Here is a 141,019-nt window from a genome sequence, read left to right on the forward strand (position 1 = left end):
CCTCCCTCACCCAGCCCGCAGCAGCCAGCAGGGCAGGGAAGCTCTGACATCCACCTCCAGAACCCAAGAGAGCTTCCCCGCTGGGAGTTCCCCTGCTTTTAACCCCCTGTATTCTCAGAGGGGTACCCATGTCCTCAGAGGCCACACCAGGTGCCAATATTCACAGCTGAGCACATATTGGTTTGACCACATCATCCCAAAAAACTCACTTCCTTTTCAAAACAGGACAGGAGACAAAGGCTGTCATTGCTGTGGGAGATTGTTCCAGCCCTGCTGTCCTGCTGCCTTCTGGAGGGTTACAGCACAGGCTGCACCTTTCACATTAGTCAGCTCCCCAGGGCTCCACAAGTGGAGAGGTGTCACCCTGCACCATGGCCTTGTCACGTCTTGCAGGGAAGGATGAGCTCCAGGACCTGGGGTCTCAGGGCTCAGAGTGACATGGAGTCAGACTCTTCCAGATCCTGATTCATCCCAAATTCCCCAGATCAATCACCGTTGTTGTCCTCCTGCCCTGTTCGTAGGGGAAGCAGTCCATGATGAATGGCTTCTTCCTACAGCCAAGGGGAGGGGGCCGTGTCCAGACCCAGCAGGGGCTGCTGCTCACCACAGGCTGAGCCTGGGAGTGGACAGCCAGCAGAGGAACCTGCTGGTCAGCTCTGTCCTTCAGGGACTGTGCACCCTCACTGGCTGCACCACAGCAGGCCTAAGCCTCCTGTGCAGGGCTGGCTCTTGTGTGGAGGAGGGCAGGCAGGAAATGTGCTCCTTGTCCTGCTTGTGTGCCAAGAGCTATGGCAGAGGGGAGGCCTAAAGGGGATCCTGCACGGCAAAAGCCAGAAACGTGTGGGAATGGTGCTCAAGACCTGGATAAGGAGGTCCCCTGTGGGCAGACCCAAGCCCAGTAGCCCAGGCTGGTGTTGGGAGAAGCTGTGCACAGCAGGGCATGGTTTCTAGGCAGCACAGGGAGTGGCCCTCACCTGCAGGGCCACGAGGATGTGCTGTCACCACTACCCATTCTTGAAATGACAGCCTGGTAGGCCAGGCCAGAGCTGGCTTCATGAGGGCTCATCTCCTGTATGTTCCTGAAAGAAAGTCTCAGCCCAGGACTCCTGTGCAGGAAGAACTCACAAGGAAGATGGGGAGCCATTCCATGAAGTGAGAGACACAGTCGGATCACCAAAGTGGAGCCCCGCTGTGTTTCTTTTGCTCCCTATCCTGTTTTTCAGGCTGGGTTGAGAAGGAGGCAAAGCAGGGACTATTTCATTCCACTGATGCAAAGACAGAGCCCTTGGGGAAGAAACGGTAACAACTAGTCAAAGAGCAGAAATTGCCCTGAACACGTGAGAAGGGACAAGCCAGGAGACAAGCTGGAAGGACAAGTGATGTGGGAAGTAGAGAAATGAACTCAAACCAGAGAAGAACACATGCCTGCAAGGCAGATGCATGCAAATACACAGTGGAGAAGAAAGTCAACATGCAAATAAACTCTGAGGCAAGTGGATAAAATGCTGCTTTGCAGGGACGAGCTTGACCCCCATAAGAGTCCCAAAACCAGAAGGGCTGTCTGGCAGTGGGTCCCCAGGAGAGGCACACTGACTCTGGGTCTAGATGTGTGACCTAGGGGGGCTGAACGGAGTTGTATTGTGCTCTCAGCCAGAGAACTGGGCTTAGGCAGAGCCAGCAGGGAATGAGAGTAGGCTGAGGCAAAGAGAGAGAAATGGCGTCAAGAAATAGCTTAAGTAGGAGTTGTGAGGAAAGGAAAGGGTTGGAACTGGGAAGAAAGCAATGGGAGCAGGGGAGAAGCATCTCAGACCCAAAGAGGCCCTGAAGACATTGCTGATCATGTTCCCACCACAGGACACCAAGGGACATCAACTCAAGTGGCATCAGAGAAGGAGTTAGTTCTGCATAAAACACACATCTGCACTGGGAACCTGGAGAGGACCAGGACACCGGGAAAGGGAAGGGAGGATATTTGCAGCACAGCGCTTCTCCAGTTCTCTGGTACCACCACAAGTCTCTGCTGACAACAGGTTTCTCACAGCTGCCTGTGACACTTCTCCACATTTGCTTGTGTTATTGACTGTATCCTGTGGAATGAAGTCCAATCCCTGCCAGTGTCCATACTACAGCAGTGGAAAAGGCCTTGCAGAGAGGGAATTTGTACACAAGAACATTGTTATAGGACAAAGGGGAATGGCTTTAAACTGACAGAGGGCAGGTTTTGATTAAATATTAGGGAGGAGTAGTGGTTCCTTCCTAATATTTAGGAAAGTGAGGTGGTGAGGCAAGGTAACCAGTTTCCCATAGGAGATGTATCCCAACTGTAACATGTTCAAGGCCAGGCTGGATGGGGATATGAGCAATCTGGCCTAGAGGAAGGGGTCCCTGCCCATGATCCAGGGGACTTGAAACTAGACTATCCTTAAAAGTCTCTTCCACCCCAAACCGTTCCATGGTTTGTGGATTATTTCCCCACTGTCTAGAGATGGAAAAGGATAGAGAGACATGAACACAGAGCACAGGGCCTTTTTCATTGATCTGATACTGTATTTTCTCTTGTCTGAGATTTCACAATTTGTTAGGCAAAAACCAGTACAGCTAGAGGACATTTTGTGTTTGACTCAACAAAAAGCAAACAGCTCTGCTCAAGGAGACAGAGGAACATTGAATGCCAGGATCTCCCTTCCATTCCTCTGCCTTCCTCCTGGAGAAGTCCATCTCTTTTCAGCCAGAGGCGGCTGGAACCACATAGAGAGAAGAGGACACAAGAACACTGGAGATGCTCCAAAGAGCCTGAGCCTCCCTTTGTTCCCTGAGCCAGCACATGCACTGGGGATGCTGGACAAAGCTCATTTCACTTCCCCACACATGGTCCCACACCACACAGTGAAGATGTGTCAGAGCTCCCCACCCTTCCCAGCACAGCCAGAGCTGTTCCCAGCTCCCTGCTGAGCTCCCAGCTTTACTCAGGACAGGGGTATTTCCATCACACAGTTACTGCTGCAGCTTCACAAATTCGATGATGTTTCCCAGTTGGTGGGACATCATTCCAGTTGTTGAGATTCCTTTCAGGCACATACATTACAGTGCAGTTCTCAGTATGGCCTGGAGCTGGTTCCTCGTTTCGCCAGAACCTGGGACACAGACAGGCTTGTTACTCCCCAGTGCCCACTGTAAAGCACTGCAGGAAAAGGCCACAGTGGGATGTGAAGGCAAGTGGGACTTGAAGGCAAGAGACACAAATTCCCAATGCTGATTCATGGACTGAAGCACTGCCCTTCCTCCAACTCCATATCCCACTGGCACCAGTGGCACATGGAAACCTGCCTCCTTCCTACAGCCTTCCAGCACAACAGAGCCCCCCTGCTCCATCCTGCTGGGGGCAACTGCTCAGCACCACTCACCCCATGCACCTCACTCCCAGCAGAGGCCCGTGCTGGACTCCAGGGAAAGGTTGTTCTCCAGAAGAAGGCACAGCAAGGACAGTCCTGGTGCCCTCTCCCTGTGCCCCATCTCTTTCCGTGCATTTCAGCACAGCCATTTTGCTCACATAAGTGCTGTGTAGGCCAGCCAAGGCCTGTCAAGTCTTAAGGGTTCTTGCTGATGGCAAAATACAGCTTTTTCTAGGCTGAGAGCAATGATTTCCAGATCACAGGTAATTAATTCATAACCAATACCCAGCATAGGTGGGGCCATGTGAACCTGCTGTCCTACACAGCCCTCTCCTGCTGTATTTAAGATCTCTCACGAGGCAGTGAGGTGACAAGCTGTTCACATGCAGTACCTGAAGCTCTCAGATCTCTCCTACTTTCTTTCCCTACCAGGAGTCACACCAAACACTCTTCATCCAGAGACACTCACGTTGCATTCACATTGTAGGGAGTCTTGTCCACCCACTGCCACTGGCCAACATCATCCTCAAACAGACCAATGTAGAAATTCTCTCTGCTCGGAGGCTGAGTTCCCTGCTTGTAGAGAAAATCCTGGCAATCAGAGAGAGAGAGCAATGTCCATGAGTGGCAGGACTGAGCACACTGAGGCATCAGGAATCCCCATGATGTGGGGCTGGTGGCAGAGGGGGCTGGTGTTGCAGACGTGCAGACAGGACCTTCCCCCTCCCCTGCAGGACAAGGAGGGGCTCTGAGTCCCCTCCAGGGCCCAGCACTGTGGCTCTGCCTGCTGGGTCCCTCTCTCTGGGACCCTGTGCACTCACCTGCTCTGCCTTGCTGGTGATCACCACCAGCTGGGAGCCCATCCCAGTGCAGTTCTCTGCACTCTCAGCACAGTTCATGGTGTCAGTGGACAGGAAATAGCAGCTTCCTTGAAACCTTCTCCAGCCCTTTGGGCAGCACATCCAGCCTCGGTCTGTGCAGGGAGAGGACAGACAGATGCAGGCTACTAACTAGAGATGGTGATTGCAGACACCAGGTTTTCCAGGGACAGTGCTCATGTCCTGCTCAGTGACTTTTCCTGACAGAAAGTGCTTGAAGAAACAGGGATAGTACAGACATTCCTTCCCATTGCTTTGGGGTATGACCAGTGAGCCTTGTGTACCCAAAGCCAGGGTAATCCTTGTAAGGGCATCTCAGGGCTCTCCAAGGTTCCTTTGGGGATGTACTTTGACCTGCCCTGGCACAGCCCCTTGAGGCCCTTGGCCCCAAGGAAGAGGGGACATTGGGCTACTGACCTGTGCCTTGTGGCACCGCTGAGTCGCACTCCCACTCCGAGAACTGCTGCTGCAGGGCTGAGGGCTGGTCACTGCTGTGGCAGAAGGGAACCACTGCAAAGGGACAGGAAAGGCAGCAGGATTAGCCCTTGCTCCCAGCTCCTCACACAGCATCTCTGGCCCCTGGACTCTCCTTCCACCATTTCCCCAGCAAGCATGCTCCCAGCTGTCACCTCTCCTGGCCCACCCCAGTGGCACAGCTCCTTCCCAACCAGAAAGAGCCCTGTGCCTTCCAAGTGAGACAGCAGAGGGACCCCTGGAAGCACATCCCTCTGGGGACATGCCACACACACGGCAGGAGGGAGCCCTCCCAGCCACAGCCACTCTGCCATGCACACACCCCCAGCCCAGCTGCCAGTCTACAAAGCAGCCTCTCCTTGTCACCCTCTGTCTCTTCCTCAGCTACACAGCAACAGGCCCCTGGGGCCACCCTCAGCTGGGCCTGTTCCATCAGCAACACCCAGTGCAGGTGAAGGGAATCACTTACAGCTGCAGCTCCTGAAACCAGGGTGCAGCACCATAAACCCCTGGGACTTACTGGCTCCACTTTGTGGGGAATAATGCACTCTTGGTGACAGGCCACAGCCACAATCCCAAGGACTTCCTAGGAACCCAGACACTCATCAGGAGTATGGATTAGGAGCAGATCAGTGTGTGCTCAACAATCCAGATGCCTATTTTCATTGATCATTTAATTTAGAACTATTTTCACTGATGAGCAGAAGAATCCCAGTGGCTCCAGTGCCTGATGAGTGAATTGCTGTAATGGAGGAAGGCTCAGAGGAGATGGGCAATGCCTGGCTGAGCACCCCTATTGTCAATAAAGGTGACCTTGTCCCTACCTAATGATAAAGGATGAGAAGAGAGATGACTTGTGGTTTAGTTCAGCTGAGGGATCTGATGTGCTGTGGAGCTGTTCATCCCTGCAGAGATCAAAAAGGATCAGTGTCTTCCTCAGACAGCCATGAAACCTCTGCTGGCTGGGAGACACTGCTACTGCCTTAGCATTCCTGGGGAATCAGGATGGGAAATCATTGGCTCTGGAAACTCTCCCTTAAGAGAAGAGCTGGCCAAGGTCTCAGCTCATGCAGACTGAGAGAGACTGAGAGGACCCTGCTCTGACGGCCTTGCTGCCACCACAGGCAGTTCCTTACAGAGCCAGCTTATTCAAGAGATCTTACTTATTCCCTGAGATTCAAATGGTGGATTGGGAGCTACAGATGTGTTCCCACAAATGTTGATTCTGCATGAGAAGGGGTCTCTGACCTGTGTTTTGGTGAATGCTGTTGCCCTGCTGGCAGAGGCACTAGGATGTGGGTTTCCCACCTGACCAAGGGCAGCCACCTGAGCCCTTCATCCCAAGGGAATTAAGACACCCTGGAACTCACCAAGCCAGAGGCACAAGGTCCCAATGGCAGCTTTGATTGCAAGGGCACAAATAAGGAAGACCCAGATGTTCAGCCAGGAGCAGCCTCTCTCTTCTGTTGGGGCTGGAAAACACAAAGCAAGAGTGAGGATGTCCCAGCCCAGAGTTAGGAGCAGGATAACCCAGGGGGCTCTGTTCCCCAGCACCCTGCTGGTCCCTTCTTCCAAGCACTGGGAGCCCCTCAGGTGCTGGAAGCAGGTCCTGCTGCCTGTCCCTAGCAGGGGCTCAGAGCCACAGAGTACAGGAGCACAGGGGCTGCCCTGAGGCTGCTTTTCTATTTCCCTGTTTATCACAAGACCTGCCTGGATTCTGCCCAACCCTCACTTCCCCTTTGTCCTGTCAGACCTCCTTTATCCTAAACACATCTTCCACGTTGCCTTCCATTACCCTGTCTGTCTCTGAATGCTCTTTGTGGAGCTCCCTCCTCTTCCTCTCTCTTTGGAGCTTCTTTCCCTCACTCCCTGCATTTTGCCTCTGTCCCATCAGCCCCTTTCTGCAGTGGCACAGTCCCCCAAAGCAGTGAGTGCCCAGCTCAGGGTGTGCACAGCCAGACCCACAGAGGGATTGTTTCCACAGGGGGAAAAGGCACTTGGGAGCTCTTGGGGAGCCCTGGCTGGGGTGTCCTTGGAGACAGCAGAGATGGGAGCAGGCACTTGTGCTCAGAGTGATGCAGAGAGCTTTAGCAGGGCAATGACAGAAGGACAGCCCCCTTCAGCCCCATTGTTTACAGACACAGCACTGAAGGGAATAGCAGGGCACGCTCTGCCTGCACTTCCATTCCCCCTGGCTCTAGGAAAAGCTCATTCTGCCAGCCTGGCCACTGCCCACTGCCCTCATCTCTTGCTTTGCTCTTGCCCTGAGCCCCATCTCCTGCTGCCCACTGCACCATGCCCAGGATCCATCCCAGCCCTGCCTTTCCCCCAACCCCTGTGGCAGGAGGACAGAAAGGAAGGAAGGTTTGGGGCTTACCTGCACTTCCAGGACTGACTCTCCCTTGGCCATTCATCATCTCTGCAGGAGGATCACTCTTCTCCAAGAGTCCCTGTTACCAGTGTGGGCACAGCCTTCCTCCTGCACAGGGCACCTCCCACTCTGGTGAGGGGCCTGAACAGGCTCTAATCTGATGTGCTGAAAAAGCCATATCCTGGGTGTACCCACAGCACAGGAGATTGGGGAACTTTCATCATTACCCTGCCAGGACATTTCACAAGATGGTCATTGCAAAACACCAAGTCACCAAGACAAAGGAAAGCAGATGAAGGAGAGCATCACTGCAGCTCACACAGTCTCCCTTTGCCCAGCCTCAGGCACTTGCACAAGTGATCCATGGCCTTCCTTCTCTGCTGCCTGCTTTCTCCTGCTGAGGCTCCATGTGTGTGACAGTACACACACGGGCAGGTATATTTGGCATTGGCTAGCAAAGGGTTAAACCCACTGAGCACAGCCTCCAAAAGGGAACCAAAAATGAGAGGAAAGCAGATCTGTGACTGATTCTGGGCAGTGACCATTGGCATCCTGAACCCAGAAAACCTGAGCACAACAGAGAACTTGTGACACAGTTTTGGTCTAATTGCATTGGAAGGGAGCTGGGCTTTGAGCAAAGGGGTTCAGCATGACCTGGCACTGTGGGGCAGAAGGATCACTAGGCAGTGCCAGAGTCCATGTGCATGACAGTTCACAAAGTCTCACTTGGTTGTGACTGCAAATGCTGCAGACGTATGTGGAACAGGCTGAGATGTTCCATCAACTGGTTTCTCCTGTGGAGAGGAATGCATGGGGGCAGAGACACAGGAATAGGAGAGCCCACAGCAGCAGCACAGGCATTTCAGCTGAGGTATCACAAGATCAGGCTACAGAACTGCTTACAAGGGAGGACAAGCCTGAGCTCTCTGTAGAAGACATCCCCTGATTCTGTTATTTTGTGCACAACAGGCTGCAGGCAGGGTCAGAGCCTACATTTCTAAACATCTCTATGTAAGCAGTGTTCACAAGCTCTCACTCCACAGAAAAACACATTCCCAAGACTTGTGGAACCTCCAGCCTCCCACCAGACATGCAGGAAGGGCAGCTGCAAGCACACATCCCCTTTGTGGCAGCAGGGCTTCCCCTGGTCCCACACACTTCCTGCTGGAGATGTGGGGTACCTGAGTATCCACAGCTCTCCCAGCAGCCTGTGAAGCACAGGTGAAAGCACAGGGTCACATTGTCACACTGCAGAACTGTGGGTCTGTGCCTACTGCTCCCCTCAGTGCCACCAGTAAGGTCACTCACAGCACTCAGCTGCCAGGGAGTTTCTTACACACAGAGGTGGCCAAGCTGCAGAGCACCCTGGGCTCCATTGCCACTTCCTTCCCACTTCTCCCTTTTCTTTCTCTTACCATGTTCTTGTTTCATCTAAACTTTATTTTCAGACTGTTTCTTCTGTGTCTCGGATGCCTTTCCCTAATGCCCTGGTTACTGTTAAGCTGGTGGTCATGTTCTCCTGTAACAGCAGTGGTTTGGGTCAAATGCCCCCTCACATAGCTGCAGCTATTGGAGTCACACAGCTGTCTGTATTCACACTCCCATTTCTGTCACTTGCTGCTGTCCAGGCCATCTGACCAACAGGAATTGGGATGGGTAAGGCTGGAGAAGGTTCCAAGTCCAAAGAGCAAGGGTGCTCCTGTTCAGAAATGAACTTGGTGGAGGACATTCTCTCTTTCTCAGTAGTTGATGGCCGTTTCTCCATCAACCTGAATCCCCTGAGCACTCCTGCTATCCACTTTTCTGGAATTCCAAATGATTTGAAGGCAAAGACTTATGTGCAGCAAGGACATAAGGGCAAGGAGCCTGGAAGGAAATGCTAACAAAGAGAAAGGCAGAAAGCACAGGACAAGTTCTAGCAGCAGAGACAATACAGGAAGAGAGAACCAATCCCAGAGAAAGTTGTTCCCACTGTGGCTGGTTGCTTTGCCCTCTCACGGCCTGAAATCCAGCCCCACAGCCCTGAGCCCCAGCAGTGGGTGAGGGCAGCTCACAGAGGCAGCTGTCAGGCTCTGCAACTTGTGCTGCAGTTTCTGAGTTTGTTTTCAGCAGGAAAGATTAATTCAATCCAGGAGGAAATTGGAGGATCATTACCATGGAGCTTTCTGAGACAGGTTGTGGAGGACCCAAGGAGGAAATGGACTCTGGTGGCTCTCACACTCCCCAGTGAGGCAGAACTGCTGGGCAAGTAGAGGCTGGGTGGCAGCTTATCTGCGGTAATTCTGAGACGCTGGGATGCAGAATCATGGGAGAAGGCAGCAGGGCAAAAGCCAGGCTCACAACCAGAGGCTTCAGAAGGGCAAACAGTGGCCAGTTTGAGCATTTGTCTGCAAGACTCCCTTGGAAGACTCCCACTCTGATGATGTGCTTCTGCATTGATGCCCACCCTGTGGGAGCCTGTGTCCTTGCTTTCCAAGACATCTGTTCGGCCAATATGTGCAAGCACCAACTTAAGAGAGCCTCTCCAGCCCATTGTGCAGCACCTCCAGTCTCACCTGGGCAGCAATAGCAGGACACACAGTGAACGTGCCCAAGACAGAGAGGGAATGTGGCCTTTTATCTGGAGAGTCCCCAGAGGCATGGGGACAACGCTGGATTGTTCTCTGCAGGCTGCTCCTCAGGCAGCTGAGCACAGCACTGCCCATGTGTCCTAGTGACTGACAGCAAATTGCCAATCTCCTTGCAAAGCCAGTCTTTGCCAGGCAGGAGTAACTGACAGCAGCTTCCTAGGCCCTGACAAGGCAAATGGAGCATCTTTGGGATGGACCTCCTGCACATGAAGAGAGGCTGAGTTAGAAGTGTTCAGACCAGAGGGAGGGAGGGATGCTACCCACTGCCTGACCATCAGTCTCCCACACAGTATTCCATCTCAGCAAAGTGAGGATGCAGGCTGCAGCATTCACACCCACCTCAAAGATCCTCTGTGTGTAACTGCTGGCCTCCCATTGTCCTCAGGATGAGGTTTCCTCCATCAGGCATTTTATGCTTCAGCATGAGATATTTGCAGACAATGGCTCTCATTGCTGTGGGAGATTGTTCCAGCCCTGCTGTCCTGCTGCCTTCTGGAGGGTTACAGCACAGGCTGCACCTTTCACATTAGTCAGCTCCCCAGGGCTCCACAAGTGGAGAGGTGTCACCCTGCACCATGGCCTTGTCACGTCTTGCAGGGAAGGATGAGCTCCAGGACCTGGGGTCTCAGGGCTCAGAGTGACGTGGAGTCAGACTCTTCCAGATCCTGATTCATCCCAAATTCCCCAGATCAATCACCGTTGTTGTCCTCCTGCCCTGTTCGTAGGGGAAGCAGTCCATGATGAATGGCTTCTTCCTACAGCCAAGGGGAGGGGGCCGTGTCCAGACCCAGCAGGGGCTGCTGCTCACCACAGGCTGAGCCTGGGAGTGGACAGCCAGCAGAGGAACCTGCTGGTCAGCTCTGTCCTTCAGGGACTGTGCACCCTCACTGGCTGCACCACAGCAGGCCTAAGCCTCCTATGCAGGGCTGGCTCTTGTGTGGAGGAGGGCAGGCAGGAAATGTGCTCCTTGTCCTGCTTGTGTGCCAAGAGCTATGGCAGAGGGGAGGCCTAAAGGGGATCCTGCACCACAAAAGCCAGAAACGTGTGGGAATGGTGCTCAAGGCCCCAGACACAGCAGCCCTTTCCAGCCAGTGGCAAGCCCAGCAGCCCAGGCTGGTGCTGGGAGAAGCTGTGCTACTGCAGGCTGTGCTTTCCAGGTGTAGGAGAGAGGCCCTCACCTGCAGGGCCACATTGTACAGCTGTAAACAGACATTTTCTCTGAAGGATTTCATCTTGCTGCAGCCAGGGAGAGGAACAGGAACAGGCAGCTCTTTGAGTTGGGATCAGTGGCTACTGCCTGTGCTGATTTGTGCAGTATTTTGCATGTATATGTCCCTAGATATGTAGGGCCTACTGTCCCTCCACGCTGTGTCTCACTGCTGCCTCGAGCTGTGCATGTGACCTGCAGCCATCTGCAGCACCTGCACTGCTGTTCATACAACTGCTTCCACTGGATTAGGAAGCCAAATCTCCTGGGCATCTTGTCTGCAGAACAAATTCCCCTCTCTCCCTGGGACACAGAGGGAGGATTCACTTCCATAGGTAGGACAGAGGTGCACAGACAGGAGCTGAACACCCCATTGCATTCCCTGTGGGGAGCTGGCACTGTTCCCTCAGGGCAGCTTGGGCACTTGGTGCTTCCTGAGGAAAGAGAAGCGAGGACACAGGAGGCAGGAAGTGGAAAGAGGTGGAGCAAAGGAAGATCCGTGGTGTCCAATGGCCTACAGCAGGACATGAAGGCAATGCAACAGGCACTGATGTTCTGGATGGGATGTCATGTGCAGCAGGAGCCCTGTCCCATCAGCCTCCTCTGCAACATGGTCTGGCCTGGGCAGGCATGCCATTCCTGGCACCACTGAGGATTTGGCTTTCCAGGACTGCTGCTGCCTCAGGTGAGCCTGGGATCAGCCCCGAGTCAGGCAGAGGACTTTTTCCTCCAGGTAGATCTGAATGGCCAGTGTGGATTGTTTCTCCCATGGCAACAAGTCCAAAGAGAGGGCCACAAAGATGAAGGCAATGAGGATAGAGACAGAGGGTTGGAGCACAAGCTAAAAGAATTGGGATTGTTCAGCATGGGAAAGAGGAGATTCCAAGTAGATCTTATAGCAGCTTTCCAGGAGGATTCCAAGAAGGCTGGAGAGGCACTATTTACAAGGGCATATAGTACATAAGGGCATGCTGTGCATATGGCAAAGGGGTTTAAACTGAAAGAGGGCAGATATTGGAAGAAGGTATTAGGAAAAAATTCTTTCTGTAAGGGTTGTGAGGCGCTGGCACATGTTTCCCAGAGAAGCTGTGCATAGCCCAGCCCTGGAAGTGTTCAAGGCCAGGCTGCACGGGGCTTTGAGCAGACTGCTGTAGTGGAAGGGGTCCCTGCTCAAGACTCAGAGGTTGAAAACTTGATCCTTAAAGGTTCCATACAACCCAAACCATTCCGTGATTCTAGGACTTTACCTCTCAAGCTTAGATATGGAGGTAAAAAGAGATACAGAGACAGGGTACAGAGAATTTGTTCATTGGTCTGATACTGTATTTTCTCTTGTCAAAGATTTCACAATTTGTTCAGCAAAACTAGTACAGCTAGAGGACATTTTGTGTGTGACTCAACAAAAAGCAAACAGTTCTGCTCAAGGAGACAGAGGACATTGAATATTGGGATATCTGCCTTCCATTCCTCTGCCTTCCTCCTGGAGAAGTCCATCTCTTTTCAGCCAGAGGCTGCTGACACCACATAGAGAGAAGAGGACACAAGAACACAGCAGCTGCTCCAAAGAGCCTGAGCCTCCCTGTGTTCCCTGAGCCACCACATGCACTGGGGATGCTGGACAAAGCTCATTTCACTTCCCCACACATGGTCCCACCCCACACAGTGAAGATGTGTCAGAGCTCCCCACCCTTCCCAGCACAGCCAGAGCTGTTCCCAGCTCCCTGCTGAGCTCCCAGCTTTACTCAGGACAGGGGTACTTCCATCACACAGTTACTGCTGCAGCTTCACAAATTCGATAAAGCTTTGTAGTTGGTCTGACATCATTCCAGTTGTTGAGATTCCTTTCAGGCACATACATTACAGTGCAGTTCTCAGTATGGCCTGGACTTGGTTCCTCGTTTCGCCAGAACCTGGGACACAGACAGGCTTGTTACTCCCCAGTGCCCACTGTAAAGCACTGCAGGAAAAGGCCACAGTGGGATACCAGACTTGAAGGCAAGAGACACAAATTCCCAATGCTGATTCATGGACTGAAGCACTGCCCTTCCTCCAACTCCATATCCCACTGGCACCAGTGGCACATGGAAACCTGCCTCCTTCCTACAGCCTTCCAGCACAACAGAGCCCCCCTGCTCCATCCTGCTGGGGGCAACTGCTCAGTACCACTCACCCCATGCACCTCACTCCCAGCAGAGGCCCGTGCTGGACTCCAGGGAAAGGTTGTTCTCCAGAAGAAGGCACAGCAAGGACAGTCCTGGTGCCCTCTCCCTGTGCCCCATCTCTTTCCGTGCATTTCAGCACAGCCATTTTGCTCACATAAGTGCTGTGTAGGCCAGCCAAGGCCTGTCAAGTCTTAAGGGTTCTTGCTGATGGCAAAATACAGCTTTTTCTAGGCTGAGAGCAATGATTTCCAGATCACAGGTAATTAATTCATAACCAATACCCAGCATAGGTGGGGCCATGTGAACCTGCTGTCCTACACAGCCCTCTCCTGCTGTATTTAAGATCTCTCACGAGGCAGTGAGGTGACAAGCTGTTCACATGCAGTACCTGAAGCTCTCAGATCTCTCCTACTTTCTTTCCCTACCAGGAGTCACACCAAACACTCTTCATCCAGAGACACTCACGTTGCATTCACATTGTAGGGAGTCTTGTCCACCCACTGCCACTGGCCAACATCATCCTCAAACAGACCAATGTAGAAATTCTCTCTGCTCGGAGGCTGAGTTCCCTGCTTGTAGAGAAAATCCTGGCAATCAGAGAGAGAGAGCAATGTCCATGAGTGGCAGGACTGAGCACACTGAGGCATCAGGAATCCCCATGATGTGGGGCTGGTGGCAGAGGGGGCTGGTGTTGCAGACGTGCAGACAGGACCTTCCCCCTCCCCTGCAGGACAAGGAGGGGCTCTGAGTCCCCTCCAGGGCCCAGCACTGTGGCTCTGCCTGCTGGGTCCCTCTCTCTGGGACCCTGTGCACTCACCTGCTCTGCCTTGCTGGTGATCACCACCAGCTGGGAGCCCATCCCAGTGCAGTTCTCTGCACTCTCAGCACAGTTCATGGTGTCAGTGGACAGGAAATAGCAGCTTCCTTGAAACCTTCTCCAGCCCTTTGGGCAGCACATCCAGCCTCGGTCTGTGCAGGGAGAGGACAGACAGATGCAGGCTACTAACTAGAGATGGTGATTGCAGACACCAGGTTTTCCAGGGACAGTGCTCATGTCCTGCTCAGTGACTTTTCCTGACAGAAAGTGCTTGAAGAAACAGGGATAGTACAGACATTCCTTCCCATTGCTTTGGGGTATGACCAGTGAGCCTTGTGTACCCAAAGCCAGGGTAATCCTTGTAAGGGCATCTCAGGGCTCTCCAAGGTTCCTTTGGGGATGTACTTTGACCTGCCCTGGCACAGCCCCTTGAGGCCCTTGGCCCCAAGGAAGAGGGGACATTGGGCTACTGACCTGTGCCTTGTGGCACCGCTGAGTCGCACTCCCACTCCGAGAACTGCTGCTGCAGGGCTGAGGGCTGGTCACTGCTGTGGCAGAAGGGAACCACTGCAAAGGGACAGGAAAGGCAGCAGGATTAGCCCTTGCTCCCAGCTCCTCACACAGCATCTCTGGCCCCTGGACTCTCCTTCCACCATTTCCCCAGCAAGCATGCTCCCAGCTGTCACCTCTCCTGGCCCACCCCAGTGGCACAGCTCCTTCCCAACCAGAAAGAGCCCTGTGCCTTCCAAGTGAGACAGCAGAGGGACCCCTGGAAGCACATCCCTCTGGGGACATGCCAAACACACGGCAGGAGGGAGCCCTCCCAGCCACAGCCACTCTGCCATGCACACACCCCCAGCCCAGCTGCCAGTCTACAAAGCAGCCTCTCTTTGTCACCCTCTGTCTCTTCCTCAGCTACACAGCAACAGGCCCCTGGGGCCACCCTCAGCTGGGCCTGTTCCATCAGCAACACCCAGTGCAGGTGAAGGGAATCACTTACAGCTGCAGCTCCTGAAACCAGGGTGCAGCACCATAAACCCCTGGGACTTACTGGCTCCACTTTGTGGGGAATAATGCACTCTTGGTGACAGGCCACAGCCACAATCCCAAGGACTTCCTAGGAACCCAGACACTCATCAGGAGTATGGATTAGGAGCAGATCAGTGTGTGCTCAACAATCCAGATGCCTATTTTCATTGATCATTTAATTTAGAACTATTTTCACTGATGAGCAGAAGAATCCCAGTGGCTCCAGTGCCTGATGAGTGAATTGCTGTAATGGAGGAAGGCTCAGAGGAGATGGGCAATGCCTGGCTGAGCACCCCCATTGCCAATTAAAGTGACCTTATCCCTACACAAATATAAAGGACGGGAAGAAATTTGGCTTGTAGTTTTGTTCAGCTGACGGAATTAGCAGCTGTGGAATTTTTCATTTTCTCAGAGATATATAGAGGGCAGTCTCTTCCTCAGTATGCCGACATATACAAAGTGAGGGCAGGAAAACTTGAGACCTTACACAAAGCCCAGACAACCATGAAGCATGGTTTCTCTAACTTTTCTCCCAGCACTTCCCCCAGACTTCTCCCTTGTAATCTCCTTGCACATACTTACCAAGGAGGACAACAACAAGGGCAATGCACACCAAGAGAAGCAGCAGTGAGATCAACCATGGCAGCCAGAGTGGGTATTTCTGGGGATGTTGCTCAGGCTTCTTTGTCTCAGGAGGTCCTAAAAGTGACAGAAACACACCAAACAAAACACTACAGTCAACTATGGGTCTGTCAGTCCACAGTCCACATACCAAGAATGTACTACTCAAGAGAGAGCTCCTCAAAAGAAAAAAAAATTTCTGAGATGGAAATTACAAGGTTTAGGAGAATGACAGACTGGGACAGAGCAGGGAATGTCTATGGTTTTTGGAGAAAAGTCCAATTCAGTGAGTGTGTTCCCAGCTCAGCCAGTCAGCCAACAATGATAATTGTTGGTGTTTGGGGGTGAACCCTTCACAGGGCCTCAAAAACTACAGTGAAACAATGTATTTCTAGATTGAGTCCAAAGCTGCTAAATGCAATATTGCTCAAACCATGATACTTAAGACATAAGGGAAGATTTCACGTTGACTTCTTCCCAGAAAACTTTTTCTGCCTCCTTCAGTTCCATTAGCTTTTTGAACTTTCTGTGCAGAAGTAATCTGAAAGAGGATGGGAGACGAAAAATGTGCAAGGCTATGATGGCACATCGTCATTGGAAGATTGAAAGATGCATTTTTCTTTCCATCCCTGCTTTCCAAGTCAGGATTCAAAGATTTGCTGCAGTAAAACTAGATTGTGCTAGGCTGGGTATTTGGGGAGAACAGAGGGCTGTGCCCAGCAGTCTGAGTAAAGTACTCAGATTATGATTTGCCAGGACCTCACTTTTATCTAGAGGAATATTGCCAGTACTGAGGAGGTTTGGGAGCAGGCAGGAGAGTGGGTCACAGGGAAGGAGAAGCAAACACACGGTAGGGGATTGTTCTAGCTTGTGGCAGGTACACAAGCCAGGGCAAATAGGAGGGGAAAGAGACAGCAGCACTCACTGCAGGACAGGAGTCAAGAAGCTTTGGGAGAGACTACTATTAAAGAGAAGATTTAGGGAGCCTTCATTCATTGTTGTTGTGGTTTGAGCATGAAGCTCCCAGGTCTGTCAGCAGCCAAGTGTGCCTGCCACACATGCCTAGTAAGCAAGACTGTAAGAAACCTGCTCTTTGTGGATGCCTTCAGACTACTTCCCAAAGGCTTGGGAGAGACTGCTACAGCAGGGAAAAAGGCATCATTTTTCATTATCTGGAGAGAAAACATGTGGACAGACCAGGTCCAGGTTTCCCTGGTCAAATAATGTTTTTCTAATAACGTTTTTCTTTCTTTTGCCTTAGTGAAAACAAGGAGCCCCCTCAAGATCTGGAGTCAAAGCACTCACTTCAAAAATAGCTCTAACCAGTCCAACTGATTTTCTTGATATGCAGCACATCCAGACATTGTTCAATCTGTGCCCAGTCAGACCTGAGCATCACACACTCACACCCAGGTGGCACAGGCAGCACTGCATGCTGTGCACCTCAGCAATACGAGTGAAGTGCAGTAATCTTGTGCACACTTGGGGGGATGAACTCCCTGCAAAATGCTTTCCACAGCTGGTCTGTGCTCTGTAACATGTCTAGCATGATCACGTACAACAGACTTGATGTTCTTTGGAATAATAATTTGGAACACCATGGGGAACTTCCACCACCCCCACCTCACCACAGTGGAAATGCTAACTACCATCCAGAACCAACTAATCTTGGTGCACTAAAAACAGTGATCTTTCAAGGCAGACAGGACTATGTACACTATTTATTTCCATGACTCATGTCTCAGAGCAAGCAAGGAATAACCTGGAGCTGATGCCTGCTCTGTCTGGGATTGTAAAACTGAGATAAAGCTGTAAATAGGCAAGCTATTATATATCATTAGGCAGCAGTAATTATTTATTTAATTTTAAAAAAATATTGTTCATTGATTTATGCACACATTCATTTCCTGCCCTAGAACCTGCTGTTGTGTAGGGTCCTACATATCAGGCAGAAGCAGTGAGCCTTATACAGAACATCTCTATGGGTTTCTACTAGTGGAATAATGACTACAGAGTAGATATTAACCAGAATATGCCTTAAATTTGCATGAAATCTAGTAAAAGAACAATTTTACCACTGTAATTTTTAATAGGAAAAAAAAAAATTTGTTTGGTGTGTGAAATGTTTTTCAGGAGTGGCAGACATCAATAACAGATTTGGATCTCCCTCCAGATTTTAAATAATTCTTCTTCTGTATATTTCAGAGTGTTTAAGTTTTGAGTCTCTTCTCCAAGGACCATTTCTCAATCAGCCATGGACAATGGGGCTATGTTTCTGCAGCAGTACCACTTCTCATGAAGCTGCAGAGTACAACTGACTGCTCTACTATAAGCAGGCATGTTGATTCTCCTACCCTCTCCACAAGCAGCAATCTGTAGTCTCACTCAGAGGCAAGAGCAGCCAGGACATGGGCTTATTTGCTGCTTTGGGAGCCCCTCCACCTTTGTGACAGATCTGATTGTTTGTAATAAACCACAGTCTCTACTGTTGGTACTCAGCATGGTCCAAATTTGACTCTTTCAAGACTACATAACATGTAGGGAGGGTACTGAGGGAGCACAAACAGATTCCTTAATGAATGCTCATTTGAAACCTACTGTTTGTGCTCCCAGTAGTCATTTTTGTTCATGTTGCAACTCCCATTTGCCTTTTCTCTTAGAGACGTTCCTCAAGACTTATTTCAAAACTCCTCCAGTCTCCTGATCATTTATCTCCTTTTTCTCACCAATCCATCAAGATCAGCTAGGAACCAAAGTCACAGAAGGAAAAGTCTTCATTCCCTCTTCTTCACCCTGCTCCCTTTCTCCCAAATAACCCACTCATTTCTTACCTTTGACCACTGGAGCTGGCGATTCATTTTTGAACTTCACCTCAGCATAGGTGATTTCTGATGCCATTTAATCACAGTGTGACCCTGTCCTTAGTTTTGCCACGTAAAAGGTGGGTCTTTTAGCTGCTTGTTTCCAGAGGGTGACAGGAATAGGTTACTGAGCCTTCCCCATACATTCATTCACCCTCTACCCATCAAAGAAGGCTGTGCTGAACACTGGAAGCACTAGTGATAACCCAAGAATTCCTGAAAGCTCAGAAATGCTCCAAAGAGATCTTCAGTTTCTTAGCCCAGGAAATCAGCCCTGGCACCATGGAAGATTTTGAGACATAAAAGAAAAATGAGAACCTAACAACTGAAAAGGAAGTTGCACTCCTTCCCCATATCAGATTCACAGCTGATTGGCTTCCTTTTCAAGACATTTATAGGTTTTTTCCTCTTTTTAACTTTCTTACTTAACTATTTCCCCATATTTTCAAGTGTTTCTTTGTCTGTTAGTAATTCTAACATTGCTCTCACATTTGCAGCTATCACAGGTCCTAACCCAGTTTAACCTGCAGTCCAGAACAAAATGCATTCTGCCCAATTTGCCCCTCGTGGTTAAGCTGCATTTGCTACATCAAACGTCACAGCTATGTCTCACTCTTCAAAGTCAGACCCAGCTGGAAGTTAGCACTAGAACAAATCTCAGACTAGGAAATGTTCCTGTAGAAGTGAGAGTGGGGAGTTGCAGCCTTAGACAGAGCAATAAAAATAATCGGAAAGTTGATATATCCATGAAGAAACAGAAGGATCAGGCTGGGGTCAGAGAGAAGCAAAGTGGAATTTTAAAAAGCATATGTTGATGGTGTGAGAGATTATTGGGAAGAGTACACACAAAAACTTTTCTATTAAAACCTGATTCATACCCTGTGAAAGTTCAGAGCAGTGCTTGCTTCAGGCTCCATTTCAGAGGCTGAAAAGGGATGGTTTACATTTTTCTGCCACTTTTCCAACACTGTCATTTATCTCCTTTAACTGGTTTCTGGTAAAAAACTCTGATACTATCTTGAGCAAAATGTCAGTGTTTAGTCTGATTTGAAGCTGGAGCAGATCTTGAAAGGAGACAAGAGAAATGGCTGCTGAGATACATTCTAAATCAGAAAGACTTCTGGGAACAGATGCCAATAAGTCAGGCAGGGTGAGGAGGGTTCAGTCAGCAGATAGGACTAAGGTCTGTGTTGTAAGGGACCTTCAAAGACTATCTATCTTCTGCAGCTCACCTGCCATGGGCAAGGACATCTTTCACTACACCAGGCTGCTCAAAGCCCCTTCCAACCTGGCCCTAAACATTTTCAATTAAGGGGAATCTGCAATTTCTCTGGGCAATCTGTTTCAGCATCTCAGCACCCTCATTGTAAAGAATTTCTTCCTTATATCTACTCTAGATCTGGCTTTTTCAGTTTAAACCTATGACCCCTTATCCTACCACTACCAGTTCCATTAAAAGGTTTCTCTCCATCTTTCCTATAAGCCCCCTGTAACAGCCTGAAAAAAGCCACAACAAGGTCTCCAAAACAACCAGAAGGAAGAAGCTGGTTAGTTTGGCTAGCCTTAAGGCAGAGCAGAATGAGATGCTCACAGCACATCCAGAGCATAGAGGGTAACCAGAGCAGAGCTGGAGCTGAGATAGGCCAGTAGAAGAAAGAACATGCACCAGACAACAGAGAAGAACAATGTGGCAGAAGGTAAAGGGAATCTGAACACGGTTTAGGGAGAACTGCCCGTAAGCACAGTGAGGCAGTAACTGGATGTCTTTACCAAGGATCCTTTTTGTGTCTTGTGTCCTGAGCTAACTTTATTTCTCCATTAGGTATTGTGTGCAAAGAGGGTGACTTTCACACAAGAATGAGAACAGCTACAGGAGAGAAACCTGGTCCCTCAAGCAAGCATGCTGCCTGCTTCTCTTTCCAACATCCTTCCAGCACTATCCTCTGTCTTCAGTCTTGGCCCTCTCACTGGAATTAAGCCTCCCTAAGTCTCTGCTGAAATCTACTTCAGCCCTCAAAATTCTTGTTGAGAATTCAGAGCAATCCTCTACATACTTCCCCCTGTCCCCACCCAACCAAGCCTCAGCCGACTCAGTCTCATGGGAAAAAGGCTTACTTCCTTGCAGGGTCTGTGAAGAAACAGGAAACCCAACCAGCAGACAGAGAAGGAAGTTACAGAGCAGCTTCATGCACTTTTTCCACTGAAACATGTCTCCAAACACAGCCAACGCATTTCAAATGCAAATTCAGGCTCTAGCTGCTCTTTTTATTAGATTACATTAGACTGCACTTAAACATCAGTAGACAGCTCAATTCTTCTTTGTCAGCCATCAGAGTTGTTGCTTGTTATCAAAATTCAACCCTGAATCATACTTCCACGGGACACAGTGCTGAGCCAAGGTGTAACAACAATCACATGATATTCCTGAAAAATTTGTCCTTTGAATTTCATACACACTGATGGCATGTAAATGAGTGGGAGATAGAAACAACTGGACCCTGCAGTTAGTTGTGGTGCTGAAAAAATAATTAAAAAAAAAATCTTGCTTAAAACCCCCCCAAACTCATGCTTTTCTTCCTTGCATTCTCACTGCTCTTCCTCATTCCATTCCCCCTCTTCCTGTGCTCTGCTCACTCCCTTGTCCTCCCACAATACCTGTGTTTCCCTACAGATCTTTCAGCTCAGCCCTACCCCACACTGCCAAGTGTCTCCCATGCTCTCAGCCCCCGAGTGCCTCACAAGCCCCAGCTCCTTTCTGGGACTCTCCCAGTTCTGCTTTCCCTCCTCACTTGTGCTCCAGCTCCTGGTTGCTCTGCAAGCTCCATGGCCACCCTTTGTCCCTGACCCAAAGAGAAGGCAGCAGAGGCACTAATGCTCTTTCTCCCCAGCCTGTCAGTGAAGTTGAACAAGGTGGTACCTGCAAGCCTTCCACCCCACAGGCAGCATCATCCAGTTTAGCAAGCAGGTCCATGTGAGCAGAGGAAACTGTGCCATTGCACATGCCTTACACTTCTTTTGAAAATCCAGTTGAACCTGAGGAGTTAAATTCAAATTTATAGGCAAAGAGTAGGACTGGAATCCTAAAGCTGTGACCCCACAGATCCAAAAGAAATCCAATTTTTTAATTGGCCACAGTTGTGGTGGAAGCTGCAGGGAAGTGACACACTTCTTACAAGCCAGTTTGAACACAGAGGGGCAGCGGAGAGAATTGAGCTGAAGGCTGTGAATCATCACAAGTGACATGAAGGTTACACAGGGACATCACATTGGCCACCCAAATACCTAGACCCTCTTCAGAAGATTTGATAAAAGGCAAAATGAAGATGACATGACTAAAATGATTTCCCAAAGGGATTATCAATATACATTTTTCAACAAGCTGACCTTGCAGTCAGATGAGGAAAATTTAAATGAGTGTGACCTCCAGTAAGTGCAAAACCATAACAAAGCAAAAGTGTCAGAACTTCTTCAAACCCTTTATATTTGATATACTGCCTTGAGGGCAGGTGAAGAGCAGGGTATAAAATAAGCAATCAGAGAGAACAAGCACATCAAAACAAAGCTAAAATAATTATTTGTCACAGTGGAACAAATTGGTGACATTCACACTCCAGAACCCTGCTTTGTGGAGGACTAAATCAAAGGATCTGTCCAAAATAAAATATTGATTGTGCAAAATGTATGGAATTAGCAGGCCTAGGCAAGATGGTCCCATGGATTCTCAGGAAATTCAAAAGTGAAACAGTTGCTAATATCAGTGGGTCACCTTTTGCCTTAAACTATCTTTTTATCAGCAAATCTCGGACTTCTTCAAAGAAGAAGAAGTGGAGAAGTCTCAGGGAGATTTAGAAAGTTAAAAGTTTGACATCTCTGGTGGTCAGGTTAATATAACAAAAGAATTAATGGATAGACATGTGTGTAAGTATGATGGACTTTGGGGAGAGTCAATATAACTCTTGTAAAGAAACCCTGCCTGTTGTGGGTCTTTGCCTACAGTCCTGGCATCACCTACTCTTATGGCACTTGTAGCTAGCACAAACTTCCAAGTCACTTAGACAAAAGCCTAAACCAAATGCAGGCTTTATATCCCTGCGCCTGGGTGAGAAGAGCACCAGAAGTGAATATATGCCACCTTTTTGATCCTCCCTCTCCACATCACCATGCTCCTTTTCAGGGATTAAGGCTATAGAGCAGAGCAGCCAAGGGAAGAGCATAAAAATGCACTGGAACATGAAGAATGAGGACCCAAGGCCTGACACTGAGCAGTAATAAGGGATGTCAAATAACAAATCAAAGAGATTCAGGCAGCCAGAGCTCCTTGAGAGCTCCTGAGGGATTTGGCTGGTTAGAGAGAGCCTAGCAATAGGTGATCTCATTGTGTACCCTGCTGCATGGAACTGGCTGGGGAGGGGTAGGATGCTGCAGTTCATACTGCTCCAGGGGACAGTGTGGGAGCAGACTCCTGGGATCTGAGAGAAAGGTACCCTAGGCCCTTCTCAGCCAAGGCTGACACAGGCCAGAGCTGCAGGGAGAAGAGACCTCTTCTGGAAGACAGTCAAACCCTCTAATGATAGAAGGTTAATCAGGTTTCCATACATGTTGCTAAGAGACTAAGGAAAAAAATGGCTTCTATGGAGCTGTGAAAGCACAGGAAAAAGACATTGGAGCATCCAGGCATGAAGAGGAAAGAGGGAAGTACTGAATGGACAGTGGGAAAGGGGAGTGAGAGCAATGAGTGGGATGGATGAAACAGAAGGTAGCACTGTAAAGCCACACAAGTTTCTGGCAGGTGGCAGCACCTCACCGCAGGCAGGCCTGAGTTGGCAGAAAGACAACGCTATGGTTACAGTACCATGCACAACACAGGGGAACAAAAGAAAAGTAGGAGTGATAAAAAGAAATGTTCCTCCCCAGAACAGTTTGTGCATTTCTCCCCTGGCCATATCTCTGCCAAATTTTAGTAAATGCTGAGGATTTCAAGCAGAAGAGATCATGTCCCAAAGTTACCTGAGCCGAGGGAGCTCCAACTCAGTGTGAATTGCAAAGGGAAACTCATGTGCCCACTCTAGTGTGATGATAGGTTACCAAAATCCCTCAGGTGTAAGGGAGGGAATAAGAGAAGGAAGAACATGTTCCAGAGAATCTTCAAAGAGACAAGAAGCCCCAGTATGCCCCTTTACATGTAGCATTAACAGAGGATTTTCTTCAGAAGAGCAAAACTATGTTTTATTTCTTTATTTCCCCCAATTTACAGATTACCAAGTCAAAGCCAACAGAGGGCACATTCAGATGCAGTTACCTCAGAGCTTTGTTTTATGCCATTACTGGAACACTTTTGTCTCCTTCCTCTTTTGGATCTGAGTCATAAGTCTCAAGGCTATGCTGGAGAACCAGATACTGCAATTGCTTGCCACAGCACCATATCTGACTTCAAACCTGGGCCAGATCCAAGTCCTGCTCAGACCCCAGTGGCTGTTTTCAGAGGTGGGACTGTGGAGTTTATCTTCTTAGAGTGGGCATATGGAATTCACATGCACAAGTTGTGGCCACATAACACCTCTCCACAGAAGCAATTCTACATGCTTCATTTCCAGTTCTCAGGGTTGCACAGATCTCCACAGCCTTGAATTCTGTTTGGCTACTCTCTTCCCAGTGAGGTGAACACATGTGATCTCCCTCTCTTGAAGGGGGAATGGGGGGAGTGGAAAGAAAAGCAAAAAACTGGAAAACAACCACTGTCACCAAGCAGGTATGGAGCTGTCATGTAAGTTCACCCAGACTCATGCTATGAGTTCCACCTTAGGGTCACTCTTATTGGAACTTAAACTGCTTCCCTCCACATCCTCTGCATGCATGTAAGTGGAAGGCAGTAAAAAACATTCTCATAGGGAGGTTCTGGGGTGAGCTGTACTGGTTAGGCTGTCCCAGCAGGTGCTACTGGAATAGCAGCACAAACCTCCCTGGCCCTGCAGAACTCCCTCGCCCTCCTATCCTCAAGGGTGGATTTATCAGGAAGATTGCAAGTGGCCTGTGCTGCCCCTTACCCTGTAGCCAAAGTGGCCCTGCAGGCCATTTGCAGCCTCCCAGCCCAACTTGTGACAGCCAGTAGCGAGGTGATGGGACATCACCTGCCTGCAGGTGTCCAGTCAGGATGGGACAAAGCAAAAGCCATCTGGTAACAGCCATAGAAAGCTGAACTAAATCTAGGGAGTACAGTCAGCTCAACCAAACACTCCTGGGCACCTCATCAATGAAACATGATGGGAAAGTTTTAATGTCAGGCAGGAAGGCCCCAAGCTTTGGGGCTCAACCATATGCAGGAACCTCCACATGACACAGATGTCAACACTGTCAGAGGCGGAAAGGCAAATTTTTTTTTTTTTGGAAGAGCACACGCTTCAGGTGCCTGTGTCAGCCACTTTTACTATGCCAGGACACTGAAGTCAGCACAGGGAAGCAAAGGGTGGGTAAATGGCACTCTAGGGTGCCAGCCTCCAGCACAGAGCTGCACTGACCCAGAGGCCAAAGGGCCCCTGCTGCTGACTCCCTGCTGGCTGGGACTGACAAAGAGGGCAAAGTGCTCCTCGAGGCATCTTAGACTCTGCCTCCAGATAACAGTTATTTGCCTATTTAGCATTTTAAGACTGGGCAGGACAGGCTCAGCACACCATCCTGCTCTTCACAGAGCCTCTGAGGTGAAGGATGACTGTCAGATCTCAGTGTTCCTTTTCACTGACCAACAGCCCATGTCAGACATCTCACCACACTGCTGGCCTAGCTTGGGTCCCACCACAGCAAGCTGAGCACAGAAGTTGTGCTAGGAAATACTTCAGACTGGAGGTATCTTGTTCAAACCCAGCTCAAATCAGGACTACTTTTGGAGCTAGACCAGGGTACCCAGGACAGGTTATCTGCCTAAAGTAACCCTGTTTCTGTATGGGATATATCACTTAAGGGCTTTTCCTGCTTTTCTACCCAAAAAAAGAGTGATTTTCAAGCACATTTTGTACATGTACCCATGGTATTGACTTCAGCTTTAGATACTGGTCACAGCAGCCCCTAAGTCTGGGCCAGACATACAGCTGTATCTATACTCTCTTAGCATATATTCTACAAAGAAATGCTCTCCTATCCCTTCCCTCTCACTTGAATCCAGCTTCTTGTCTCTGCCAGCTAATCAAAAGGATGATTTGTGTAGCACTACCAGCATAGCATCTCACACATCTTTGAACAGTTTGCTTAACACCATAAACAGGGACTCATGAACAAGTGCTTAGCCACCCCTTTAAAGTTAGCCCCAAAAGAATGGAACTTCTCCTAGATTTTTAAAGACAACCGACATCCATACCTGTATGCACACTGACCACAAGAGGGGATGCATGCCTGCCCTGGCACAGCTCAGCTCCAAGCCCTACATTACCGTGTTTGTGCAGGAGGGCACCGAAGCACAGAGGGCAGTAGAATAGCAGGACACAGCTACATTTGGAAGCACCAGCTCCATCACTAAACTATCAAACTACAAATCACCAGCTGCGATTTCTTTTCAGAGAGCACCCCATCAGTGCTAGCCAGATCTCAGGTGATGTCTGCTTGCATCCCACCTGCCACCCTCTCGACTGCTGGGCGCCCAGCCAGCCCCTGGAGCGGGAGCCCAGGGATTGCGGGAAAGTCCGCAACAAAGGGATCCGGCAGCAGATGGCAGCACACGGCCACGGCTGAGACTGAGCTCGGCGCCTGCTCGCGGCTGGCACCAGCCCAGGCTCGGCAGGGCAGGGAGCGCCGCGCCTCTGTGCATGCTGAACACACAAGGCTCCACACAAAGGCTGCAAGTTACAGGCGGCTCCCTCCTTCAGGGAATGTCTCTCCAAACTGCTTCAAGGCTTGAAAGCTGCCTCTCTCTCTACCTCAACATGCAGGAGCTGCCATCCTACAATGCCTGGGAAAGAAAAGGGACAGCAGGCCATTCGTTTCAAGTCACCTGCCTGGCCTGCCCCAAACACAAGTGATGCAAGAAGTGCACCCCAGGATCCCAGCAGTGACTGGAAATCATAGCTCTGGTCAGGAATCACTACACAACCCAGCTGTTGCTGGCTGATCTTCCTAGGCTCAGCTTCAAGCAATGTCCATCATAGCCCCAGCTCTGGATGGGGACATACAGCTATGGGAAATGGCAGGTGACAAAATTAAGCTGTCATCCTGCAATGTGCTTTCCCTGACTGTTAGCATGGACAGAACTATTGTCAGTAACAGTCTGCAGAGTGAGAGTCTATTGTTCACATAATGTAATGAGCACTCATCAGACTACCTAGACCTGGAGGCATTACCATGTGTGTTAACCACTTGTGTTCAGAGTGCTCTGCTTATTGCATACATTAACAGCCCTGTTATTCTTCCTCCTAGAACCTTGTAGGTTTATGCTGATTTAGCAGGATGAGGTCAGATTCAGATCCTTTTACCTCATTATCAAAGCTCAGGAAGACTTTGGGGGTTTTGGTTTCCCGTTTGGTTTTTGTTTGATTTCCTCCAATGTACAGCCCTTCTCCATTTCTTCAGGAGTCCAAACACAGCATGAAGGCTTTGTGAAATCTGGCAGGTTTGTGTCTGCAATACATATTGTGTGGCTGTGGTAAGAACAGTTGCTGCATGGCTCTGAGACACAAAGTCACAGAACACAGAACATAATTAATGGGAGAAGGGGCAGGGAAATACACACATCACACCTCAACTATTGCTCCCTCAGAAGTATTGACAACCAAAAACCAGACAAAACTGGGATCTTCCCTTTGACACTTGTTTCCTGTTTCTTTCTATGTGCTACAGTCTGTCTCCCAACTGGAAGAAAGGGAAAACTTGCAGAGGATTCAGCAAGCTGTGCATTCTAGCAGGTCTTGCTGTGAGGAAAGGCATGGGGCCTGGGAAGATCTCCAAACATGACTGAGCTCTCCTCCATGAACTGTTTCCCAGTCTTCCGTGCTTCTTGATGCACAAACAGGAGTATATCCCAGCACTTCCCTTAGGTGAATTTCATCTGAAAATTCTCCTGCTCTGGAGAAAGACCCTTTTAGGCTTCTCAACTCTTTCTGCTGCAAGTACCTACTGAAAGGTCTGAGAAGCTCTACCATAGCTTATGGGTAAAATGCTACATCTTGTCCCTGCCAGGACCTATACAACATATTCATCCTATTTATGAAAATAAGGTAAAAGTTTTGGTCGTAGAGCCGAAAAAATGTCTTTTTCCCCAGCCACTACAGATACTAGAATGCTTGACAATTCCAACAGCTGACTTAATAGGTTAAGATTTCTTATCTTTACCCAGGCCACAAGACTTGTGTTGTACTTCCAACACAGCCATATACACAGCTTTGCTGTCTGCCAGAGGAACATGGAGCAAGCATGCTGTGCAAGATGGCTGCAAGCAGGCTTGACAGAACAATGTCAGGGCCCTGAACATATTCACCTCCTGGGGGATTGGCTGGACTCAGGTCCAGCTTAAGTAATAGAGGTTTTTGGCTTTGAGAAACCTCAGCAACATGGGCCTTATCACAGCTAAGTGGACCCCTGGACCCTGCCTGAGCTAGCACAGCCATGCCTGGCCATGTCCCCTGCTATCTAAATCCTCATTCTGACCTGCTCTGATCTTTGTGCTTAGGTACTTCAGGACTGCTCCTCTGCTGGTGAGGCCACTGCCCCTTCCTGCCCTGCTGTGACCCATCTTGCTGCTTCCTCTCTTTCCAGACAGCCTGTCCTTGCTGCCCCTAACAAAGGGCCCACCTGGCTCACCTTGACCATCTCTAATAGGCACAGACCATTTTCCATCTACCAGCACAGAAAGAATAATTTCTGAAAATACCTGCAGGCTGTAGAAGCCTTTAATGTCTGAGATGCTAAATATCAGGGCCACTAAGTCTTCTCACTTGCATGCTTTATCCACTCTCTTACCAAGTCCCACAGGAGCCTACACTCAGGCCTGTTTCCACGTTGTTGATTTGTGTTTGGTATTGTGTGAGTTTTGTGCCATATGTGCAACAGCTGTACCATTTTTGTGTCCTTTTCCCACACTCCTACCTCTTTGCCCAGACAGAGCCTAAACCCATCACTCCTGAAGTTGCTCTTGTTCAGTCTGCAGGCCACAACAGATATGCAGAAGGATAAGTAGGCTGTGAGGATCTTGCTGGAGACATGAAGACCTTCAACCTAGAGGCTTCCAATGGAAAAACAATTTGACAACTTAGAAGACTCGTGACATTTTTCACCCCAGTATTACTTGTTTAATTACCATTTGCACCAGTACATCGTATGCTTTATATACATATATCTTTAATTTTTGTTTCTTCAGCTTTTCAAATACATAATATATTATCTCCAGAATACTAAGACAATACAGAAGAGGCTCCTAGTTAATTGTTAATTGGTGCCACCAACTTCCTTGGTTGGGGAACTGATACATAGTTGAAATGACAGGACCTCACAAGGATGTGAGCAAACAAAGAGGAGACAAAGAAAACAAAATGCCAACCCAGGAGTCTGTGATGTTGCTTGTAGACTACAGCCATCCACAAGTTCAGGAGGCAAGGAGCTGAAGTACAGTGAGACTGCAGGAGTGACTATGAAGGCAGGGGAGGGCTGGCAGGGGGAAACACCAAGAGAACCAGGGAATCAGGGTTAAATGACTACTTAAAATACATCCAAGAGCAGTCTGGTCCCCACTTCCACAAGTGGAACTGCAGCAGCTTTAGAGCTATTTCAAGAATGTTGCTTCCCAGAGGGATGGTCTAAGTGGAACTGTCTCCAAAATGCCCTCACTGTAGCCAGACAAAAATGACAAAAGACCTTTGCCAATACAAGGTGCAAAACTACTTTTAAAAGCCTCACCAGAAAATTTTTGCCCAAAGGGAAACATTTCCTTGTGAAGGTGTGCTAGAGACACAAAAGTGTTGCTGTGTTCAGTGTTCAAAACAGGAAGAAGCCTTCCAGCAAAGCACCAATGCCCTAGTGTTCCAGGAACTGGGTACAGCCAAGAGTTACTGAGACCAACTTCCCAGCCAGTTGGGAGGTTTTGGCTTCTGTGCCAGCATGAAGGGTAGCAATTCAGCAGTGTGAGGTTTCCAGCCTGCCCTGTGAGTTTGCTCACAGTAATCAACAGACTTACAGCCCAGATCACATCCCCAGCTGCTGAAGACAAAGTAGTGTCCACACTGCCTCAGGAAACTTTCCCAAAGAAAAAAGTAGGAAGTCGTGGCTTTTTACCTCTTCCTAACTCCCTTAACCACACAGGAAATAGAGGGGGCCTGGACACATTAAAAATAAAAATATAAGTTCCAATAATGAGCTCACATCCCTTTTCTTCTGGATTCAGAAGTAAAATCATAATAAGGAACAGAGATGGGAGAATTTTGCTCCCACAGATCTCAGGACCAATGAGTGAGTTAAAAAGGGGAAGGGGACTGTCCCTTCATCAGAGAATAATCTATTGTCCCACCATAATTCTTATTGTAGATATGCAATACTTGAAACACAGTGCCAAGTCACAACACAAGGCCAGGGCTCAGGATAGTGATGCAGGAACATGAAATGCTGAGTAGTGGGAATCACCTGGTTGTCATCTAGTGCAAGTAACTACCAAATTGTAAAAACAGGCTTTTTTTTTTTCCTTAAAGCTATTTCCAGTTAAAACATCTCAGTGACAGTGAGGCCTTTGCCAGGGGAGAAAGGAGTTAAAACGAGAGAAGTTCCTCCAGTGAACCTTCAATCCAAAGCAGGAGCCTCAAGGGGACAGGGTGCCCACCTGGAACTACAGTGCAATAGCAGCCTACTCAAGGACTTGCATGGCTCCTCCCACAGGAGCAAAGGGACATGCAGCACTACCAAGAATTGCACCAAAGATGGAAGAGCAGTGTGTGCATGGGGAGAGTCACTCCTCACCACAGATGTCATTCATCCAAGAGGGTTTTGTGTTGAGAAAAGACCTATCTCCTCAGAGGTTCCATTTAGCAAGTGTAGCCAAATGCAGCTGTCCTCAGCACCGCATGCTGCAGTCACTACTGAAAGCAGCCACAAAAAGCAACAGCCTAGCCAGAGAAAATGTGAAGGACAAGGAACCCAGAGGCACCTACCCAGCCTCCCCCTGTATCCACTTTCTTCAAGATTCTTGCTTTCCCTGTATGGAAAGACACGGAAAAAGAGCTAGGATGTACCATGCAATGGCCAAGTAGATGGAGGCGATAAGGCTACCTCTCTTCTCCTTGCCCATCTTGGGAGGAGTCTGTATGTTCTCTTTAGGTTCAGTGGGATCAAAAATACTAAGTTTAAGTGAAGGTCTGATCTAAAAATGAAGGATTGTCCCAATTTGATTGAAGACTAGAGAGGTTTGTGCCCTCTCTGATCCCATTTGGTGCCTCTAGGTCATCAATTTGTCCCATTCCACTGCTTTGATCATTCAGAACTGGACCCAGTTGGACTGCTGAGGAGCCTGATTGGGAACAGCACTGAAACAAAAAAAAGGAAAATCAAATGAGCAGATGCAGTAAGACTTCTTAATTCTGGTTCTTCCCACACCCATCAGGACACTACCCTTCTTGTGTTCCATTCATCAGAGTTTACCTGGATGCAGTGCTGAAGTCTCCCCAGAGGTCTGCGGTAGCTGATACTGGTGCCTTGGATGCAGCTGCAGGAGCATCTAAATCTAAAAGAATATCTAAGGCAAAAGAGAAAGATAGAGAGAGAAAAAATACATCAGCTTATCCAGAAAATCCTACAGGCATTTCAACTGTCACCTCAAACAAACTCCTGGATGCAGGGCAGAAAATCTTTGAAGGGACTCCAGCTTTCCCTGCAAAAGTCAGACCTTTTGAGGGGCTTGTTATAACAGCATCTCCTTTTGCTGAATGTGCACAGCTCCAGCTGACACTGTACCTCCAGCAGGGGAACATTGTCTTCAGGAACTATTCAGTCTCCACTCTGCACACCACCTGACACATTTCTCACTTATTACCTCTCCCAGCAGACAAAGGCTCACTCAACCCAAGCTCAGCAATCACAACAGCTGCCAAACAGGCACCACCTTAACAGCACAAACCACACACTGGGACCACATGAGCCCTACTCAGAAGTTAATGTTTATTCTCACTCGAACCCATGGACAGCACTGCTGAAGTCTCTGCCTTCACAAAGGGATCATCAGCTCTCCAGACACCTCTGCATAGTCACAGTTTTAACACAGCCTCCAGAAGACTGCAGCAACCTCTTTGTTACAGTAACACAGGATGATTTAAATTGGAACGGACCTCCAAAGATCATCTCATCTAGTCCCACTGCCATGCCATGAGCAGGGACATCTTGCACTAAATCAGGTTACTCAAAGTCCTGTTCAATCTGGTCTTGAACACTTAAAATGAAGGAGTATCCATTCCTTCTCTGGGCAACCTGTTCCAGGGCTTCACCACTCTCATGGTAAAAATTTCTTCTTTATATCCAATCTAAATCTACCTTCTTTCAGTTTAAACCTCTACCCTTTGCCCTGTCACTCCAAGCCATGGTAAGAAGTCTTTCTCCATCTTTCTTACAAGCTCTCTTTACACAGTGAAACATCTCCCCAGAGCTGTGTCCTCTCCAGGCTAAACAACCCCAACCCTCTCAGTCTTTCTTCACAGGAGAGTTGGTCCAGCCTTCTGACCATTCCCATGGCCTTCCTCTGGACCCAGTACAGGTCCACATCCTTCTTGCACTGGGGACACTGGAGCTGCCAGGGAGACCAAAATCCTTGGGACACAGCATGTGTCAGAGGGCACAGCTGGCACTAGGCTGAACACAGTTTACTGAAGCAGCACCTGCTGGTGTGTTACACCAGCAGGCTCAGTGCTAAGGTTTACCTGCACTGCTTGCATTACTAGATTTCTGCACAGGTGGTGGTGTGACATGGTTGGCAATGGCTGTGGAGGAAGGGGGAGGTATAGGAGGGACTGCAATTTTGCCTCCTGGTGGGGGTGGCAGCAGGCTTAGGCCCCCTGATCCAGACACACGGGGCTTGGCTGCTCCTCCTTTCTTTGATGTCATATTCTGCATTAAAATAAAAAAAAAAAAAAAGAAAGTGTAAGGAAGAGTCTCCACTGTCACATCCAGACAAAGAAGCAGGGGTAACTGGTCTGCTTACCCCAATATTTAGTTTGATGGTCTGCCCTTCCTTAAACCCTAAGTCTAATTTGGGACGTGTGTCAGCTTCCTGGGACTCCTTGGAGATTTCAGTCTCCTGCTTCACCCACCTAAAAAGAAGAGGTTAAAACATGAGACCCTGTGGCAAAAAGGTTTTAGAAAAATATGTGGTTTCTCTCTCCATCCCACCTAACTACTTTGCCTTGTCAAACCACCTACCTCTCTACTCCTGGTGTCACACAGCACAAAGCTGGGACCACCACAAACCCATGAAGCTGTTTAACACTGCACCTGGAGCATCACAGGACCTAAGCTTAAGACTTACAGATCTGACCTGCAGGGGCTGTCAGCTTGCATGACCGCCTGCAGCACACACAAGTGTCCCTTGCCAGAGCAGGGCTTCAGGGCCACCCCAAGGAAACCTGTGCTAAATGAACATGCACCACCACCCACCATGTTCTACAGGCCAGAGGAAAAATAGCATTCCAGAAAAGCAAAACTCACTTGAAGTGATCCTGCAAAGAGACGTTGAAGTCAAAAGCATCACCCCGATCTGTGAAGCCAATGCCTATAAAAGCACTTCGTCCTAGCAAGGAGACAGGAGGAGTCACTGGAGGTGCCCTGCAACTGGGCCACAAATCCCTCTGCTTGTCCTAAACCCCTCTGTGCTACCTCTCTCTGACACACCTGCAGATAGATGGAAGCCAGCAGCTCACAGCAGTTCATTGTCCCCAGCCTTCAGGATGCACCCTTCCTCCTACAGGCCATGCTTGGAAACCAAATGTTCCTTCCCAGCCCAGCCCCTGGGCTCTGTGCAATGTAGAGAACCTCCTCTGCTTACCCTGTCCTCAGACCCCTCCAGGAACACCACCTGGCCTTTTCAGCATTCCCAACACCATTTTCATCCTCCTGGCACATTCCCAGCTCCACCTGGGTCTCCTCCACCCCTAGCACTTGGCACTTACATTGGCCCCCAACTCACCAGTGCCATCCTGAATTCGAATGACAAAGTAGCGGCTGGAATCTGCCACAGTCTCCACTGCAATGCCAGGGTATTGATCTATAGGAGCCTGGGCAAAAAGTTCTCCTGCAGACAATGAATCAGGTGTTAAGAAAAGCAACCCCTTCCTAAAGTGTGGCCAGGGCTCATGCACAGCTCTGGGCAGGCTTAGGGGCAACAATCATAGTCACAGCCTTGGAGGGCACAGCTTTTCCCTTACCTGAAACCTTATCCTCCAGTTTTATGTAGGCGGTTTTGCCTTTGGAGGTGACACGAAGCCGCCCTGTCCAGTCTGGATGGTCCAGTTTCCAGTCAGACGCCCTGAAAAGAAGACCACAGTCAACCTCCCCAGTTGTGCCCAGCCACCTCAGCAGAAGTCTCTGCCCCCAGTCCCTCAAGCCCTGCAGCTGCCTCATGCCACTTCCCTCCCTAAAAAACACATGGGGTCTCGGCACTTCCCTCCCCAAAAAACATATGGGGTCTCGGCTCCTCTCTTGCTGCTGCCAGCTGACACATGGCTCTGACTTGCATCTCTGGGCAAAGGGAAAGAGTCACAGTCCAGAGAGCATCAACTCCTCACCTTTATAAGTCTGCAAAAAAGGGGAGACAGAAACACAGAAACTCACTTGAACAGGAAATCCACAAAAGCGACTTGTGAGCATTGGGAAGACCCCAAAAATTAATTTGTAACATGCTGAAAAGACACTCCATTATTCTACCCTGTGGTTGTAAAATAACACTGAGTACTTCATAGCCTAGAGGCAGCTGACTTACACTAGGCAAAACACACACACAGACATTTTGACTGACCCATCATACTCTGCCACAGGCTCTTGTGAAGGAAAAAAAAAAAAAAAAAAAAAGGAAAGTGAGAAAGGAAAGTGAGAAAAAACCCAACCTACAGCATCACAGAATATTGTGAGTTGGAAGGGACCCATGAGGATCACTGAATCCAGCTCCTGGCTCTACACAGGACACCCGAAAAATGACATCACGTGCCTGAGAGCATTGTCCAAACGCTTCCTGAACTCTAGCAGGCTTGGTGCTGTAAAATCTACCGGATTTTATCACTGGAAACAAACATCCTTGGCCAGGCACAACATCCGCCTACAGTCTGTCAGGTTCAGGGAGTTCACAAACCCGCTCCTCCAGCAGGTCTGTGGGCACATCTTACAAACTCACACTCTGCTGCTTCTGCCTGACCAGAGAAGGCATTTCTAACTGCTGGTTCTGCAGCCTCTTCTTAAAAATCACCCCGAATTCCTCCTGTTTTCCTAACAGCCACTGCTAGAGCCACCAGGCCAAATCCAACGTGCCATTACAGCACATCAGTCCCATCCCAGGATCCCGGGAGCAAACCGGGAGCAGCCGTGAGCTCTGCCGGGAACAGCGGGCTGCCCCTCGCCTCCTGCCGCTGATGAACAGAGCAGCCCCTGCTCCCGCACAGCGCGGTGCGGAGGCTCCCCTGCCTCCAGGCGCTCACCACCTGCCACAAGAGGCAATTCCAGCCGGCGGCTCCTCCGGAGCTCGGCAGGAGGGGGCTCAGGGGACGGCCAGACCCGCTCTCGGCCACAGGACACGGCTTTCCCTAGGGACGAGGCCGGGCCACGGGCACAGTCCAGCCCCCGTCCGCCCTGCGGGCAGGGCCCGAGGCAAGCGGGGCCGCGCCGGGGCGATCGCGGGCGCCGCACGGTCCCTCACCTGTAGCCGCGGTTGGAGGTGCGCGGCGGGATGCGGTAGACGTTGACATCGGGCTTCACGCAAAGAACGGACTCGTACTCCAGCTCGGCCGCCGCCATGTTGGCCGCGGAGCCCGGCGAGGAGCGAGCGGCGGGAGCCTAGTGACCAGCGGCGCTGCCCACCGCCATCTTTGATGAGGGCAGACACCGCCTGGGGGCGCCGGCGCGGCCGCGCCACACGAGGGCCACGTCATTGAAGCGGATGGAGCCATCTTGGGTGCTGGCAGCGGGGGCGAGAGGGCGCCATCTTGGAGCCGCCCCTGACACAGCAGCGGCGGCCGGCGCCATCTTGGGGCCTGGCAGGTGCCGCGGCGGGGCTGGCGCGGCCATGTTTGTTAGGGGCGCCATGCCCTGGAGTGCCGGGCAGCGGGAAGGAAGGGCCGGGCGGGATGGCGGGGGCAGCGCGGCTGGTTGTGCCGCCACACGGTATCGACCTGCCCGTCTGCATCCCCCGGGGCTGCTCCCAGTGCCAGTGTTCTTTCTGTGCTGCGGGGATTAGGTGGCTTTTTGGTAAAAGAGCAAGCCAAAATGGAAATGCGGCGCAGAGCACGACATGGTTTGCTGCTGGAAGTGATGGAAATGGCAGCTGTGCAAAGCTTAGTTTCAGGAGTGGGTCTTCCCCCAAACAGGGTGTAGATAGTAGTTTATTTGTCAATAATGATAAGGCTGGCAGCATTTAAACCACTCTTTTAATAGTGGCTTCTCAGAGGAGACTGGTGTTGAAATTTAGCGCTGTGCAGCGTCCTGTGACTGAATCTCAGAAAGTACGAGGGTTTACTCTGAAAAGTGGAAGAAAAGGCATAAGAGAAGTTTAAAAATTACATAGAGCCATGTCTGAGCATTCCATGTCAAGCATTGGAACGGGCTGCCTAGGGGGATGGTGGAGTCATCATCCCTGGAGGTGTTGAGGCAAAAATAACCACTGAAACATCACTAGGTTTTAGGTTTTGGTTTGATTTTTTGTTTGTTTTGGTTCGTTTTTTGTTTTTGTTTGAGTTTTTGTGCTTTTGGAGGCTTTTTGTTGGTTTTGTTGGTTTTTTCTTTTTGTTTTGGGTTTTTTGTTTGTTTGGGGTTTTGGGGTTTTTGTTTGGTTTTTGGGGTGTGTGTTTGTTTTTGTTTTGGGGGTTGTTTTGTTTGTTTATTTGCTTGTTTTCCCAGTAGGGAAATAGCATTAGTTAATGCAGACAGAGCCATTCCCAGTCATGGCTGTCTAGTCACCATTCTTTATGTTTTTTCTTGTTCTAGAACTTCTTAAGATCAAGGACCAGTACAGCATTCAGAATTCAAGAAGAAACTTACATTTACCTTTTGGATAGAGTTGCTCATTGACTTAATTTTTCATTAGAACTTCCTGCAGTGACTGCTAAATTTTTTCATTGAGCACTAATAACTTACTGGGAGTACACATCTCCGTGTGCATAGTTAGGGTTGCTTTTCCAAGATCAGTGATTCACAATTAGCAGCATTAAGTTTCACCTCCCTCTTCACAGTGCTGTCATTCAGCGTGCCACAGCCCTCCTACGGTCCCTCCAGGAGGAGAGCATCTTGGATGAGGGAGTGGCAAAGGGCCAACTATTATAAGGCATGTGAGCAAAGACTCACAAGCAGCACCAGAACGCCAGGAATACATCTCCCATTCAATTCCATTGAGCAGAGAACATAACATTCTTCAGCTCGGTTCAAACAAGCATCTCTGGACCAAAAAAATACAAAGCATTGCCAATAACCACCAAATTTAATTTTTTATTTATTTATTATTTTTTATTTAAGGATTCATCAGAGAGGTTGAAATCTTGAAACAGAACATTTAACCTGGAGGATAGAACTGGTTAAGGACCTTCCAGCAAAGCAGGGCTTGACTGGCAGGTCCCGTGGTGGTGACCCAGCTCTGTGTCCCTCAGCCAAGAGGAGCCCATAGCAGTAAGCTCCCATCAGCACTGCCTGTCTGTGCCCGAGGAGTCCCCCTGGCAGGATGGCAGCTGAGAATGAGATGAAGCTACAGGAATTTTCCTGGCAGGCTGCTGACAGCCTGTCTGTCTATCTTTGTGGGTACAGCTCAGCCTTGGCCTGTCTTCCTTTCTCTGATTTTGTGTTGGAGGCAGCATCTGTGTCTTTCACAGACACGCTCAGGAGCAGAAGTCTGCTCTATCACAGTTCATTTTCCAGACCAAAACCAAAATACTGAGGCTGATTCTTGTATGTCTGGGCTTTTTCATTTCTGTTAAGGAGTCTTGATTTCCCAAATTGTGAAGGACGAGGGGGAACCCCATTGTTAAAAATTAGAAATGCCTTGCCCTGGAAGTCTTCCATGTTTATTGTCTTGCCACATTTTGTGCAAATCACCATTTCAGTTAACCTCTTCTAACTTTTTGTCAGTCAAGTTCCTTTTTTAAAAATAGACTTTTAATACCCTAAAAAGTAAAAGGCAGATTAAAATCCTTTTGTCATGACTAGTCATGGTTTGATGAGTGCAGTGCTCTGTATTTGATGAAGCAAACTGTCTCAAGCTGGGACAGAGGCTGATCTGGATTGGTAAGAATCCTAGAAATGAGATTAGCTAGGTGAACATGCTGACTGGTAAGATATAGAAGTGGCTACAAGACAATAACAGATCAGACATTTCACAGCAACATGGCAGGGTTTGGACTTAGAATTACTTCCAGCAAAGGTCACACTGTGTCAACAGGCAAGATGTCATTCACTTGTCTTACTGAATATAGTAAAGTATGTGTTTGTGATTATAAATCTATTAATATTTATTTTGACAGTTTTGAGAAACTTCCTGTGGTTTGACTGTTTATTTTATGAGCAGATGATATCCAGATCTCGAAATTACATTCAAATGAGTAATTTTATCAGGGTGAAAGAACACACTTGGCACATACAGGATGCATGCAGGAAAAAAAAAAAATGCAGTTCCTAAAATGTCATGTGAGAGTTTTTTCAGTCACTTCAGAGACAGGACTGATGGTACTTGCTCCAACACACTGAAATAACTGCTTCACTCAGGTAGGTATCATAAACTTTTTGCTTTCCTCATCTATTTGCCATTTATTATTCTTTACTCCTAAAAACCGCTCTCCCTCCTCCAGTTCCCTTTCCATTTTCAAACCACATTGCAGCCCTTTTAGCACTCTGCAAAATATAGTGTGGGCAGTATCTTCTAATTGATTCATCAGTTTACTTTGGAGTAGGACTTGCATTACTATTTTCCTTGTTTCCTTGTCTTCTTCATACCATTTTCTGTAGCTGTCTGGGGAGGCAGCAGGGTTCAATTCTTGCGGCACTGTTTGCCAGTTGTCCCTCTAAAAGTTGCTTCTACATGGACCAGCAAGACCACAGGAAATGAAACACACTTGGGAGAATTTTAAATTAAGCCTCCAGCTTTAAGTTAAGCCTTCAGTAATGTTTTTCATAGCTTTCCTTGCAGATCACCCTCACTTACAAGTCTCTTGGCCGATATTACCAAAACTTGATAAATGACGATGTTTGTTACAATTGTTTATCTCATTTTCTTCTTAGTGAAGCAGTTTGAACACTGATGCATCACTCCACTTTCAGACTGCATGTTGTGCAAGAGTGAGATTGATGGTTTGAATTTTTTTAAAATAAAATTCATATTTAGTCCTGCATACAACAATCTCTGGCTGGTATTTAAGTACTGGCATAATAGGTTAAAAAAGGGCCAGTTGTCTTATTTATGTCTTCTCAGTTGCTTCTGCAGGCTGTATTTACCTCTTCCCTATTCAGTTTGGTAACACTTTTTAGAACCTTTCAGTAATACAACTGCCGTCATCAATTCAGCAAGGGTTTAGTTAACAGGAATTTTATAGACAATTCTATTAATGCCTAAAGGATGAAGATCGAGGTGGGTTTTTTTCCTCAATTCTATCTTAGCTTTGCTGGTTTTCTTCTCCTCTCTAAATTTACTAGGTCCAGGATAACTGAGCAATTAACATTTTTCCTCTACTATGGTCATAGTTTAAAATGTCACTTAAGTATGCTGTAGGTCAGCCTCATTGTCTTGCAGTAAGACAGCTCATATCTAAAATGGCTGAAGAACAGTACTCTGTATTTTTATTTCTACAAGTAAATATCTGTCCTTCTTAAAGATTCATTTCTTGTCTTTCACAGAATCTTAAACCATTAATGTCTTGCCTTTCTCCTGGTCAAGATAAGCTTTCCAAGGAACCAGCAGACAGCTCAGAACACATGTGTAAGAAAAGGAAGTGGTCACTGGCACTTCCCTAAAATACCACTTAGCCAACAGAATTTATGTCATGTCTGTTCTGTTTGTAATGTTCAGAAAGTGAAGCAGGGTTATTTCAGAAACATAGACATTGTCTTCTTAACTGAAATGTACTTCACCAGTTATGCCAGAAGAAATTGCTCATTTTAAAGGAAAGAGGAACTAAAAATGCTGATTTGCCTTTCTGAAGAAGGAAGTCAACCAGGAAACATACCTGGGGACAGCATGGCCATCTGAATAGAGAGCTCCCCTTTGGAGACTGAGAACCAGATGGAAATCAAAGGGATGATAGAGACAGGAGAACATAGCTGTATAGAGCCCCCTGTTTAAATAGCAAGCTTACTTACAGGTTTAGCCACTATGAAAATGATGACAGTGTACAACAGGTACACTAGTAACAAATTTGTGTAGGCCAATGCCTTTGTATCCTGATAGCTCTGTACTGTCACCTGACTCAGGGATGCTTCAGCAAAGGCTAGGAGAAGAATCTGGGGAGGAGGATCAGAGAATCACTAGGTTGGAAGAGATCTTTAAGATCAAGTCCAACCCATGCCCCAACCTCAACCCAACCTCAACTCAACCATGGCATCAAGTGCCATATACAGTCTTTTTTAAACACATCCAGGGATGGTGACTCCACCACCTCCCCAGGCAGACCATTCCAGAACTTTATCACTCTTTCCATAAAAAAAACTTTTCCTAATATCCAACGTATATTTCCCTTGACACTGCTTAAGCCTGTGTCCTCTCGTTCTGTCAGTCGCTGCCTGGTGAAAGAGACCAAACCCCACCTGACTACAGCCATCTTTCAGAAGTTGTAGGGAGTGATAAGGTCACCTCTGAGCCTCCTTTTCTCCAGGCTAAACATCCCCAGCTCCCTCAGTTGTTCCTCACAGGACTTGTATTCCAAGCCCCTCACCAGCCTTGTTGCCCTCCTCTGGACACACTCAAGCGTCTCAACGTCCTTCCCAAACTGAGAGGCCCAGAACTGGACACAGCACTCAAGGTGTGGCCTCACCAGTGCCAAGTACAGGGGAAGAATGACATTCCTTTTAATTCTTAAGTTCCTTTAAAACCTCATTGCCCATCCAGGCTGGACATTTGCCTTGCTGACTCATCTTTCGCCACACAGGGGCAAAAAATGTCTGTTCCTGTGCCCTCAAGATCTCTGTTTTGAAGCAGGCCCACCTTTCCTGAACTCCTTTGTTTTTAAGGGCTTCTTCCCAAGGAACTCTCTTAATAAGTCTCCTGAATAGGCCAAAGTCTGCCCTCTGGAAGTCCAATGTAAGAGTCTTATTGATGTTCCTCCTCATTTCACCAAATATGGAGAGCTCTATAATTTCATGATCACTATCCCCCAAACAGCCTCCAACCACCACGTCTCCCACCAGCCCATCTCTATTTGCAAAAAACAGGTCTAATGTAGCCCCTCTCCTGGTGGGCTCACTCAGCAGCTGCCACACAAAGTTTTCCTCCACACACTCTAAGAATTTCCTGAACTGCCTCTTTTCTGCTGTATTAAGTTCCCAGCAGATGTCTGGTAGGTTAAAGTCACCTTACAAGAACAAGGGCCGGTGATCCTGAAACATTCTCCAGCCACTTATAGAAAAAGTTGTCCACTTCTTCTTCCTGGCTGGATGGACAATAACAGACTCCCAGTAGGATGCCAGCCTTGTTGGTCTTCCCCCTAATTCTCACCCATAGGGACTCAACTTCATTGTCACTAGTTTCAATACCCATGGCATCAAAAGCCTCCCTAAGATAAAGGGCTGGCCCTCCACCTCTTCTCCCTTTCCCATCTCGCCTGAAGAGCTTGTAGCCATCCAGTGCAGTGCCCTAGCCATGTGAGTCATCCCACCATGTTTCTATGATGGCAATTACATCACAGCTTTGCTGCTGCACCATGGCCTCCAGCTCTCCTGGTTTGTTACCCATGCTGTGTACACCTCAGCTGGGCTGCTGATTTTGCTCCTAAGTCAGGCTTACCACCCTTGGACCTGCTTCCAGAGAGCCCAGCTGCATCCCCTTCCCCCTTCAAACCTAGTTTAAAGCCCTTGCAATGAGTTCTAGCAGTTCATGAGCTAAAATCCTTCTGCCCATAACAGAGAGATGGAGCCCATCCAGTTCCAGCAGGCCAGGTGCCATAAAAGTTGCCCCATGATCAAAGAACCCAAAATTCTGCTGATGACACCAACCCTTGAACCACTTCTTGATAGTGTGAGCTCTCCTATTCATTCCTTTCATTGTTTTTCTCTGCCACCAAAAGGACCTGTGCTCCTGCCCTATCAACCACTCGACCCAGTGCCCTAAAGTCTCTTTTAATTGCTCTGACATTTGTCTTTTCAATCTCATCACTGTCAGCTTGGAGTATCAGCAGTGGGTAATAATGAGAGGGCCAAATCAGCCCAGGAAGTCTCTCAGTAATATGCCATACCCATGCCCTAGGAAGGCAGATCTCCCTGAGGGATGGGTCTGGCCAGCATAGGGGGCCCTCTGTTCCCCTCAGAAAGGAGTCACCCACTACAACTACCCTTCTTTTCTTTTTGATGTCAGAGGTGGTGATCACTCACAGATGACGTGCAATTGGAAGGCTCACTGGGCAGATCATTTTCTTCTACATCCTCTGGCTGACTCTCTAGATCCAGGGCCTCATATGTATTCTGAAGTGGCACCTGGCTAAGGGATAGGGGTTGAGAGGAATTTTTTATTATTACCTCTCCGAGTAGGAACCCATTTCCACTCCCCTTCATCCACCAGGTGTCCTCCTATCACCTGACAGTGGGAGGCATGGGAGTCCTCTGACTCCTGGTGGGCCTCCCTCAAGGATGGAACGCCGGAACTCCTCCAATCCATTTCCCTTTCACTTTCCCTAATACTCCTTATCCTTTCTACTTCCTTCCTAAGCTCGGCCACCAGCGAAAGGAGGTCGTTCACCTATTCACACTGCAGGCAGGCTTCTTTTGCAGCGGCCTCTGGAGCCACTGACAGGCTCAAACACTCCACAAAAAAACAAAACCAAACCAACCAACCAACCAAAACACAACAAACTAAAAACCGCACTAGCAGGAGGAAGCCTGCGACCCTGTCTGCACGAACGGCCGTGCCATGCCCCCGTTGGCCCGCTCCCATTCTCCGCGCTCCCTAGAGCCCTCGTTTAATCTCCCCGCCGCTCGCCGGAGCAAAGCCTCGCCCTGCTGCGCTTGCGTGGCTAACGAGAACCAAGGATGTGAATTGCTACTAATTTCCCTTCTGTTTTACAGCTGCAGAATGCCTCAAGCCCTGGGCAATAGCAGTTCACAGGAACAGGCTGCTGTGTATTATGCATCAGAATCAATTGTCTCCATTGCTGTCTTCACCATCGTTTTCATCATAGGTATCCCAGGCAATGGGTTGGTGATCTGGGTAGCTGGTCTGAAAATGAAGAGGTCTGTGAACACTGTCTGGTTCCTAAACCTTGCTGTGGCTGACATCATGTGCTGCTTGTCCTTGCCATTTTTCATTGTTCACCTGGCCCTTCATGAACACTGGCCCTATGGCTGGTTCCTCTGCAAAGTCATTCCATCAGTCATAATCTTCACCATGTTTGCTAGTGTCTTCCTACTCGTGGCCATCAGCATTGATCGGTGCCTCCTGGTGATGAAACCTGTCTGGTGTCAGAACCACCGAACAGTGAAATTTATATCGCTCATATGCAGTGGCATTTGGATGCTGGCCTTCATTTTCTGCTGCCCTGTCTTCTACTACCGTGAGACAAGCACTTACAAAGGCAAAACAGAGTGTGGGTACAATTCTGGAGTTGATGATTACATAGATGATCCTGTAAATGTATCTGTAAATGTGTCTGTAAATGAGTTATGGGACTACTCAACCTACAATGGTAGTGACTTGTGGGGAGACATCAATGAAGGTAATGATTCTGTACCCCTTGCCTCAGCAGTAATAAACATCACTAGGGCTGTCTTTGGCTTTTTGCTGCCCTTTGGCATAATGGCACTTTGCTACGCCCTCATTGTTTTCAGAACACATGCAAACCAGTTTCACAAGTCACGCAACAGGACACTGCGAACAATTGTGTCCGTGGTAACGGCATTCTTCATCTGCTGGGCTCCATACCATGTAGTTGGGATGCTCTCCGTTGTACCTAGCCTTCGAACAAGGCTGATGGAGTCACTGATCCTGTGGGACCACCTCTCTACAGCACTTGCATATGCCAACAGCTGCATCAACCCCCTGCTTTATGTTTTTGTGGGACGGGACTTCAGGGCAAAGGTGCGGCAATCGGTGCAAAGAATCTTGGAAAGTGCCTTTAGTGAGGAACTCACATCTTCAACCCTTCACAGAAGCCAGACTTCAGCAGACAAGAACCTGAGCAGCACCTTGTAATGCAGGACTTCCTATCACCACTGTAGAAGGAACTAGCTATAGCGCTGCACATCAATCACTCTCCACTTAGCAGGTGGTTTTACTCCAATATGTTTGATTAATCTGTGGCTCCAACCCAGGACACTGCAAGCATTCAGCTCATGACAGATATATCCTACACTAGAGAGATGGGAAGTTGGAAGCACCAAGAGCAATAATCTGAGGGATGACTGGTGAAGCAGAAGACACAGTATTTTAACCTACACAGACTATTTTAAGAAAGCAGGGCTGGCTACAGATTTGTGGTGGGAATAATGTAGTTGAACCTCTCAGTTGAGATAAGAATGTTATTTTATTCGCATATATTTGTCTGTGTTCTACATCTCCTGTCTGATAAAAGTGCAGATAAAACCAACTGGGATATTGGTCCTCAGAAGGTCATCACATCATTCCTCTGACTCTACTAGGGGTCTGAGGTGTGTAGGAATATCTGGAGATTCCCTAGAGTACTACTACATTTCCTTACAGCCAGGCACTAGAACAGCACTTGCCCCAGTCAGCTGCATTGAACTGACTTTTCTGCCCTGGCAGATACCCAATCTATTTGTTTGTCCTGGCACATACATCACTGTATGGCAGTAACTGGTCAATGCACATGCTGTACCTATGTTCAGTAGCATGTGCACACTCGCTGTCTCTCCAAGACTCCCTCCACCACCAGTGTCCCAAATCTTCCTTTTAGGAAGCAGTTTGAGATTATCCAAATGTACCTACTGTATTTTGAGATGATACATTAATAGAATTTGAGCAGATGCAGTCACGGATGACCCAGATTAGGTGACTGCTGGACTATCAGCCATTTGGCAAAACCCTGAAACTGAGAAGTGATAACTTCCAATCTGACCCCAAGAAGGTAGAGAATGACCATGTTGTGGCTCAGTCATGTCAAGCTCTCCTTACAAGAGAAATGTGTTTCTTATGTACTTCCAGTGGAGAAAAAGTTTCATCCAGTCAGGCTATTTGGGGTGTTCCCAAGGTTCAATGTTCCCTGCTCCTAAAAAGCAGAAAGAGATTTACTAGATACTCTACAGAAGCAGTTTAAAAACCTGCTTTTCTGTGTTAGTTCTCCCTTAAAAGAGAAAGGCCAACAAACAGTAAGACAAATAGACACTAAGCATTGGTAGAGTTTTCACTCTGCGATTCTGGTGAGCATGAATGGAAAGATTTCCAGATCTCACCACCCTGAGAACAGCCAGCTGGAAGAACCTTCAGCTCTTAAAATCCTAAAAAGTCTCCATCTCAAGAACATCCATTTAGCCACGTCCACACCCAAATTCTAAGGTGGGAACCAAGCCATCCTGACAGGCGCCGCTGAAAGAAAAAAATCAATACTGGCACCAAAACAGTTAAACCATAAACATTCACTTTTTCTTTTTATTAAGAAAGCATGCACAAAAATAAACTCGTGAGACCACGCCCCTCTCTCCCTGACCACTGACACAAAGCACTGGGGGCCACATTGGGCTGGAGGGGCCTGCAGGACCCCTCTGTGGGCCAGGCTGGCCCCCCTACCCTGCCTGCAGGCCGGTGCCAGCGCACCCGCAGAGCTCCACACCCACCCATCGATGTCTTACCACGCACTAACAACACACATTGATTTCAGGGGCAGAGGAACGAGGCTAATTTGCACACTGACCGGCATGTATTTACATATGCAAATGAGGCACAACTTAATACGCAAATGAGGCAAATATGCAAATGAGGAGCACTTGGATATGCAGAAGGAGCCATCTTGGTTTGGTTTGCTTCCGGTGGTGCTTTCAGACTTCCACAGGGCCGGCTCTCAGTAATGTCCACTGCAAAACACTTAACTGGCACCTGCCATAAGTTGTCTCTTGTTGTCGCCAGTGCCACTTTCCACAGAAACCTATCACACTTGCTTCCAAAGCTATATCATTCCCATCCTGAGGCAGCAGAGATAACAGCTGACTCCATGTTGAAGCTGTCTGGGATTCCTCATTTATCTTGGAAATGCTCAATGACGAACTTCCCCCCCCAAACTCACACTTAAACAAAAAAAAAATCCAAACCCCAAAAAAAACAAAAAAACAAAACAAAAAACAAAACAAAAAATCCCAAAAAAAGGAAAAAAAAAAAAAAAAGAAAAAATAAAAGTGCTGTTCCTCCCTTCCAATGTAATGAGACCCTGCTTCCCTGACAACAATCCAATTTCCAATTGGTTTATCCCTACAGCAAATTTAAAAAGCAGTGCTAGTTCCCCACCTTCCTGCAGTCAGAAGAGAGGTTATTACTTTACTCCTGTGCTCCAGGTCTGTCAAGAAGCCATGATAGTCTATTTCCACATTTGTTCCCTTCACTGGTAAATAGGGAATAAGGGCTGGGGGGAGGCTTTATAAAATATTAAGAAGAAACAAGAAGTTTGACAGAACGGAGCCATACGAGAAAAGAAGGGGAACACAGGACACAACTTTGGGGAGGAAGCACCTAAATGCTCACTCCCATTCCTGTATCTTTCCCACCTTCCTGATTTGCACATGCTGACAAAGCTCATCCTTCAGGATTTACACTAGGTTACATCATCTCCCCAGCTGAACTGCAAGGGGTCCAAGACACCTTCCTCCCTTTCATACTACACTCTTTGGTTGGTCAGTTCAAAACCCTGCCCTGATTCACCCTCTCTCCCCTAATGCCCCTCTTACAAAAACTGCTTGCAGGGGCCTCTCAGTCCCTGACCAGAGGGTTCAGCCCTTGGCCCCACTCTGCCCACCACAAGCCCATTCACCAAGTGGGAACCACTGACGGAGGATGTGCACCTACACAGCCAGACTCCTGTTGCCGGCACTCTCAGCCACAGGCAAGGACAGCCTTCAAAGAAATATGAGGGGGAGGATCAAATAACAATTGGACAAATACTGATGAGAGAAAACTTCCAAATTTGCATATAAAAGGGAGAGCCTCACTACATATTTTGAAAAAGGGCTTGAAAGGGTGTGGGGTGAAATGAAAAGCTCTGGGGAACAGAATTTGCTGAATCACATGCGACACCCCTGACTGCTTCTTTTACCTGATGGGTATGTAGGCTTCACCTAGAGACTGCAAAAGGCAGTGTAGGAAATGGGTCAGGATTCCCTCAAAACCTCTCAGTCTTCACAGATGGGACCACATTCTGAAACCCAACTTCTCTGCTGAAACACCGCATCTGCTACATTCTCCTTTCTCCAAACTCAGGTCTGCCCTCCCAGCTCAGCTCAGCTCTCCCTACCTCAGGGATTACCCTCTCTTTGTACTTGGAAACACCACTTATTTTCTTGCTGTTCCTGCTGGTGCAAGAAAGTTCACAGAGCTAAGATCACCCCTCCAGTGTCCCTTCAGCCCCCTGACCTTTACAACATTTATGAAACAACATAACTACAGGCTCCCAGGGTCCACTAGGCTCTCTCACTCCAGTAGCCAATACGACAGATTCACCGGCCACCTTGAAGGGAAAGAGGGATTGTTAAACGCAAAATAACGGAGGCAGAGAAAGATGCACTCGAGGATTCAGCCTTCCAAGGTCTTTTCATGGCACCAAGGACCCATCTTCCCGCCCTCCACAGGGCACTGCGCAACACGAAAGAGCCGATCCGATGCGTCTGAGGCCACCAGAGGAGGGGGAGGGCTGTGCTCAATTATTGGTAATAATAATAACAATAATAATAATAAACAAAAGAAGAAAAGAAGATAAAACAGGACGCAAGGAAGGATTATCTTCGGCAGCATCTTGCGGTGGCTTCTCTGGCGGAGATAGAGAATATATATCTATATACAGGCAAGGCAGGGAGGCTGGGGAGGGAGGTGCTGACACCATTGACCCCATGTCCCCCTCCCCTCCCACGTCCTTCAAAAAGGACGGGCTATCAAGTCTGTAACTTGCTAGGTGATTAAGTCCCAGTCGAAATCATCGGGGATTTCCTCATTGGCGCCTGGAGGAGGCCCTGGAGGCCGAGGGACCAGATGATGAGCTGAGCCAAAAACAAGAAAAAAGAAGAAAAAGGAAAGAGGAGAGTTAGATTCTAAAACTACATGTTTCTTCACAGTGGGTCCTTGAGCAAAAGAAATCAAAAGTGATTTGGGCCTTCTCCTTTCCAACAGTCTAACAAGCGAGAACACTACAGGCATTAATCTCTGTCAGCATCTACCAGTGTGTAGGAATGTTCTGCTGTGAAATTCTCCACAGCAGCTTCTACAGAAGTTACCTTTCAGCCTCCTTTACTTACCTCATAGCTGACTGCTGATAGAGCACCAATGACTTCATCAACAGAAGCTTCTCATGTACAGCTAGCTGTCTTTGAACAACTAACTGAGGGTAAGGCTAAGCTAGAAGACTGCTTATGTGAAGTGAAAGAAATCAGGCCTCTGAAATCCTAAACCTTCCCAGAGCTATAACACAGCCCTGAATGGAGGGTCCCTTGCAGTCCATGCTCCCTCTCTACCCACAGTGCTCCATTTGATTACTAAGTGCTTTGGGAGAAATGCACCAAGGGGTTGGGAATCAGTTCTTCAATATTCATTGGTGTAATATGCCTTAACATCACCCCTTACCTGGGCGATTATATCCCGGAGAGTCCTGGGTAGAAATCTGGTACATAGGAGATGGCCCGGAGAAGAGATGGGGAGGCTGGGGCTGACCATAGGAGTTCACTGTGAAAGGAAATGAATTAAGAAAACAAAAAAAACAAGTGTTAATGTTCAGGTCAGAAGTCTTGGCCCTGACTGGAGCGCAGCTCAGCCACAGAGCAACTCACTCAGACCCACAGGATACTGAGGAGATGTTCAGCTGTTGAGTCCTAACTCCAAACTATAGCTTGGTCAGGGATCTTGTTCTTGAAACCAGCAGGAGTTTCTATATTATTGTAAGAGAAGAAAATTTTCATCCAGAAACACCACAAGCTGGCTCAATATCATCCACTTAGTTCAGTATTAGATTACACACACCATTACAGTTCTATCAGGACCACCATATCCCCTCCTCAGAATGTATCCCCTTCTCCTCTGTACAGTATTTCTCCAACAAGGGTGCAAGACCTTTTTCTTTTACTGTTCCTGCCATCTGGAATAGCAAACTCTCTATCTTGCCATTCCTCTCTGTTTGTCACCTAAAAAAACACCTCTTCTCCTCTTCCGGGTTTGCCTTTTAAATATATTCCTGCCTGGAGGTTGCCTGTCAATAGCATGCATCACATAACAGCAGTCTGTCCAGACCACAGGTATCAGACATCCCAGTTCTTTAAAGCCAGAGAAGGCTGAGTTCCTATGAACAGCTCTGAGCTGCTCAGTGCTGCATTGCCTGGTAAGGCTGCAAGTCATTTAGGATATTCACAGAATTGGGCCTTCATTTGCATGTCATTTTAGTCTCCTCCTAATTACCTTGGTTCATGGATTGCTCCTGTTTGCCACTGTTCAGGGCACAAGAATCAGAGATTCGAGGGGGCTGCTGTGGGCCAACCAGATGAGGGAGCTGACCAGTCTGGGTAAGGAAGTGATTAAGGGAGTCACAGAGGTTGGCAATATGGTGTTGATCCAGCGTCCAGTTCTTCCGCTCAGCCTGGCGCAAACTCTCCATGAGCTCTGCAGGGGACAGAGGAGAGTGTCAAAGACAGCAGTCACACTATGATCTTCCCTGCAAAGAATTTGTCTTCTGTCCCTAAATCCTACCTCCTCCTCACAAACCAAACTTGATTGTTTCAAATCTGTCGCCACACTCCTGAAAAGCTCCACATCTAAGATACTGTCACACTGACTCAGGTAGGGCAAGGAAGAGTTTGAAGGAAAAAGCTCAGTTAGCTTTCTGACATCCTTTCATGACTTAATTCTCCCTGCTCCAAATCCTGCAGTGTTCATTCAAGCACTTCAGGATCTTTAACAGAACCCATGAAGTAGGACACCTCTTTTTAAAAATGAGGTGAATCACTGAGAAATCCAGGCACTTGCCACAGTTACACTGAAAAATAGATCCCTGCACAGCACTTGCATGTTCTAGACTACAGCCCTAGTCACTGAGTCACTAGCCTTAGTCACTAGGCCAACACTGACCTGAGAATTGGGAGTGCTCAATGCTAGACCAGTTCAGCCGGTTTACCATCTTGAAACTTTCCTTCAGGGAATCAATGTTGGAGCACCAATCAGGGGGAAACGCTGGAATGAAACAGGGACAAGATTAATACAACACAGATCACCCTTCCTCTCCACCCCTATAAAGATTGGCCCCTCTTCACCAATGAGCCGGATGCTACAGCAGCTAGAAATCCTTTCCCCCTTGAAAACCAGGGGCGGTATCTCCTTTTTCACTAAGGCCCTGATTTATGCTGCATCCCTTAACAGAATCCCAAACCCAGGGTGATATATCCTCCATTCTCCAGGTAAGAAAGCAATTTCCTTCTCAGATTTCAAGCCTATCTGACTTTCCTCCATTTTCTACACACAAGTAGGCACTACTTAGGGAACGCTCACTTGTGGGATTTCTGTCTGGGAGCTGCTCCTCACTGCTCCCTTTTCCCCATCCATGCTTTCCATCACCCCTGACTCACCAAAGCCAGCGTTGTTGATTGAAGCCTGTGACTGCTGCTGCTGCTGGTGTGGCTGCTGCTGTGGGTGGGAGTGTGGGTGATGCTGTTGATGCTGGTGGTAACCTCCATGCTGCATCGGGGGCGGGTGCATGGACATCACTGGCGGAGGGCCATAACCTTCACCACCCTGCTGCTTCCCTCCTTGGGATGGGCAACCCTCTGGGGTTGGAGTGTGGAGTGGGGGAGCAGCACCCACTGAGGAGGGGCCTTGCTGCTGCTGCTGCTGGTACATGTAGTAATTGTGGTTGGAGGGCTGCATGTCACCAAGGAGTGAAGAGAAACCTGCCGAGTAAATGAAAGAGGAAGGAGCTTTAAGAGAGCCTGCATCAGACCTCTGCTTACATTATCCAGCTCTAATTTCACACTGCTCATCCCGCTATTCATGAAGCTTTAGGAGTGCCCTCTACAGGCTGCCAGCAACCATCACCTGTGCAGTTACGCCCTTGCTGTGCTCCAGACACAAAACAAAACGCTCTACAACAAAGACCCACAAGGATTTTAGTACAGCGTTAGGCACTTAAGTTCCTCCCTGGATTTTTTCCTAGACTTACCAAAGTAACCCAACCTCTCCTGAAATGTCAAGCACATGTTGTTTTCATATAAATGACCATTAAGCATACTTAAACAGTACAACATTTAGAAAATTGGTAATTTAATGCATCTGACTTGCTTGTTTCCAAAGACTCCCTTCAGTTCCCTTCTTACAAGCAGCTTGGTCAGGAATCTTCACAATTTTTCTCACATTGATCATAAGAGGTCATAAAAGACTGCTTTTGTACAAAGAGCACACTGCACACACCAGGGCTCCTTTATTACTTTCATTCCTCCTGACTCACTGGGTGTGTAATTTCTATCCTGTATTTCAGACAACCCCTACACGTGAGAGCATCAGGTATTTTCCATCTTTCCCCAACACCAGGAGCTCAGCATATCTCTTACATCTGCTTCCCCTGTCCATTCTCCCCATTCACTCGGGAACCTCTGTGGAAAACCAGTCAGGGGCATTGCATGCCATTAACCTGAGCTACTCGCTTCTTCCTTTGAGTACCTTTACTTGACCATCTGCAAGCAAGCCTCACATTTTCACTAGATTGAACATCAACCCTTCGAGTATCCTACTACTGTCCTAGGGGAAAAGGATGAATACTGCCATTCTGACTCAAAAGTTGCCAACAAAATTTTTTCAAAAACTGCAAGTTTTCCTACACTGTCATGCAGCCTACAACTTGGAGGGGAAAAGCCAGCAGCTGCTAAGTTTGTAAAATCAGAGGAACACACCAAGCCAAGGTTCTTCTCTACATTTTTCTAGCTTGCTCATACTACAACACCTCACACAACAGTCTCCTACTAGGAGTGCCAGCATCATGAAAGCAGTGAAAGTATATACATTTTTATTTCACTGAAGCTTCAAGTTCAGGAGGCCCTTTCTGGAGTGACAAACTTTGCCTGCACTGTGTGATGGCTGATAGCACAGGCGAAAAGCTCATGTAACAACATAATCCTTTTTACACCAGATTAATATTTAGCATAGTGTTTAAAGGCAGAAAGAGCTTTAAGTTTTTCTGAAGTATTTTCCATGGACATCTCATCCCTGAAGTGATTCTGCCCTCTTCTGGCTGCTTATTCACTCCCAGAAATGCAAGATATGAATGGAGTTGGAGGCCCTCTCTTCTCTGCTCCAAATCCACAAAGCTCAATTCTCCAAGGCCTTGTACAATCCTACTTTTAACAGATCTGAAAAATGATGATTTTCCACTCTCCTTCTGAGAAACTCCAGATGCAACAATCCCCTCCCTCTTACGGTTTCTAGCCTGACAGACTGTGAATGTTTCTCTGACATGCTTTTCTTCAGGACTTCATTTTTCCCAGCTTCTGCCATTTTAGTATTTGCATTTGTATCAACACACGGCATTTTTAAATCATTGTGCTTTTTTATTCTGAGAGAACTAGGGGGAGCAATGCATAAAAGGACGTGCAGATTTCTTATCAGCTCCTGGCAGAAGTAATTACAGCATGCCAAAGAAGGAAAGTCTGTTTGCACAGGCTCCTAAATGAGGAAAGATCTGAGAGATGCCAAATGGACAAGACTGTGTGGGCAGATACCTGCCCACCCCACATGACGCATGTAGTTACTCACCGTGCTGAGAGGAAGATGATTTCTCCAGCATGGATTTGTAGAGATTTCGGAAGGACCAGCTAAGGTCCTGGAAGTTGATCTCAGAGTAGGAGAACTTGAAGTCATGGTTGGCACTGTACAGCGGAGGTGGCACATCGGCCCCTTCACGGCCCTGCCCCCCTGATACAGTAGAGGCAACATCCACAGGCCCTGCACCCTGCTAAGGGAGGCAGAAAAAAGGCCTTCAGTCTGAGACAGAGATCAGACTAGATACACACAGAACATGCACTGGTATCCCATATCACTTAGCTCATCTTCCAACAAATCTTCCCAAGCGCCATTTTCTTGAGGAACACCAACCACAGCACAATGGCTCCAGCCTTTCTTCAGGTAATACCATTACGCCTTTATCCTTATCCCCATCCAACCCTTTGCTAAAATTCACTTCCTCCTTATTTTCTATCTCTGCAATTTCAGCTCCTTCCCTTCTTTTTATTTTTGCCTCCATATCACAATTTTCACAATTCCCTCTCCTCACTACTTCGCTTTTCCATTCATGCACCCCTCCTACTCTCCTTTTCCTCCCACTTCTATCCTTTTCCCCACAGCTCACCTGACTGTAGTTAGCAATGGGGGTGGTGCTCTGGATGGACATCTGAGGGGTGGCCTCAGGTGGCAAAGAGGCTTCTGTGCTGACTGGAACAGCCCCTCGGGGGCTTTTACTTGCCTCTTGCTCTGGGGAGTCTTGGGGTATCTGTGGATGGGGAAGAGAGAGAGAAGGAAAGGAGCAGAAATCAAAAACAGATGGAGAAGTGAAACTGCAGATGGGAAGCCAGCTCCCCCGCTGTAGAAGTTCATGGCTTAAAAAAGAGGAGGACTGGGCCTTAGTCACTGAAAAGTCAGGATAAAGGACTTCAGACAAGATTAACTTTGCTACTGAATAGCTGCAACAACAGGCAATCAACAGGACATACATACTAGTTCAGTCCTGGCCTTTGTCTGCCCATCTATACACCCTGACCCCAAAACATTATCATGGTCTGGTGCTGGAAGGGAATTCCCAGCCCACTCCACGCTGTGTGGAAAGAAAAACACTCACGTCATCATCTGGAGGATGCCGCCTCTTGCGAGATATATCTGGACATGTATCTATTGTCCAGTAAGAGCCCTGGAAAGAAAACCCACGGGTGAATGAATGATGAAATCACATAGCTTCCTGAAGTAGGGGGATGCTGACTCAAGACATGCAGCACCAACTAAACATTAGGACCACAAGGACCATCCTCTAGAACCTCACACAACTGAGACTCAGGTGTTGCCAAGAGATTCCTTTCTTGCACTGGGTTGCTTTGAACTATGAGGAATAATGCTACTGGTGGAAGGCAGAATCCTCTACTTTCCATCACTCTTGAGACAGGACACAAAAGGATGGTTTGATCCAAGCTGAATGAACTCTTTTAGGCCTGCACACTCCTTTCAGTGGCTTCCTCACAATCTGAATTTATGATTAACTCATGAGAACCAACTCAACGCTGGTATTTGGCAGAGACAGCCAGAAGGATTGCTCTTTTTTCATGATTGTGAGACTACACTTCAAGCATCCACAGTGGACCCATGATGGCTAAGAAAAAAACCACTGTTAAGAACTGAAACAAATTATGTACAGAGAGGTCTGTTTTAGCTTGGACAAGAAAAAGCTAAGGGGATCAAACCACTGCCTTCAACTGTGTAAGCATATTATAAAAGACAGAATCAAATTCTTCTCAAAAATGTACAGCACAAGAAGAGGCAAAAAATACAAGTTGCAGCAAGGGAAAGTACAGTCAGATATAAACAAAACTTTCTTCACAATCATGGTGGTGCAGAACTAGAACAAATGCCCAGTTTTGCTATCTCTATCCCTGGAGATATTAAAAATTTGACAGATCTCATCAGCTTAATGTTATTGTTCCTGTCTGGGAGAGGATAGGGGTACATGTCAACCCCTAGACCTCCCTTTCAATATAAAACAGCGTATAATTATGAGTGTTGTCTTCTGACTAAGTATAAAAAGAACTCTAAAGTGGATTTAGCTTGTTTTAACCTCCCATCAAGATCTGAATAATCTGAATAAGCATCAAGCACAAGTTTTCATTATAAACCCAGCCCAACATGCCAATGAACACCTGCAAACATATACCCTTAAGTCAGTCAGGATTTCCTAGAATAAGCTACATAATTAATGGTATTTTTGAGCTGTGATCCTCAAAGATCTACTATTTCCACTTATAGGTGCCAACTGAGCACCACACAGTCCTTTAAATATAACCTGAAATAAAGGCCTGAGCAAATTGTCCTTTCTTGCAACTTTAGGATGAGGGGGAAGAGACAATCCTTGTGTCTAAATACACAGCTTCGTACCCCTACCATCTCCTCCTGCTTGTTTGGTTGTGGGTTTTTTCAGACAATAATATCTGCATGCCAAGATGCCAAGTCTTGGTTTTGCTAGCAATTCCCCTTTACAATCTATGTGTACTATCACAGCTTTCCTTAGTTAGCCAACATATTCCTGAATTCTTGAGTTTTACTCGTAAATAATTTCTACAGATTTAAACTATGTGATGATGACACATTTTTCCAATACCAAATACTTTGCAATCTATATAGGCAGCAATTCTGCTCTCATTTCCATGGATCCTGCCTCCATGAAATCCATGATGTCACATCACAGTCCTACTGTTCACCAGCAGCCGCTATGCTCTCTCATAGCAGAACAAGTTGGACTATACTCACATTTTGCACACAAAGATAAAGAAGAAAAAGAAACAAAATTAATAAAGTACATTCAATCACACTTTTGACTTCTGCCTGTATCTTTAAAGTCAACTGAAGATCACAGATAAGAAAAATAATTACTAAAACCCTTAAAGTTCCTTTAGAGGTTCCCTTTAAGTAAATGCTTCTGTAGCCAAAGGACTGCAGTAAATCTTACTACTGCTTCCATTTTTGCCTACACTTTAGGTTTCAAATTCCAACCATGAGTTAGAAAGGGCAACCCCAGCTTATTTCCCTGCAGTTTTAAATTGCTTGCCCAGGAGCATGCAGATTTCTTACCTTCCCAGGATCATCTCTTGGTCGAGGCACCTTTCGAAAACATTTATTCAGAGAGAGGTTATGACGAATAGAGTTCTGATAAGAGAGTAAGAGATACAGGTAAGTGCTACAACAAAAACATACAGTCTTCTGAGTATGTGCTGGAGCAGAGAAAATAGGATGGTACCTAAAAGCCAAAGCTCACTACATATTGCTGGAATGGGGCAGAACAGAAGCTGTGGAAAGGGACTGATTAAAATGGTTAATATGGGGCTGAACCACCTCTACACCTATAGAAGGTGCAATGAAAATAGCATCAGTGTGATGCAGAGGATGGTGGTGATGTGTGCTTTGTGGGGGATTTTTTTGTTTTCCTTGGTTGGTGGTGGTGGGTTTTGTGTGCACTCCTTTTTAGTGGACCACCACATATGTTCAACAAAATTCTCAGAGAAAATGGGACTGCTGGCTCTGCATTTTCTCCAGTTGGTCAACTTAGTTTTCCATCAGTCTTATTTTAATCAGTGAAGCTATTCTGCATAGAATTAAGAAAGTAAGCCTTATAATTAGGCAAAAAAGGGTACTTCAGTGATGCAAGCCCTCACCTTCCAACCAATACCAGCATTTTTGTAGTAGGGAAAGTTGTCGCAGATCCAACGGTAAATCTCACTAAGCGTCATCTTCTTGGCAGGTGATGAGTTGATGGCATACGTGATCAAAGTGGCATAGCTGTAACGTGGCTTCCCATCTTGGTGCACTGCTGCCTCATCCTTACTCAGTGTGGCATTGGGATCTGTTGGTGAGCCTGGGGGACACTTTCGGGCAGACCCTGGAGGTCCTGCTTGTGAGGAACCCCCTAATTTTTCAATAGTAGCCCTTAAAGTAAGCTGTGGGAGCCAGTCTATGGAAGTGAGGCTGCTTTCCAGATCAGAGGCCATGCTGCTGGAAGCAGGAATATCTGTGAGGAGAAAGGAGAGGAAAGGAAACCCTTAAGACACAAACAAGGGGAAGCCTAAGAACAGAAACATCCTTTTACCTTCTTCTCCTGCTATCACAAATACCTGTATGAAGATCATCCTACTTTATTTATCTTACTCACAGCTAGCCAGCACCACTCCAAGAGGCCCATGACTGTGCCTCAGGGAGGACCATCCATACTGAGGGCAGTGGGGACAGTGCTTGTCCACACTGATGGTAACATTGCTAGGGCAGGCTTACCCCAGGGCACTGCTCCCAGGTAAATAGCCAAGCTCTGTTTAAGGGAAGCAGAGCCCTTTCAGCAGGTATATCACATTCACTCCTTTACTACATAATCCATAACCTTGGTACTCTTCACCAAGATTACGTGTGATCCAGTAAGTTTACGGTGTCAGCTAAGAGGAAAATCATAGCTAAAAGGGTATATTCATTCATGCCACACACAAACCACAATTTAATTAGATCATCTGCAAAGTCAGGACTATCTTAATTTGAGGGGAAATTAATTTCTCTCTGAGGCCTAGCCTCTCTTTTTGCATTAGGTGACATTATAATGAATCCTATTCCTTAGAGCTAGGATTACATATCTCATTTTAAAACACCAAGATCATGCATAATACTATATATAGATAATTACATCTACCATGTCAAGTTGGAACAGACTATATTAAGCTCATAATAGTTAAAGCTTTGCCTGCCATAACCAGTTTTTCCTAAAAAAATATATAGATATATATTTAAATCCTGCTTAATTCACACTATAGCAGGCAAGTATTTTCTCCAATTCTGAGACACAGAAAAAATTTACTTGTCTGAAATCACACAAGTTTGCTGCAGGAAAAGACTCAGAATGTTTTCTCTCATAAACATTATATACTTCCCCTCAGAAAAATAAACCACACCTGGCTAGCAGTTGTATACAAATTATTTTATAAGAAGAAAACATTTTGCAGCATGAACTTGTATGGAGTTGCACCCTTAGCACACTAAGTTTTCTGTAGTCTGTTGCAGTAGACAGGCAGCAGAAAGTCTGTCATTCCTACTCACAACTGGCTGCATTACTATACTGGGAGCAATCCCTTGAAGTCTGGACTGAGGGAGCTAAGTTTCCAAGGCCATAACTTGCACTCCTCTTTGCATAAAGAGAAGAAACGTGTCTTGAAGGCATGCAAATTCTATACCTTTAATTTCTGAAATTAATCATTCCAGAAGATTAAATGACACTTTCTTTGAGCATGCTGGAGCATAGACAAGGCAAACACACTTATGTCTGTATAGCAAATTAAACACTTGCATACATGTAAGAGAGAAGAGACTGACACGAACACACTCTGCTTAGGAAAGATTCGTCAGCAGACACCTCCCACTGAGTGCATCACTCAGATGAGTGGATCAGATGAGACAGGGAGACACCCATCTGCATGAATACCAATTAGATACTCGTTCTAAAAATAGGCATTTGACAATAACACAGTGTGGATGCACAGATCCAGAGACAGATGCACCCAGCATTTTGACACTGAAGCTACCCGTTCTTCCCCCACACCCATATGCATTCTACCTTTCACTTCTGCACTCCAGAGCTCTCACAGCACCAAAGCAATGAAGTCCACACTCCAACGCATTCATATGCGCTAAACCTTTCATTTCTATGCATGTGCTCACCACACCTCTTAGGGCTCAAACACCTACACAATACCCCAGCAAAATCCATCCTTCAGCCCCCACAGGCAGTGGCTTCACAGCCCTGGCCTCAGGAAACACGTCCTAATTGCACAGCTAACACCATCACTCACTCTTAGGCACCCAGACTGAGAAGCACAATTGCAGCACCACAGTGTCTATGGTGAGTGGAAACATTTTTATGTCTGGGGAGGAAAGGAAAAGCCCATCAGCTACCAACTTACCCATCTACTCATCTGCCACACTCTCACTTGGGACAGGCATTACTACCTGCTGCACAGCTAATTGATCCAAGCTGCAAAAGGCTTTCCACTATCCAGCCCCTCAAGTTGAGCATTATTGAATAACTCGTTTTGACCGATTTAATCTAGTATCAAACATTTGAAATTTACACAAATTAAAAAAAAAAATAGCAGGACTATTCTTTTGTGAATAATACAAGGGAAAAGCAACAATATATTTTTATCCAGTTGGGACGGACAGACCAATCAAAACACAGCTACATTTACATGGTAACTTCACAGGTAAAGCCCTCATTAAAAGTAGTGCCCCACCTGGAAGAAAACAAACATGAACTAAATGTTAAGTTGAATGCTTCATTTTGTAAGTGTCTCATATAAATTTTAAGTTCTATGGTGCAAGCAGAAAAAAAAATACTGCTTCTTGTTAAACCATTATGAAATATCAGTTGCATTAACAATACAACTCCAAAGTAAAATAAACACAAATTTATCTGTTCCACCCCCTCCCCCCTTTTTGCTTTTTAAAGACAAGCAGAGAAATCAAGAAAATTAGGTTATAAAAGCATATGGCAGATTAAGATACCAATCTGAAACACCAGAAATTCAAGAAACAGAAGAAAGCACTGTTGTTTTCACAGAGCTTCAGGTTTGCCCAGGTTATGTCAGTAGAGCATCTGGGATGATTGGCTATGCAGTAAAATGTAAGGCTGATATGCAACATCCCCATCATCAAATATACACAAGCTTTTGTGCATTTGTATAAAATACACTCGTCAGGGAGACAAGCAAAATTAGAACTGGGTCAGATTACACCCACACTAAGAAATTTAGTATTTTCATTCCTTGGTTTATAAAAATCTTTGACAAGAAAACAAAATCCAAAAATTAAAAAAAAAAAAAACCACCAAAAAAAAAAAAAAAAAAACAAAACCACAAAAAACCCCCCAAAAACCCCAAACTAACACACTTTTCAGTAAAACACAGCAGCTTTTTAAGAAGATAAGAAGATATACACTAGACAGTAATTTAGGACAGAAAGCAAAGAGTCAGACCAAACAGCAATCACATGGGAATTTTCAAAGCCGTGGAATAAGACCTTTTTTTCCAAGTTTGCACTTGATCATGTTACTGGATTTGCTGGCAATATGGGATCTGTAATAATTGAGCATAGTCAAACACTATGTAGGTGGCAATTCCAGAACACTTGCAGGGCAACAATAATTTAGTGTAATTGGCTACTAAATAATTTAAAAGAATATTTTCTATGCAGTAAGTATTACTGTTAATTTATGTTGCATTTCTCATTCACCTGACCCAAGTATTTGGTGCATCAGCTTGACACTACTAAATGGCATGATAAAACAAGACTGCAGCCAAACCAGAGCAGCTGATCATTCTTCCAACTTTCCTTTCCCAGCTTATTGCCTGGCAAATCTTTTGAACTCTTCTCTTATGATCCCATTCAAATAAAGAAAAAACCAGTAATAAGTAATAAGCACATGGAACTGAAATCAAGGGTGCTTTAAAAATCCTACCACATTAGCAAGTCAGAATTAATTTTCAAGAAGTAAAAAGAAAGTCGAAGACCAGAATTCACAATGTCCCACTTTACAAGGTAAATGCTATCTGTTTATGTATTTGGCTGAATTTAAAAAGCAAGGTTAGAGTAGCCAAGGTCATAACCACCATCAACAGCTGGAAGGCGACAGCAGAGTCTTCATTTTTCAAGCACTAAACAGTTACAGTACAATCCCAAGTCAGGTCAGAGAGATGCAAAAAGTCGAGCGAAGCATCGATCCTGAACTACAGTTAAACAGATAAGAATCTATCCAATGCATAAGAAAAATGTATTAAAGAAAATTCCTGCATTGAATACCTTTTAATAACCACTAATTCACTTCAGACTAGACCTACAGCTTGCTGGGAAAACTGCTGCCTTACTTTGAATCTTTGCAAGTAGCAAGTGGAAGCTCCTGCTGCAAATGCAAGCCAGGCTCCTGTTGATGGGACAGTAAGGGCCATCCCTTAGCAGTGCTGAAGAAATCTGTACTTTGCTACTCTGCAAATGCTCACTCTAAGCCAGTCAGATGTTACCCAGGATCACTGCTACTTGGCCATCAGGACAGAAAAACACATGAAATGTGGGGAACAACACACTGAGGGTCCCACTGAGCACAGAGTTAATAGACATTTATAGCTTGAAGCATTCTCTAAGGCTGGATTCAAGGGCTGGTCAGGCAGAACCAGTTAGGACTCAAATGGGGAGCCATACAATGCAGTGCACTGCCTACAGAAGATGCCTATTCTAGAATAAATCTGTACATTTACATTTTGATGTGTTTACTTTCACTGTTGCTTTATTTGCTAGTATTTTGATCCAACAAAACACTATGACAAAAAGATTTAAAGGAGACTCAAGTTTCTCAACATGAACTTTGAGAGAACAAAGACAGACTACCAAGCAATGACAGACATTGCTGCAGAGCACCTATGAATAGGTGACCACTTGAATTTCAGTGCCTGAAACACAGATCCAGTGATCTAACTAACAATATCCATCTAATATACTCAGAGATACCCCTAGTCTCTAAGGTATTTAGCAGATTTTAAAACTGTCAAAAAAAAGACTATTTGACTACAACCCTTCTGAAATAATGTCACATTGTGAGGAGTAAAAGTAAAACATGCATGAAGAAATGAGGAGCCTCTACTTTGGTGAAGAAAAGGCAGTTCTAATGGACTTGTGTAAATTACACACTCAAAAAACTCTGTGTCTTCATCCAGTACAAGAAGGGGGAAATAATCAATTTAGCTGAGTCTAGAAGGAAGAGAAATTTGCCGTTTTAAGATATGTGCTTTCCCTCATAAAGAAGGTGGTGTGAAACAAGATGGCGGGAATAAAACACTTCAAAATCTGATCTTCTCTAAGCAAACATTCTCACAGAAATACTTGTTTCATGTAAGAAATAAGAAAAGAGGATACTGATTATCAGCCCAGACTGAAATTGCTATCCCTCGTTTTGGTAACTCCTTGTGAGAAGCCTTCAGGAAATGTTTATATTTCTGGAATCAAATGAAGGAAGAGAGGCTCGTGGGTATTTCATAAAACGAAACTTAACCTGGAAGGAATGATAGGTGTCATGTTACTGACAAAAGAAAGGCATTTCAGTTTGACAGCAGCCTTCTGCCTTCAGTGCCCTATGAAAGGAGGAAAACCCATCCATGGGAGCAAGGAGGTAAGAGAAATTCTCATACCCTAGAACCACGCTTCCCTTTTAGGGGAGCAGTAGAACAAGCCAAAAAATGTTTTCCCAATTACAGGCTTGCAGATATGGTAACAGGAGGCACATGGTTCTCACTAGTCATGAGCCACAAAGGGAAAAGGGATCCAACCAAAGGAAGCCACTGTCACCTAGGAGCACACGGCATGCTATTGCCTGTGAGTGTCACAGTGTGCACCTGTCCACGCGTCGGGTTCTGACTGCACAGCCCCGCTCAGAACTACTGCGGGTGCAAGACTGCACAGCTCTGAATGCTCAGGGTGCTGCTTCATGGAACACAGGCAGTACTGCAACTGTGGTATCCTGAATGGAAAATCTGCTCCAAGTCACACAAAACACTGAGATGGTACTGAAAATTACCAGTTTGAGGAAGATGAAAACTTTTAGGCCATGTATAGCTTAATATAAATTACTCGACTAATTGTTTTGTTGTAATGAAACTGTTATACAGATATTATTTTCCTTTAATGAACAGAAATCTCAACAAAATAAGGTTCATATTAAGTCTCAAAGAAAAATAAAAAGAAAAATTTGTTTTCACTGTCATTACAGTTTAGATAAATATCATGATAGCACATTTATCATAGGACCTTTCAATTCCCTCCATTTTGTGAAAGGTACACAAGCAGGCTATAAATTTGTATTTTGAATTTAGTAAATGAACAGCACTGACTCTGCAGGCATTTTTGGTACTAATGAAACATGAAGTCTTGTGAGAACTATAAAGTCACCCAAACCCTCATGTTGGAAGTGCATCAGGATTCAATTCCAAAGGCAATTATGTCCTAGCTTTGTTTGAAACTGACAAATGGTATAGTTTACAAAACCTGACCTGCTTATTTATTTAAACTTATCAACAGATGGCATTATAGCCAAAGCCTGAAATATGCTCATGTCAAGAGAAGCAGTATCTTTATGGGCATAACAGGCTAAGATTGAGCATAGCTAGGGCCTTGCCAGATTTTAATAAGACAAACTAATCAAATGTTTTGGTTGTCTGCTATATAAACATACAGGGAAAAAAAGCATTGAGAAATACTACACAAACATTGCAGACACTCCTAAGACAGTCTGAAAATATTTGCTCAAAGTTAGGACCAGTTTTTTTATTTATGATGCTGTGTAAGGTAAAGTGGGGAATATGTAACATCTGTCAAAAGAAACAGTAAATGATACTGAGAATACTGGTATACATAAAATACTTTTGAGCTGGAAATTATTTCCTTTGTAATAAGACTACTAGAAAAGATTTATTCTAATAATAAGCCAAATGTCCCATGACAACCTTCCCAATAACAGATTTGAAGTAAAAAGTAAACCAAGCACTTTGAGGAAGTGCAATGAAACACCCCAGCAGAAGTGTCTCTGCAGCATCCCTCCACCCTCGGTACCATACGCAATATTTCACCGATGGAAGTAGCAGCTGTAATTCCAAGCATATGCCAAGGCAGGAGAGAAATCTCTGACATTTGCTTTAAGAATATTAACGGAACAATTACTCTTACACTGAGAAAGGTAGAGGGAACTGGTTTTGGAATAAGTCAAGTTTATGAGCACATATCTGAAATGAAATTTTCCCTGGGAAATGGGGAAATCTGTGGTAGAGAAATGGTAGGTAAGAGCAGGTATTTCCCCCAGCCTTTTGAGAGGCCCCAAGCTGAAGGATTTCAATTTTACCTGCCTATCAGAATCACATCCAGTAACAAACCTGCAGCAGAGGATATGTAAACACTGATTTAATACCCAGATTGTTTCTGAAATTAGAGACAACATCAGAAGTAGATCAGCATGTGCACTATCTTGCTCAGAAGATCTGCACAGCATTGCAGACATATATAGAGGCACAGGTTAAAAGAATGTAACATGCTTATAAATGAAAACTGTATTCTTATTCACATTAAAAAATGGGTCTCAGGGAAAAATTACTGTTAGCCTTGCATTTTAATGATAGCAATAGAGAAAGGCTTCTATGGTAGAGAAAGGAACATCAGCCACACACAGGGAAAATAAAAATCTGACTGCAAGTGGTCAGAACTTGTTCACCAAAGGCTGAACCACTGAAAACAAAATAGTCAATATGAACTTTGCAACAGTTGCTGAAACAAACCACAACCCACTCGTGGAAACGGGTATCAAGCAGTAGCAAGAACTCTGTACTGAATTCATAGGAAAAAGGAAATCGGTATCAAGTGCAGATTACTTGAATGCCACGTGCCCAAAATGTACACAGAGCACATGCTCCCAGGGTTGAGATTACCAAAGCACTGCAGAGAAGCCTGTTAAAAAGGAGTCTGAGAGCAAAGCACAGCTGAAATTGAAGTTGGAGAATGATCAGAAGAATCAAATAATACTGTGTGAGGCTCATAAATTAAGTCTCAACCACTGTTTTAACATAATTCCTTTTTACTATTCTGTTAGCTGTTATTCTCAAACTGACAGAACTCTCTTCCAGTAGACAAAACACCTGACAATCCCTGCCTGGCTCACAACTCGAAAAGATTTGTACCACTCTTGAAATTCAAGAGGATTCAGAACCACACTACCACAGAAGACACACAATTAATGGTTTCTTTTTACTTAAAACACTAGTACTGCTGCTTGGCATCCTACTCACTAAATGCTCCATTTTGTGTATCATCCAGAAACTAAATCTTCTGTTCATCTCCTTACAGACACTGAAAGAAGTCCCTTTCTTCTACACAGATGCTTGCCACAGTTGTCACCTTGCAGCTGCAAGTAAATATTATTCTGCTCTAACCTTGAACATTCCAGTCTTCAAGATGTTGTGTCTTTGTTTATAAGTCTTTTTTTATTTTTTTGCTCTTTATTGCTTTTGCAATCATGCTTCTTCACAAAAGGAGCCAGGGAGAGTGGGGTACATACAGTAAGACGAGTACATTTGAGTATCAGTTAGACCTTTGAATAATTTTAAAAAATGCAAATAATGGCTATTTGCATATTTGAAAACTGCTAATTGCAAATATGCAATTAACAGTGGGACCCAATGATCTTAGAGGCCTTTTCCAACCTTAATGATTCTAGGGTTTTATGAAATAAGTACTTCCCAGTATGTCTGGCCTCTATTGGCTGGCAATATTCCCGTGTGTATCAAGGTATGAGTCAGCTGAGGAAGAATGCAAAGAGATGTTCATGCAAAAAATGGAAAAGCACAATGTCATGCTTGTGTTGCTGGGACAGCAAATGACAATGCAGTAAGGGACAGTGACAGATAGGGGAGAAACAGAAATGTGAAGGCCCCTTAGAGTGAGCACAACAAGCTGGAACCTTATGTGGTGGATGATAGCCAAAGCACAGGCTTGTCAAGGAGGAGATGGCAACGTGTTGAGAAAACATGCCAGGAGGACAGCCTCAGCAATTGTGATGCTAACAAGACAAAAAGGTAACACAGTTCTCAGAGGCCAACAAGAACAGCTCCCACTAACAGAGATGGGAAATGAAGGAGGAAGCACAAGGGTTACCCAAAGATACTCAAAGAAGCAGCAAAAAATTCAAGCCATGAACAGGAATATGAGTCCTACACTGTATGTTCAGAGCAAGAACATGTTATAGAGGCCCAACTGTGGAAGCTTGCAGCAGAGGAAGGCAGGAAACAAAGGCAAATCTCAAAGGAGCTTTCTCAAGTTCCACACTGGCCTCAGGGGTCTTAAACTTGCAGCAATTAATTAAAAAATATGTTAAGGTAGTATGCAAGGCTGCATCATTTAATATCCCTGGCATGAAAGAGGTAAAGAAAAGAGAGGATACTAGAAATGGGTCATTGTGTCTAAGTTGTGAAAAAAAAATATGGAGGGAAGTAAACAAATTAGTGCAGAGGCTACTGAATGAATGACTGGAATAGTCAGGAGGGAAACCAGGAAAATACTGTCACAAAAGTCAAGGGAGGACAAGATTTCAAGACTGGGCATGATCAAGTGTCAAAAACAGCAGGGAAGCCAAGAAGGACGAAGATGGAATAGAGACCCTGAGACTTGGCCAAGAAAAGGTCATTAGAGATCTCAGGAGAAGCTTCAAGGGAGTGAGAATATCTACAGTGAAGTCACCTTATAAACAGTTCCAGACTGCACACAATCATACAGAATCTTTCCATTTTGGAGTGACTGGTCCTTCAATGAAACAAAAACGCATTGGGGCTTCTACTGTTTCCCAATGCCAAAAAAAAGGGCATATAGAGGTTTTAAGTTCAATATCACACTGTAATTAAGGCAATCAGCAGCAAGAGCAGAAAGCCATTAGAAAGTGGTTTTCATCCTTATACTTTGGAACCCTTATAAAGGATCAATAACCTATTCCAGGATAAATGGGAAGTCATGCATGGAGAAGCATGCAGCCCAAGGTCAGCCAGCAAAGGAACAGCAGAACTTTGCAGAGAACGTTGCTCTCCCAAAACCCAGACTAGTTCTCTACAGTCAAACCTTGTCTGCTTTGTTCAGGTAGAGATAAAGAGAATTTCAGATATAACTATTTTACCAGCTTGTTTATTTTTCTCTGCAAGTTCCTGATGGGGAGGGAGAATTTGTCTTGGTTTTACTTAACAATAGTTTTTTTAGGGGAAACTGAGAATTCAGGAACTTTGCTCTTTTAATTTGTGACCACAAAGTGTTCAGATTCTTTCTCAATTATTCAGATTTGAACTTTTAACAGTAATTACAGATTTCTGCTATAATCAGCCACAGTCTTCACAGAGCAGAGAGCATAAACAAAATTTGAATTGCTAATGGTAAAAAACAAAAAAAAAGCAAATATTTTTTTCCTCGAGGTATAAAAGCTCTCACTCATCATCGCACCCTGTCCCTCATTACTCAGTCTCTCTTATACATAAAAAAGGCCAAAAAAAGAACACACATTCCCTTGGTTCTTGATTTCACATCAAATAAACTGACCGGCTCAGAAAGATGAGGAATGAGGTACTGGGCCTTGCACAAAATGCTCAGCCCAGCTCTGAAAACCAAGATCCTCAACTGCTAGAGGGAACCAGAGAACGTAATAGAAGGGGGTTTTATTCCAACTAACCAAAATGCAGCAATTCCTGAGGAAGGAGAGGGGCCAGAAGAGAAGAGAGGGTGGGAGAATGAAATTGAGTTGGACTATGGAGACCAAGTGCCATTCCCCAGGCAATCAGAACTGCTTATTTTCAGCGGTTAAAAAAAGAAGTTTCTTGAGATAACCTCAGACAAAAAGTCCTACATGTCCACAGGCATATAATCTAACAAAAGGCAACCAGGAACAAGTCAAAAGGCAGGTGTAGAAGTAAGACCAGAGCCTGTGAGATGCAGTAAGGCTCCTGCCAGTGAAGAACCTTAGTGAGAAGATGAGGGATGCTTCCTTGATGAAGAGAAAAGCAGCATTTAGGCTTCTAGGACCATAGGACAGAATGCCAAAGGGACCAAAAGAGAGAAGAGATGCAAGGAGCAGGAACAACTGAGAGGAGGAGTGGGTGTAGGAGGAAATGAGAATCAAGAAGTAGGCAGGCTGGAAACATGCTGGGCCTTAAAGGTGCAGGAGAGGAACATGAGTGCCACATGATGCTATGGAGCCCAGGTATTCAGGAAAGGTCAGGCACTACCAAAACCTCTGCTGGCTACCTTTAAATCTGTGCTGCCTACCTAAGGAAGTATCAGGTTCATAGTAGGAAGCCTGGTCAGGTCAAAACAGATGGATAAAACAACAATCTAGTCCAAATCTTGGCAAAGCATCACAGGATATAGCATTAAATTGGTCTTAAAGTTGGCTGCGAGATCTCCAAATTTTGAAACATTCACAGTATTTTGCATTTGCACTTCAAACTTAAGATGAAAATTTGCAATTAATTAATTGCGAAAACATACTGCTGCATGCTTGCTCTCTCTCAGTAATACACATACACAGACAGCCTTTAAAAAGTGAAAAACGTGAGTTCAGGGCAGAAATATGTTACAGACTTTGATGTTCATCATATATCCCTTAGAAGGAAGAAGGAAACAAAACCAGCAAAACAGATAGCAAGTAGCAATACTGCCTCCTACAAAGGCAATAAGCATTTGGAGGTTGAACACATCAACTGGATATTCTTGCTAAAATAACATGTGCAACTGCCAACAATACAGCAAATTAAAGGCTTTTCTTTAGGCCTCAGTGTTAACACAACTGGAGAGTTCAAACATGCCAGCTATCACATTAGGCTTCCCATCAATCAGGGGGCCACTCATCTTCTCTAATACACCTCCCAGACCAAAAACAGTATCCTTCAAAGTTTCAGTTCTGAAGCATCGCTCAGAAACAGATTCTGCAAATGGAGTGCTACAAAAACATAGAAGGTTCTGCATGAAAATCACTGGTCACTCTTCTACCCAAGGTTGGGAGAAGCAAATGGAAAAATGAGTCCAGAAGCATTTTTCATTTTTTGGTTGCTAATAACTGAGATCCAATTCCTGTCTGACAGCTGTGTAAAATGAGATAATCAGCTCAGTCCCGCTCTTGAGGGACAGCTGTCCATATCACAGTCACCATTAACCACTCCTCCTTTCTGACATTTGAAGTAAAGGGCCAAAGATCCAAACTGGGATGAAGATGGAATCTCCCACTACATGAAGGTCAGCCGAAGTTTAGGGAAAGAGGTGGTAACCTGTAACCTGTACCTCTGTGGTAAGAATAAATTTCTTCAGAGACGCCAACATTCTGCTGTATTTTTAGAGGGGGAAAAAAACTCAGCAAAAAAACCCAAACCAGAAGGACTACAGTAGTCACAACCCTCTCTTGGACTGAAAGCTTAGATACCAACTCCTCAAACTGCTTCCTTCTTTTATTCCAACTTTTTGGACTCCTTATTCTATCCTAGAAACTTGCCTACAAAGCCACACTTCAAGATAAAACCCAAAAAGTTATAGAACACAGACTAAAACAGTATTACAACCTCATGATCTTTCAGTAACATAATCCTTTTCCCATAACTCTTTAGACCATCTCGTTTCATTTTGCTTAAGGGCTTGACCTGAGAAATGCCACTGTCAGTTCTCAGAGGGGAGATGAGTGCCCACAGGACACTCTGACTGCTTCCACTTTTAAAGTCAACTTTTGGAAGCATGAAAGTCCAGATTTAAATTTACAAACCCATATACACACAACTAAGTGTCCTTTTCCCCAAATGCAGAAGACTTCATTGCTTATGCTGAAGCCAACTCGATGTTCCTAGGCATCTACAAGAATTAGGTTGCTTATGAAGGTACATTAATGTGGTTTTTAAAGTCTAATTTTAGGTGGTCAGGTTTAACATTCTTAATGTAAACTCTTATAGACATAACACTTCCATTTAAGCGTGTCTATAAAGTACCCTGCACTTTCATGAAGATAAATAATACTCTCCCTTTTTCTTGCATAGATACTTTTGTATAAAATAAATGGTGCAGAGCAGCTGCAGTATTCCATCTCAGAGGAAGCTGCATTTTCACCTGTGATAAACATTTGATGTGAATACCATGATCATTTTGAAAAGCTGTGCTCACGAAAAATTATTCCCTAAAATTTATGAGTATGTCTCAGCTTTAGTATAGCTGTGTTTTAGATTATGAGATCTTTTGAGCAGAGATTGTCTTAATTTGGTGTCCAAGTCAGTACTGAATGCCTTGTCAGCAATTAACAAATAAATTACCATTAGTCTATAGCATACCACTTCCAGTCTTTTGTGTCTGTAAAGAACATTTAAAGCTCAGGCAGCAAATACAGAATCTTTATCATTAATGGAAGAAAAAAAAAATGTTTCATATGCAGAAAGGTAATTGTGGAAGAGCAGAATTTTGTTAAGTCTGGTGTATATATTCTGTAAAGTGCCCTGGCATCCATCAGAGGCAAAAGCACTTGAAAAATGTCAAGTCATGACTGTGAGGAAGGGGGCAGCGTGAGGTAAATTAACCTCACGAGCACGAAAAGTCAGTTTATCCCCTTGAATGTACAAAGGCCAAAATGCCTCAGTTATCTCTTCCCTTGTGCTAGATAACACAGCTCTACTCAAAACAGGCTGATTGCATAACTATAGGGCAACAGGTAGGAGGGCATCTAACAGTACCCCCAGAACATATGCAGGCTTGGTGGTTCAGCCCTCCCTTAGAAAGAGTCACCTTCTGAAGCCATGGATAGCTGACAAAATTCTCTGCCAAAATGGGGAATCACTTTGGCATCTTTTGTCTGATCTTGCAAGCACATTACACCAAGGAGTTCCTTCTTCAGGGACTCCCTGTTTAACCATTGCTCTCCAAAAGGGCTCTCTGTCCTGGCCCTTTGATCTTGGATTTCCTCACTGCTATCTCACTAGAAACAGTAATACCTCATGTGAGACATCCAAGATTCTTCTGCTCCTGGAGTCTGCTTTGGCTTTATTTGAGACGACATCTCCCTCAGACTTGATTCCTCAGGAAATCACTACGCTGGTGTCAGAATACTCATTTGTGGCTGGGAATTAACCGCCTCATTTACAAAAAGCAGCAGCTTGGCTCACGCAGCACCAGCACTAGGATTCACATTCCTAGCCCCTGAATGCAGCATAAAACACAGATGAAGACTGGTAGCAACCGAACGGCTTCTTTTGGCTTTCAGAGCAGGTTCCACCAGCACTGTCACAGCTTTCATTCCCAGGCCCCTGAGCACCACAGGACCCACTCCCAAGGGCACTCTTTCCAGAATTCACCCCACAGTCCCTCAGGTAACATTAGGACACACATCTCAGGGTATTTGCATGGGGATCTGTAGGTTCAGACCCCAAGCACAGTGAGGTCTGCACTGTGGAAATGACTTTATTTCCACAGTTACAAGCATAGTAGGACCCACATGGAGAACTGACACTCCACCCCATGGCTGCATCCTTGGACCCTGGCATTACAAGTCACTGCTCCTTGTCTCCTCAAACCTTTTTTTGGCCACTATTATCATTCTCAATGACCCCTAAATGACAGAAATTAATTCACACCAGTGATAATTAAGGCTGAGTCTAGGATGAATAAACCAGGGAAAGAAAGTAGAAGGGAAAGGGCAGAGAGGCTTCTTACAATTATATCGGGCTAAGGTCTCCCATAAGCTAAATAGTGAGGGAAAGAATCAGGTCAATTCATTTAGCTCCATAAGGCAGCAAAATGAATGAGACTGAGAAAGACACACAGAAAAAGAAGGTGGGGAGAGGTCCAGAAACAGAAAGAGCTAAAAGATTAAAAGCATGCAGATACCGTGAGAGAAGAAAAGACACAGAAAACAAGGACAGAAGGCGAGAGAAGACAGCTAGGAATAGAGAGGTGATATAATGTGGTCACTCACTCTGTCTGGAAGATTTTCTGGAGGGAGGTGGATAATCTTCAGTGCTGGTTGTTGGGGTGCTGCCCTTCACACTCCTTCTCTGAGACCCATACTCAGACCGTTGCTATCAGCTATTCCAAGGGCTTCTTCAAAAAATATTTCGAGGGCGAAAGGATTGTGGATGAAATCAGGATCTTGAGTATTAAAACAATCTGCTAGGGGATTGTCAGTCCCCTAAAACTGCTGGTTTTATCCCGGGATGGAGATCCTCTCTCCCTTTTGGCAGCTAACTACTAAAGGGGTGTTCCCCGGGAAACAGCCTTTTCACTGATGGTCAGATTATTTCAGAAATCAATTTCCCCAACCTGCCTACCTAGAAATCTCTTTTCTCTAGGTACACCTTGCCCGTAAGGGAAAAAAAAAAAAAAAATCTCTTTCTCTAAAACAATTCTTGCTATCTCGGTGGATATTATCAGTGAAATCTGCCTTTTCCTCTCCCTGTAACTAGGAGGTGTGTCCTCTCTCCTTGCACGGGGTATTTGAAGAAAACCCTCTTGGGATTAGGGGATGAGGGATCTTCCTTGGGATGAAGGAAGATGAAATCAGTATTGGAAATTACCTTTATCTCCAGTTAACAGCAACTGGAAAAAGAAAGACTAGCTAAATCTCTCTCTGCTTTCTCTCCCTTGTTTTGCTCTCTCACCTGCCGAGCAGATGTAAATAATTAAAATTACTAGGTAAGTATCTGGAGCTCCTACTTATTTCTGCCTTGGGAACTGCCTCTCCTGGGCATACAGGATTTCCTCTGTAAAGACACTCACTACTACCTGATCTGGGGAAGGGCTATCTGCTCTGCTTGAGCAAAGACTTTCCTCAGCAGCAGGAGGGAGTCGGCAGTAAAGGTTATTCTCACAATCCTTAGGAACTGGGGTCTGAGGACACCTTTCCCTGTAACAAGTATCGAAGGAGCTCCAGAAAGCTCTGTTCCACAGCGAGAAAGAGCAGACCTGCTTCTAGATAGTTACTAGGGCTGGCTGCCGGGGGCCTGCGCACACCCTTGGCTGGTTAGTGGGGAAGGGGACAAGTGTTAAGCTCCCTCACCAGCTGCGGGGAAGGGGCCTGGCGGGGGGGGCGCCGGGGTGTCCCCACACCGGGCGCGGGGCTGCCTAACGGGGCTGCGGACGGGGCGGGGGGCGGTGGCCTGGCTCTCTCCCCCACCCCGGCAGGCTACGGGGGTGTCCCCCCACCCCGGCCGCTGTCCCTGGCTTCCCCCCAGGCCCCAGCTCCTCCTGCCCGGGCTCGGCTACCACGGGAGGCCGCGGCGGCTCACGGGCCTGCGCGGCGCCTCCGCCGCCTTCCGCCGGGCCGCGGCTTCGTCCCCGGGGTCTCCCCGGGCTCCGGTTCGGGGGGCCCGGCCCGGGCGGCGCTGACTCTCTCCAGGCCCCGCCGCTCCCGCGGCTGCTGCTCCGGGCTGCGGCTCCACTGCAGGCCCCGGCTCCTCCCCGGCCGCCGCTCCGCCTCCCCCGGCTCCCCCGGCCGCGGCCGCCCCCGCCTCCCCGGGTTAAGGAGGCGCCGGGCCGGGGGAGCAGGGGCTGCCCGCCCGCTCTGCCAGGCAGAGGGGAGGAGCTGCCCGCCTTGCCGGGACCGGCCGAGGCCGTCCCCCGCACGGGGCTCGATTCACCGCGGAGATGGCCGTGGGGCCCTCGCCCCCAGGCCGCGGCCAGCAGCCGCCTTTCGCCGCTGTAAGAAGGGGCAGCGGCTGCGGGGGCACCCCTGCGACAGCCGGTCACAGCCCCGCACGGGGGCTCACAAATGGCCACCCCGGGCCGGGGTCTGCCCACCCGCGCTGCTCACACCGCCCCTGCAGCGGTGGTGCCCTGCTTCAGCCCTGAGTGCTCCGAGTCAACTCCCACCCGAAACAATGCAGCCCTCTGTCTCTGGTAGTCTTCCCTCAAACATTGTGTGTGTCCACAAGCTATTGCAGAGACATCACTAGATCTTAAAAGGTGTTTCTACCACAATCCTGTTAAAAGTCTCATTGCTATCTCTCCTGTGTGTTAACGCCAGCTAGAACCATATAGGAAACCCCATTAATTGACCTCATTAGTGTGTATAAATATGTAAAGTGGGGGTCCAAGAAGATGCAAGAAGGCTTTTCTCAGTGGTGCCAACCACTAGGATGAAGAGGCAGAAGCTGATGTACGGGAAGTCCCACCTGAAGATGGGGAAGAACTTCTTCACTGTGCAGGTAAACTGCACTGTACAGACTGTCCAATGGAAAAAGCTGCCCAGAGAGGCTGTGGAGTCTCCCTCATAGGAGAGACTCAAGAACCATCTGAATGCAATCACACACAATGGGCTCTGGGAAGACCCTGTTAAAACGAGGAGGATGGACCAGATGACCCACTGCGGTCACTTCCAACCTAACTTATTCTGTGACTCTGTGAATTACACTCAGTGCTGTCCCACTCTGACCCAGCAGGCCAAAAACTAGGAGTCTCCTGTTGATGTGTGTCATGGATGCAGATCAAGGCAGTATTCATTATAACATTAAAGGGGACTGTGCAGTAAAGCAGCCAAATAAAGCCAATACTCTAAAATGTGTGTCTGAGGAGGAGCAGGTGCTGCCTGGTGTCCCATACACCTGCAGTGTCATAGGCAGATCATTTTGATGTGTCAATCTGAAAAGCATGACTGAAACAGCCCCCCCTGGGGCCCCTATCCCAGTTATCTGAAAGTCACCCTGCCGTATTTCATCATCTCATCTTTTTGTGTGTGGTTTCACATCTGAATCCTTCCAAATGGTAGCACTGCTGTAAGGCTTGAAGTAGAGGACAGCACATATACTGGGAGGAAACGGCACTTTCTGAGAAAATAATTTTTTTTACTTCTGGAAACTGTAATATGGAAATTGAGATAGTAGAAAGGGTGTTTTAAGACTTGCTGCTTTTGCAGAGCTGCATTTACCATTGCACCTGCAATGACTCCTTGCATTCCTTTGACAGGTCAAAACCTGTGCCATAGTTCCATGCCTTCAATTCAGGAAGTCAAGTCATCATCCTCCATCCTCTCAGGATTCTCTGTGTTCTCCTTCTCCCATACTATCCCCTTCTTCTGCACCTATGCCAGCAGCTCTAGTCACAACTTCCCTCCCTATGCTACTACCTGTTCTGTCAAGAAGGGTTTCCTGCCTTTTTCCCCATACTATTTGCCTTATCTCACTACAGATCCCAATTATGGTGTTCTTGATCATTACCAAGGGCCAACAATCATCTCTTTCCCTCCCAGTGCCACAGCAGAGCTCTGTCCTATTGTCATTTCTCCCAGCCTCACTCAAGTCCTGTGAGAACAGCCTAGCTTCAGCTCCCCTCTTCTGCCTCTGACTTCTCTTTGGGCTAGGTGGTCTTTGGGTGTGTCTGCTACTCCTAGTCCATGTTCTCCAGTTACCCTCTAGCTAGGATTTGTGTCCACACAGTGCTCAGACTACTCTTTACTGAGAGACAAGGCAGGAGCATCCTTGTGCTGCAAGGCAGACGGGTGGTATCTGCAAGTTGTTTGATCTGTAGCCAAATGCAGAGGTGTTAAAAAGCTGTGGTTGGACTCGACGTGTGCCAGGCATCCGATGTGTGTTCCCTACTTATTTTTCCTTTTGGTTTTCAGGATCCTCTCCTCGAATGAATATGTGAAGTACTGCCTGCTTTTTATAGACAATTAAAAGGTACGATGTAACTAACTTGTTCCACTGCTTGTAAGAATGTAAATGTAAAAATTACCATCCAACACAAAAAGTGCCCTAGGGAGGCAGGGCAAAGGATCAGTGTGGCAGAAATGCACAGAGGTAAATGTATTGTGATCCATCATCATATTCAGCATTCAGAGAACAAAGACACGTCCCAAAGCCTTTCACAGCTAAAGAGAAGGCAGAGGAGAGCAGATGGAGACACAGGGAAAGAGAGTAAATCAGTCACCATGTAGCTTATTTTTACATTACATTCACTGTATTTTATCCTTCTCCCAATTTTTTCAATATGCCACAGGCTTTGCGCATGACGGAATTGTTAATATTTGTCTAAGGAGATCTATAAATTTTGACAGATGGATAGCGGGCAGTTGGGGCTTCTCGCATCCAGGAAGGTGTAGGAGGTGGCTTTGGTTTTTGGCAGTTGGGACACTGAAAGTCTCAGTATTTGGGAAGGAATTCTCTTCTACATCCTGGCTGAAGGACTGTTCCTTCCATTTGCAACTAGTAATAAACAGGCATCTCAGCAATTCTATGTAACGTGCAGGTATCCTAACATGTTTTTCTCCCTGGGCAGGGTTAGGTGTTTGGCTTGGGTTTTTTTAAAAAGCCCTTCTTAGCCAGCAAAACCTTTGTTTATGTACTTGCACACAAGTACAAGAATGACTGAGGGAATGGGGTTGTTTAGCCTGTAGAAGAGGCTCAGAGGTAACCCTCTCACTCTACAACCACCTGAAAGGAGGGGGCAGCCAGGTGGGGGTCAGCCTCTTCTCCCAGCTAGCAAGAGACAGGACAGGAGGACATAGCCACAGGCTGTATCAGGGGCGGTTTAGGTTGGACTTCACAAGGAATTTCTTCACAGAAAATGGTGATTAGACATTGGAATGGGCTGCCAGGGAGGTGGTGCAACTTACGTCCTTGGAAGTCTTTAAGTAAAGACTGGATGTGGCACTCAGTGCCATGGTCTAGTTGCTATGGTGGTATTCAGTCAAAGGTTCGATTTGATTTTCTCAGAGGTCTTTAGCCACCTCACAGATTCTGTGATTCTGTAGATACATATGTAAAAAATTGTTGGTTACTCACTTTGTGTATCTCGAATAATTTCTTGGTGTGCTCTATGTAAATGACATACCTATGCGTGTAATGATGCACCTTGCAAAATCAAGAAGCCAAAACTGGTGGTTTAAAACTCAGCCCTTCAATTACACGTTTAGGATTCTAACTACAAGAAAGCCAGTGTACCTCTCCACCAGAGCCAACCGCACCTGCCGGGAGCTCCAAAGTTTCAAAGGTTGGACAATCGTCGAGGGACGCGTTTGCTGGCCCAGCCTCGGACACACAGGAAGGCACAGAGTGTCTCCAGCCGCCGCTCCCCGTCTCTGCAGCGGGAATCCTCATGTGACAGGCCCTTATCTCCCGGTACAAACCTCCACCCGCTTCCCTCACCCTGACGGCCGAGCGGGCATTCCCCAGCAGCCGCCCTCACACCAGGGAGCTCCCGCCTCCGCGCCCTCCTCCGCCCCACCGGGGACACCCCCGGCTAGCCCGGTCCCGCTCCCACTGGGCTCTCGGGCCACCTTAAGAGCGCGCAGAGCCCCCGCACGCAGCGGCCGGGCGGCTCCTCCCCGCCCCGTGTCGCATCCAGCCAGGGAACGTGTGGCGGGCGGCGGGGCTGCCCGGGGCCGGGGGCGGCCGGAGCCTCTCACGGAGGCGGGGGGAGGGCGGGGCGGCTGCCCCCGGCGCAGGAGCGCGGCCGGCGGCGCCCGCGGCGACTCCGCGGGGCGGCGGCGTCCGGCCGGGCCCTCCCCGGCTGCCCCCGGCCCGCGAGAGCCGCATTGCGCGGCGCCCATTGGCGGGGGCGGGGGCGGGGCTAGCGATCTCATTGGGTTTCGCACCCATCCATCAGGGAGGAGATGGCGACGGAGGCGAACTCGCCCTCGCGATTGGCCGTGATACCCGAGGGGAGGCGGGGCCAGGTGCGCAAGGGAGGAGCCGCTGTCATTGGTCAGCGCCGCGCGCGCCAGTCACATGAGTCACAAAGGGCCGCGCGGGCGGCCGCAGCCGGGGGCCGCTGGTCGCGGCGTGCGCGCGGGGCCACTTCCTGCGCGGGGCTCGGCGGCTTCCGGCTGACCCGCCCCGCGGCCTCGGGCGGTGGCGCCCCCTCCCGCCTCTGCTCGGCGCATGCGCTTTGCGTGACGTCAGGGCGCGGGCGGGGCCGTCCCCCGTGTCCGGGGCACGTGGGGAGCGGCGCGCGCAAAATGGCAGCGGGGGGGTCCATGTTGTGCGTGAGGGCCGCGCCCGTGTGCGCCCCTCCGGCTGCGGGTGGAGACACGGAGTCAGTCGTGTTGGGAAAGACCTCAGAGTCCATCCTGTGATTGAACACCACCATGGCAATAGACCATGGCACTGTGTGCCACATCCAGTGTTCTTTAAACACCTCCAGGGATGGTGGCTCCACCACCTCCCTGTGCAGGCTATTCCAATGTCTAAACACCCTTTTGGTGAAGTAATTTATCCAACCTAAAGTCTCCCAACCTAAACTTCCCCTGGCACATCTTGAGACTATGTCCTTTCATCCTGGAAGCCTTTAAAGTTAATTCGTTTACTCGCACAGCGGGTAGGACGGAATTCTCAGGGTGAAGTACGTCCGCTTCCCACACACAGCACTGGGGCTCCCAGCAGTGGGGTGTGTTTTGTCTTTCAGCCATTCCCTGCCTGAGAAATGCCAGCCAAACCCAAACCAGTTGTGCTCCAGAGGTTTAGTCACTGGGAAAGGCAGTGGAATATTTTGGGTGGACAGAAGCCCCTCTGTCTCTCGCAACCGACAAAAATGGTTTCCACATGGACTGTCCTGTCTCTTCCAGGCCCACCTCTGCTTTCAAATAGGACCTGAAACAGTACAGGCTCTCCCTGAAGTCCTCAGAAGTCCAAGACATGGCCACTGGCTGTACTTCCAATACAGGGAGGTTTTGTTGAAACGAGGAAAGTCCCTGTGTTTATTCCTTAGGGACTGAAGGTTGGGTCTTTGTTTCTTCCAAGGCTCGGTGCCGGCTCCATGCCATCCCACGTAGCTGTGACAGTCACTTTTCAGGCTGCAGCTGCACTTTAATGTGCTTTGAAGCAGGTAGTTCTGTGAATTGCAGTACTAACAAAGCCTGGTTTTGGTCTCGTAATTGGATCCTTTGATGAGTGACAAGGCACAAGTTCTAACTGAAGCTTTTCCCCTAATTGGTGCATTTGTAATGTCTCTTTTCATTCTGGTTCTCTTAAGCCTTTTAAATCTTTAGTTTGTACTGTGACCTTTCCCTCTGCAAGGACAAAAATAAAGTCTGTCTCCTGTATTTGGTCTCTTATTTTCATGAACCCTACATGAGTTCTTGGTTTTTTAGATCTCTGCAAGCGACCTTCATTCTTTTCATGGCTTTTTAGCAGAGGTTTAAACCTGGCTCACCCGTTTTTCCCTTGATCTTTCAGACAGGCACAGTGGCTGTAGGTAGGCACGGGAACAGACTAGGGCTCGTTCCCAAGGATTGTGAGCAGAGGGAGACTGCTCTTTCTGTGTCCCGAGGTCAAATGCTCTGTTTGAAAGAGAGATGTGCCAGCATATCCTAGGCAAATGCTTTTGTTATTCAGCTTTGGATAATTGGAGGTAATTGTTTTTTAATGACTTTTTTTTTTTCCCTTGAAGCTTATCCTCTTTGTGTGAATGATTGATTAAATATTCACAGAGACAAAAATAGGTGGATTACAAACCCCAGTCATTAGGATATTCAGGCAGTACATGGGAGATACCAGGGAGATACAAAATGACAAATACTTGCTGCACAATGCTTAACTGTGTGTTCAGATTGTGGCATCTCTGACAGAAAGCAGTGCAGCGAGGCAGGAGTCAGGATACAGATCTAACACAAACTGGGGAAAATATTTTACCCATGATGTTTTTGGTCTGCCCCAGCCCTTCCTATGGGTTCCCTGTGGCTGAGTTGTGTTGTGAATGGGCTCTGGGAACAATGTCATCCGGAAAGGCTGGTGGAGGAAGATCATACGCAGGAGCCTTGTTCTGGAGCTTGTGTTCAAACTGAAAAACCTGGAGGATAAAGTTGAAGCTGTCAGAGTCTGCAGGAACCTGCACGATTCTAAGCAGGATTGAAATGCAAACTCCTGTGTGATCTCAGTGCTTGTAAGGACAGAGGGCAGGGGAGCCCTGGGCAGGGGACTCCTGGCCATCGTGGTCTGGCAGACCAGGGTGTTGAGGTCATCACAAGTATTTCTGGTGGCTTAGGGTCTGCTGTGCTCTGTTCTAGAAGACTTGGGTGAGACAAAGGTGCTTTTCTGGGAAGAGAAAGGAGTGTTAGTGAATGAATTTTTTTGCATACATTTCCAAGTCGTGCTGTTTTTCCCTTCTGTGTAGAACATCTAAAGAGTTTTCCATAAAAAAAATTATTTCCATTACAATTGCACTTTCCTGACTCAAAAGATTTGCATAATGTTACTATGATAAGGACTGTGAAGTACTCACAAGGGAAACATTTCAGTCATTGAACAGACAGACAAATTGATATCGAAGGTCACATTTTAGGGCCCCAAAGCTCACGGAGGTACTGTCACATGTATTACCACAGGCTCAATGAATACAAAGTACAGCAAAGTTATAAAGTGATTCTCCTCTGAAATGACTACATGAAAGGTACCTTCTTACACAGCAGTTAAGATGCTTAGGTTCATTTTGGCTAATTTCACTTGATAAGCTGAAGTAATTTTTACTGGTTTTCTTGCTTGTTAGCCCTGCAGAATAAAAATAGCTCTGAAAGAGGAAGCTGGATACTGCACCTCCCTTTGGAATTGACAAAATTGAATTCTAAGTTTTGTGTGCTTATAGTGAACAAACCAAAAGATCAATTGGTAGCTGTCCTTAAAGGAGAACCCTGTTTTGTGTATCAAAATTTGGGTCTTTGTATTGGGCATTGGCACCTGGAAAGGAAAGCTGTGGACACATTCCCAGGACTGGCAGCTAGGAAAGCTCTGTCTGCCTGTAAGTATGGACAGCAGTTGCTTGAAACAGTAAATGAAGAACCACCTGAAGTCACTTTTCAAAGAGCCAGTATACTTCACAGGCACTGAAGCACAGTGGGTCTGATTAACAGCCTATCTGCCACTTCAAAAGCAGATGGTGAGAAAATGCAGACAGGATATAAAGTTTGATCGCAATAACTCAAACTAATGAGCAGTTCATGCCGTTGCGTCCTGACTGAGAAGCAGACATCAGAGTTAATAGTAAAAGATTAAAATCCTTAGAAGTGCTGGCAGATACCTATGATATCAGCAATAATAATAGTCTTGGATGACAAGCATTCCTGTGGATCAAAAGGAAAATAGGATACCTGTGTGACTTAACTTATAATTTCAGAGTCAAGCAAGAGGTTCTTCAAAATTTACAGTAGGGAGAAGCTTGAATTTGCAGCATTTAATAATTAGGAGGGAAGAGAGAACAGGGAGTTGCAGAGCAAACAATGAAATGAATGAAAAGGATAAATGAGAATCTTCCTGAGTGTGAGAACTGGGAAGCCTGTGAAACAATTAGTGGATGTGTTGGATCAAGGGTGGTTAAAGAGAACAATCGAGAAAAACCTTGTTTTTTCTCAATACACTTTCAGTTTTGAGACTTTTCTATTCCTGTCCTGCATGCAGTCTGTTTTTAACAATGAAGCAGCTTTCAAAGACTGAGAGTTGATAATGAGAAATGTTGGACCAAACTGATAATTTTAAAATATAATATGGTATACCTCCAAGAATTCCAAGGAATTTCAAGTGAGTAGTAGTGGGGCTTCTTGGATTCTTGGGTTAGGAAAATATATGGTCTGTCACAGAAAGCTGCCATGGTACCAGAGCTTCAGGGAACACAGACTTTACCCACAATTTTGAAAAAGGTGCTAGGGATGAATCAGGGAAGTAGAATAGTGAAGCTTTTATCTGTTTCTTGAAAGCTGGTCAGAATGGTAATTAAAAATATGTCAAAACACCTGGAAGAGCCTGATAACTGAGATTAATTCTTTAAGCAAAGAGTATCTCATAAATCCTCTGCTCAGTTTTCAGGATGCATCAACAAAGAACTTAATAAAAGAGAAACATTTAATCTGATATGTTTAGATTTTTAAAAGGCCTTTGAGACTGCTCCACAAAGGCAAAATCTTGATAGGGAAAAGGGATTACTAATGGAGGTCACTGTGGGGCCTTATCTTGTTTCATATTTGAATTCATGGCCTTGGCATAAATAAAAAGAGCATTTGGATGAAATTTGCTGATGGCACAAGGACAGAATGATCAGGATGTTATAAATGAATACTGAAAGATAGATGAAATGAAATCTTGGATGAGATTTGAGTATGCAAAATTTACTACCATGGATATAGGGACTAATAACTTTTGTTCCTGGGAACTCACCAACTGGAAATGAGAGAGAAGGAGAAAAAAGGATCTTCGAGTATTAGGTGGTCACACATCATGAACTGCTAAAAGGTAAATGGTAAACAGAAAAGTATCAAGAGAATATTTTATGTAAAAATTCTCATAGAGAATATTTCTGATCATTGTGAATAATTCTGATCATTAATTCTCAATAAAAATTCATGCAAATGAAAACAGGTGTTTTCATTTAGGATCTTCTGGAGAATGAAGATCCTATCCTGAGAACTTTGGCTTAAAAACTTTGCCTAGTAAAATTAGGGCTGATGGTTTTCCAGAGATACACTTGATGGTAATCAACAGATAAGGAAAGGAGCTTTCAATCAGGAGGATGCTACAAATTTAAGAACTTATATGTCCCAGGGTGAGGGTGAACAGTAAAAAAAAAAAAATTCCAGAGTTATTTAAGGACTTTCTGCAATGTCTTTCCCTAAAATGACCTGTACAGGGAAGGTTCCTGGACAACACAACAGTATTTGAAATTCAGTCTCAACAGTACAATTGCAAGGGCTGATGTTACCCTTGTGGGGTTTAAATTAACTCTGCAATAATTAGAGGCATGAGATTTCATTACCATTGAGGACATCTTGTATGAATGCTCTGGAGACAACACAGGAGTCTGCCCTCAAATAGGAGACTTCAGGAAATGGTGACATGAGAAACTACAGCATGCAAAAACTCTGAGACATGGGAAAAACTGAGATTGCTATTTTGAAAAGGAGAGATATAAAAGTGGACAGGTAGTTTATAAAATAATTGCTAGAGTAGGAAAAGTAGACTTAGCTTCTGTTCTGCCTGTATCATATACATGAGAACAAAAGGACCATTCAATGAAACTGGGAAGTGAAAATTGGGGATCACTTTTCCATATAATGAGATTGCACTGGAGAATTCATCGCTGAAGGAAGTGGTTGACCCAAATGCTTCACTAGCTTTCAGAAAGGACTGGAAATTTATGCAGCTGTCATCAGTGTCTCATGCTGTCATCAGTGACAATAGAATTGGGGCAGGACTATTTGTTACGGTTGTGTCCCCACAAACTGTTGAGAGGTTCTGAGCGGGGACATCCTGGCTACAGATGCCAAATTATTTGGTGGGTTACTGATGCCCAGGAGAGATGATAGCAAAGAATGTCCCAAGGGCGTGTGAGTCACACTGAAACATAGCTGAATTTAAAATGATACCAGAGGTCAAGAAGGGGACTGACTAATGTTTCCTTTCATGGACAGTCATCTGCTGTCCTACTCTTTCACTCAGCCTGAGGTGGAAACAGGAAAAGGAAACAGCCATTTATCTCTAACTTAATTTGGTTTCTTGTCTGAACTATTCAAGTTTTCTGATCAGTCCACATTTTAAAGCACAACATATTCCTTCAAGTGGAGTTTACCATTGACCAGATATGATCCTAATTTGTTGCAGGGTTTTTTGACAGCATTGCTAATTATGTTCTAAAGTGTTTGTTTATAGGAGTAGCCAGAATCAGATGGCTTTCTGTCTAAGAAATGAGGAGCTGGGACAACTGTGTTCCTGTGCATAATCAGAAGATTTTTGTCTCAAGTATTTGAGGAAACACAGGATTAATAGGAGAGGGGGGAAGTATCTATAAAGGCTTTTGTAAGGTTTTCAGTGCATTTCTGAATGGCTGCTGTCCCAAAAATAGTGTCCCCTTCTTAAGGAGTCTGTGTCAGAAAGAGAGATTATTTGTTACCTGATAAGAAATTGGTAAGAAGCATTTGCAGAGTCCGTAAACAGCAGTAGGCTTGGTTCAGTCTGTGAGCTTTGAAATATTAATGTGAGTCATTCTTAGTCCTTCTTAAAAATTGGTATGAGCCAGTAGTTCTGCTCTGGGTTGCTTAAAAGGGCATTGCTGAGGTTGTGGCATACAGTCGGGGATGATGCAAAATAGTCTGCAACTTCTCAAAAAGTTACTGTTAACAAGATGAGTGGCCATATACCCCAAATGACCAGTTCTGGCCTGGAAGGCTTATTTACTATTTGTATCCTATTGGATTTAGAACAACTATGCTTTCCTGACTCCAGCTTTGCGGTGATTTTTGGCATATGCAAGCCAATAGGTCAGGGAAGCAATGCAAGAGGTATTTCCCAGTATTTCCTCTTCAGTTTTTAGTAGGCAGCACAAGATTTAAGGAAGCTGTCCTTTCCAGCTGTGAAAGAACGTGTAGATGAAGCTCTGGGAACAAGGAACCCTATGTTAGGCATTCAGAATAACCTGGCTTTGTTTCAAATCCACATTGGCCTTTTCTCTTTCAGGGAGACTTCATGTCTGGGATCAAATCAATGGGAGTTGTGGGGAAGAGCACAAATGTGGTGGAGCAATACACCTGACCTATTGACCAGTCTTTCCAGTAACTTGGATCCTCAAAACCAGCAACAAGCTGTACTTTTCTAAAGGGAAAAAAAATAATAAACTTGACTCTGTCATCAGAGTGAATCAAACATTACATGTAGAGACACGTTAGTGAAAGATGACTTTGAACCTAAACTGCATTAGGCTCTTGACCCAAATTATTTTGGTACCATGCAGAGAGCTTAAAGTAATTGGGCCACATGAAAAGTGAAAAAAGTGTTGAGAAATTGATTCAATGCCCACTTAGAGAGTAAGGCTCACTCTGGCAGTAGATTAAACTCCTTTGGTTTTGAGGCTACTGGGCATGGAGTGGCCATAGTGTTAAAATCTTACCCTCTATAACAGACTGGCTGCAGGATACTTCCTTCTGGAACATTCCTTCCAATATGCTGACTTATAAACTGTGTACAGAACTGTAAGGACAATTTCTATTGGGCTACTAACTTTAATCATCAATTTTTAGTGGGGAACACTCCCAGCCACCATTTCATTTACTAGTGCTGTTGTGTAACCAACTAATTGCTGAAAGCGTAGAGTGACTGAAGATCTGTTCCTAGTCTAAATTGTAAAAACCATTCACATTCTCAATAAAATCCTGTGTCTATGGAGTTTGTGGAGGCTCCTGTATCTTTCAGACCCATGTGATTCACTGCCACCATACGGTGGTGGGATGAGGTTTCCTCGTTTTGGAGCAGGTCGGTCGGGCTGCCTACATTTGTGGTGTGACTCTCTAGTGCCTCTGTCTGCTCTGTGGCCTGAGGTAACAGTTCTGAATGCACTCAACATGAAGATGAAACATGAAGCTGTAGAGAACTGGATGAGAAAATCATCTCAAGTTACAAGCCTTTCAAACACTCAGCCTTCCTCTCTTGAAAGTGGATGTCAGAACAGATGTAGAGAATAAAAAAATAAATTAACAAAAGTGAAGGATGTTTACAGCTGCACCAGGGCTTTTCCAATTGGCTCCTGTTGGAAGTGGGGTGGCTGCATTGCATAACTTCTTTCTGGGACCATGCTGAGGATCACAGTACTGCCAGATATACACAGAGTCCTTCTGCTTTTGGTTTAATGTTGTGAGTGCTGCTTCTGCTCACTGCTCTCTCCTGGGATCTAAACAAAGGATTAAAAGCAATGCCTCACCTTCTGCGGGGGAGGGCTTGTTTGGGCCCTCACTCACATCCTGTGTCGGGCAAGCAAGAGCACACACAGGAGACTAGGCCAAAACCAACCTGTGAGAAAGATGAACAGCACCAAAACAATATCAGTGGCCATTGTAAGTTGTGTGTGGCAAGGGAAGGTTCAGCTCTGAGATGGGGCTAGTGAAGGAGCTACTGCACTTCCTCGGATTATTTCACATGGAGCAGAAGCTGGTGCTGGAGCACCAACGTGGAGCTGGAGTGTGGCTGGCTGCTCCTGGGATTTCATCAGCTGAGTTACTTGGGAGTGACAAAATGTCATGAGTCACCCCTGCCTGTGGGAACAACAGAGTGGGAAACTCTCTGTGGGCTCTCTGCCTGACTGGTAAAGGCGGTTTGTTGGAGTTGAGGCAACATGACCATGAAGGAGGTTGGGTGGTTCCAGCAGGCAGATGTGGCTGGGCTGGAGTGGGAAACAGGGCTAGGAGCAAGATTGGCATGAGGGAAGGCACAAAGGCAGGGCTAAGCATAAGTGGGAACAAAAACCAAAGGAGGACTACACAATCAAATGCCATTAGGATGCCCTGCTTCTGCATTGTCCATGCACTCCAATGGTTTGGTGCCCTCCTTAAACAGGAAGGGAATTATTCTCTACAAGAGAGCAGTGAATTGACAAGAGGGTCAATCTGTGGCTGCCTTCAGAAATGCTGGTGCTGCAGTGTAAGCCAGGCTCCAGCAGAAACTGCAATAGCGCCCACAAGAGGAACGTGTCAGGGCAGACCATCTGATGAGAAAACTCTGCCCTTCATGAGGCCTCTGCCCTTAAGCAGAGATAGGATGGGGCCCTGAGCTAGACAGAGAGGGAGTCTGAGGCTGGCTTCTGGTTCATATGTTTCTCAGTAAGCAGGGGTGCAGTCCTTTAGGGAGATTTCTGCAATAGCCAGATGGGGTTGGTAATTGTACATTCATGAACTGACCAACTGTGGATGATTCATTCAACAATTCTCAGAGGCAGAGGGAAGATTTCTAATTTATAGTGAGCTAAACAGCAGGGTTTAGGGGATAATAGGAGAGATTCTTGATTACAGCACGTGGAGTAGTTAAGAAAATTGCTGGTGTTTAATTAAAAACTGTGGTGAACACTTGCAATGGCAGGTATAATCTGGAATCTAGATATCAAATCAAATCTAATAGTGTTAGCATTCTCCCCTGTTCTCTTTTAAAGTGAGGAAATTTTGATGTGGTGCGAGTAAAGACTTGTGGAATAAACAGAATCACAGGCTGGAAAGGATCTCCAAAACCATCTGGTCCAACCTTTGACTGATCACCACTTTGTCAACTCGACCATGGCACTGAGTGCCCAGTCCAGCCGTTCCTTGAACACCTTCAGGAATGGTGACTCCCTGGGCACCTCCCTCCAATCCAGTGGAGAGAGCGAGCCCCTCTCAGGGAATAGTGGGGCGCGGAGCTTGGTAATTTGTCTGTACTTCCAAGTACTGTTCAGTAGCCACCAGATGGCAACAGAAATCCGTTTCAGCGCGGCAGCATCCTGCGGAGACGGCTGCTCAGTTCCAGCTGCTTTCCAAAAAAGATGAAAGCTGACGTGGTTTTTGTCGTCACCAGGCGCGTACGCGATGGCTTTCGATGAGGTGGGACCCTTGAGGACAGCGAGGGGTGGTGACTGGCGAGCCGAGGCTCTGCTGGCCGGTGGCGTGCTGGTGGCCTGAGCCCCGCAGCTGTGGGCAGCCCCTGCTCACGGTGCCAGCCCACACTGCAGCCAGCCTCTGGTGGCTGTGCAGATGTGGTCTCGGTGACCCAGAAAGAGAAATAGCTGGGGGTGGATTCAGGGCAGGCACTGAGAGAGATGATCAGGCTTTGAGAGGGCCCCCAGAAGCATCATAGAGGGGAGCAGTGCAGTCCAGTTTGGGAGGGACGACGGACAAAGGGGGGTGCGGGGCTGCTCGGGCACCCGAGCTGGCAGACTGAGTCATGCGGTCACTGATGTGGGATTTATCCTCTCATCAAAATTCGTTTTCTCCGGCGGCCTCGGTCATCATTTTGACCTTAGATGACTTGAGCACGGTTGCCATGGGAACTGGATTGCTGCCCCCTCCTGTCATTGTCTCTACGAAGCAGCTAGATGCTCGTCAAACCCTACAATAAATCAGCCGTGTCCCCCGTGCCCCTGCCGCTGAGCGGGGGTGGTCCTGCCTGTCTCCGCAACAGGTGCGGGAAGCGCTGCCAGATCCCAGCTCTGCCTCCCCCTACCCCCAAGCATGAGCACGCACCGCTTAGCAAACCCTGCCTGCCTGCCTGAGCTGTTTCCTGGGGCAGCAGGCCCATTTTTTTATCCTATAAATAGCTGTCAGGGTACATCACTGCACACCTCAGAGCCTCAGAAGTAAACAGCGTCAGACAGTAAGTGCTTGCAGGAAAGCGAATCCCTAAGAACGGCCCTCTCGTGTCCAGGATGGGCAGGGCTGAGCTTGCGAAAGAAAGAGGGGTTTCCCTGTCTCACACACCACTGATGGAGCTAATTTAGCTAATTCTAAGACAGGGGCTGGCTCATCTGCCAAGTCCTGGCAGCGTTACAGTCATTCAGAGAAAGAGAAAAGGAAGAAGGAACTAGGAGGGGGAAGGAGGGGAGACTGGTGAGAGAAACGGGAAAAGGAGGTGGCTGGAAGAACTGTGGCTAGGAGAGGCAGCAGGACAGATGGACTGTGAGGGCAGCTGGAAAGCTTTGTGATGGGCACCGGCGAGCAGGGTGGGGCACAGCCAGAGGTGGGAGGTTTGGGGAATGAACATGTTGAAATGAATGCTTATTAAGATATACATACCCCAGAAAAATCATCTGAAACTTGTAGCTAAAAACAAGATAAAGGAAATGTGTTGTTGCAAAAGGATCTAGAGATGGGAACCTTAGAAAAAAATATGACTTAGCTGTAAGCCTGCAGTCTTGCAGCATAGGAAGGAAATCTAGAAACTCTTCAATACACATACAATAGACATGACGTACACTGCAGAACCCCTGCAACATAACAGCAAGAGCTCTGCTGTTGCCAAATAGTGCCTCCTATATTGCACTGTCAACAGAAAAGCTTTAGGAAATTTTACAGATCTGTGCACATCTGGGGAGCAGGCCAAGAAGCTCGTGCTGCCTGCTAAACCAAGATCATACATCAGTATTTAAGTACAAAAGGATACAGCAAAACAAATAACTCTTTTCCATGCTGTTGAGTATTATCCACAATACATTATGGATACATGTGTCTATGTGTTGTTTTGTAAATTATCTGGCCTTTTGGGGCTTCCTGTTCAGCATTTCCTTGTAGCTTCTGCCCTCTTTCAACAGCAGTGAGGTAAGAATATTGAAGCCACTGGAGGAAATGGTTAGGTGCCACAAGGAAGCTGGAGTATTGCAGCAGATTTGTGTGCATTTCAAAATATAAAAGGCCTACTAATTGACCTTAAGGTTGAATGAGAACACAATATGGATACCTAGAATTGACCTAAACTTCCCCCAATAATTCAGCCATCTTCAGTCTTGGAAGAACGCTGTGGTTCAGCAAACAGAGGTGGTTCAGGTGCTCCCTTGGATCCCACAAATGGCTTGTGTCCCAGGACAAAGTGGGGCAATCCAGAGCCCTCCTTCCCCTGCTCTGGGTGCCCTGCCTGGGGCTCTGCTCACCGGCCAGCAGAGGGAAGTGCTGGAGTCAGCTGGATCCTGTGGCACAGTCTGGTTTTTGCCAGCACCTTCCCATTCCCGGGTACCTAAGACACCTGTGGGAAGGTGGATTTGGGCCTCCTCTTTGTTCTTGATATTAGCTCTTACTCAGCCCTATCTGTAACCTTTTGCATTCATGCTTTCACTTCAGCCTTGTTTTCTAGTATCAGTTTTGTTCTCTCTTTGCCTCCCTTTATGATTAGCCACAGCCTTCCTGGATCATGACCTCGCCTTATCCATATCTAAGATGGAAAAGAAGTTCTTTGTTCTTCTTAAAAAAAAATCATTTTTGACTTTGAAGCAGGAGCTCTACACTTGGAATAGGAAGCAAGCACATTAACATAAACACATGTGAAGGGGAAGCAGCTTGTATCTTGCTTAGGGTGATGATCAAGTTGTGAAATGCAGCCTTTTCTTGGTCAGAAAGGGAGGAAAAAGAGGTAAGTTTCAGAAGATAATGACCAGAACAAAAACGAGGAGGGACTCTTGGAAAGGAAATCAGAAACTGATAAAACCTAATAAATATGCAAAGTGGTAAATCAGTGTTTCACTGTTTTCTTGCCTCAATTAGGATTGTTAACAACACTTAAAGCCAGTCTATTGAGTCAATATCAGGCTGGTTAAATTACCACAATATCCTTTGTGGCTAACATCACACCTTAAGCTCAGACTAGATTAGCTCAGAGAGAGAGGAGGAGGTTATTATTGGAAGAAATGAGGCTGGAGAAAAGAAGGATGATGGGGAAGAGATGATGCATAAAATCACTGTTGCAAAGGCAAGGGAGATGGGTAACGTGCATGCTGGGTACAGAGCAGAGCACAAAAGTTTGGCTGAAAAAGGACAGGAGAGCAAGTACACGGCAGAGGTGAGAGCATGAGGTAAGAAAAGGAAGCTGGAGGATCCAGTTGCACATTTCCATCACATTACCTGCCTGGGATCTTTCACTGCAAAGATGCTAAGGTGCAAGAGAACAGAAGAAGTGCCAGGAGGTGGGGAGCAGAGGATAATGGGATTATAAAATTAGAAGGCTTGAAGTCTATTTCCAGGTCGGGCATGACTGATCCATGTCATATGGCAGAGGCATTAAATAACTCTGACCTTTGTTGGAAATATTTGTTACTGTGCCGTGGAAGTTTCTCTGTGCAGTCCTTAACACACTGTTCTTAGTAAGGGACTTAATGACAAATCAAGGCTGACTTTATCTGGAGTGATATTAACATGCCCAAGAGGATCCCCTCGTTCTAAGGCCTTGCTGGCTACAACGGCTCACGCTGTCATTGAACCTAGCTGTACCTATCTTGGGAGGGGAAACAAAGTGGTGTGTATCTCAGTGGCATAATCATTCTGCTATGATTATCCTTACATCTGTTTCTGTACAAAATAAAAACTACCTCAATCAGTGATAAGTACAAACTTTCAAAACCGTTTTTAGTCTGGGAAAAAATTTTGGAACTTTGAAACAATATGCACACCAAAACCAGATCATATAACTATCAAAATAACCACTCACTGTGAAACAGGCTGATAAGAGATTTTTATAGCAGATCTGAGACAATGTGACTCACATGAAAAACTACAAGAGGAATTTGTTTACCTTTCTCAAAAGCTGCCCATTTGTGACCTATACTTCAACAAATTCAGATAAAAAGCCTAAAATTATCCTATGCACAACAGAAGAGTCACATTTTCTGTGTTTGTTTGTCCCATATGGAGTGGAAAGAAGTGTTGTCAGAAGAACTCATCGTGCTTTATCATGCTTGCAGATACCAACACTCCTTGTCCAAAAGAAGGAAAGCAGTCAGTCTTTTACAGAGGTCATGAGCCAGAGTAATTCCAAAGTAGTCACGTTTGTTGCATATACATAGAGGCAGAGTCCTTGTCCCAGGTGGAGCAAGTCAGGACAACTGGGTTGCTTCAGCTGTGAACAGAAGACAACTGGAAAGCTTTAACGAAGAGGAAATACCCTATCTTGCTTTTAGGTTTTCCTAGATGCATTTCACCATGCCCTTTGGCAATCCCAAAGGCACTGGGGATCCGCTGCAACCCACTTGGGTTTAAAGAGCCAGCCTAACCCTGTGGGGTCATTCTTTTTTGTCCTTCCAGCTCCTCTGGGGAACAGGGAAAAGACAGCAAACCAAGGAACCTTGCAGACACTGTATCTGTCCAGGATTGCTGGTCTCAGGTTAGTGCTGGCATGTTGGCTCTGTCCCTGTGACAGTGAGATCCCCTCGGAAGCACATCTGCCCCAGCCTCTCAGGGGTGAGAGGGGGAGAGGGAGAGCATAGGAGAGGGAAAATGAGAGGAGGTCCTGATGGTCTGATCTTGGATTGGATGTGAGACCCAGCAGTGTAGCCTCATTCCAGCTTCCTTGGCCTTCGTTTCACCAGGATGAGCAGTCCTGTTTGGTCAGTGCTTGTGGAAGGGCAGCAAACAGAAGCTTTCTCAGGGGACAGGTATAAAGAAATCAGCCCCTCTGTTCCTTACAATGGGGGGAGTTCTGGAAACAGGGTGAGATGGCACAGCTGGTGTGTTGATCCAGATGTACCTCTCCCTTTTGCTGTGCTGCCTTTCACCTTTTCCTCAGTGAGGTGAAGCTGGCAGGCTGTATGGAGGTTGGAGATCAAGCCAGGTCAGCTGAGACTGGAAGCCTGGGAGATATCAGTCTCCAGAGCAGAGCGGGAGGTGCTGCCCTGAGGGAAGTGCTTAGAAAATGGGAGAGTAGTTGCATGTGACAGAGTTAGGAAGGCAGAGGAAGAAAATATCATCGGGCAAGTGGTGAGGGCAAAGATTTCAAAGGGTAACAGAGCTCCTCCATGAGGATTACCTGAATGCATAATAGAGGGATGCTGCAGGCAGAGGGAGCCCCAAGGGAAAGAGGCTTGTGGGAGATTGTTGTAAGGGAGGAATGACAAAAGTGGTATCTGGAGTAAGTAGATGCAGACTTGTCTGTGTTGGATCGCTGTATTTAGTCTCCGGCCAATTTTTCAGGTTGTGATAACTTGTGTTTGCAGGCTTTGTGCCCTGGGTGGGATATCTGACATCTCTTCTTGTTGAAGGGGAGTTTAATTTATTGTTCACTTAAACTGCCGTGGGTCTGTCTTAATTTCACATTGGTGGAAGGTGGCAGATTCCCATTGTTGGGTCACAAGATGGGGCAGCTCTAGCAGGGCTCCTGCACGCAAAATGGGGATACAGAGAACATAGAATGAGTGGAACACAGTACCTGAATGCCTTTCATTGCTGCCAGATGTGGCAGCTTCTTTCCATCTGGGGAAGAGCCAGAGTGAAGTCAGGGCTATTGCAAGATCTTCACAATGTGGATCAAATCCACATCTGCTCCATGTGTCCTACCCCCACTGCTTAACTTGCCCCCCACATCTGGTGCACATATGCACTTGCTCCTAGTCTGGTTGTGCCTTCCTGCTTGAAGAAAGGGGTGCAGAGGCAACATAAGAGGAGGATAGGCTTTTTCATAATGTAAAGCAGAGGGAATAAGTTATCTACCTTACATAATGGAAATGAGCCCCATATTCCCCATCAGAGATTCTGCCTGTAGAGTTACCCCACTTAGGTATCTCACACACCTTCATTGGTTTGGGGAAGTTGAAATATAACTGCCCAGCAGCTGAGCCTGTGATGGGAGGGAAAACAGAGTGGAACTGGAAAAGTTGGTACCTGTTGCGGATAGTGGGCACCGGTTATTGCCGGAGAGCCACTTGAGTCTCTGGATCTTTGTAGCCTTTTTGTAAGAAAACAGAAGACCCAAAATTACCTCCTTGCTGTCTTTTGGGCACCTTGAAAACTGATGGATGGAAAGGGCAGGGCAGGTTTAATGTGCACACCTGCTGCCTGGCAGGAGGAGACAGTTGATCTCTACAGAGCACACTGAACTCGTATAAACCTGCTTCACCACAGCAGTTTACATCAAGTCCAGATATTAGGTGATTAGGGAGCCAAAATTAGAGACTGAAAAGATTGTACAGTATTCAAGCATGTCATGTTGTGTGTGTCTCTGTGACTGGCAAGTCTTTTACTGCTCTTCAGGCCACTGAGGTTTGGTTTAGCCTTTTGAAAATCCCAGGAGGGAGAAATGGCCATAGGGCTGCAGGAGTAGATTTCTTCAGTGTTAGCTTGGTCCTCTCTCAGCTGTTGGGAGGAGGCAGTCTGTCTGTTTAGGAACAATGTCACAGTACTCAGCAGCTCTTATTCCTCTCAGTAAAAAGTAAGAATATGCTTAGGCTCACGTAGGCTGTCTCAACAATACTTCCATGCTGTGTGCAGCAATTTTCCAAGGCTGTATCCTAACTTCTTTTGGTGTGTAACACCGGCCAGTGAGTAGCTTTGTTTTTCTTCCTAGTTTAGGAAGAGTGTCCTGCTGCAACATCAGCTTCTCAGTCATTTAACCACAAAAATTTGACACGTGACTCTGAAGGTCATTTTCTTGTTTCTGGTCTGGGCTAGATGGACAGAATCTGACATGTGTATGTTCCCCCGATAGCATCAGCTATGCACATTCCCAGCAGGCAAGTGAGGGTTTATGATCCATAACTATACTTTCTTGCATCCCAGAAAATTGTTTGTTGGTGCCAGAGGCTTCAACTAAGTAAAGGAGCATGAAATCAAGAATGAAAACAAACAACGCTGAACATGCAGCACTTGTGGCTCTGTTTAGCAGACCGGGCAGCTGCCTGTGTCTCGGTCTCTGCTTTTAGTCCAGAGGGAGACTGTGGACTGCCTAGCTGGTGAAACACTGGTCTGGGTTGCTGGATATTGGGATTTGATTTATGGCTCCATCACAGATGTTCTCTTGGGCCAAACAATGTAGTCACTACATGCTGGGTTTCCATACCAGCAAAACAGAATTAATACTTCTTCCTTTGCCTTATGTCTGTAGACCTTGAGATAAGTCTTCAGGATATAGTCTCTCTTTCTCTCTTTTTATACATACAGTGCTTTCTACAGTGTCATCCTGATTTAAGTTGGACCCTTTAGGAGGACTAATTAATCCTATTAATAATGCATCTCTAGCTGGCTCCAAGGTCTGAAGATCATGTCATCAGTAGTTTCATTTGTTGGTTTCTGCAATATCCTAAGCTCTGTGGGGTGAACTCTGGAAGAATCAGAGGAGTGGCTGCCATGGGAAAATAACTCCAGATCTTTCACTGAGCCTGGCACAGAATGGGGTGGAATTTGGGGAGGCTTGGATCTGCTGTATGAACATCATATAATGGCAGCAGTGGTCAGACATTTATTTTACTACTACATTTCACTTTGCAGTTTAAGGTGTTCCCAGAAATCTTGCATCAATGCTTGATCAGGAATCAGTTGCAGATAAATATGTTATTCAGAGAGTTTTGAGCTTCACTGCATTTTTAGGTCAGTTCAGGATTTAGGGTCTCATGTGACTAGCACATTGTCTTCTCTGTCTGATCCAGTGATTCTTCTGAAAGGCTAAAGAATGTGTTATCTGATAAGTCTTTGGACCTGTTAAAGGTGGTTTGGCTCAGGGTCCCAAATTCCCAGGGAAACCTGAACTCTTGGCATAGGGTAGCTAAGTGTGCCCTGTGCCTTTGTGACAGGAAGAGCTGCACAGTCTGCACTTAACATCAGGGATAGTGCAGGAGATACTTAACCAAGGGACTCTTTGAAGACCTGAACATTACTGACTTGCTGGCATCGTGGTCTTTCACCCAGCAAGAAAATCCTTCTGTGGGCACTGGAGGAATCCTGCACACATTCTGTCCCTGTCACCCAGTGCTGCACTAATTGCTTCACTGGACACAAAAATGCTGCAAGAACATACTTCCCTTATACTGTCATGCAACTTTCTGAGAATTAGAAGAATATCTATTGCATACTAGAGATGTGTTTCTATATCAGCCATTTTCTTCTATTTCTCTTTTTCTTAATTTTTATTATGTCCTTGTACTTTCTTTCACATATATATTTATTTTGCCCAGCTGTTTATTTGTCACATTGTCTTAACCTGCACTTGGTTTTCTCTTTCTTTTTCTGTCCATTTTGTGTAAGACAGATAGTTCCTCTTTTTTTTTTTTTTTGCTTCAATTCTTCTTAATCTCTTTTTCTGTTTTATTGTCTCAGTCACTGGGCTGCCACAAGGTCTAGAAAAATAGATGAGTTAAAGTTGCAGAAAAGAAGTGTAACAGTGGCTGTAGTGCCAGGACACTGGCTGGAGCTAAGAATTTGGTGTAAACAGGTTGCACTCCACCACTGCTTGTTCTTGGGACAGGTACTGCAGTGCTTGTTAGTTAAGGCAGACTTCAATACAGCGGCTTATGGATCTGAAGAGGGATAGAGGCAGCTTTTAGGCAACTATACCTAAAACAACACGTTCCAAAAAAAAGCTACACTCAGTGACTCTCATGTGCTGGAGGCAATTTTTTGTCACTGCTTTATTTCTGAAAATACTGTTTAAATCCCTACTAGAGATCAGACATGACATGAAACACAGTGGTGATTAGTGTGTTTTCATTTAAAAAAGCCTCCATAGAAAGCCTGTCTCACCACTGGAGGCAGCTGGAATGGTGGAGACCCTAAGAAGTTAGTGATTGCAAAGTCTGGGTCAGACAGTGGGACACATCCCCATACAAAGGATAATTAAGGATGCATTGGATATGAGGCAGCCTGATTCCTGCCCTACCTGGCATAGGTACAGAAAGCAGTGATCTTGGCTCCTAGTCTTTTTTCACCATGAGCATGTTCAAATTCATTAGGCAGAGCACATGTATATTCTAAGGACTACAGCAGGTGGTTTTCAGATGTAATCAGGCATTCAGAGCAGCATGGGTTTGTCCTTTCATAGCAACTTGTGGATCCATGAACACCATGTCTAATGTCTAGGAATGTAAAAAATGGTTCCCTTAATGGAGAAGCTGAACACTGGTCTCTTGTTCTGTGATATTGCACCAACCATAGAGCTACCCTGTCAGTGGAGAAAAAGCAACTACTAAAGAATCTGCTCTTTTTTTAGAAGTACAGTGAGGGGTGAGTGCAGGTTCAGGAAAGCAGAGACTGCAGGCTGCCCCTCTGAAGGAAGGCACCTCTCAGCAGTTCTGACTTCTGCAGTGTAACCTGGAGAGTGCTGGGATTTACTATTTTCTTCTGTGTCATTTTGTATTATGGTTCCCCAGGGTATTGTTTTTTTCTTCTTCTGGGCTCTTGGTTTCCATTTAAGGGACTGAGAAAGTCCCAGTGCTGCAGTGCTCAGCATTGTGGCATCTCAGACTGGGACCTGCTTTTTGTTTCTCTTTGTCTCAGTTCTACATCTGATAAAGGCTCTTTACTCCTTTCAGTGGGGTGCTGTGAAAAATCAAGACTGTCAGATACCCAGATCTCTCAGTGCTCCAGGAGTGGTGTAATGAGTATATGCATTGTGGATGGGAGAGGGTGTACAATTAGTGACATATTTTGAAGCACTTAACATATTGTTCTGTGATCCCTGAAGACTGAGAATCTGGCAAGATGCTGCCCTACCCCATATCAGGTTCCAAATGGCTGTACCAGAAGTAGAAGTAACACAGCAGTCCTTCAGCTGGGGGACTTTAGCTCAAAGGCAAAATCTCTGGTATCACACCTAAATTTCAATGCTTAGTCTCTCTCAGCCAGGTCCCCTTTGTTTTTGGTATGTTTTATTTCTACCCCCTAAATTCTCCTGCTGTGTTTCTGAGTGGAGGGTATGTGGATGTCTTCACAGGAGATGCCTGCTCCTTGCTCTTACTTCTGAAAAATCTAATACTGTTTTGTCTGTCTCCTCACAGTCCCATTGCCAGGGAGGTTGGGTTTTCCCGGGCGGATGTCTGTCAGACTGACTGCTGTGAGGTGTTCCCTTCTTTAGAAATTCAGCTGCTTGGGGATCTCAGATATGCACATATGAATGTGTGAATAGTGGGTCAGAATAAGGATTACTGGGAGGGACTCCTGGTATAATGTGGGAAGGCTTTGAGGAGCCTCATTGCACCCCAGAGGAATACAGGAGCAGCACGGGGGACCAAGGGGCCTCTGCAGAGCAGCTGAGTACAAGGAAAATGACACTTAACATCCTCTGGCTGCATAAAGTACAGTCACTCACCATATCAATCCTCTTCAGTCCTCGTGTGTTTGAGGTTTCCACATGTGGTACGGGCTGTGTCTGCCAAAAAGTCTGCTTTTCATGGCCTCCCTCCTTCCCTGCAGCCTGGCACTGGCCCAGCTGATAGCAGGGCTGCTGCACTCCCCTAAGTGCTGAGGACGTGAGAGCCTGCATGAGGATGCAGCCCAGCTCCCTCGGGGCACCTGCTGCCTCCCAAAAGGCTGATGGCACTAATCAAGGACAGAGAAGGGCAGCTCCCCACCCCCACTTGTGCTTTTAACCCTGTGGGGACCATGATGTCTTTTCACCTTGCCATGCAAGTGAGGGATCACAGCAGCAGAGGCTGGAGGAGGAACAGGGATGCACACACAATGAAAAGTGATGGGGGAAATGATGAGAGGGAGTGTGGCTGGGGAAAGGAGGAGCCACTGATGTGAAGGGCAAAGAAGAAAAACATCTTGAGGGAGAGCGTATAGAAAGATGTACCCTGCTTGGAAACAGACACAGCAGTAGGGAAAAGGATGGAAAGAGCAGATGGAGAATCCACCAAGAGATGGAAGCAGACTTGAGGAAAGAGAAAGAAGGGGAAGACAGTCAGCCTGAAGAGGATGAAGGCACAAATGCAGGAGGTGCCAAGAGCTAGCTAGAGGAACGTTATGTGACATACTGAAACCAAGGCACTTGGAAAGTGGCTACAAACACCTGGGCCTGCCTGGGGCAAAGTTTTGTAGAAGGGAAATTACTGATGTTTAAAATTGGCGGGGAGAAGATCACTGGCTGAAGATACAAAGTTCAAAGGCTGTGTGGGTTCCTCAGTCTTTCCATGTGGGTGGTTTCCCCCATATGTTCCCTGATTACCATTCTATAGCTCTGTCAGTTGCCAGGGATTTTGGACTGGCCACTGTGTACTCCCTGCCTTGTGGCTCCTTGCTATCCTAGACCTGCCATCTCATTTCTTTAGTTCAATTTAGTTCAATAGTTCAATTTAGTTGAATGGCCAGTTCTACTTATCTGTGTCATCAACAGAGGAATCTACACTCTTCCTCATGCATCTAGTCTCTGCTTTCCCAGGTGCATTTCCCCATACTCACATTGTTTGTAGAGCGATAATGCACTTGGCAGGAGAGCTAATTCAGCAGTATAATGTCTTTCAAGCAAAGTGCACCCTGTTCCCACCTGGTCAATTAAACCGGAACAAATCTGTGCAGAAGCACTGACCTGAGGCCAAGCACTTTGCCTCCTGGAAAGATGTGTGGTGACTTCCCCTGTGAACACCACCTCAGCCCTACCTGGGGCTGTGGGATGGGAAGCTCATCCCTGCTGTCCTGCTCAGGCAGACTGCAGTGGGGTCAGAAGCACCTGTGATGGTGTTTTCCCTGCAGTACATCCCTGTGCAGCCTGCCTGAACAAAGCCCCTACTGGAACGAGTGGTATCCATGCTTTCTCGGGGATGTTGTTGCTCTCACAACACTCAGCACTCTCATGGAGTGGTGCTGAGCCTGTTTCCTGCAAGCTGTCTTGTCTCTGGGGAACTTGAATCCAAAGCTTCCCAGTACTGGAGATGTTTGTCAAAGCTTATTCTTGGTCCCTGACCTCTGAGCAGGTGGCCTGTTCCTTGCCGAGAAACAGGGCCACTGCAAGAGCTGTTTCAGAGCAAACAAAACTATGATGGGAAGAGGACTCACTGCAGTTACTTGGATTGGAAGGAGGAGGCCATGCAGCCAGGTCTGTGACCTCTCCAAGTTTCCAGAGCTTTCTCTGGAGAGGTCTGGGCCAGAGCAGCCACAGCTCCTGTGTGAGTCCCCCAGGAACCTCTTCAGGGAGTTGCCACTGGAGAGTACAAAGGAGCTCTCTTTCCACTTCACTGTAAAGCTGTGCAGAGCAGCACTTGGGACCTACCCTTTGCAAATGGTCATGTAAAATATTAAAAGTATTGACCTTCACATCTGGTTGGAAAGGTACAGATTTCTTTTCAGGATTTTTTCAATAGCATTAACTTTCTTAATGCTTTCAGCAAAATCTTATCTTTACTGTTCAAGCTCTCCCTTTTTCCGGGTTTGAGACCTTATCACTGTAAGGAGTGATATTTTCTGCAAAACAAAATATGAAGGGAAAAAAACTCTTCTTCATTACCTACAGAAGTTCCCCTCTAGGGTTTTGCCTTTATTTTTATAAATGTGAAAGTTGGAGTTTGGGTAAACTTTGCCCAGTAGAAATAAACAATAAAAATAAAGGCTTTCGGAGAGGGAACAGGTTCACAGGGACGCATATATAAAAACAAATATATATATATATATGAATGCAAGCAGAGATATGCAAACAGAAACAAAAATACAGTTATATATAATGTATACACCCATGATCATGTGTTTATCCACATACCTTTGTATGTACAAAGTAGCATGTATGCAAATATCTTCAAGTATTTAAATGTAAGCTCAGAAATAAAAGCATGTGCATAAATATGGACATAAAGCAATATGTACAGATTTTAATATGGTGATATTATTGATATTATGAATTCATACACTGGTAATCTCAGGCATGCTAATGTTTGTTCACATTTGCAATGTCCCACATTATGTGTCTGTTTATGTATCAGAACATAAAGTTACTTAGATATGAACATTTTATATAGAAATGCAACTGTAATGCAGCAGGCCCCAAGAATCCTCAACCTGCCCACCAAAACACACCTGGGCAGCTGCGCACAGCATCCTTGCCCAGCTAGGCTGGCTGAATGCAACCCCTCTGGTTTTCAAAGGGGTGAGGAGGGCCACAGGCAAGCAGGTACACACGAGAGTACAGGTGAGCCACGTGGGAGTGCAGGTGAGCCATGAAAGGGTGAAGGAATGATCCTGGGGGAGGACAAAGGGCATGTGGAGCACCCAGAGGGAGGGAGCAATACAAGAGAGAGGGAGCAATACAAGAGCCAGATGGGGTTACATGAGCAGGGCAGCATCACTGGAGGGTGAGAAAGGAGGCTGGGGAAGAGACAAGGGAGCATAGATCAGGAAACGTGGTATTGTCCTGAAAAGGAAGAAGTATGAGGGGCAGTTTAGGGGAGATACCCACCCTGGTCTGCTGGCACCCATTTCTGAGGGGGAGTGGGGCAGAACTGCTGGGATGGGATGGGATGGGATGGGATGGGATGGGATGGGATGGGATGGGATGGGATGGGATGATGAGGCTGCATGCTGGAGTCCCTTCTGCCCCCTTTCTGGTGGTTGACCCTGATGGCAATAGAGAGCAGGACTGGCTGCACAAGGCACCTCTTCCTGAAGACCAGTTTAATCTCGTTTTTCCTCATCTGCTCTGCCTGGATCTCAGCACAGGAGCAGTGTGCGGTGTTTTGGGACACTCTTCCCGTCACCCTCTTTTTTGACCTGCATGGGCTGCTCCTGGTGACTGAGCAGCAAGCAAGGGGTGCTGTGCTTGGGGGAGAGGGGAGCAGTGCCCCGGGGCAGCTCAGAGCATCTCCTGCTGGGACAGGAATGATAAACCCGGGTGTGCTGGTCTGGTTTAGCCTTTGTTAGCCCGCAGAGGGATAAGGGTGAGGCTCAGGTCCCGCTGGGTGTTTACAGCTAACTTTAGATTACAATAGTGAGGGCAGTAGAGAAGGGTTGGCCAGGGGCTTTGTTCTTTGCCTGGGAATCCTGCTGCTGTAATTACTTGTGATCCCAGCCATTTTCACAGTCTCTGCTGCCCTCAACCCCAGGCTACCATCCTTCACTGTGTTGCTGGAAAATGCGGTGTGATTCGGGTCAGCTACCTGGGAGCAGAGCAGGGCTTGCTGAGAAATGCCTCCCTTTGTGGCTGTGCCGTGCCCGGTGTGTGTCTGTGTGCTCATGTCTCAGCTGCCCTGTCAAGATCCGCGTGTTAATGTGTGTGTTTGCTGGGGCGTGTGTGGGTCTAGTGGGTGGTTTCAGCTCTGCCCACTCCGTGTGTGTGTGTGTGCGTGTGTGTGTGTGCTGCTCTTACAAATGTTGGGGTGTGAGAAATGCGCCAAAAGGGGACGTGAGATAAGGCCGCTCGCTCGCCCTGACGGAACGCCTCCTCTCCGTGCCACGGGTGCAGGCCCAGACTGGCTCTGCGTGCCAGCAGGCAGCATTCCCCAGCACCCATTCCACTGCTGCTGGACTCACCAGGCCGGGCAAAAGCTGTGAGGAAGCCTGTGCCTTCTGATCGCTATCTGTGTGACTGAAACCCTGCAGCTGGTTAGGCAGCTAGAGCACATTGTCGAGCTGCACTCGTCAAACTTCCCATCGTCCTTCCCTCAGGCTGGCACAGTGCCCTGCACGTACCAAAGAGAGTTTCTTCTTATGTCTCCAGAGAAGAATGTTTCCCACCCTCAACACATAACATTTGACCATCTGAATATAGTCACTTCTTGACCAATATGAAGTAAAGATTAGTTTTGTGAAGACTTAGCAAAAAAACCCCAGTCTTTATGCATATATTGCTCAGCCTTTGGGAGAAGGGAGGAAGCAAGGGTTGCTAAGATAACTGGCAACCCCGATTTCCTCTATCCCAGACCTCTCCTGAGCTGGGTTTATCTTTCTCCAGTTTGCTAGGAAACTTTGCCAGGAAATTCCCCTTGTAATTTCACATCTTGGTACAATTTTTTTCCCTCTCTGCTTATGCTGATGGGCTTTAATTGAACTTGATTAGCCAGCCTGGTTTCTTACATTGCCCTTCAAATTTAGTTTCTTGCTCAGGGTGGGCAAAAACACAGTGTGGTGCAGTGACTGATACAAAAAAAACCCCCACACCACGAATGTTTTGGCCAAAGCTTCTTGCTCTTGCAGCCCTGCAGCCTCCTGATAGCTCAGCACTGACTTCCCATCACAGCTCTGCTGCTGTCTCCACCACCCCAGAAGCTGCAGCATCCCAGTTCACGACTGGGACATGGGCTTTGGGGCACTTTCAGTTGTACTTCACCTCTACATTCCAGATGAAAGGAAGCAAAAAAGGAGAGAGATCATAAGAAGGGCATTTGCTTGTGGTAAAAAAAAAAAGTATACTTATAACATTCTCTGTGAGCCACATGCACATACTTAATTATTGCTATTCTGAGATACAAACCAGCGTTAGAATAAAATCAGATCAATAAATAGCACAAGGAAAGGCAAATGTACAGGTATCTAACTCCTCTCTTTGCTAGAAAGCCTGGTTTCACAAGGCAAAATCAACCAGGAAAAAAAGCAGGCTTGTGGCCTAGATGCAGGCCAGGAGTCTTTTTCCAGTCAGAACAAAAGAAGAGGACAAGGCCTGAAGCATTATAGGAAATGGGACTAGGAAACCTTAGAGGACTTCCAGGGGCTTGTCACGTCTTTCACATACACCAGGACAGAATTTTCAAGGGGATGCTGGTTTCCTCTCCAGCATGTAGGTTTCTGCAGAAATATTCATTCTTTAAATAAAGTTAGTTCCTCTTTGTGAATCATTGTTAAAGCAATAAAAATTAGTTTCCGCTGATTTTTTTTTTTTTTCAATAGATACTTCCCCTTTTGAAAGCAATGGGGAAAGTATTAAAACTTTTGACTTTGGTTTACTTCAGACTAACCAGCCAGCTTAATGACCAAAGTTTTCAGACAGTAGCTTCAGCCTATACTGCACCGTGGTTGAGGGCAGAATTTAAAGGTGCCTTGGGTTTACTGCTGTGATCTCTCCAGTGCTATGTCTGTGCTTTTTTAGCTGGGCAATTTTGTAGCTTCCTCCTCTACCTCTCTGTTCATCTTTTCTGACTATTCACAAGTTTTCCTTCTTCCTCTGATATTTTTTCTTTTCTATTCTTCTGCCTTGCCCTTCTAATCTGCTTTAGTATTTTCTTTCTTCACCTCATTATGTCCTTTTGTTTTTGGCTTCTGTCTCTCCATTGGTTCTTTTCTCACTCGTTTAACCTCCTTTTGTTTACAGGCCAACCTACATCCCACCCATCATCTTGTTTCTCTCTTTTATCTTTCCTCCCCTTCTCCCCCCCCTCCTCCTAACCTCCTCTCAACAATAAAAGTTACTCATGGCTTGAGGGGGAAGCATCTGGCCCATGCTGGCTCTCATTCTCTCTCCTTTGTTCTGAATGCTCTTTTGTTATAAACACAACAAACAGTCAAGCACAAAATCAGCTCTCAAGGCAAACACTGCATAATAATCCTCCTTGTCCCTGCTCCTCTTATCTCTGAAGAATTTGTTCTCCAGGCAAAATAAGAAGAAACACGAGATAGGATTTGCCAAATTTGGAGGCGAGAGACTGGAAAGAGCTTCATCATATGGGGCAGCACCACTGAACTGCAACTTGGGAAGATTCATTAAAGTAGATGAAATATAGCTCACCAGTTTAGACAGCAATGTGGTTGATCAATCCCTGCTGATCAGTCTGTGCTCACATTAGGTTGTAGAGGCATGGACAGGACCAAAAATGTTAGTTGTAAAATTTTTTTAGCACCTAATTTTTGGCACCTTCTCCTCATTTGTGCCTTGAGCCAAGGCCTTGTGAATATGGAATGTGTTTGCCAGAGAACTGTACCTGCTGGATCTCCACTGACATTCTCAAAAAGCCACAGCAGAGTGCTTCTGTGGGGTGACATGCCAGCTCCAGTCCCTGAGATAAATTAAAATAAGAACAGGCTTGCTCATCATTGGAGCTCTTGCTTAATGTTAGATAGGGGCTCTCTGATTAAACCAGCCTTTCTCAGAAAATGTAAGTTCCCTGGAAGTGAAATGCTAGTTGGCATGCACTAGTTTAGACATGCAAGCATTCTCAAAGCTAAAAAGAAAAAAGCTTGTTAAGCAAAAGACAGGTCTTTCCCAATCCCCACAGCTCTGTGGTTAGGATACCAGTGTTTAATGTGGGGCAGCCAGCATCAGGTTCTGCTTGGGACCGGTTCTGCCTGGCCCTTCCCCTAGCAACCCTAGGTCTGGCTGCCCACATGCCATGGGCCTCCATCCCAGCACAGTTACTGCACTTTGCACAATACACGAGTATTACATTCCCCAAAAGATGGATGGTTTTGGTGCGGTATCAGATAGCCCTGCTAAGAAGGTACTTCCCCCAGCAGTCGATCTTCAGAAGAATTAGCAGTAATGTGGGAGGGAGGCGTGTGTCCTGGGACAGAAACAAAACTGGTATTTAGGACGAACAGGCTGTGATGCAAACTTCAAATCTAAATATTTGAGCATCAGCACACAGGGGCAAAGCTCACTGAAATGGGTATTTTCCCGCACATTCCTTAGGGAAATTGGGATTTCAGTGATGCATTTTGAGCTTGAGAAAGAAACCCTCTTTCTTATTGCTGTTAACTTTTCCAGCTCTATTAAATAAAGACCTGCTACCCATGATGTTCTCCATTATGTGTTAGAGATTTAATTTTCAGCTACACTTTTATTACTTCTAAATTGGACCAGTAGCTATGTATGTATTTAATCTAATCTTGAAGTTCGGGTTGCTCAGCATTTGCAACAGACTTATGTGTGTTAAGAATAAACAACGAATGAGGACATTTCAGAAGAATGCAGTCCAAAGATTGTCTCTCTGAAATGTGAATATACTTAAAGCCTCCACAAATATGCCAACTTCTCACACTAACAAGTAAATTAATATTTCCAGAGCTAATGCCAGTTTGGGACAGATGGGTGATCAGATTCAATGTGGAGCTTCCTGTGCTTGCAAACAAATGGAAAATAAGCTAGGAAAAAGGAAAATGTACTCAAACTGGACAGAGGTGAGGTTGACATAACTCCTTGCTCCCAGGAGCAAGGATGATCCCGTATTTCCTGGAGGCACGTGCATAAACTCACACGGTGCAGTTACACAAACAGCACCAGTGACCTCAGAGGAGGAGCTGGAGGGAGCTCCAGCAGTGGGGAAAATACATATAAATATGATAAGGTGAATCCTTCTAAGGAGCTGGGCTCAGGCAGTCTGACCACAGACACCAGTCTCTCTGGTGCTGGCACAAGGCTGCAGCCCCGCTCCTGTTGCTGGTACACACACACAGAGGTGTGTGCACGGATGGCCAGGACACTCTTGTGCCCCCAGGAGCCAAACTGGCATGGACTCACCCTCAGAGACAAGAAGACACCAGTGATACTCACCCCTACAGAGAGGGCCTCACCCCTAAGAATAGGATTTAATAGCGAGGTAGGGCAAACCGTGCTAACCAAGTGCAGGTCAGCAAGGAATTTTCATGCAAGTGTACCTTCTTCCCCCATATCTCTCCCTTTCCCCTCTTTGTTTCCTCCCCTAAACATCCTATAGTATGTCTCCTACAATCCCAAAATGCTCTTCCCCTACGTCCTGTAAGGTGTCCGTGCCCCTGTACACCGCATCTCCTCTTTCGCAGTTTGAAAGGTGCTCCAGCTTTGGCTTTGTGATGAATTTCACACCTGGGCTGATGGCTCTCCTGGGCTGCTAGCCCAGGCAGGGTGTCCTTAATCCGGGTCCTCACCTGGCATTGTGTCCCTGTTTTCCTCCTGGTGTATGAAAATGGAACCTTTGAAGTGCTAATGGCTGCTGTGAGGGGCCGGGGAGTAGCTGGGACGGAGTGTTAGCTGGGGCCCTCCTTCTGCCATTGTCCCTCGGTGCTCCCCTGTGGGTGTGAACAGGCGCTCTTGTCACACAGCTGCGGAAGGAGGACTGTGCAGGCATCCCGTGCCCTTACACACTTCTGCTAGCAAATAATATTTTAACATCAACACACAGAATACACATGAGATACTTATCAAATAAATACAACACATAAACATCCCATGAGGGTGTTTTATCCATCACCCTCATAAATGCCATGAAATAAAAGGGTATTTGTGAGGGTGAGTGAAGGAAAGCCTTGACCTGTAAATTTAGTTACGTGTGGCCAGGCAGTGACACCAAATAAACAGCAGAATCGAATTTAAAATGTGATTGTTCCAGTTCCCCAGAATTTGATGACAAAAGTGGTGTCTGGTCTCAAGGTATTTTTCCTAACAATATAAACCAGGGTAAGTAAGTCAGTTTTTTTCCCATTGTCCTTGCCCCCAGCCCTCAGCTGCTGCTTTTTCTGAAGTCAGTCCTTGACAGATTCTTAATTCAGTGAAGACTTTTACTGTTTGGCAGCACTTTTGCTTGATTCAAAGTACAGCTCTTCATTATTCTTCTGGAAGAGTTTGGCAATTGTTTGACCTGAAGGATGGACAGCTAATGTGGAGCACAGTAAATGTGGAGCACAGTAGCGTTTGATTGAATTATAGACTCATTGAATGGTTTGAGTTAGAGAGGACCTTTAAAATGGTAGTGACACTTTCTACTTTTTTCTTAAAGCCACATCCAACCTGGCCTTATGGACTTCCAGGGCTGGGGCATCCCCATTTCTCTGGGAAATCTCTGCCAATACTCTACCACCTTCACAGTAAAAAGAGTTTCTTCCTGTTTTCTAATCTAAACCTGCCCTCTGTCATTTTGAAGCCATTCCTCCATATCCTGTCACTACATGCCCTTGTAAGGAAGGGGCAAGTCTGGGACCACATCCAGCTTCAACTTCGCCTCTGTAGATTCCAGCATCGTATGAAGAGTATATTTTTGGCAACCAGACAAACAAAAAATCCCCGAAACGCAGCTACCCAGAAGTATACTTCATCCACAGCTTTGCGAGGTGGTGGCAGTACCCGCAGACTTAATGCTACTGCCGGTGCTGTTTGCGCGCCTGCCTCTGCACCGTCACTGCCCGCCTTGCTGCTTTATCTTACAGACCGAATAATAAAGACATTTATGTTTACATACAACAAATGATAAATAAAGACGTCGCTTTACGTCACGCAGCCGCCATCGGTGCAAGCCGCCCAAAAAACCCGATTTGTGCCATCCGCGAAAGCTTCGCGCGTGGCATCCGAGGTGTGGCGGCTCCTTGCACGGTCCCTGCGGGGCGATCGCCCCACGGCCGCCGGGCCCGCTCCATCACCGCCCGGCCGCCCCGCACGCAGGTTCCCGTCACGGAGGGGCGTGAGCTCGGGGGGTGCTCCGTGATTGCTGTGTTTTAGCGTGGGGCACCCGCCCCGCCCCTCTGTGTCCCCTCCCACGGCCGGGCCCATAAAGCGGCGGCGGGCGCGGGCGGCGGCGTGCGCGGGGCGGTTCGGGCAGGCTCGGGTGTGGGCGGGCGCAGCCGCCGCCTCTCGCGGGTTCCGTTAGGAGCGGCGGGCGGCCGTTCGCTGGCAGTCGGGCACCGGGAGCCGCCGACGATGGACACCAAGAAGGTAGGCGAGCAGTTCGCGCATCCCTCTCGCCCTCTTTCTCCCCACTGCTGCCGCCGCCGCTCGGCTCCCTGGGCTGCTGGGCGGAGGGATGCGGTCGCGGCCGGCGTTCGCCTGCGGCTCGGCGTGGGCAGGGATGCGGCGGTGGGCTCGGCCGGGCCGCTGCTCGGCCCTTCGGCGGCTCTGTCTCCGGGGGGGATGGGGGATGGAGGATGGGGACCGCACGGTTCGGGAGAGGTTGGCGCAGGTTGCGCGATCGATTTTTGGTTCCGTGCGCGTGGCCTGATGATGCACACGATGCTGTCCGCGTTGTAGGGTATTGGTCACGAGGTTTGCTTAGCTGGCGGCGCCGCACTCGGTTGGTCCCTGGGTTTAGGATGCTAAGCGGGAGATTGATGCTAAAGATTTTTTTTTGAGTGGTGGCAGTATGACTTATAAAGGCATTTTAAAATTTCAAGAAGGTGGCAGAGCGTGTCCTTCCTCTTCTTCTCATATAGAGAGCAGGGGATATTTGTCTGCATCTCCTCGTCTGCAGCGGCGGAGTGAGCTCATGACTGCGTGTATTTGAACGTACTAAAGGAGACAGCACACATACCCGTCTGAATCTGGGGCGGGATGCCGGGGAATTACACGGGAACAGCCAGAATTGGAGAGGGCCGGCGCTCTCATCGCCATATTGATGGGAGATGAGGGCAGTGTGAGAGGATGGGGCAAAGAGAGCGTCTGGTCAAGGTCGTTCAGAGCAGCGGGGAGAGGCCACTCCTGCCGGGCTCAACAAGTTGTGCAGCTCTGGGGTTGGAGGCAGCGAGGGAGGGGAGCTGGTGAGGAGCATCTCCTGCAAACGAATGCTGCCGACGCCTGTGGTCGGAGGGAGGGGTGGTGGTTTGAATTCCGTGCTGGTGCACGGACCTCAGCCTTGAGCCTTCAGATAGAGTGGGTGTAGCTGTACTATTTCTGAGCTCCCTGTTTGCCTTTTGGGAAGCGAGGCACTTACAGCACTAACAAATGATCCATACATTAGATCACGGTCTGGCTCACTGGAGGGGATGGGTCATGCCGTGTGATGTCTAGGTGGTGGGAGGCTGGGCAGAAGATGAATAGCAGGCAGCAGCCAGGAGGAGGAAGCATGAAAGAGGGTAGAACTACTAACCCTGCAGCTCATTTATATGTCATGTAAGTGAGAGGTGCCCACAAAGCAGGGACCCTGTGGTCCCTGCAGCACCCAGAAGGAGACGGCCAGCTGTGGTCACTGCTAGCCATGACAAAGCAGAGTCCTGGAGGGAAGGTGCTCCTGTGTGAGCCATGTGGAGAGCTGGGGTTTGTCTGCAGCTTTGCCATACCTGCTGGATGGAGATGACCTGGCCTGGAGTCCCAAAACTGTTTAGATATTATAATGCGTTTTTTGCAGGCATCGAGTTGCTTTGGAAGAGCTGTGTCCTTGTGGTTCTGTGCCAAATTTCCTTGAGATAAAAATGAGGGGAGCGGTCACAGGGTGCCAGGGAGAATGCCTGGCCTGCCTAGGGTGTGTTCAGGTTTGAGTGCACCTCCGTGCTCATCTGGCCTGTGTCCATTTTGTCGCCACCACTGACCTGGGCAGGAGGACATTTACATGATGTAGGTCGGTGGAGGAAGTTGTGCCTGAGAGTCCTTTCCCCAAATGTTGTTTATTGAGGCAGAACTGGTTGTGTCTGAGGGTTGTGCAGGCCAGAAGCACATACACACTTGGCTTGAAAGATTGGTGGAGGTGGCACAAGCACTGTATAACAGAAGGTTATTGTCCAAAACTTTGGGCAGTTCTGACAGCTGCTGCTCCTGGAGCTGAGCTAGAAAGTGAGAGACTGGAGGAGCTGTGACAGTGGGCCCCACCTAGTAGTTTACTCTGCCAGGTTTAAGTACAATAATTGGAAAGTCTTGGAAAAGGAACTGTTAATATTTTTGGAAAAGCTTCCAAACCTCCTGAGATGGGAAGGAACACAATCTTTCTGAATTGTGCCAACTCAGGCAGTGGCTGCCTAAGTGCCAACTCCTGAGTCACCTGCTCCCCCACACCTCCCTCACTCGGAGCTGGCTTAAATGCCACAAGCTTTAAAAATGAATAAAATGTCAGATGCTTTTTGCTGACACTTCAATTTCTCTGTAGGACTTCTGAGATTGGTCCCTAAACTTTCCCTATGGGTCTAAGGGCTCAGCAGTCTTTAATTTACTAGAGATTCAGGTACACTGAAACTTCAGGGAGTGTACTTCATGTAAGATACCAACTATTGCCACAGCTTAAAGAAAAATAGGGAGCTCGGTAGCAACTGTTGCCACCTCTTGATGCAGCCGCTGTGCCAGTGCCCTGGGGCAGGGATGGGAAGCCCTAGCCTGGGAAAAACAAGCCTGTTGCCGAAGAGAGTGCGTGTTGTAACTGTTGTGAGTGACTGCCAGTGTAGCTCGTGGCCAGATCCGAGACTCAATTTATGGGAACTTGTCAGCTGGCTCAGGGAAGAGTTAGACCTTTCTTTCATGACATGCCAGAGATCAGCAAAAGCTGCTGTAAAGCAGATCAACCCAAAATAACAGCCACTAATGCAGGCAGTGTATTTGTTACTGATGAGCTGAGAATAGTTGCTGAAGGTCAGGAGATAACAAAGGGGAGGCCCTGACAAACCCTCCTACTTGTAGCCTCAGAACTTTTCATGCTGTACAGTTGCATCTCCCTTTCTAGGGAGGGGGATCCGAGGGATGCAACTGGTACTCGCCCTCGCTGGATAAAAGCCCATTCCCTGCCCTCAGAGCACTTGCACGGAGCACCTCTGAGCTGCAGCTGCTCTTTATGCTGAAGAGAAGCTCAAGTTGTGTAGAAAGCCAAATTAACTAAATAATTGTTCCCTCTCTTGCCACAGAAACTCACAGCCCCTCTCATCTATGCGGTTTCCATTGCTGCCATCGGATCCCTCCAATTTGGATACAACACCGGTGTCATCAATGCCCCTGAGAAGGTGAGAGGAAGGTGGAGGTGGATGGGTGAGTTGCTGATGGGACCACAGTGGTGTAGAAAGGAGAGGGACTGTCTCCCAAGTAATTTGGTTTTGGTTTATGAAGTCAGTAAGGTATTAAAACCCCTGTTCAAATACAATATTGAACAGGAAGAACAAAGTTTTGGGGAGGGCGGAGAGCAAACAGAGGGGTTAATTCTCTTAATTAGAGGCACAGGAAGGGCAGGAGGGTTCCATCTGCCATACGTGGTGTGTGGAGGAATGTGAGCTGCCTCAGTTTTGAGTCAGAATAAACCAACCACGGCAGAAGGAATGTAGAGAGCAGTGTGCAGAAAACAGTTAAAGGTTGGTAGGAATTACAGCTGCCCTAATTTAGTTTATTTCAAGTTTATTTTACTTGTTTATTCATTCCTTGTGTTAAGTATAGATTCAGTGCTTGTAAAAGGGTTGTGACTTGGACATTTGACCAAATCATCCCATGACTGTAGGCTAAGAGGTGAAGAAAATGAGAGATGTGCTTTTCGTGTAACTTTAAGATGGTTCCTCTGTCAAGAACTGAGTCACGAATACCACATCCACCCTCTCTCCGGGAAGAGATGTTCACCACGGGATGGGGGATGGGGTCAGTCCTCCCTAGTTAATGTCCTGCTGCCATCTGCTGGGGGCACACACTCCATCCCCCCCGCCCATGCCAGAATTTACCTCACCAGCTAGGAGGATGCCTGGGAAATCAGCAACGTGGCCCTGTCACATTCCCTCTGAGACAGCATTATGTAAGAAATAAACAATTTTTCAGGCTTACTTCAGTGAAGCCTTGTGTGTCTCCAGCGAATTCTATACCAGAAATCCCATCCCTGCTGTTGATGTTTTGGTATTGCTGGAAATGTTCCCATCCACTCACTGGTCCTGTTTTCTTGTTCCCTTTCATTCCCAACTCCCAAGAACTACCAGTGACTCATCTGAAATATTCAGAAGATAAGCCTGTTCTCATTAATAAACACTGCTGTCCTGCGGCTACCCTGCCTGCCCCTCCACTCAGTGAAGCACTGTCCCTCATCATACTGAGCTACTTCTGTGCCCTTGTCTTTCCCTTGTATCACTTGTTGCTGCCTTTCTGGGTCTCTCTCATGGTAGCAGGAAGCAGAAGGAAGGCAGTCTCCCCTCTCCCATGTGTAAAATGCCCCCCTCTGGATTGTAATTCTTGCTACCTGACTCCTCTTGCAGATCATCCGGGGCTTTTTCAACAGAACCCTGTCAGAAAGGAGCGGGTCGGCGGCCTCCCAAGAACTACTCACCTCCCTGTGGTCACTTTCTGTGGCCATCTTCTCAGTAGGAGGAATGATTGGCTCATTCTCAGTCAGTCTCTTTGTAAACAGATTTGGCAGGTAAGCTGGGAAGCGGGGGATGCAAGCGTTTGGAGAACTTTTCCCTTTACAAAGGAGTGGTGGGAGGAAGAGGGCTGAGGTGGGGAGAGATGTGTGGGGAGAAGGCAAGAATGTGTGGGCTGCAAAAAGGATTGCAGGCCAAGGCAGGATCTGAATGAGAATTACTCCATTCTGTTCCCACCCCTGAGATGGGCAATCATGGGCGGGTTTACATTTACCCCTCTCCTGATGATTTTCCCGCTGTATTGCCAGTTTAAGATCAATCTTGACATCTTTACCCTGGCAGGAGGAACTCCATGCTGCTTGTCAATGTCTTGGCCTTTGCTGGTGGCCTTCTCATGGCCTTCTCTAAGGCAGCAGGATCGGTGGAGATGTTCATCATTGGCCGCTTTGTCATCGGCACCTTCTGTGGCCTGTGCACCGGCTTTGTGCCCATGTACATCAGCGAAGTGTCGCCCACCAGTCTCCGTGGAGCCTTCGGCACCCTCAACCAGCTGGGCATTGTTGTGGGCATCCTGGTGGCTCAGGTAGGCCTGGCACAACCTGATCCTGCCCTCACGTGGGGTGAGGAGGGCTTTACTTGCCATCAGGGGCAGAGTGTGGATCCTGTCGTACTGGGGTGGGGGTGAGGAATTGAAGTGTTTGAAGTCACTCTTATTTCTCTTCTGTCCTTGGTGTAGATCTTTGGACTGGAGGCGATCATGGGCACTGAAGGTCTTTGGCCAATGCTTTTGGGCTTCACAATCCTCCCAGCAATCATTCAGTGTATTGGTCTTCTGTTCTGCCCTGAAAGCCCCCGCTTCCTATTGATCAACAAGATGGAGGAGGAGAAAGCCCAAGCAGGTAAGAACTCATCTCAAAGGGGCAGGGCAGTGTTCTGGCTCCCAGCCTGCACTGAGCTTGAGTGGGAGGCCAGGACTGATCCTGGTGCCTGCGGTGAATTAGGGTGTGACTGCCGGAGGGCATCAGGCCTGGCCTACCTTCCCATCCTTTAGGTTGCACCAGTGCCAGGAAGCATGAAAAACCTGGCATCCCAACAGAGGCTGCAGGTGGGATCAAGATGTGAGGAGTGGCACCTAGCCTGGTGGGATGTAGCAGGACCAGCTGCTGCTGCCACTCTCCCAACTCCTCCTGAAAGGCAGGAAGTAGGCTGGCATTTAACAGGAGCTTGGAGGGCTGGGGTCAGCTCTGGCAAGAGTCTGAACAGAAATTCAGGATCAAACATAAGCTTGAAGATCAATAAACATGAGCAGGACCTGGGCCTGGTTTCTGTGCTGTTCACAGCACCCTGACCTCTGGGTTGAAAAGAAGAGCAAGGCTGGCAGCAGAAGCTTGGCCTTTCCCATGCAGCAGGCCTCAACACCAGCTGGGGGTGTTGAGTCTTCCTCCCGTGCCCTCCCTGCAGCAGCAGGATGGGACACACACCTGCCCTGGCTGGTAGGTGTGTATCTCATGCCTGGTGTCTTTGGATTCTTCCCTCCAGTTCTCCAGAAGCTCCGTGGCGATCGAGATGTATCTCAAGACATTGAGGAGATGAAAGAAGAAAGTGCTAAAATGTCCCAGGAAAAGAAAGTAACTGTGCCTGAGCTCTTCCGTTCTCCAAACTACCGTCAAGCCATTATCATTGCCATCATGCTGCAGCTCTCCCAGCAGCTCTCAGGCATCAATGCTGTGAGTTACCTTGCTGTCCCATCTTCTGGGCCTCCCTTATCTCTGGCTAAACTTGCACTTGCTACTGGTGTGGAGAGAACTCCAAGTCCCAAAACATCTTTTTGCCTTGAATGGAGGTCACTGTTTTGTCATTTGGCAAAGATGCTGAGATGGAAAGTGGATATTGTGACTTTCACTTTGCCCACGTGCACCCTGGTGAGGCACTGCAGCCTTGCACCAAGTGAATGAACCTTGACTGGAAGCATGCTGTTTTATAGTGTGGAGTGCTGCTTAGAAACTTCCTGATGGGAGTGCAAGGTGGTAGGCAGAGGATGAGGGACATGCTCTCAAACATGGAATTGTGACACTGTCCAACTTTCTCTTCTCTTGCAAGGTATTCTACTATTCCACGGGGATTTTTGAACGAGCTGGTATCACACAGCCTGTCTATGCCACCATTGGAGCCGGTGTGGTGAACACAGTCTTCACTGTGGTGTCGGTGAGTGGGACAGGGCTGTGTCTGCCTGGGTGTGTCCCTGGCTGGTGGCACTACAGACAAGGAGCCAGGTGGTGGCAAAGCACTGGGCTGTGCACTGACCTGTGGGAGCAAAGACCAGCATGCATCAAAGGCGTGGTGGGAGGAGAGATGGGCAGAAAGAGATGTTGTTATCTTAGATGAAAGAATGTAGAAAAGGAGTGCACGTGGGGAAAAGAGTGATGAGAGGGAGCAGCAGCAAGAATCAGAGTGGAAGAACTTGTGCTGACAATGGAGCAGCCTGGTGATGGGCACTGAGATCATCATGGTCTCTGAGGTTTATTGGCAGATAAGGAGAAGATGCAGGAGATACTGAGTGAGGAGGTTGGCCCTGCTTTTCTGCCAAAGTAATGGACATTTTTTCCTTCTGCCTTCTCCTTTCCAGCTGTTCCTGGTGGAGCGTGCTGGCCGCCGGACCCTCCATTTAGCTGGTTTGGGTGGCATGGCTGTGTGTGCTGCTGTTATGACTGTGGCTTTGGCTCTGAAGGTGAGTGATGGGTGTTATTGTCCAGGCTGACCCCAGCAGGAACCTATAAGAAAACACATCTGCTTTTCTCTGCAATATTGCCCTGTAGGCAGGTAGAGCCAAGTGTGCAATGGAAAGAGCAATTTTATAACTCTGGGAACTGCTACAGTGTTTGCAGTGCAGCTGAGAAAGTTGTGATGCTAGAGATGAGGTTGTGCTGATCATACTTTGCTCCCTTGCAGGACGTCGTGGACTGGATCAGATATATCAGCATTGTTGCCACTTTTGGCTTTGTGGCTCTTTTTGAGATTGGCCCTGGCCCTATCCCGTGGTTCATTGTGGCAGAACTCTTCAGCCAGGGCCCACGACCTGCAGCTGTGGCAGTGGCTGGTTGTTCCAACTGGACCTCCAATTTCTTGGTGGGAATGCTCTTCCCCTACGCCGAGGTAAGTCCTGTTTTATGAAGCAGTGTGAAAGCACTGCACCATTGGAAGAGGTGTCCAGAAAAGCAGTAGAATGTGTCATTGAAGAGTTTGGCACGTGACTATATATGACCTTTAATAGCTTAGCCTCTCCTAGAAACTGTCCCTGCTTTGGGAAAAGGGCTGGTGAGTCTTCCAGAGGTCTCTGAGTCAGTGTTATGATTGTTACTGGAGGCTGTTGTTCACCTTATATTCTGCTGTTTTAACTGGTTGCAGCTTACAAATATTTGCAGGAGCCATCTTAGCACATCATTGCTTTTGCTTTAAATGCATCAATTTTGGTCACCCTCAGGAAGATTAAAGACTTCTAGAAGCCCATAGGAATGTGATTTCAACTTTTAAAATGCTGTGGTGAGAAAAAAGTCAGTAAGGGCACTGTTGGAGAAAGGTGTTGGAATTTTAACCTCTCAACAACAAATGACCTTACATGTAATATGAAAAAAAATCTTGTGTGTGTTCTCCCTGCAGAAACTATGTGGCTCCTATGTCTTCCTCATCTTCCTTGTTTTCCTGGTCATCTTCTTTGTCTTCACCTTCTTCAAAGTGCCAGAGACCAAGGGCAGGACTTTTGAAGAGATCTCCAGAGTCTTTGAAGGACGAGGAACCGGCTCACCCCAGAAGATGGAGATGAACAAAGCTGCCTAAGAGCCACGATGATGCACCCATTCTTTAACTCTTTCATGCTTAAAGAGTCATTAAAGGAATGAGCAAAGAAAACCATGAGAACTGGGACGTTTTTCCCCTCCTCAATTGCTGCTATATTCTTCTTTTCACCCACATGCTTGCCCATTCTGCCAGGCTTGCCAGCATTAAGCAATTCTGATATGGGTGATCTGCCATACTGGAAAGCACCTGGCACTTGCAAAAATAATCTCATCTTTCCTGCCACAAACATCAGGAGAACAGAGAAGAGCTGGCAATATTTTTACTTTTCTCACATAAAATTGCCATTTGGGGTTAACATACTTATGCACACAGTGACCTTTATGTATTTGACCCTATATACTATTTTTGTAGTGAGTTGAAGTGACCCGCTAAACAAGTCCCCAGCCCTTTTGAGTCTACTCTGTGTGTGTGTATGGTGTTACACTGGAATTTAGCAAGCTTACCAAAAAGCCATCGTGCTTTTTCCTATCCAGTGTGCACTCTTTTTAGCCTCAGGAAAAAGGGGACCAAGTCACATGCATATTTTTTCCTGCTCTTTTATTTTTTGTATAGACAGACTGAAAGCATACTTTACTTCAGTTTATTTATTTGTATGTCACTTTGTAAATATTTATTTTTTTAATGGTGTACAAAAATGTACAGATAAAGAAATTGGAGAGGTTTAAGAGAAATAGCTATTCTAACAAAAGATGCTGTAGACTTGAGGTGCAATAAGACTGTAAAGGGGAAATGTACTAAAAGGAGATTGAGCATTTTAGGTGGTATGTACAGCAGAGCCAATTATGCACATCACCTTGAAGTTATTTGTGCCCTCTGGAAAGAAATTTGAGGAGTTCTGTACTTGTGAGAAGAGGTATGTTTCTGCACTAAAATCTCTGTTATTAGGGATTTTTGGTGGCTGTTTTAAATAATTGTTCTCAAGTGTTGATGAGAGTGTGATATTGCATCTTAAAATGGGTTTTGTTGGATTATGTTTTCAGACATGGTTTTAAGCATTCTATGGATGACCGAGGGTGGTGATTGCAAACCAGAAGGTAGTTTTTCCTGCCTTCTCTTAATTTTATTTCTTTTTGGCTTCTCTGTTATAGTCTAGTACATCATAAGTTCTGAAACTTGCAGATTGTCATTTAAAGGAGCGCAAGGGTAAAGATTATTTTTCATAGCTGTATTTTCTTAGCAGTTGTTCCTATAAATATTACAGAGGGTCATGTAGCATGACCCTCCTGGACACAGGCATGGTCAGTTGTGGTACATGTTAGTTCATGAGAGTAGAGATGCAGGACTAGACACCAGAGCTACTGGAATTTGCTGGTTTAGCAGTGCGAAAGGTCTGTAGTGCTCAGTCCCCTGCTTGGTTGAAGGCCAGGTGTTTTTTGCCCCATATATCCTCTCTGGAAGGTCTGCATGATGTTGTGGTGCTCACCAGTGTGCTTTGTAGATGTGTACAGCTCTGTTATAGTGCCTCTGTTCTAAGAGATGTGGCAGGCAGTAATTGTTCATCAGTAAACGTTGGTCTCCTTGCTTGTCATTCCATGGGCAATTGAGTTTGTGTTCCCCAACCTTGCTGCCAAGCTAGCTCAGGCAGGCAAAAAGTAGTGCCTAGGGTACACTTGCAGTCAAGGAGGGGCAGCTTTAATCCCTGCAGCATTCTGTGACAGGCTCCAGGCCCGTACCTGTCCAGACCTGCACAAAATATCTAAAGGTAGCACAGAGGTAGGTCCAGTTTACACTCCTGCTCTTCTGAGATCAAGCTGCAGTTTTTGAATGTGGTCAGACTTGGGTCGACCTGCAGGAATTCATCACTGGATATCCTAGAAAAGAATTAGGCCCACAGGTTCTGAGGTGGTAAAAGGAAGAAAGGTTGGAATGACAGCAAGACTTTTGCAGCATGGATAGTCCAAGCTTTCTTGCCAACATAGTGCTTCAGAGCAGGTTAGAGACATTCCCATTGATGTATATTCTGGGGGGTCTGTCTGACATTTTTAGTAACTAGTGATGACATTTCTACCTTCCCTAATGAGAAACAGTTGCAAAGATCAGTTAAATTTGCTGCTGTTAAATGCTTCCTGTGAATTAATTTGAAATGCCCCAGCTTTGCACAATGTAATCATATTACATCCAGTTTTCCCAAGCTTTTTATTGAGACTTACATTCCAGATATTTATTCACAGAAGTATTACATAAGATGTCTCTCCCAGTTTTGATATTTGGCTCAGTTACGTAGATTTCTGTGCCCTTCCTTTGGCCCTCCAGCACATCCAGACATGATATTTCTGTATGGGTCTCTGTATGTTAGGAAATTCCCCACACAGCTGTGCATAAGAGCATTCCATACTTTGCATCAGATGTGTGTTGGCTTGGACCGAAATGTGTAGGCCTATTTTTCTTAATTTCTTTTTCTGTAATGGCATTGTGAATATTTCTGATGGATTTTATATGCTTATTAATGTGGTTGTTTCCTGGTTTTGAAATAAAAAATATGAAATAAATACCTGATTTGGATTTTACCTTTATCCTGTAGGTCTTCTCTTATTCTTTTATCAAAGCCTGGGACTGCATCCTGAAATATCACCAGCATCTACGCTGCAACCTTTCTGGGTCGCTAGGCACTCTGGAGTTACTGTTTTATCACTGGAAGTGATAATTTCTCTCAGCTTCTATGCAAATCACCTATAATTCCCCTACTACCATTTCTTAGCAATTTTTAAACTAAAGATGTGCTTCTCTGCTTCTTGTTTGCCCAAATACTTTTTGTTTATGTGCAAATACTTTTCCAATGTAACAGGAAGGGAGAGGAGAAGTGGCTGGAGGATATGAATCTTGCCCAGAACTAAAGAAGGTGAGGCTTCTGCCCCTGCTCTGTTCCCACTGCACTCCTCACCTTCTCTGCCAGGAGGGAGAAGAAGGACCCCTTTCCCCTGTAGCTGCTTTCCTCCCTCTGTTTGGGGTGTGACCTTCATGTCCTCCTGTGAGATTGTGCCACTGTACACTCAGCAGTGAATAGTGGAAAGGAGCAGAGGGATGGAGAAAAAAACCCACTGCCTCAGGAGCTGATCCTGTAGCTCAGGGCCTGCAGCATTCCTTGGACTACTCTCAGGTCTTTGGGCTGCTCTCAAAAATTATGTGAACAGAATATCCTTCAGGAGAAGAGGATGGGCTTAAGTGAAAGGAAGGAAAAGATGGCAGATGCCAGAGTACCTTAGAGCAGGAATATGGCTAATCTAACTCCAGAGTCAGCAGACTGCTCAAAGCCTAAAACAAGGAGAAGGTAGGGAGCAATGTAAAGTCTGGAAAAGCTCAGCAGAGCAGGGATCCCATGAAGCCTTTCTGAAAGCTGCTGTTGCTGGCTGCTGCGTGCTCCCAGCTCGTGCCTGTGTTTTGCTAAGCTTGGTATGCAACCAGCCTTGGAGCTGGGGAGTGCCCTGGGCTAATCTGTCTAGGATTGTTTTTCAATTCTAGCTCAACTACAAAAATAAAGCCCAGCCATCCAAACTCATAAGCATATCCAGCTCAAACTTAACTCTTAACATTTCAGTCTTCTTTGTCAAAGTGGATGCAGAGAACAAAATCACTTGTGGCCAAAGCATGTGATTCACTGAGCACTAAATTAATCTTTTGTGTAGCATTTGTGATAAAATTTGGGATAGGGAACAAGGCTTTGGTTTAGATCTGCTTCTTGAAATTGTAAGGAAGCTTCAAATGGAAAACCTGTTTCCAATTAAATGCTTTGAATGCAATTTAATGGTTTGAGGATGGGCTGTTTTCAGCTGGAAGTGTTTATCCCATCCAAGTGAGCATGTAGGCAGTACTTGTGGCCACCACAATACCCCACAGAAATTAATCATTGGCAAGTTCTTGGAATGAAACTGATGCTGAATGGATAGGAGAAGAACCCCCAGGGTCTCAAGTGACATCAGCCATGTCAAAGGTTTCAATGCTGTTTTACAGGCTGGAGCACAATAAAGTGTCACAGCATCGCTACCAACATCTGTTGCTTTCTGCCTGTGTTATTTCTGATTAATGTCTTTGCATACCAGCCAAGAACAGCAGTTTATTTCTGTGAGAAGAAATGTGGGAAAAAAGCCTCCAGCAAATAACATTTTATTGGAGGCACATTTCCCTGCTCCATGTCCAGTGCAAAAATCTTTTAATTAGATTTTCTGTTCTGAAAAGAGGACACATTTTAGACACCTCAGTAGCTGGGGAGATACGGGGCAGCTTGTCCCTTGGGAAGGTATCTGGGTGAGAGCACAGGCAGGAGACTGCAGTCTTACCTCTGAGCAAAGTCACTAACCCCTTCTTTGAGGGTTACTTCAAGAAGGAACATTTGCCAGTTTGGTGGGGGACTGTGCCATCACTGCTTTCATTTGAGAGGAAAGAAGGTGTGGACACACTGCCGATGTCATTGTGATGGGCCACAGTGGAGCAGCATCAAGAAGTGACTCACCACAACATTTTTTCCCTCTGCACACATTGTGAGTAAGGTCCTGCCAGCAGGTAAATCAAATGCACTTTTGGTTGCACAGAAAATTTATGTCTCTCTGGCTTTTTTTTCCAGACTTCCTGCAGATCAGACCAAAGACACAATTCTAACATTTTCTTCACTTTCAGAAGGACTCTTTGAAGACATGTGGGATGCTTGCTGGAAAACCTGGGGTCTGGTCTGTCACTTGGCCTCGCTCTGTCTTTACAATGTGAGTTACCAGACAAGAGAGACAGTTGTCTTCATAATATGCTGCTGGGAAAAGGCAGCACTCAGGCTGTCAGACAAGAAGAAAATATGATTTTGCCTCCTAAAATTTATATTGCTATGACAATTTAATTGGTGTTACTTGAACGTATTCCATTTCTGGTGGAGGCAGGCTGTAACTTTTAAAAACAATTCACTTGTTGTGATAGATCTTGTTTCAATGCTATACCTCACTAAATTACACAGTGTTTACAAGAACTGTCTCTTCCTTTTCCATAAGTTTCAGCAGGCCTGACAGACACATGACTGGCCTGCTAAGTCTGTTTTCTGCTTATGTTGCACAACCATTTTCTGTTTAGCAAGAGGTCACATGGATTTACGTAAGGCAGTCATACTGGTGCACCAGTCACTGTGACATGCATTGTGGGACCACTGCAGATCCTGTTCTGAACAAGCAACTGGTCATCCACGTTAAAACTAAGCTACCACTAGATCAACCTGATTGAACAGCATCCTGCTTTTCCATCTCTGGTCTCTGTTTCATCCTGTTTTTTAGTCTTTTCCATCATGAATGAATTTGCCTTCCATTAACAAATTTGATTCTCCAACACAAACAAACTCAGATGTTTATTGCTTCCTTTATATTCCCGTCACCAAGTGCTATTGTCACTCAGACTGCAAAATTATCTTGTTACATTAAATTCTTTGAGGTCTGGACTAGCTTTTTCTCCCCTTTGCTCTGCTTATTTCTTGCAAAGTGCTCTCCTCTCTGGTATGGATCAAAACCCACAATGAAAGTCTTAAGGTAATAACTCTGCTTTGAGTCCAGTGTATGACCTAAAGAGTCCTCAAGGTTTAGAGGAAAGCCACCAGAATAATTTTCCACTGAGAAAGGCCTAAGGATGCAGAACCAGGAGAGGATGAAACCTAGGAGCAGTGGTGAAGGTGTGAAGGGACATGGACACAGCCATGTAGCAGGAGAATGAGGGAAAAGAAAAAAAATCATAAAATTACCTAAGATGTGGAAGGAAGATAAGATGTTTATAAGTATGAAAAGGTGGAACAGGATCCAAAAGAGAGGAATATGAACTTTAAAAGAAGCAGGTGAGATACTGAGGAAGTGAAAGACTGAAGACAACCAAGGTATGGGCCCTTGACCTGCACACAAAATAAAATGAAACCAAATAGTACTCCAGAAGCTTGTGAATCACAGGGAAGAGGTCATGGGTTCTTCAGGAAAAGAGAAATAGAAGTGTCACCTCCACCATGTGTACAGAAGTATTTTTGCAGCTGAAACAAACACCTATGTCAGAGTCACAGTGTTCTTTGCAGTACGACCTCACCTCTTGGTCCACAAAGATTGGGTTCTGCTTGCTTGAAAGGTGGCTCTAAAAATGCCTCTTGAGAGCCACAGGCAGGTAAACCTGATGGGCATGCAAGATATAGCTGGCTCAGCTGGACTGAAGGCTCCCAGTGGCAAGCCAGAAGCAGCTTGGCCATAAGCACAAAGCAGAGATTTCTTCCTACCTGTGGTAGGTAGTGCAAGACGAGATCCAAACAGAACTGGCCAAGGCCAGTGTCAGCAAAGCCCAGTGTGGCCAGAGACCACCGCTGCTGAAACCTGCAGCAGTGGCTTGTGCATCTCAGAAAAACTTATCCATGCAGAAATGTTGAGAGGAATACTTTTCAGCTTCCTTATTTTGTGCCAGAGACCAAATTTTTATGGAGTGATGGAGCACTCAACCACCTTTATGCTCCTCCTTTTTCTCATTCTGATGCAAGAGTTACATTCACACAGACCATATGTAGTTCATAGGTAATGGTGTGTGCTGGCATGCTCTGGTCATGCACATATACACAAAAATGTTAAAAGTGTTGTATTAGTGTAAGGTTTTGGTGTTTCCAAACATACACAAAAAAGAAAATGAAGCAAAACCAAAAAAAAGGGGGGAAAAAATAGAAGTTAAGGGAGAGAAACATTTTTCTTTGTGACTGGAAAGTCCACTTCCTGACTGGCTGTGTGAGAACAGAGCAGCCAAAGGAACAAACACAAGGGCTGACTAGAAATAAAGCTTTAACAAAGATTTTGTGCACAGTGTTGGCTCTTGAAAAGACAGTTTCATATTTTTTCCTTGATTGCTACTTAATTTTTATTAACAGGTTTTGTTCTGCTGAAGGCAGGTTCAAAACAAATTAGTGACACTTTAAAAATAGTGACTGAGGAAATCTAAACTCAATGGGAAGACTTAAAGGAGTGAATTTTGCAGAGAGGGTTGACAGGGAGGGAAGGATGGGACTCATGCCTGGAAATGCTGACAGTTCTTTGGAGCCAGAAGGAGCCACTGCAACTTGAACTGGGCAGGCTGGACACACCTCAGTTCCCTGGCAGCCCTCTCTGGACTGGAGGCCAAAAGGGACACGGGAATGGTCCCAAATGCACTCACCTGGCACCCGACGTGCAGTCATGGGGTGCATTTGCTGGTGCTGGCCTCTGAGGTGAGGGAGACTGCTGAGGCCTGGCATGGCTCCTCATCTCCTTGTCTTGCCTGGCTTGGAAGGGCAAGGTGAGGAAAGAGGAGCACAAAGGAAAGGGATGATCTCCTGATATAAATGCAATGGACTGCAGGACTGGAAGATCTGGTGCCAGGTAACTAGAAGATCTGGATGGATCCAAAGGGTTCACGCTGCTCCTGCTCCCGGACTCTCTGAACTGGGTGCTCCTGGGAAGGCTTTTGGAGCACAGCCATAAAAACCATGTTTGAAGTGGCTTCCCACTAACGCTGCAAACCCCAGCTGAGATTAATATTAGAGTCCACGTCTTTCTTATGAAATAAAAACTTATCTGATGTGTGGTTTGTGGGTGCGAACACTTTGGTTGCACAGATATCATTGCTTGCTCAAGGTAGTGTACAGTGTTAAAAGTGCAGCTGGGATAGAAGATATTTCTGTGATTAAGCCAGACTTCCTATCACTCCCATTTTTTAAAACAACATAATCTGAAATTATGTCCCCCATGTCTGCTCCCTTGATTCACACTGAAACCTTGACGGACAGATATGAAACCCTCAGAACAGTTTTTATTGCCTTTCTTACAGAACTCTGGAGTCTGAGTGGTGGTGAGGGACTGAACATGAGTGCTTAGCAGCTAGGCCTGTGCTTACTGTGAAGAGAGGCAGTCTTTGCAAGGAATATTTAGAAGGGGCAGGTGGTGGGATTTTATGAGTGAATTGTGAGAAGGCATTGATACTGAAGAAGAATTTCTCAAGGCTCTACCCCATCTCCTTCTCTCTATTTGCTCATTAAAATCAACTGTTCCTCCAAAATAGTCCTGCTACCTGGGATTCCCCATTCTAGCTTGATCACCTGAGAACTGGAAGCCATAAGGTCCCTCCTTTCCACATTTTCTGTCTGTGCCTGTAATGCCAACCCCTCATTCCCAGCGGACTGGGACAGAAATCTGAATGTGGCACTTCTTTGCCATAAGGAAACACCAATCCCTTCGCGGAAGCACCCTGTCACATGGGGCAGAAAATGGGTGAGTAGCTACTGTGAGAACTCATCTCCTGCCACTCCAGATCCATATTGCCCTGCAGATTTTGGCATGCTGCACTTTGCCATTCTACCTCCCAGTGTCTGACCCAGCTCTTCCACTATCACTCCAGCCAGTTCCACGCCCCAGTGCACAGAAAAATGCAGGCAACCCGTAGGGGCTGCTCTCAGCTCCTGCCCTCAGCACTGAAGCGTCCTGTTGGCTGTCCCAGCATGGCCAGAGCAGTGGCCATGTGGGCCCAGCAGCATCTGCCTAGATAGATGCACTATTGGATAGCTTGTAAGGAATAGCTGATAACCATTTTGCATAAGCTGAAACTAGTGTGAAAACTTTCTTCCTCACTCTGTCTCCCTGGTTATGAATTTTCCATTGACATCTTCTCTGGCCTCTTGAAGGTGCCAACTATTTCATGGGCAAATGCATCTCTACAAATTACATGCTTGAGTAAAGCAACATTCAGTGGATGTAGAACATCAGCAGAACATCAGAAGTATGTGGTTGTAATAGATGGGGGATGCCTCTTTTGTTTCCAGATATTGCTCATGAAAAGGTTGGGGGAAATTTGATAAAATTTGGTCAATTCATTCTGATCAAGCTTTTTCTCTGTCTCCAGAGCAACATTCAGTGGTACAGAATATTTTGTCGCACAAGCAGTCTGTGTAGGTGCAATATTTACTCTTTCTGATGTGTTCTACCATGTGTCAGGGTGTGAAGAGCATGAGAGGTTGCTCGGGGCAGTCTTTGGGCAATGTCACAGGACACCAGCCTGGAGTTTAGAGGAGCTGCTGGTGGCATCATTCACAATCACTGGGATATTTTGCATCTTCCCAGTTCCCAGTATGCTGAGTTGTGGTTTGCTGCCATACCTCCCCCTCCTTCCAAGGAAGGATGCTGTGCCTACAGTCCTGTCAAAGTGCATCACATCAGCCACTCTCCCCTAATCCATATAGCCAGTCCTTTCATTTCCAAAGGCAGTCAGTTTGCCCTTGGTAAACCAGCACCACCCTTTCCTGACCACATCCTTGTCTTTGGTGCATGCGGCACTGGCTGACAAGAGGACACAGCACTGAGGTAGGGATGGCTGGTCTGGGGTTCACTGACTCATCCTGCTTGGTCTGCACAGCTGCATGCAACATTAGTATTTTTTCCAGCTGCCAGGGATGACAGATGAAAGACTCTGGTCTCACAATCACATCAGGCAATTTTTTCAGCAGCTTCAGAAATGTCCCAGCACTCTTAGAGTGTATTCTATTCAATCTCATGCACTGTAATATATTTAACATCCCTAAATAGTATCAAGCCTGGTGATGCCCCCCTCCTTGCTGTCCCTCAGTTTTACAAACGATTACGATATGTTTGGAAATCTGGGAGCAGGCTTTGCTTCTACAGACCATAGCAAGGAAGGCTTTGAGTACTTCATCCTCATCTAAGGCTGAGTGATTGGTCACTACTTTGTCACCCCATTCCTCAGCAGACCTGTATTTTCCCTGGACTAGTTACTAGGATAGTTGCATAATCCCTTTGTCACCCATCCTGTTCCATGCAAGTTTCTCCTCTAGCTAGGCTCTAAGGCCTTTCTGATTTCATCATTCTGTACCCAAGCAATGCTTCCATCCTTCCATCCACCTTCTCCATACCCTATCTTTTTTCCCAGCTCTTGCATGCATGCTTGTTGCACGTGAATTCATTGTGAAGCTCCTTCCTTAGTTAGGATAAGTTTCATTCAAAATTACCAGACCTGCTGCACCAAAAAAAAAAAAAAAAAAAAAAAAAAAAAAAAATTGTTTGAAGATGCTGTCTTGTGCCAGTGCTTTTTTACAATGCTCTGATGGTGTAAATCAGTGGAAGAGTGACTGAGGGCACAACTGGAACTCTGGATTTCTGGCACACAAATAGTTGCCTACCTTCCTTCTCTGGTGTTACATGAATGTGGACTCAAAGGAGGCTGTCCATGCAGAAGGCCATTGCACTCCCAAAGCCCAGCAAACATTTTCTGCCATCCCAGAGCAGTCAGCATGGCACTGGTGGATCAGTTTGATGGTGGTTAATTTGATACTGAAGATGATGTTAGGGAACAGAGTGAGAGGAAGCCAAGGAACGATGGAAAGGAGTGAAGCACTGAGTGATGAACACAGCAGGAGATGTGGCAGAGACAGTGAGTGACTCTGGAATGGAATCCTAGGGCTGGACTGGAAATGGTCCCTGTAGTGAGGTAGCCAGAAGGATTATCATATACCCAGAGCATCGGGAAACTTGCTGGCTGTGTGTCTGGCATTACAGCAGGAGACAGGAGGGAGCTGTGTGTAATAAGGAGAGAGAAGTATGCAGAGAAGAGTGGTCAGATCTCTGAAGGCAATAGTGGTTGAAAAGGAGAGTCCTTGAAAGTGGTGTGGCTATGAGTGGAGCTGTTTGAAGTGAGGTGGAATGGCCATCAGGTAGTTTTAGCTATTTAGGTGTCTTGGTGTGAGACCCCATGTGGTATTGTGAGGTCCCCAGGATGAGGTGAGAGATGAGAATTTGACTGCATGTTCTCAGAAGGCTAATTTATTATTCTATTATATTATATTAAAAGAAATTATATACTAAAACTATACTAAAGAAAGAGAAAGGATACATCAGAAGGCTAGAAAAGAATGAATAACAAAAACCAATGACTGACCAGAGTCCCAACAGCTGGACTGGGATTGGTCATTAAATTAAAACGATTCACATGCTGGGTCAACAATTCTCCAAATCACATTCCAAGGCAGCAAAACAGAGAGAAGCTGAAGCTTCCCAGCTTCCCAGGAGAAGAAATCCTGGCAAAGGGATTTTTCAGAAAATATCACGGTGACAACCCCACTTTATAGTCACGGCATTATGACTGCAAGGTGGGCAGGGAACAGGCAGCCATGAGGCAGAGGAGGTAAATAAACTCTAGCCTATATCCACCAAGAATGTGCAGCTCAGCACTTGCTGTCACCCAGCAGCCTTTGTCTTTTTGTCACCATGCTCCCTCCAAGAGTTCTTTCATGTCCATCCAAGAGCATTCTGTGGGTACAGAGATGGCTGCCAAGCACACTGAGGTGGTGGGAATGAACAAAAAATGCTGACAGCTTTGGAATACGCGGCATGCTGAAGGCTAATCTTGTTTCAGCAGCTAGAAACAGGACTTGGTGTGCTCTGGGCCTCTCTGTCCTGTGGATAAAGCAGAGCTTGATAGCCATTGATGAGAAGGCTGGGAAAACACCAGTGCACTTGCAAAAATTTTGGATATGCAAGTTAAAAAGAGACAGCAATACTGCAAAACACAGCACATGTCTGGAGCATCTACTCACTGCTGACAGATCAGAGCTGAGAGGTAGGGAAAGACAGGAAAGGGAGGGGGATGGTGAGAAAAGGAGAGGAAAGGTGGCTGGGTGTTTTGGGCGCAGCAAGAAATTGTGCCAGTGTGCAATGTCTTGTCTGGGCTTTTGACCTGAGCAATCTCGCTGGAAGAAGGGACAATCAGGGTGAAAGCCGAGCAAACAGAACAGGGTAGATGTCTTAGGCTTTATCACGGGTGGTGCTCGGCAGGCGGGGTTCGAACAGGAACTCACGGCCGGGCTGTGTTTGCGCAAGAAGCGCCAGGTCCGGGCAGCAAAGCTGGCAGTGCCACCTCCTGGGCAGAGCAGCGCTTGGAGCAGCTCGCATCCCACTCTCCTGCTGACCGCCTGGGTGATCCTGGGTTAACACCGCCCCTTCTTGCACCTGGGTATTTTCATTAGCAAAGGGACGGCCCGAGGGAAGTCGGTGAGCAAAGTTCATGCCCGTCTGCCTGAGATCTTCACACTGCCAAATAAAAGTGCAGAGCTGCAGTCGGGCTGACAGTCACTGCTGGAGGAGAGCAGGAAGGACAAATGTTGCCTCAGTATTTCCTACCGAGTTTCTACACCCACGTGTACTTATTAACTGTGGGGTGGTTTTTTTAGTAGGGACCTGTCTTGCTGCTGTCTCCAGCTGCATCACAGCAGTTTTTCAGCCGTGTAGCTGCATTGTATTGGCACAGAAATTGCACTTGATCTGGTAAATTCAGCACTGTCAAGTTGTAACCACCACCACAGTGAGGGAGCGGGGGGGTGGTGAGAGATGACAGGTGGCCTTTGAAAATTTCAATTAAGCACACCGTAGGTATATTTTCTCTGGGTTATGAAAGTGGCACGTTTGTCTGTGTCTTAGATCCATGTAGAGCAGATTGCAATTGCCCCACAGGATGTGAGCAATCATCTCCAGAAAGTTACTCACATCCTGAACAACAGAAAGTAGTACACACAATTGTCAGCAAAATGAGATTTTTCACAGGAACCCAAAGAGAAACATGACCAAAACATGCATTTTACACACAGCATCAGCCACTGGAATTTACTGTGAGCTGCCACTCAGGAGCAACCTGCATAAAGGGCTCAGTGGAAACTGATAATATGCGCAGGACCTTTTAAGTGCCACAGGCAGCTAAAACTGATGGGCATGCAAGATACAGCTGGCTCAGCTGGACTGAAGGCTCCCAGTGGCAAGCCAGAAGCAGCCTGGCCATAAGCACAAAGCAGAGATTTCTCCCCACCTGTGGTAGGTAGCGCAAGATGAGATCCCAACAGAACTGGCCAAGGCCAATGTCAGCAAAGCCCAGTGTGGCCAGAGACCACCGCTGCTGAAACATTCAGGGGCTTGTGCATCTCAGAAAAACTTATCCATGCAGAAATGTGGAGAAATACTTGCCAGTATATTTCCTTACTTTGTGAAAGAGACAAAGCTTTTGTGGAGCAGCACCCCACCACCTTTGTGCTCCTCCTTTTTCTCATTCTGACCCAAGGGTGACATTCACACAGATCATATGCAGTTCATAGGTAATGGTGTGTGCTGGCATGCTCTGGTCACACACACAAAGAATAGTTAAAAGTGTCATGTTAGTGTACGGTTTTGGTGTTTCCAAAAAGACTGTTTAGAGCCATCTTTTTCTGTGAGCAAGTCTGATTTCTTTTTCCAAATGTAATTGGGGAAAAAAAAAAGGAAATAAATAAGAAAATAAAAATGGGGCAAAAAGTAGAAGTAAAGGAAGAGAAACGTTTTTCCTTGTGACTGGACAGTCCACTTCCTGACTGACTCTGTGTGTGAGGACAGAGTAGCCAAAGCACAAACAAACACCAGGGCTGACTAGAAATTAGGCTTTAGCAAAGATTTAGTGCCCAAGTATTGGTTCTTGAAAAGACATTTTCAGTTTTTTTCCTTGACTGGGACTTAACATTTTTATTAACTAAACTGAGCTGATAGAGCATGCTTTATCCTGCTGAAGGCAGGGTCAGGACACATTAGTGACACTTTAAAAATAGAGACCGTGGAAATGCAAAGCTCCTGGGAAGCTGTGATGCACCCTGGATGTGCACAGTACTGAGTGCCTTTGCTTGTGCAGTGACCTGCCATGAAGGACACTGCAGAGGCATAACACAGAGTGGTTCCTCATCTCCTTACCGTGCCTGACATGAAAGGGAAAGAAGGTGAAGGAGGGACACAAGGGAGAGGGGTTATAGTCTCCCTGCAGAGTGCAAAGCACTGCAGGACTGGGAGTGCTGGGCAGCTGCAGGGCCAGCTGGCTGGAAGATCTGGGAGCCACAGCAATTGTACTGCCCCAGCTTCCAGTCCCTCTGAACCGGGGGCTGCCGGGAAGGTTTTGGAGCACAGCCATGCTGAGCACACGAGTGATGTGTGAGCTGTGGGTGTGAGCACTCTGGTTGCACAGACACTGCTTGATCCTTGCCAGTAGTGTTATGAAAAGGAACAGAGTGTCCACACACCCAGCCTCATGTAGGAAGGCCTTCTAACAGCCTTGATCCCAGCTTGCAGATCTGCAAATTCCTTCCTTCTGCAGGGAATCTAAGGGCAAAAGCTGAATTACTCTAATCATACAGCCATGCACACAAGACCAGCCTTGCAACAAACAGAGTCAAGGTTTTCACCCAGATCCCCTGAATGACCTAGTACCCACACAAAACTCTCAGTGGTCTCTGTAGCAAAGGGGACACAAAATTCCTGCTGAGCCTGTAGTTTGTACTTGGTGCCTTGCAGGAAGAGTGCAATGCAGCACCAAGGTCTCTTCCAGCAGCAGCCAGAGACCTGAGACTGTATTTGTACATGGAAGCCTCTATTACTAGAGCTGAAAAGACTGAATGCTCCTTGCTAACACTGTCTTTGGGTGATTGGTCAACATCAGTGGCACAGCTATCACAAAAAAGGGGCCAAAATAGCACAGAAATGGGTAAACTGAAAGTATGGATGAAGATGGGCTCGCATTACCCAGCCATCTCTGGGTCCTCTCTTGTACTTCAACAATTTTCTTCTGCCCCTGAACACACTTGGTCCTTCCATCTACTATGTGGTATTTTCCCAAAAGAATACCATAATTTCATAAAAAAAATCTTTCCTGCCTTTTTTCATGCTGAGATTTTCACAGGCTACCAACCCCAACCCCCTTCCCCCCCACCCCCCACCATGTTGCCTTCCCAATGAGTTTAACATTACATCCCCACAAGCTGATTACCTTTGAGCCATGAATTTCTTCCTTGCTCCTGAGGTGCCTCATTCCTGCTACAGCACAGTGCCCTGGGGGAAACACAAGCTGCAGAGGGCAGCCTCACTGGAGTGTGCTGACTCTGTGTTACCCTGTTTTCCAGGCATGGAAACATGGAAACGTGCCTGGTTATGTGGCAACATGCTGTCAGCATGTGTTACCCAGATGCCTCATAGCTGAAAGAGGCCATGTGTGTATATGTGTGCATATATATACGCGTATATATATATATATATGTGTGTGTGTGTGTGTATGTATGTATATATATATGTATATATATATATGTATATATATATATATGTATATGTATATATATATGTGTGTATTTATGTATGTATATGTACGTATGGCTGATATTCACTCCTGCACCCACAATTCCTGCAAAGCTTAGATTCACCTGCAATGAAATTATCAGTAAGCATCTTTTTAGGGCAGCTGACAACTCATAGGGGTAAATTGTGACATGCCAAAGCACAGGGCACTCTGAAATATGAGTGCCATGCCACAACCCCGCAAAACAAGCAATTTCTTCCCTCCCACCCAATTCCCCATGCACCAAACCACAGCCCAAGCCAGACTACAGCTCAGCAGCAGTTCTGTGGCTCCCGGCATGCACCTGAGCTTCAGGCTTCAGATATAAATGATCTTTCTGCAGAGTCAATGGTCTTGCTCCTGCTTTCCCCGCAGAACTAATTCACCTTCATGAGGGAAGCAGACCCATTGACAACATAGTTTATTAAGATCCAGAAATGATGTGACTGATGTCCCAGGAAAGCCTGTTGAAGGATCAGCTGACATAACCAACACTGATAAGACAGAGGACCAGACCTAGCTTGGCCCTCCAGCTCATCTCTGTACAGGTGAGATGACTGTGAATAACTGGTGGAGCTGAAGTGACACACAACCTCATCTACTCTCATCAGAGTTCCCAGAATTGTGCCTTCCAGTTCAGCCCTTTCCACCTGTCCTCACCTGCTTCGTAGGAGGTAGGGCAATTTGAGTGGAACAGGCAGTGGGAATGCCTTCAGACAAGACAGATCTCCCCCTGCCTGTAACAGAATTAGATCCACATATTGCTGAGAAGCAGAGAGACTGAGGTGCTGCAGTTCTGGTTTGATACTTGCTTGGCAGAGAGAAGCTGGTTTATAACTCCTGTGCTTGCTGCTCTTCCCTGGGGCTTCTCTTTCCTCCTCATCCCCACATTTTGCAGGGCATACAAAACAGAATGTGACCTTCTTTGTGTAACCTCACCATAACTGTGGGCAGTATTAGTAGTGCCTTTTAGCTTTAAGCACAGGTTTTTTGCAATGACAAGCTGTTTCTGCTCAGCCAAGGAGTGGCCCGTGCTTACAATTACAGGCCCTTTCCTGGGCCTACATGCAGCCTCAGTCTGCTCACTCACGAAAATAAGATTACAAGGATTTTTGTCAACTGCTTGAATGTCTGGAAAATAATATTGCTGTTGTTTGAATTTGGTGTATCTCAGCTGGCAAACGTGCATTTCTTTTGCCTACCTTTTTTTTTAAATTTTCCTCCCATGCTGTGCTTTCTAGACATCTCCCTTTGAATACTTAACTTCGGGGATCCTTTCTCCTCAGGTGCATGACCAGCCCCCATCTTTTCTTCTTCCTCCCTGCCCAAGCAAGATAGGATCCTTTTACATCACTTCTTTGTTCTCTGTGGTATTTGCAACACACTCCCAGTCTTGTATCACCTGTGAATTCCATTCCTCCTGGTTGTGTTTTCCCTGCCTTTTCAGCACCTAGAATGACGAAGCCTTTTGTGCTGCCGTTGCTGTAATTGAACCTGATACTTGAAAGGAGGAGAAAAGGTTGGAATAAACTGCTCTGATGATTCATCCCCGGGGCTGAAAGATTTGCTCCTTTGATATCAGTCCCTTGATCAGAGCTCTGCTATGTTATCTCTGGCTGGGGAGACTTAATTCCTGGCACATTTGGGCTGGTGGAATCCCAGATACCAGAGCCGGTGACTGGAAAAGGAGACCACTACATTCTTCTTCCAGCCTTAGACATGTCAAAGAGTCTTCAAGGTTTGATATTCCAGGGCCTATAACCCCCTTAAGGCAGCCTTTGTCTGCATTTAATGCAACTGGGAAACCTCTAACTTTCTTCCCCCCTGCCAAAATCCATCACCTGCTCTCTCTGTAACTTATACCCTTGCAGAGGTGTCCCAACAGCTTCCTTGTGCCTTGTTCTGTGGGCAGCTTTCCCTGCCAGCTCACCCTCTACTCCTCTGCCACATCCTCACAAGGTATTGAAGACCCTTTCACCATTCCCCTATGAGACTGTGCACTGATCCACTGGTCGTGGAGCAAGATGAGTGAAAACCATGCAAGGAACATGGAAAACATATCTTGAGCCTAGTCCAATTCAAATGTTATGGAAAAAACTTCATATCAAAGTGCTGGATAAGTGGCATGCATTCCCAGGTACTAACAACTGAACTGGCAGAGGAGCCATGGGGACCTGCGGTTTTCTAAATTATACTTAAGTGGGAATTCTTTGGAAAATTCCCAGGAGCAAGTATGGGGAATGTCACACAGGGACCACATCTCTGTAGGACCAGATGAGTTTTCCAGTGGTGGGGAGTGTTTTCTCCATATGCACATTTAGATTAAAATGCTATGCATGACCCAAACTGGTTAAACATGATTTGAGATTTCAAGACTTCAGACAGCTTGGTGCTGTGGCAACAACCACCATAAAAAATCCTCATAGCTTTTGTTAAAGAGAAGGGGAAACAGTTCAAGTACCAAAAAAGAAACAAGCATTATAAAACCCCTCCCCTCTCCCTTTCTGGGAGAAAATATTCCACAGATGACATCAACAGCAGTTAAGACCCTTTATTGCAGGGGACTTGGACATGGTGGATCTGGAGTGCAGCCTTGCTGTAATTTTATATGCAAACTCATTTCTTCAAAGTGAAAATTTGTATTGAATAGGGAGAAAACTCCACCTTCCATTTCTGATGCAGGACTCTCACATCTCTTACAGTTGGTAGCACATGCCTGGCAAAAACAGACACTTTGGGAAGTGGGAAATGCACAGCAGCATCAGGCTGGACAAGAATTAGCTGTATTTGCCATAATTTGTAGCCATACAGCCAGGGAAATTGTTTTGGCTAGCAACCACAGGTGCCTTTTAAAACTGAAGACAAGAGACAGAAGCTAGACTGGGCTTTGTGAAGGATGTGTGAGAATAGAGGAGTCTACTACATTCCAAGAGATGTATGTTGGAATGAGACTAAAAGTGTAGATGTGGTAAGATTGTCTAGGCCTTCTCTTCTGCCTACACTGATCACACCTTTTTGTGCCAAAATGGGAAGTAGCATCCTACAAGTGAGACCCAGGAGACTGTGGGAGTGCTGGCAACACTGACGGATCATTTTTTCCAGTTTGATCTTCCTCTTGGCATAAGTGTCAAACTATACTTCTCTTTGAGGGCCTGACTGTGTGAAGGACTCCAGGAAGGATGTATGAGCAGAAAAATCCATCTCACAATAATGATCAGCAGCTTGTCCTAAACTGCTTTGTTGGAAACTAAGCCCATTCACTTATTGACCCTTACTCTTTTTTTTTACTACACAGAAATAAAGAAAAAAATTAGAAAAAAAATAAAAAAAAAGGAAAAAGGAGGGGAGAAAGGAATTTATGGCTGTGGCACAGATTTTAATTTTTACCTTTCACTGATCTTACTGAAAAATTTTGCACAGTAAAATAAGTTGAGCTTTTATTACTCTGAGTAATTTAAGAGAAGGGGCCCTCTGTTCCCTTCCTTTATGAAGCAAAATCACTTAACATGTGAAGTTGTGTCCTAAATTGCATTTACAGAAGGAAAATTTGAAGGCAGCTAGGAAACATTTACGAATGTTATTTAAGGTTTGCAAGCTTTCTACACCCTCCCCCAGCCTTTCTAGATAGGTGTTACACCATACCCTTACAACTTTCAGCCCTGAGGGGTCTTAACTTACTTTTTTGTTGCTCTGGATGGCTGCTATGTACAGCAGAGTACCAGTTCTGACCAGCCTTAGGCTGAGAACAGTGGAAAAACCGAAAATGAATCCTTTTCCTTTTTTCTTTTTATGATCACACAAATGAAATTTGGCTACATTCCCTCAATGGGAAGTTATTTTACCCCTTTCAGAATTTTTCAGCCCAGTATAACACACATAAAACCCCCAGAAAGTGGCAGCACATTTATGATTTTTCAGAATAAATTCTCCTCTCCCCTGCCTACTCTCAGTTCAGCAAAGCCATGTGTGTTAGCAGGGAAAAAAAAAAGCTTTTCTTTTGCAGACTCATTAACAATATTTATAAAGAGTACAAGGTCATTGTGACACGAGGCAAGCACAGGGATCTAACTAGATTACAGCAGTCTCACAGAAAACAAAGAAAAAATGTAAAAAAATCACCAAAAGAAGTCACCAAAAGGAAAGTCTGAGAAAAGTATGGTGCTTTAAGAGAGGCAAATTCAAGTTATGATTAAAGAATTAACATGCTGAACAAAGTGGTTAAAAGGAGGAACAGAGTGGTAATGTTGCAGTGTGGGAATGTTTTAGCTACTTTGCTTCTTATACTTCAAACTGCATTATTTTTCCAGTTTTTTGCTCTTAAAATGCTTTTGATGAAGCCATTAGTATCAATAGTAGCGGTCACAACAACTTTACAAATGTTTAAACAAAGCAGGGCATTTGTTTGAAGCTTAAAAAAAAAAAAAAAAAAAAAGAGAGAAATATTATAAAACAGTGCTATCAAAGCCTTTTTCTTAAAACAACTGCATTAACAATCTTTGAGTAACTAACCAAAACCATACTCAGCATTGTCAGATAGTAGTGATTGTTTGGGCCTAGTCTGGAACAAAACAGTCCCAAACCAGCCAGGCTTGGTGTGATGCCATGCCACATCTGTGCCACATGTTTTGTGGGGCACACAAGCTGCTCCCTCAGAGGTGCTGCTGCTCTGAAGCCACAGGGAGTGAGGCCCTGAGGTTCCCTCAGCTCCTCTGCCCCTGGGTGCCCCTCCTGCCCGCAGGGAGGTGACTCCCTTGGGCTGCCCCACTCAGGGCTCCAGCCGGGACGGGTGGCTCTGCTCCCAGCAGTGACACCACCCTCCTCCCAGCTGCTGCCTAGAGGGACTTTGTAGTGCAAGTGGTTTATTATGGCCTCTGGGCACCTTGTAGGAAAGATCCCAGACACCTTCAGAAGCAGCTGAAATCAATGAGATCTAGTGTGAAGTGCTCAGCCAGTGAAACTCCCAACAGCTACACAGACCCCCACTGCCACCCACACCAGCACCCACACCGTGTTTTCTGCCAGGTCTTCAGGTTCAACAATCCTAAAAGAGATGTTGATACCGCCCAGGTCTGCTGCCTTGGTTTCATATCCTAACTGCACCTAAGGCCATGAAAATTTGAACATCAATATATGGTAAGAGGCCAGGCATGAGTAAGAAGAACATATCCTCCTTAACTGGTGGCACTGGAGCTGCCCAGTGGGGTCCCAAGCTCTGAACAGCTCATGTCACTGGTGCTTTATTAGCTAGGGCTTGAGGGCAGGTGTGAGGGACAGTGATAGCTCTTGTGGCACTGCAGCTCTGAAATGTAGAATGATTCAGAAGTGAGACATGAGTCAAAGCAAATTTAGAGGCTGTAGCAGCATAATTGATATATTCAGGATGCTCTTGTGTTTCTATTGAGTAAGATGTGCTCAAAAGCCCTCTTTTTGCTTTTTCAAGTAAATTTAACATTAAAATGTGCTGTTCTTGTGCAGAGATATGTCAGTCCCTGCAGTTTGTAAAGTAAAAAAATGTTTCATGCAAGCAGAAAACATAAAACTCAATGCCAAGTTAAAGAGACTTCAGCCAGGTCCCTGGCTCCCTCCAGTCTGCACCTCATGGGAAAGTGTTTCTGCAGACAGGGAAGCCAGGACTAGTGATCTGCCATGGGGCACAGAGCAGCAGCACAAGTCCTGGTAAAAGTGGTGTTCTATGTCCTTTTAAACTGGTCTAAATTCTACTTCCTAGTTCTGTTGCTTTCCTCCATATGTCTGCATCTTCTCCCTGCTGGTACTTGAGCACTGACAGCAAGCAGGTGCCCCTCCTGGCACCTCTCCTGGCCGGTACTGGGATGCTAGCACAGGCTTGGGATGAAAGCAGAAACAAGCATTGATGAAGTAATGAGGTTCAGAGGAGTGAAAGGATTGACCATTTGAAATAATTTTACACTTCTGAAGATCAGCACCTTCAGATCAGAGCTTCTGACAGGAGGCAGGCACATGTCCTGGTGCCAAAGCAGGGCTGGTTCTAGCAAGAAGTATTTTAATTAACTCTGGGACTTCTAGATCTCTATTGAGAAATGGACATTAGTGTGATGTCTTTTGAAATTAAACCAATAAAATTTACCTAAATACAGATTGAGCAAAACCTTCTGAAGAGAGGGGACCAAAGGAAGCCCAATCTGCAGGCCCAGAGATGAATTCTGTGTCTCACTCACTTACCTTTAGTTATTTAATGAACAGCTCTGCAGGTGCCTGTCCCCCTTGGGTAGGCCATGTCAGGAAACATCAGCTAACCCTGTCCTAAAGGAAACTCCTCATGTCCTTTATTCCAAACCACCTGCAGCAGCCTGGCAAAGGCCACAGCCAAGGCTACACAAATAAAAGGATATGTTTTGAAAGGCCATGGGCAAGCAAATCTGTTAGCTGTTACATACACTAGATCTTTTCATAGCTCCACAATGAAAATGCCTCTGCTGGTTGTCCCCCTGGAGACCAACCAGCTGAGATTTCTGAGCCTGCTCTGCAAAGTAAGATCTGCTGTTGGATGTGACTTGCCCAGTGTTTCTGAGTTTGCTCTGGCACAGGCTTGTTGAAGATGGGCCAAACACATTTTCAGCTGGCTCCCTCGAAGGCCTGTATGAAGGAAATTCCTTCTCAGAAAAAAAAAAAAAAAAAGTATGTATGTCCTAGTCCCCAGTTCTAATTCTTACTCATTTCCCTCCCCTCTCCCAACTCTGACATCTGCCCCAAGAGTATGGGAGGCGCTGCCAGGTCAGTAGGGAGTGTCTGTGGGTCCTGGGGAGGTGTCAGTGTCACACAAGCCACAAAGCAAAGGTCTCAGGTCTCAGAATCCTCCCCACCAGCCCAGGGTACGGTGTGGGTTTGGGCGGCACGGTCCGGAGCAGCTCAGCACCAGATTCAGCTGCTGTGCCCTCGCCGTGGTGGGGACGGGCCGGGATGTGCTATCCCAATGCAGGGAACATCTGTCTTGTGCGGGACATCCGCACTCATGGGGTTCTGAGCCGCGACAAGAGCCCACAGAGGCAAGGGGAGGAGTTGTCCTGGGGCTCTGGGTCAGACCCTGCTCAGGTGTGACTGAGGAACCTGCAGAATGGGAAGAATTCAGAGGGGACATATTTGAGCCCTGATGCCATTCCGAGCGCTGCTTTCCCTCCCCCCTGCCCCGTCCCCACCCCACCGATCGGCCTCTTTACCATGACAAAGAGCCCGGAGGAGCGGGCCGCGGTGGAAATTGCGGTCCGGGGCAGGCAATGGCCGGCTATAAAGGCCTGTCTGCGCTCCGGGGCTGCCTCAGCTCGGTGGTGGGACCTGCCCCCAGGTGGAGGTGACAGCTGGCGTGAGGGGACCCGCCCCTGCGGCCGTGCCCATGTGCGCTCACTTGGCGCTGCCGCCGCGCCCCGCGTACCCCGGCGGGGCCGCCCGAGGCCGCCTGGAGCTCGGCTGGAGCGCGGCGGGGGCCGCAGCACAGGCCCCCACAGCGGCCGGGCACTCTCCGCAGGCTGCGGGCGGGAGGCACACGGCAGGTAAGGCCTTCAGCTACACCCTGGGGCTGACCTCCAGGATAGCTCCCAGGTCAGGCTCAAACGACTTTGAGCGGATTTTTCTCTTTCCCTGCCTTGGTTTCCTAGTGCGTGACCTGGGCAGAGTGCGCTGGGTAGGCGAGGAGGAGGGGTGACCTTGGCCAGTCACGCAACTCTTCCATGCTACTTTTCTTGGGTGGCTGCCAGCCGGTTTCCTAAACCTCAGAAGAACCTGAAAGAGTCGAGGCACTGTCAGGTCTCTGCTCCAGGCTGAAGGACAGAGTGACAACTTGGTCTTATGGAAGTTCATCCTTCTTGGTGCGGGGATGTCTGGGCCTCCTTTTAGTTAAATGCTGTCATTTGTGCCATCGAGAGAAACAGATTCTGGAGATACTTCTTGTGGCATCCTTCATCCTCTTACAAACTCTTTGCATCCTTTATGCACTTATTAATCATGAGCCAAGGCCCGCTCTGAATCACTGGGTGCTGGAAGATCTACTGCTTTAAATCTCGCATTGTTACTCACACTGCTTCTTTCATTTTGCCATTTGCGTCTATTTCCCTCTTATTTCTGTGCTCTGGTTGCACTGCCTTTCCCTTTTGAACCAAAAAGTCCCAGGCGTCGCCAGAGTGACATTTTCTGTTCCTGCCATGCCTCTCCCAGTCCAGTGAGGGGCAATAGAAGAGCTGATAAGAGCAGGTTTTCGCCCAGCTCCACATTATGGTCAGCGGGGCAACACCCTAGCAAGGTAAATGGGTGGGAGGAGAGGCAGGTTTTGGGGTGCCACTTTCAAGCTGTCAGTTGCTGTGGAAAGCTCCAGGCTCAGGCAGAGTGCCTATGGCTACTCGCATGTGGCTACCTGCATGTAGCCTCTCTGCATGCTGCCTGCCCAACAGAGGCAGCGGGCAGATGGACTCTGTGTGCCCCTGTTGGGTTTGGTACATAGCCTTTAACCCCATCTTCAAACACCCTCGTGCCTCTCTCAGAGAGAACCCTTGTAGTGGAAGTCGACGCTTACAGATGTCAAGGCCTTGAGGGAGTGGGTCTGTCACAGGCTTTCATGTTCATGTCTGTTGCACTCTCATGTTCGTGTCTGTTGTTTGTGTTTCTTGCTTCCTCTCTCCTTTCCTCTCTTCTCATGGGAGAAGGAGCATTTTGTCCTGAGCTCAAGCTGCACACGATACATTTCATGGGGCTTTGAGACGACAGGTCAGCTTTAGTTCTACAGTGTCTCGCTGTGGTTCCTAACAGGAGACTTTCCTGTTTTCCAGGCCCACGTTCCCAGCATACTCATTTCTTCCCTATAAGGTTTTTACTGCACAGCCTGCAGGAGCCAAGCATCCTGTGATATCACACGAAGTTTTAGTTTGCCATGCAGCCAGGTCACTGATGTTCAGCTTCCTCAAGGCTCTGCAGTCTAGCTCCATGCAAATAACACTGCAGGCCCTTGCACCTCTTCTACTGACAGCCTCTTCCTGCTTGCTTCCTGCTTCCCTTTGCAATCCTCATGGCCCCGCTCCCCAGTGCTGGAAACCTGCCCCACTACACCCCTGGCTGTTCACCAGCCCCTGCTCTGGGTGCTGTCATCTCCTAGGGATAGCAAATGGCCCAGAGCAGGCAAGCCTTGAGGGGCAGGCACCACAGAGACAGGCCATGTCTCTGTCAGGAGAATTACAAGGGGCACACTACCACAGATGAGGCCACCTTTCTGAGATCCAGCAGGACTCCAAGGCTTTTCAGTGATTGCTTAGTAGACTCTCAGCCTAGGACAGAAGAGGGAAAGGTTTTGTAGGATGGATGGGAAGCCCATTCCTCTGGGGGGCTTTAGTGCTTTGCTCTGGACATGTGTTCTGGTGATTGAGGAGAGTGTCTCAGTGTCACAGCTCTCAGGGTGACTGGTAAGGAGGTTGGGAGACATTGGTTGGGCTCAGTAGTCAGAAGGTGTGCACTGAAATGGCACTGCCCCATTCACTGAACTCCCAGTAGGAGGAGAGGTGATGGACCATGCAGGACAGTTTGCAGTGGAGTAGCTGGAGGAGGGAGGGGTGGGCAGATTCATCACTGTAGTTGGGAAAAAGAGGAGTGACTGCTATCACAGCCCTTCAGTCAGGTTGGCCTGAGAAGGTCTCAGCCTCTCTCAGACCCCAGTAATGTGGCATGTGACACATTTTCTTATTCTTGCAGCCTGAATGACTTTGCATCTTGGCAGGTTTTGTCTTCACTAGGAGCCCAGATTGTTCAGGAAACTTTTCCCTTAGCTCTTTACTTCAACTTTGCCATCAACAGAGATCCCTTAAGACATGTACCAGGACAAATTAGAAGGGACTTGAATGCCTTCCTCTGCACTCTTGAATTTTGTCCCCTATGTCCCTGGTACAGGATTGCTGCCTCCTTTCACCTGTTTCACATACCCACCTTTCCTCTCGCTCTCCTTTTCCTTGTGAAATTCTTCTCTCATCAAAAGCCCCTCTCAGACAAATTGCTCCTTCCACCTACAGTGTCTCCAGCAGTGGCATGGTCTGTGGTGGGAGACAAGGGCAAACAGGAGGGAGGCAATATCCAGTGCCTGATGCTCTCCACCTGCTGCCCTCACTGTGAGCACTGGCTGCTCTGCCCCACTGCACACCCTTGTCTCTATTCAGTGCCTTGGTATTGCTGGGCAGGCAGTTCTGGTGAGCCCAGCCAGCAACCCAGAGCTATGCTTGCAGTCATGACAAGGCCTTTTTACACCACAATCAGACTGAAATATTATTGAGGCCATCTGGAGGAGGAGAGTTCACTGTGAACCAGTGTGCACCACGTTTTCGCACTACTCCTTGCCCTGACTTTTCTGACTGGCAGAAGGTAGTCATGAAGATCCCAGGGGGACTGAGCTGGGAAGCTGCTTGCTCTCAGTGTGCTTGTCTGTGCTCACAGCTCTGTGAAGAAAGGAGGGTCACACAAGCCTTTGCTTCTATAAAGCTCCTGTCTGATAGGCAAGGAAATCTACAGCAGGCAGGGAGCATGCTCATACCCTTACAGCTAAACATTTTGTCTCTTAGACCTTTTCTCATTTTCTTTTTATTTATAGAAGTGTCCCCAGCTTCATCCAGTTCTGGGAATTTCAGCCAATTCATACCAGATTCAGCCACCAGTCCACATTCCTCATCCTCATCCCCACAGCCTTCAGCTAAGTCTCAGAAGGGCAGAGAATATGGCGTGGAGGGGATCAGGAAGACCAAGAGCCGCACAGCTTTCTCCAAGGAGCAGC

General features: G+C 46.7%; 7 protein-coding genes across 7 annotated transcripts in view; 3 read left to right on the top strand and 4 right to left on the bottom strand.

Annotated features, from left to right (window-relative positions):
• Positions 1-2,675: 2,675 nt before the first annotated feature.
• LOC131554795 (C-type lectin domain family 4 member E-like) lies at positions 2,676-10,290 on the bottom strand. The gene is made up of 7 exons (XM_058800390.1): positions 10,085-10,290; positions 7,122-7,280; positions 6,115-6,216; positions 4,688-4,780; positions 4,214-4,365; positions 3,862-3,983; positions 2,676-3,134 (listed from the first exon to the last, which is right to left on the bottom strand). The coding sequence occupies exons 2-7, from the start codon at positions 7,159-7,161 to the stop codon at positions 2,987-2,989; spliced, it is 657 nt and encodes a 218-aa protein (XP_058656373.1). The 5' UTR covers positions 7,162-7,280; positions 10,085-10,290; the 3' UTR covers positions 2,676-2,986.
• Positions 10,291-12,295: 2,005 nt separating this feature from the next.
• Positions 12,296-18,716, bottom strand: LOC131554969 (C-type lectin domain family 4 member A-like). The gene is made up of 6 exons (XM_058800622.1): positions 18,413-18,716; positions 15,543-15,659; positions 14,406-14,498; positions 13,932-14,083; positions 13,580-13,701; positions 12,296-12,862 (listed from the first exon to the last, which is right to left on the bottom strand). The coding sequence occupies exons 1-6, from the start codon at positions 18,477-18,479 to the stop codon at positions 12,715-12,717; spliced, it is 699 nt and encodes a 232-aa protein (XP_058656605.1). The 5' UTR covers positions 18,480-18,716; the 3' UTR covers positions 12,296-12,714.
• Positions 18,717-28,739: 10,023 nt separating this feature from the next.
• On the bottom strand, positions 28,740-35,458 carry NECAP1 (NECAP endocytosis associated 1). The gene is made up of 8 exons (XM_058800621.1): positions 35,292-35,458; positions 33,811-33,911; positions 33,573-33,677; positions 33,095-33,176; positions 32,592-32,700; positions 32,311-32,497; positions 31,043-31,136; positions 28,740-30,927 (listed from the first exon to the last, which is right to left on the bottom strand). The coding sequence occupies exons 1-8, from the start codon at positions 35,387-35,389 to the stop codon at positions 30,879-30,881; spliced, it is 825 nt and encodes a 274-aa protein (XP_058656604.1). The 5' UTR covers positions 35,390-35,458; the 3' UTR covers positions 28,740-30,878.
• Positions 35,459-42,845: 7,387 nt separating this feature from the next.
• C3AR1 (complement C3a receptor 1) lies at positions 42,846-44,355 on the top strand. Its single transcript, XM_058800359.1, has one exon. It carries the CDS (start codon positions 42,846-42,848, stop codon positions 43,959-43,961), a length of 1,116 nt encoding a protein of 371 aa, XP_058656342.1. The 3' UTR covers positions 43,962-44,355.
• A 991-nt stretch (positions 44,356-45,346) lies between these two features.
• Positions 45,347-72,655, bottom strand: FOXJ2 (forkhead box J2). Its single transcript, XM_058824971.1, has 11 exons — positions 71,233-72,655; positions 56,357-56,709; positions 55,776-55,850; positions 53,782-53,850; positions 53,296-53,436; positions 52,704-52,902; positions 50,528-50,848; positions 50,034-50,135; positions 49,368-49,568; positions 48,543-48,641; positions 45,347-47,962 (listed from the first exon to the last, which is right to left on the bottom strand). Exons 2-11 carry the CDS (start codon positions 56,687-56,689, stop codon positions 47,874-47,876), a joined length of 1,629 nt encoding a protein of 542 aa, XP_058680954.1. The 5' UTR covers positions 56,690-56,709; positions 71,233-72,655; the 3' UTR covers positions 45,347-47,873.
• Positions 72,656-106,833: 34,178 nt separating this feature from the next.
• Positions 106,834-117,603, top strand: LOC131554913 (solute carrier family 2, facilitated glucose transporter member 3). The gene is made up of 10 exons (XM_058800514.1): positions 106,834-106,954; positions 109,837-109,932; positions 111,154-111,314; positions 111,601-111,841; positions 111,995-112,157; positions 112,798-112,985; positions 113,359-113,463; positions 113,885-113,986; positions 114,208-114,411; positions 114,916-117,603. Exons 1-10 carry the CDS (start codon positions 106,940-106,942, stop codon positions 115,090-115,092), a joined length of 1,452 nt encoding a protein of 483 aa, XP_058656497.1. The 5' UTR covers positions 106,834-106,939; the 3' UTR covers positions 115,093-117,603.
• Positions 117,604-137,614: 20,011 nt separating this feature from the next.
• LOC131572394 (homeobox protein NANOG-like) overlaps positions 137,615-141,019 on the top strand; it is a 5,688-nt gene continuing 2,283 nt past the window's right edge. The window contains exons 1-2 of the mRNA XM_058825565.1: positions 137,615-137,771; positions 140,840-141,019. The exon at positions 140,840-141,019 is cut by the window's right edge and continues 95 nt beyond it. Coding sequence (XP_058681548.1) covers positions 137,615-137,771; positions 140,840-141,019 — 337 coding nt within the window. The remainder of the gene's footprint in view (positions 137,772-140,839) is intronic.

This window comes from Ammospiza caudacuta, chromosome 2 (genome assembly GCF_027887145.1).
Source record: "Ammospiza caudacuta isolate bAmmCau1 chromosome 2, bAmmCau1.pri, whole genome shotgun sequence".
Classification (NCBI taxonomy): domain Eukaryota; kingdom Metazoa; phylum Chordata; class Aves; order Passeriformes; family Passerellidae; genus Ammospiza; species Ammospiza caudacuta.

Bases quoted from the DNA above. Each gene is read 5' to 3' on its own strand.
- C3AR1 (XM_058800359.1), top strand. From the start codon at position 42,846: ATGCCTCAAGCCCTGGGCAATAGCAGTTCACAGGAACAGGCTGCTGTG.
- LOC131554913 (XM_058800514.1), top strand. The intron at 109,933-111,153 runs GTGAGAGGAAGG...CTCCTCTTGCAG, and splicing joins TCATCAATGCCCCTGAGAAG to ATCATCCGGGGCTTTTTCAA. The intron at 113,987-114,207 runs GTGAGTGATGGG...GCTCCCTTGCAG, and splicing joins CTGTGGCTTTGGCTCTGAAG to GACGTCGTGGACTGGATCAG.
- LOC131554969 (XM_058800622.1), bottom strand. From the start codon at position 18,479: ATGGCATCAGAAATCACCTATGCTGAGGTGAAGTTCAAAAATGAATCG. The intron at 14,499-15,542 runs GTAAGTATGTGC...GTCCCTTTGCAG, and splicing joins CCTTGTTGTTGTCCTCCTTG to TGGTTCCCTTCTGCCACAGC. The intron at 12,863-13,579 runs GTGAGTGTCTCT...TCTGTGTCCCAG, and splicing joins CCCTACAATGTGAATGCAAC to GTTCTGGCGAAACGAGGAAC.
- FOXJ2 (XM_058824971.1), bottom strand. From the start codon at position 56,689: ATGGCCTCTGATCTGGAAAGCAGCCTCACTTCCATAGACTGGCTCCCA. The intron at 55,851-56,356 runs GTGAGGGCTTGC...CTCTCTTATCAG, and splicing joins ATGCTGGTATTGGTTGGAAG to AACTCTATTCGTCATAACCT. The intron at 49,569-50,033 runs GTCAGTGTTGGC...TGTCCCCTGCAG, and splicing joins TGAGCACTCCCAATTCTCAG to AGCTCATGGAGAGTTTGCGC.
- NECAP1 (XM_058800621.1), bottom strand. From the start codon at position 35,389: ATGGCGGCGGCCGAGCTGGAGTACGAGTCCGTTCTTTGCGTGAAGCCC. The intron at 33,912-35,291 runs GTGAGGGACCGT...TCTTCTTTTCAG, and splicing joins ACCTCCAACCGCGGCTACAG to GGCGTCTGACTGGAAACTGG. The intron at 30,928-31,042 runs GTAAACTCTGAT...TTTTTGTTTCAG, and splicing joins GACTTCAGCACTGCATCCAG to TGCTGTTCCCAATCAGGCTC.
- LOC131554795 (XM_058800390.1), bottom strand. From the start codon at position 7,161: ATGATGAATGGCCAAGGGAGAGTCAGTCCTGGAAGTGCAG. The intron at 4,366-4,687 runs GTCAGTAGCCCA...CTCCCTGCACAG, and splicing joins AGCGGTGCCACAAGGCACAG to ACCGAGGCTGGATGTGCTGC. The intron at 3,984-4,213 runs GTGAGTGCACAG...TCTGATTGCCAG, and splicing joins TCACCAGCAAGGCAGAGCAG to GATTTTCTCTACAAGCAGGG.